General features: G+C 38.2%; 4 protein-coding genes across 5 annotated transcripts; 2 read left to right on the plus strand and 2 right to left on the minus strand.

The window, feature by feature from the left end:
* The first annotated feature begins 557 nt into the window (after positions 1-557).
* LOC140240080 (hairy/enhancer-of-split related with YRPW motif protein 1-like) lies at positions 558-13,086 on the plus strand. Its single transcript, XM_072319888.1, has 5 exons — positions 558-643; positions 1,777-1,825; positions 6,114-6,197; positions 11,256-11,328; positions 12,404-13,086. Exons 1-5 carry the CDS (start codon positions 558-560, stop codon positions 13,081-13,083), a joined length of 972 nt encoding a protein of 323 aa, XP_072175989.1. The 3' UTR covers positions 13,084-13,086.
* Positions 13,087-29,368: 16,282 nt separating this feature from the next.
* Positions 29,369-31,314, minus strand: LOC140239398 (small ribosomal subunit protein bS1m-like). Its single transcript, XM_072319237.1, has 2 exons — positions 30,859-31,314; positions 29,369-30,088 (listed from the first exon to the last, which is right to left on the minus strand). Exons 1-2 carry the CDS (start codon positions 31,311-31,313, stop codon positions 29,953-29,955), a joined length of 591 nt encoding a protein of 196 aa, XP_072175338.1. The 5' UTR covers position 31,314; the 3' UTR covers positions 29,369-29,952.
* LOC140239399 (5'-deoxynucleotidase HDDC2-like) lies at positions 31,313-38,926 on the plus strand. 2 transcript variants are annotated; one of them, XM_072319238.1, is made up of 6 exons: positions 31,313-31,579; positions 32,864-32,988; positions 34,330-34,432; positions 35,300-35,368; positions 36,662-36,800; positions 37,524-38,926. In XM_072319238.1, the coding sequence occupies exons 1-6, from the start codon at positions 31,523-31,525 to the stop codon at positions 37,619-37,621; spliced, it is 591 nt and encodes a 196-aa protein (XP_072175339.1). In that variant the 5' UTR covers positions 31,313-31,522; the 3' UTR covers positions 37,622-38,926. The 2 variants fall into 2 exon arrangements, with proteins under 2 accessions (XP_072175339.1, XP_072175340.1); XM_072319239.1 differs by having other exon boundaries at positions 35,303-35,368.
* A 4,052-nt stretch (positions 38,927-42,978) lies between these two features.
* On the minus strand, positions 42,979-77,430 carry LOC140239444 (dolichyl-diphosphooligosaccharide--protein glycosyltransferase subunit 2-like). The gene is given in 17 exon segments (XM_072319281.1): positions 42,979-44,160; positions 44,984-45,124; positions 47,053-47,070; positions 47,073-47,127; positions 48,288-48,470; positions 49,466-49,663; positions 52,048-52,159; positions 53,275-53,484; positions 64,787-64,980; positions 65,735-65,842; positions 66,414-66,500; positions 67,242-67,362; positions 69,188-69,251; positions 70,529-70,637; positions 72,356-72,451; positions 73,729-73,922; positions 77,336-77,430. Coding segments are annotated over 16 exon segments (1,896 nt in total). The 5' UTR covers positions 77,346-77,430; the 3' UTR covers positions 42,979-44,160; positions 44,984-44,987.
* Between the last annotated feature and the right edge of the window lie 66,749 nt (positions 77,431-144,179).

Consider the following 144,179-nt stretch of genomic DNA (forward strand, 5'->3'; position numbering starts at 1 on the left):
ACAGTCAGCCAATCGCAGCACGCGACTCACGGCTGGCACGGGCGGTGGTCCAAGCGCGTGCAAAACACACCGTACGGCACGCTTAGAGGAAACCAATATTAGCCATTTTCAACCAATCACAAGCGAATTAAACCCTGGGGGTTCATGCGCTGCACGCTTTTCATCTCTTCTCCCATCGAGACCTATTTGACTAGGAGCGTAGAAAACTTGTCAAGCAGTTGACAGCTCACGCCGCGGAGTGCACAACCCAAATTACTGACACTACAGTTTTGACAAAACTTCATCAAATAGCCGCTTTGCCTTTCATGTCAAGCACAGGAAAGCAACAGCTAGTTTCAGTAAGCAACAAGTTTCGAATCCTTTGCGCCTCAATAGCACAAAGACCTTCTCTGGAGGAGAATTTTCTTCAAGCTGTTTGAGGATAAAACGTGTGATCCAGCTCATGTTCTAACTCGGTGACACTCCGGACTTTGCTACCAGGTTTTTCTTCATACCGAAACAATTCTAGAGATCGAGGCAATTTCTCACTTGAAAATTTTCGTCTAAACGACTGTCGTATGAAGCTATCGGTTGGTGCCTGGAATATGAAGAGGACGATGAGTGAGTCAGAAAGTGAAGAATTATTTGAAGACACCATGAAGGGGTAAGTAAGAAAAAAAAAGTGGTTTCCAGACCACTTATTATTATGTTATATCCACAACCTCAAATTACTTTGCACAATTATTTACTATCTGTAGTAGCTGATACATGTCGGCACTCGTTAGGTCTTCTACGATTTGACGCTGAACTTTTCTCTGAAAATTATGAATACGTAATAAAGAAAGGTAATACATTTTTCTTTCTCTTCCTTTCATATGCAAAATGATAAAAAAGATAACATGAAATTAAATTTAAAGAAAACCGAGAAAACTAGACGTCAAAGACTGGGATCTTAACACAAAATGATAGACTTTAATGCATCGGAAGCCATTTATCACTCTGAGTGAAAAAAAAAAACAAAACAAAAACAACAAAAACCGTGCTATGCGCGAGATATTGATTCCAATTGTCTGATTAAGAACAAAATGCCCACAAGGATTCTAAGTACATATTATTGTAAACATGAAACGTCCCCCACACTGTACATAGGCCCATTTATTTATACACACAAATGAACTTCGGCTGCTTTTGTTTTCCCTACTGTGGCTATCACTTAATACTTGGTGATATTTTTTTTTTTTTTTTTTTTTTGAAGAACAACTTACAGTTTTAGGTGGAGCCAACTAAAACACGAATCTGCGAAAATACTCAAGTAGAGACAACCCGAGTTCTGTGAATTTAGTCTTTGCACACTGTTCAACACCCATATTTGGACGGATTGTAAAGATGCCATTGTTTTAAGACATTGTAAGAAGGAAGCTGACGTCACTAAAATAAAGAGTTAGAATACCGCAATGTCAAACATAACTCGATCGTTAAATGCGTATCTATGATTGTTTCTGCACAATGCACCTACTGTATTTCTTCTGGGTATTACATGTACCTCAACGTAAATTCACAGGAATCGACATCAGCAGCCTTCTCTTCCACTACCTCACAACTGCTTGTATGATTTGTTAGCAGCAATGATATTTCATCTCTTTCTTTTCTTTTCCTTCTTTCTTTCCTTCGTTCTTTCACTGCTCATTGTTCCATGTTTAATGTGTATCCCACCAACATACTTTCAGTATTAGAGTACTTATCATTGTTTGAGTTTAGTAATGATTAATTAATTATCTTTTTTTTTTATATTTGAAGATCACCCAGCCAGTCCTGTCCTGTTAGCGCACGAAAGAAGAGACGAGGGGTGAGTTTAATTACATTTCATTTTTTTTTTTAAATCTTAATCTCTCTTTTCGTTCCATGTCATTGACTTTCCTTCATAATGATGTTTGCTATTGTGTCGGAGGTTTGTCACATCTGAAACTATTTCATTATGCATTTATTTCTGTTCCCAGTATTCCATTCTAAGTTGTCCGCTTTTTGTCTTATTTCATAGGCAGGATTATGATGAACTGTTGCGATTTCATATGGGACTTGATTCTGTAAAAATATTCTGACAAAGTGAAATAGAATACAATTTTCTAATATATGCCTGAATCCAGAGAGAGATTCGACAACCCTTTTGGAGAACAATCCCACTTAAAGGGATCGAATAGTTTTGGTTGAGACCTAATTTCAGGTTTCTAGCATTTTTTGGTGAGATAATGAGAAACCTCTTATGAAACATGAAAGAGCATGTAATTCTATGAGAAATTCAACGTTTATTTGATGAAAATTGGTTTTGAAATGGCCGAGATATCAAAAAAAGAGCGATTCTAATAAAGTGTGGGACCCACACTTTATTACGATCGCTTTGTTTTACTTTGTTTTTGGATGTTTCAGTCATTCCAAACCCGATTTTCATCAAATAAACTTTAAATTCCTCTTAAAATGGTATGCTCTGTACTATATCATAAATGCTTTCTTGGTATCTCGCAAAAAGTTAAAAGCCCAATTCTCATCTCCACCAATACTGTCCCATCCCTTTAAGCTATGAAAACATACAAATTGACAGTGTCAAGAATGGCAACAAGTAAGCGCATACTGTGTAATAAATCTGTCCACATCATATTTCTATTTTGATATGAGGGCGTTGATGTTTTAAGCTGATTTACGTTATGACAGTAACTCAAATGCATTTTACGGCATCATTTACTGTGAGCATTATACACTCGAATGAAAGCAGCATTCATTTCCAGCTGGCTACCAAGCTGCGACCCGGAGAATCTTCGGATTTCTTATCCCTGAATATATCAACCCTTATATGCTACAAGAGTTCGGTATCATAAAGACTTGCTATTAAGTGATTCTGAGCTAAGATTAGTTCCCAAAAAGCACCAGAGCTAGGAATTAGATCAGCCTTGAAGAGCAGTGAAGATGCCGATATAAAATCTGAAAGCGCCATGATGCGCAACTCGGGTGTGATGATACTATAAGGAGATATAAGAATGATCTTACATTATTTTGATAATGGCGTGTATATACATATATTCCCCGTTTTGGTACTAGAACTATTCTCCCATATATAGAACCTCGCATATTGTAACAACATTTTCAAAAAGAAATATATCTGCGTAAATCATCTCATCGAAAGACAGTATGTGCTCCAGAGAGAATTCGGCAGCCATGATCACACTACGTGTCATGGCTCCCGTGTGTTCTGCAACACGAGGCCTAATTAGCTTCTTCTCCTTTTCCTCATTCCAAGTTCACTTTCACACTGCCGCTACTGCCTCTCATACTCCGCCATAGAAACATTTAAATTCAAAGTTAAATTCAAACGTTATTTTCATTTTTTTTTCTTTTAGTACCCCGATTGGACAACTGAAGTTGAAAATGGATTGTTATGTTTCCTTTTGTTTCGGGCCCCCAAAATTGGAATTTCAAGATTTGAGTTGCCCGAAAGGGGCACCAGATAAAACAATTAGTGACGAGCCGTTTATACATTTACTTTTTTGGGGGGTCCTTTTTCTGCATTTTGTCATGTTGGATGTTAGACGATGAATCTTAGTTTATAACTCATCCCTCATACCCTCACATCAATGTGGCATGAATCACTGCCCTGGACGTTTGTTCTTCTCTGTAAATCTCGTCATCCAAATACCGGCTTGACTCATGAAAAGTCAAATCATTTCGCAGTACCAGATAAAGCTTCGGTTACTTCTCGGTTTTCATGATGTTCGTCATGACGATCGAATCTCTGCAGAAGAGGCGGCGGGCATTTGCTCGAATTAGCAGATCCGAAATACCGTCAACTGGCTGCCCTAAATCAATGACAGTAATTAGATCCCCTGACAATGTTGTCATCGTACACGCTTAGCGCGTCCATTTTGGGAGGCTTTTTAAAGAGGTGTTAGGGGTTCCCTTATACGCCATGATTATTCCTCCAGTAAATTAGCTTAGAAGGGCGGAGAAGAAGCCGCTAGCGAGGCGGAACGGTTGTTCCCAACGCGCCGTCTCTGGCCCGTTAAATGCGGCCACGTGCCCAACCAACGCTCAGCGCGCTAAATTTACTCAAACATCTTTTGTTCCTCCTCGTACGAGGGGGCCGAGAAGAGATAACGCAGACAACGATCAGACGAGTATCGCATTCAGCTCTTCCCGCCTCATTTGTGTCCGACCCCCCCCCCCCCTCCCACCACTCCGTGAGTGATAGCAATACGTATACCGTACAGAAGACTTGTTAGAGCGCCCAAAAGTTTATAGCTGACCCAAAATGAATGGTGGCGTCATCACTGTACAAATGTGTTTATCTCGGCATGAATAGTGTGCAAATATGCACAAGATAGCAATAATCAATTATAAACAGCGAATGGGCAGGTGTATAGGGACGTAATAAAGACTTTTTTGTTGTGTTTTTGTAATTGGCGTCGGGCATTATGTTTTGTTTACTAAAATCGATAAATTTTGTCTCTCTGTCTGTCTGTTTGTCTCTTTCCTTTGTCATTTTGGTTTTCTCTCCCAGACTGTATGGAAATATAAGATGATATATTTGTTTAAAAAAAAAGTCCTTGTTCTACACAGTTAAGGGGACTTAGGCCTCGTAACAAGACTTAAGAGGCATAGACTAAAATATAATGATAATTATGACAACATTAATATAAAGATGACAATACATTCCCTTTCAAAGTACACTCTTACTGAGTTTTGTTGCTAAATCTAGCTCTCTTTTCACTCGACGGAGTTCACAGATCTTCTTCCCTTAGCTTTCATGCATTCTTTTGTCTTTCTCTGAAATTACTCTGCTACACACATTGCCAGTCAAAGAAAGATTAGTTTATAAACTTACAATATTGCATACAAATGTCGCCATCAGTCATTATGCGCACAGCTCCTCCACGAATATTTATCTTCCAGACTACTTCGATCTAGCACCAAACAATTATCGCACCGTACAATGTAATAACTAAATGATGTTATGATCACCAATCTTTTAATATCCAATACCTCATCTCTGGAATCAGCTCCTTTATGATATCAGAGAATGTTCATCACTATATCAGTTCAAGTCTTTGTTGAAGTCTCATTTGTTTGTAAAGTCATTCTCATTGTTATTTTAACTATTTGATTATGTGTTTTTAGGTCGATATATATTTTTTTTCTTTCTTGTTTTCGTGTGTTCATATACATGTGTTTGTCCTTTCTCGTTTCTAAAAAGCGCTAAGAGACTTAAATATAATTTGCCCTCTACGAAGAAACAGCTTGTTATTATTATTATTATTATATTTATTAGTGTTATTATTATTATCATTACTATTATTATTGAATTCTTTTATCTCTGCTCAAGGGATGATTTTCAACGAAAACATACATGAAGGTACGAATTGGTAATTAAAAAATATGCCCAAGCTAAATAAAGAATGTGAACTGGGCGAGAATCCCAACTCTCTGCAGCTGCGCAAAGAATAATATTGGGAGGGGTAAAAATGTCTGCGTTTGTTTTCAACCTAAAATAGTAAATTTCCTAGTATTCGTCATTCAATTGTGGTTTGCCTCCACCACGATATAGTGTGGTTCCCTCTCTTATGGGTAGCCTGTCTTGCTGTTTGCCCAGGGGTTGGCATCTATAGAATGCCACTTGAAGCTGGCGAATAGATTGATCATGAATTATATTCCCTATCGCAAATCAATCTTCAAAGCTGATATTTCCAAAGCGTGGACGCTGACATGTTTGCCTAGGGCTGGGCACATAGCCACTTCGTTCTTCCCGTCGTTAAACACGCAATTTACACTGTCCTTTTAAAAAGGAGAGAAAAAAATGTTTAATTATCTTGTCAATAATACAGATTAAAAAATTGCAATTTCTTGTGTCTCTGTAGTACTCGAGTTATCATTGGATAATGTTGAAAATGTTCAATTATCATAATCATGTACAATTATGCTTTATATTCTATTCTACTAAATATTGAAACAAGCTTTTTTTTTAAATTTCAAAACACACAAGACGTGACAGTGACAAGCCTTCTTTTATTACGTAACTCTGTATTTCCAAAAGCTCCTGTTTTCACATTCTTTAATAATCACCATGATATCTGTCAACATATTATGTCTAGATTATCGAAAAGAGGAGACGGGACCGAATCAACAATTCCCTGACTGAACTCCGACGACTCGTTCCCGCAGCTTTCGAAAAGCAGGTGAGTTGGGAAAAACTTCGTTTAAAAAAACCATTGTATTGTGGTGGATCACGTGGGATTTATGAAAGCAATGACTGGTGAAAAGATGCGCCTGAAGAGGCCCAAACGCCAAAACATTTTCCAGTTGCCTTTTTTTTTTGTTACAATATACGACAATGTCTATTATGATGGTGAAGTTCTACATTATACGTTACGCGAATCATAAATAAAACTATATAGTTCCTGTAACTTTTAAGATCCTGATTGTTAATCTGACCATTAATTTACCCAAAGGAGCAAATGTCTCTTTTTGCGCTTTCTGGACGCATTCATGTCAATGTGTTTGGTCAGCAAATAATGTCATACATCAACTCCATGACAGACTATTTTCTTTGTATCATTTTGCTTTCTTTCTTTCTTTGGTTCAACATTCGATCTCGAAGTACATTGTGATGAGTGAGCTACACGTGTTTGTGTATGCCGAGATAAATGTAGTATGTAAACAGTGTTTCAATAAATAGGCCACTGCACTGGGTCATATCTTCAGTTATGACATCAGAGAGGTTTTATAGACTGCGGCGGGCTCACGAATTTCAAGAGCACCGTTATCTCAAGAGAAACTCTACCATCACTGGGAAGTGCGGGATTAAGTGGAAAAACCATACTACGTGACTTGATAAATTTATTATCTGGAAACATGTTTGAGTCTTCTGTATAGGAATGAGTGGTTCACAACTAGATGAGTAGTGTGGGGAAAAAAAAAAAGGAAATAAGATACGTTCGCTGGTGTTCGCAAGACCGGGTACCCAATTGGGCGTTGGTGGCATCAGCGAATGGCAGGTGGCGATATGCCAGGTTGTTGTTTGTCCGCGTCCTCAGATACGGCGTGACCTCCATCTAACTAAAGCCTGGCTAGCGAGCTGTGACAATGACAGTCAAACACGGTCATTCAGCTCCGGAAAAAAAAAAGAAAAAAAGAAAAAAGAAAATGAGCATTCGGGCAGGAACGAAATCCGAGTCGAAAGCAGTGCGATTCATTCGAGACAAAATGGCGGTGTACCTCGCAATCAAAATCTAGGCCAGAGATCGAGCTGGCTCGAGAACACAAACCATGAAGTGTAATGTAGGAAGATGATGCTGTTCCGTACGTCAAAATGGAAATAATTACACTCGTATAGATATAAAGTGAATTCCTAAACAAGCATTTATAAGGTAAATTGAATCAGTAAATCATTATTAAATGTACCTGAACGTTATGATTATTAAATTATCATAACGTAATGACGTTCAAAAGTTGTCAAATAATTATGTTTGAAAGCGTTGTGCTCAGTTTGGTGTCTTGATGCTGAATAATGCCAATAATGGCTACCTGTTTGTAAGTCCTAGAAGCTTTTTGATGGAGAAAATTAAGAATCACCGTATAGGCGTCTTGGTAATAATGTATAGTCTAATAATGTTTGCGATAAAGCTTGTTGATCCCAAACACAGTACATGTCCTATACTAAAAGCCGCACAAACTTCAATATGATAATCAGTGTGGCAGACAGGCCAGTGAGTACTGCAGCGATGGTATAGACGCTTTGTCCATGAACGTTTCGTAGCCAGCGTTTAACCATAAAATTATTTGCAAATCGAAGTTTATACTCCGCCAATCAGTCATCTCAAAAAAAAAAACCTGAAATTAACGGAGGGGCGAAATCAGAGTTTGTAGATCTTGATTTTGACCGACGGCGTCGATGCCTTTCGCATCGGGCGCGTGCCCGCCAACAATGCCTGTTTGTCATCGCCAAATGATTCCAGTTGAATCCGCGACTTCTTTACCCCTTTCAAACGACCATAATTCTAGTTCCATTGGCCAAAGTAATTCCCCTCCCCCGATGCTCACCTCTCAGACAAACTCTGCCCGGAAGCAAATCACCATCATATCATGCGAGTAAAATCAAAACAACAAAGACCGTTATTTTTTTTCTCTCTCCGCCTTTCCATCTCTTTTCTTTCAAAAATCGCAAACTTATTCAAACCTAGCGGTTTTACTACTAGCATTCATCTTATGCGCACAGTGACAAAAACGCATTCTGTATGCAGTCCGATATGTATGATGTGTGGAATACACATCATAGGCAATAATAGTAGGCAAATTTGTGGTTTCAAACTCTGGTTGAACCTTCCCTCCTCCAAAGCCCGTAAGGTCCAAGTTTGGTCGTACAAAGGAGGTGCAAGCAAGCTAACGAAAACAGAACGGGTCGAAGGGAAACACTCTCTACAATCCGATACACAAAGGGGCACGCGAAAGGCACGAGCTAAAGAAAAGAGGAGGCATGAAAAGGAACTTTTTTTTTCTCCTGTCACAAACCGCTTTTCAGATTTCAGTCTTCGGTTCTTTCGTTCTATTCTTCTGTTTTCTTTGGCGGAGTGTGCAGGTGTTGGGGATTTCAAAGGCAGAGAAAGAGAAAAGAACCAAACAGAGGAGGGAAAAAAGTGGGAAGAAATAATTCCCCCCTTGTCTGGTCCTCACAAAAGGGACGAAGGGTTAATTCCATTGCGGCATCAAAATTATATGGCAGACATTTTCACCATCTAAGCGAGGAGCATTTACGTAGTACCTCACCCTCTTAGCCTTATAGCCATCGTGTTCTTTGTTAAACGGGCTTCTTCGTCAGATTTCTCTGTTTCCAGTATCTTGCTCGAAAATCAGGTATTTCCCACTTTATTGCATACCTGTCACACTATACTCGTTACAACATCGAACCCTCTCCCACAACAAACATTCACTGAAGTTAGTAGAAGTAATAAAGTATCAACCAATGATCGCATGGAAGCATGTAATGTCAAAAGACCATACTAGAGTGGTAATGCAATAGTAAATTCCAGAAGGGGTGTACTCTCACAAAGAATGGGGATGGTGTGGAGGAGGGGAGAGGCATTGGGTACATTGAGTCTTGACCCTGTTCCATCTATCAGCTCTAATAAACCTTGGCAATGTACTCCTTCTCCCTCCCCCCCCCTTCCTTCCCCCATGATACCGTGGAGTAGGACTCTACATGTGGACTTCCGTACTGTAGGTAAAATCCCAACCAGCATGGACTTCGATAAAGCTCTCCTACATGAAAATAAAATCAAAACATTAGCTTCTTAATGATCACATATCCCTAAATAACCACTAAGAAGTGTATTCTGTGTATGAAAATGCTTATACTTTGGTCCGTTGAGGTCAGGAAGTCGTATGGTAGAAAATGCTGTCAAATGCCTTCACGCCGGTATAGTGTCAATTCGGTGAAAGTTTGAAATGTGTGACGAAAACTTCGCAATATTTCAAATAAATTTTACGCAATTTTGAAACTTCAACGCCCTCCTCCTCATTCTCAAGCTGCCAAAATATTGCTGGAGTTTAAAATCACTGACAGCACAGACTCTCGTGTACAATTTTCAGCACAATTTTCAGCACAATGTATTTCTTTCTTCTTCTTTTTTTGTTGGCAAACAACATGGTACATTTAGATAATAATTCATGTAAAAAGTCATTAAACTATTAAATTATTAATTTACATGCAGTCACATAGACGATATTCCAATTGCAGTCTAACTCTCTAACTCTTTCCGAAGCATGAAAGAGATTCGTGTGGCAGTTCAGGCTATTAATTTCTTTTTTCCCGTGAAGAAAGGTAACGTGTTCCTCAGTGGTGAACAGGGCGGAAAACGGAATCAAAAACAGCGAAAACTTATGCATACTTTTGTAATAATCGTGAAATTATGAGCAATAATTTGAGTCACCTAAGTATTGGTTATATTCAATGACAATATCTGCGCAGTGCCGTTTCACCTGACTCCCGGTGATACAAAAATGAAGGGAGTGAAAAGCTGGAGGTATGTCCCTTCACCCCTCTCGCTTCCTCATGCTTTTAATTGAGGGCACGCGCTGGTTCTGTGTACCCAATCTTTGCAACCTCGATATTTGGCGCGTGTACGGCGAACGTGGTCTTTGTCTCGAACTATACACCGTGTCAAATAAAAGAAGAGGCGGGATGGAGGGGGGGGGGGGGGGGTAAATGAAAGGGTCGTTGCGTTGATAGGGACCGTTATCTCGCCAACCTGTTGATAATGTTCTGAAACCTTTTTATATGAATAAGGCGTAGTGCATTGCAATGCATGCTTTATGCACAGTTGCTGAAGCGCGCGACCAGTGGGGGAATGTGTAGATCATTGGGAACATGAATAATAGACAAGGAACCGCCAGAGTTCTCAATCGTGTATCAGCAAACTGATATTAATTTTCCCTTTCCATTTCCATTTATTTGATTCCCAACAAAAATGCAATTGCATATAAATATCTGAAGAAAAGTTACAAGTAGGCCTACACAAAGACCTGTGAGCGCGATGACGAGAGTATTTGACAAGATTTAGTCAACGCGTTTTACCCTCCCTTTGCTGTGGTTGTTTTTTTTTTTCCTCGGCACAAATGTTTGATTTCATTTTATTATGCATGAAACAGCGATTAACAAGATCAGATTTTGAGAACATGATTTAAGCTAATCCCTATTTATCTGAATTAGCTGAAGAGTGATTACATATCTTAAAGCCCGTTGAGGACGAGTTCCGAATATACAGTACTCGAGCAGGTGTCATTTTATTATGGGAAATGCGTGTTGTAGCAAAATCAGCTCCTCCTCAACGGGCTAAACTGAGATCAACTTAGACGGCATACACGTGTCTGTGTTAATATTATTTTGTCTCGTTACAGAGAGAGAGAGAAAGAGGAAAGTATTAATTGCTCAGAATCAACAGCAAATACTTGAAGTTTTTACGTGAGATAAATGCAATTTCATAAACAAGCATAGAAAATATAGAAAAAGATGCACAGGGACACACGACGCTGTTATCTTCATTGTTGAATATGATTGGATGTTAAAAGGTCACATGATATGACTACATCTGCGTACATCGTGTCACAAACTTTTGATTTTGTACATTGTGGCTGCCCATAGGTTACTATTCCCCACTTTGTTTTTTTTTTTTTTTTTACGGAGGAATCGTTAACTATTTCTTCTAATCGTTTCTCACATTTTCTTCGTTCTGTGGCAGGGCTCAGCAAAGCTCGAGAAGGCTGAGATATTACAGATGACCGTCGATCACCTCAAATATCTCCATGCGAAAGGTGAGCAATGTTTCTATGTTTCAAGATTAATTAATTTTCATCTTTTGCCTGCGTAATTGCATTCTCCCCAAATATTCACATTATATTAACGTAATGCCTTCAAAACAAATGTTACACGGTAAGTTGGAGTTGTGCAGGAATAAATCACATTCGGACATTTCAAGGGAGAGTGTTGGACTACAAAATACAATCTTGTGCAATCATTTCCGTTACTCCAATGGCCGACTTTTCAAACACACTGTCTCACTTACCGAAGGTACGACATGTACCTGCCGTTTCTTTTACAATTTTTAAGCCTTAAACAAGCAACTACGATTTATCATTACTCTAATTTACATTATGTTGATATTTTTCATGATTTATTGTGATTATATCAGGACAACGCCTGATCAGAATTGTGATTAAATGGTAGACCACGAAACTGATGCAGCTTTATAATACCGTTCTTCACTCCCTCATTGTTTGCAAGTAGAAATGAAAATAAGAAAGCAGAGAGAAAAACAACAACAATGAGCCATCTCTTAAGTCTTGTGCCATCCCCTGAGGACAGTGACCCCTAATTCCTTCTTCTCAAAACGCTCAAAACGATTTACCATTTTGTTAAGGCAGATTACAAACCCTAGAATCCGGATTAAAAAAAAATGAATACGGTAAAACTGTAAGTATCCCGGTGAGTAATCCGGCAAGATCCTAGCGAAAAGACCCCGACAGCTCATTTGTCTCGACATTTGTTGACAAGCGAACTGATGGCTCACTCAATGCTATACTTAATAGCCGTTAAGAGCCATAATTAGGGATACTCAAGATTAGTGGCTACTGGTCAAGAATTCTTTGTCGATTTTTGTGAGTAGAAGAGTATTTTCTCGTAGCATGCGTAAATGTGAAAGTAATATGGGTGCCATCTTTAATCTTCATACGTATTCTAACGAAAGCTAATGATCCCCTTGCATAATGCGGACTTATTGATTCTGAACAGGAAGGGGCTGCATAAAGATGTGCAGCTACAGTAACCAATCTCTTAATTGAAATCTATGAATTAACTAAAACTCCTGACCTATTCCACCCATTCTTACAGGTATCGACGGCTCATTCCACCCCTACGGAGAGGCACACGCATATGCCATGGATTACCGAGTCCTCGGGTTCCGGGAATGCGCCTCCGAGGTTGCACGCTACCTGGTCACCGTGGAAGGTATGGACATCCAGGATCCACTGAGATTGCGACTTATGTCTCATCTTCAGTGCTACGTAGCTCAGCGTGAGTTCCAAACAAGGCAGCACTATACTGTGTCTGGACACCACTCTCAATTTCCTGCCCATACACACTCACAGACGCCAGCCCTCCCGCCTCCTCCGCACAGTGGCCAGCACAACTCTGGGCCCACCTCCGATCACCATCCACCTAGCCTCCCACCGGCCGTCACGTCGGTGAGCGAGAACTCGCGCCAGATGCTGCCAATGATCACCAGCACGAGTCAGGCGGAGACGCAGCTACAAACTTCCTGTCACGGCAGACTACCAGGCCCCGCCCCTCCGACGGGCGTGGCCACATCAGCCCCCATTGGGAACACCCCTGGACAGCTTACGACGCCCTCTCTGCCAGCCATTCACTCACAGTATCCAGTCCCTTACAACACGTTGCCTGTCCTTTCTCCCAACGGATACACCGGAAGTCCAACCAGCACATCCCACAATGCTCACACTGCCATTGTGACGAAACCATACCGTCCTTGGGGAACCGAGATGGCTTACTAAAAACCGTTCCAAATAGGGCATTGCTGCAACCACTCCAGCTAGCCGAAGATTCCAAGTATTCATACGTGCTTCCCCCACTTCGCTTGGAAAGGAACATCCATAGTGTCTCCAGCCCAGAAGAATCTCCACCAATAATGGAAGTTCTGTTAGTCTTACCCCATCAGACAAATGAGAAGCCCTCTTCAGAATATGACTCGTCAATTTTGCGGTTCAACTTTAATGACGCCCACAATACATGTGTAGCCATGATTAGGAAACTGGCATGATAGGACACTATTTCCCCTCGACACTCACTGCGTACTGGACCAATTCGTTTTCTTCATCGTCTTTAATAGTTAAGATGATTGTACGTCTAGTTGGCGTTGTTAGAATATCAAAATTCATTTTGTTCATTAGTGTTACTCGATGAAAATTTTGTTTGCCGTTATCATGTTCAACATGCATTGTCCTTCTGACTCAAAGGGTGTTTGGAATTTAGGAGGAATTATGTTTGATGATACTGATCTGAAATTTTATGCATCATTGTTGAAGCACGTCCATGTTTCAGAGATGTTGAGCACTGCCGTCTACGCAACTGACTTTGCTGAGGAATTTGATATGACTGAAACGTCTATACGACCTCTGCAAAGTCAGGACATGTTGTTTTTTGCTTTGTACATTCCATTGAAGATTAACTACATTTTCCATTGTAACGTTATGTGTGCCAAAAATCCAACATTCCTTGTCTTAGTTTCAATGACATTGTATTTCATGTTGTAATTCTTTGCAAAGCTGCCAAGCCCTCAAGGGTTCAGTATAGGTTGGAGTTATAGAGATGCAATATGTGTCTTACTTTTCACATTAAAAAATCAGTCACTCAGTCAAAAAACAACAAGACAAAAATATTTGCATTTCAAACCGAAGTAAGTGTACTAATTTATTAAGCATTCCAGATCAGATTGTCGTGTTTCCTGATTTGTTTGGATTATGCATTTCTGCAACGAGATTTTTGGAATTTACAGCGCATTTGTTGTTGTTTTTTATTAGTTTACATCATGATTTTCGATGTTCTTGAAAGCCACATTAGAATGACGTATAATGGAAAATAAATAGGATTGTAATTCCATTTTTTCTGCGAATGTAATGAGTATTTATTTTATGAAAAGAGCTGCATTGAATTAGCATGAATAGCATTTACAAAAAAAAAAAATTAAGTTTATCCCTAAATCCGGGTCAATACAACATTCCAATCCTGTTCAGCTCAACTTGCAATAGTATTTTAATATGATTGGGTTAATTCAACTTGTAATATCATTGGACAACCGTCCCTATGCATATACCCTATCCACATTGGAACAAAACCTTGAAAGGCCAATGCAATTATCAATCTAACTGTAATGACGAATACAAGTGTATTTAATATTTATACGCTATTATACGCTATTACCTCACTATTTATTTTCGATTTAACTTATTTGTATATATGTACCTTTTGCGTCTGCGTTCTAAAAATTTATGTTGAGAAGCAAAATATTTCTCACACTGAAGAATGGCGAATGGTTTTGAATTTAATGAATAAGCAATAACTGGAGAGACAGACACTTCCACATTGTTTATTTTTGTACAAAAAATGAAGCCAGCTTTGTTTTCTTTTTTTTTTCGTTTAAATTGTGTTCAAGCCATTGCATCGCTCTTATGCGCATGTATTATTTATTAATGTTGAATGAATGATTTGATTATGAAATAAAATGAGTGTAAATTATCAAAGAACTCAGACTGTCTTTTTATCACTAAAATAATTAGATTTTTAACAATGAATGAGAGCAATGAAAAAGATGAGAAAGGTGAAAGAATTTACATTTCAACAAATATCTTGTTATTATAACAGTGATAGAGGTACTTGTCATCAAAAAAAAAAAAAAAAAAAAATGTGGTAAAGTGCACTCCCGTTACAACGAACACGGTTTTATCGAAATTCCGATTACAACGAAGTAAAAAATTCAGGCCGCAACATTATCTGCTTATGTATTTCTGTTGTTTGTTTGTTCGGTTAAAACGAAATTTCGATACAACGAAAGAAAACTGCCGGTCCCGAGGACTTCGTTATAACGAGAGTCCACTGTACCACGAAGACCGGGGAATGATGTTGATAAAGCTTGAGGTGATGTTGGTTATAATAATGATGAGTACTTGTGTTGATGAGAGTTGATAAAAGTGATGCATTGAAATTCAGAAAATCTTGAGAAGGTGGATTTAATGTGATGAGTGCTATCATGAGAATAATATACAGATGAAGATGATGCTGATTAATGATGCTGATTGATAATAATAATAGTAATGATGATAATAATAATAATAATGATAATGATAATCATCATCATCGTCATCATCATCATAACAATAATATGAAGAAGAAGGAGGAGGAGAAGGAGAAGAAGGTCTTATCTATCCAGGCTAGCCTCTTCCGTGTTACTGCAATTGTTGTGATGAAATGACGATCAATGTAGCAACAAACGATTATAATAGTGTCGTAATAATGACAGTAATACGACAACCGGCTGGTGATGCTAACAAAAGAGGAAAATAATTGAAGTGATTAGAATTTACAAAGAAAATATGACTGTACGTGTTATAAGAACATGAAGAAGGCGTGGATGAGGACAGAAGTGGTAGAATTGCATATTGACGCTGCTGCTGCTGATTTATTTATTTTTTTTTTCTGAATGAAAGGAAAAAAAAAAAGAAGGGGGAGGAAGGACGAGGAGAGGAGGAGAAAACCAAGAGAGAACTAAAGAGAGAAACCGAAGTGTATGAACTGGAAAATCTCTCGTGCGCCGGTTTAGAGGATGTTCTTTTTAGATTGGTACAAATATCCTTAGTCAGTGACGTTTCACTAATCTAAGAATCCTCGATCCCCACTCCCGTCCAATAATGCTATTGACTACAAAGCGAATTCATTTGTGTAAATGTGTGTGTGTGTGTGTGTGTGTATGTGTGAGTGAATTGGGGCTTGTTGGATAAACAGAATAGAAGCTATAGACCCAAACTTTGAATTCAGAGTAACTCACTGTTAGTTCGGTGGTTTTGTGCTTAATATTGATTATTCGAAAAAGGAACACATTTTGCAATGCCTGTGAGAAAACAAAGATTCATTCTTTACTCCCCCTGATCAAAAGAGAATATTAATGCTGCAGCATGATTGTTCGAGTGGGAACGTCATTCTACATTATGATCTGGCACACTAATATACATGTATATACATGTATACATATATATATATATATATATATATATATATATATATATATATACAATATAAATATATATATATATAATAGAGAGAGAAAGAGAGAGAGAGAGAGAAAGAAAGAAAGACAGGCAGAAAAAAAAGAGGGGAAGAAAGTGTATACAGCAGAAGATTGAAGAAGTGCTGCTTCATTAGTTCATATCCACAAAAAACAAACAAACAAACAAACAACAAAGAAGCCTGAGCATGAAATTCAAATGAAGAATATCATTTAAAAAATAGGTTAAAACAAAGGTTATTTGATTGAAATTGGTTTTGAAATGGCTGAGATATCTGAAAACGACGGTGCTAATAAAAGCTGGCACCAACCTTTTATTATGACCACTTCCCCCCTCCCTCTGTTTTTGGATATCCAAGCTATTTTAAAACCGATTTCAATCAATCAATTTTCAATCAATTTTCAATCAATCAAAGGGGTTTCCAATTATCTCGCAAAAAAAATATAAATTTGAACACCGCATCTCAATCAAAATTACAAATCCCTTTAAACGCACCTGTTACATAAATGCTGACACATAACTTATATGTTTTGTATAGGATAAGGATCACATAAATCTATAATCCATTAACTCCTGGAAACAATAGTCAGACATTGACAATTTTGATTTAAATTTTCTAATCATGTATAGGAGGATATTGTGCTTTATTGTATAGTAATCAACCCTGCTCCGAATTTAAGAAGAGAAAGAGGGAGAAAAAGAAATGTTGATCAAAATGTAAATGAGCTGAAGGTCTAAGAGAAAGCAAAAGATACCTGATGAAATCTGACAGGTGATTGCCTTCTACTGGGCACATGCCAATATCAGCCTGGTAAAATTAGAATTAATATTGTGACACTGAACAATGTGTCTGGAAAGCACGTAGTGGGCTGAAATGTGAACAAGAACTTAAAAAAACAACAACGAAAAACAAAAACAAAAACCAGAACTATACTTTCAAGACACAGATACTCAACAGAAACAGAGAATTCTCCATGATTAATACTGATGAAAGAAAGAGTGAGTGTGTGTGTAAATATGAGAGGAAAGATTGAGGGAGAGATATAGAGAGAGATTTACTGTTTCAGAGATCTGGTCATTTATCAAAAAGAAAAAAAAAAGATTTAAACTGTATTAGCATATAGAACTTAAAACAGAAAACAGCATACTTTCGTGCAAAATTGCTAAAAATTAGCTGAAATCATAAGCAAGAAGCATAATTATGCCACACATACAGCGTCAAAAAGTAGACTTCTGATGAAGAAGAGGACCACTACACAACGGCGGCGACGGTGGCGAAGGCTGTATGCAGGTGCATTGACCTTGCACCATTAGCCACTGCAGTCTGCTAACCAGGCGTATTCGCTTTGTCGCCTCTCTCCCCGCCACTCCTGAATGCACTGCATTGTATACAGAGAGGGCATAATATACACGTTATTCTCTCGAAAAGCCACTCATTATGAGGAAGAAAATCGTACACATGAATTTGAGAGAAAAAAAAAAATCGATATTTGCATGATTTCACACAAGCTGATTCCAGTGATCCTCGAATAATAGATGCCAGAATTTGAAAGTCATTCCCACGCATCATCTTGACTCTCCTCTATTCTCACTCCTGGATTTCCTTTTTATTTATTTCCCTCTTATTACTTTATTTTCACATAGATGTTTCAGGTTGTGCCCTTCCTCTATCTGTTTTAAAGAGAAAAATGCCGTGTTTATTCAAATTATTTTGAATCATTTTGATAACATCACTATTATTACCATTGTTATGATCATTATTATTTTCATTACTACTTTCATATTTTATTATTATTAATATCATTATCATTATCATTATTATGATTATCATTATTTTGATCATTATCACTATTATTTTCCAGATCAGATTTTTTTTTTTTTTTTTTTGCGTAGCAATTCTTGAAGGACAGCTAGCCAAGACTGACATCAGCTGTATTGCTAACACAGCACAGTTTCATTATTAATATCATTGCAACTCCGTCGTCTTTTACACTGGCAAAATAAATTCTTTTTGAATCAAGTCAAACTTCAGGTTCTTTTTTTTATCTCATATTCTTTTCTTATTGCTGGAAGGTGACTTTTTCACTATTTAAGACATTGTCATGGGAAAATTCAAATAATGTTCACTCTTTTGCCATTTCCCATGCCTGATTTGATAATAAGCTTTATTTCAGAGAAATTTGACAGATGGCGAAAGAGCATGCCAGATGAGGCTAATGTATGTGGCTCAGATCATGCTAGTCATTACAATGAATTCGGGAAGTCGAATCTGCTCCCATTATTTCTCTCTTTATATCCACAGAACCATCAGTATTTCAATCAGTATCATCTAGCATCTTCACCTGTCGTGCTCCCATTCCCTGACATCTATGCAAATGACCACCAGCCGTCTGTTTTTCTTCCGTCTAATTCGTTCCCATTCTCACGACCAATGCATCAACATCATGTGTGCCGTCTCATTGTCATCCATCATTACCCATATATTATCACCTTTAACCCTCATCAACCATTTCAAATCTTTATGAAATTGAGACACTAAAGAGAACTAACAAACTGTATTCTCTCTCCTCCACCTCACCTCTCCCTGTCTCTCTCTTATTCTCAGCTCACAACACCACACACCGAACCGCATCTCACATCTGGTTCCCACGATACCAATCAGATTTTTTTTTTTTTTCAAAAAGGGATTGGACAAAACGGAGTCTAGCCTCACCATCCCGTCTCTTCCCCATTTCTCCATCTCTCTTCCTCCCTCCCTCTCTCTCAACCACCATCCAATCGCCTTTTTGACTCGTCGGTTTGCTCGAGACGGGACCGATGTTGAAGGCATGTCAGCCGCGCCTTGCCCGAGTGGGATGAGACAAAAGGCGCGCTACGTTCCCACGCTCCATCCACGCGTCCGATGCATCTATTCATCGCTCTTCGCAGCGGCTTGCAACCCCGTGAGAAACATCCTCCAAACCCATTGTTCATCTCCTCGGGATGACTCGGGCAAAAAAAAAATCGAAGCTGCTATGTACCTAAACCCCCAAAAGTGATGGAGAATAAGAAAATAATTCCAGCTCCTCTCTCTCCCGTCCTACACTTAATGCTCTGCGTAATTGTTTTACGCCGCTCGTTCCCACCAATAGATCGCAGGCAAGCAGTCAACCGCAATGTAGCACAATGCAAATATGCATGAATTAAGAACCAGTGATGGGAAAATTCAATCAATGGCAGAAAAGAAAGAAGGTTTCCGATTGTTGAAATTTGTTTTAATGAAAGGGTAATATGCCTGTTTGCCCCCATCGTTTCTGATAAGTCCTTGATTGCATATCAGAACAGACCCGCATGTTTATAGACATTTCATCTCAAGAATAATAATACTATTTACCCGTTCGCCACTCCATCCCTTCCCCTCCTACCCCCCCCCCCCCCCTTTCTCTCTCCTCTCCTCTCCCTTGCACCTTGTAGGACAAAGTCATACAACGATGATTCCCCGTTCAAGGTCTGTCGTTTTGTTTTACCGTTTTGAAGACAGATGTTTCACGTCTGTGAAGAAAGAACAAACAACACTTTTCATTGGCAATTTCAAATGATAACATTTTTTCAAGTTTGATTTAAGACCGTTCGTGGAAGGAACAAAGGATTATATATCATGTTTCGTCTCATCCAGCCGATTGTTTCCTCGAAAAAAAAATAAATAAATATATTCATAATTTTCCATTTTCTGTTCTCAAATCTGCACCTTTCCAATAATTTATTTGCTTGTCTTCCGACTTGTGACGAATATGACGAATACATTCTTTGAATCAATAACGCAGTCGAGAATATATAATTAATCCCCTCCTCCCGAAATACAGTGTATGTATATATATATATATATATATATATATATATATATATATATATATATATATATATATATAATGTATATACAGAACATAAATACATATCAAAGTCATTAAACAAAAAGTATAGTTGTACACTGATGCGTTATGGCGTAGATGATGTAGCCCTCTGTGTCAATCAAGATTAGAATGTGAACAGGAAAAACTAAGATAATTAAATGAATATTATGACTTCTACATCTCCAATCTAAATTGTAAATACAAATGTTGAAAAATTGGTATTTCGGTTTTTGTGGGCAAGTTATGTAATTCTTTAAAAAGGGGTCCTGAAATCCAAATGCATGTTGATTTGTGTTGATTTATGATACACTCAACATCACTTTTGCGGTGAAACGAATATCTAGAAACATTCCATATATTTTTAACGATAACTTGCATGTTTCTGTGATATCAATGCGACTAACAAAAGACATGGCAAGGGAACATGCAAGTTATGCTGAGTCGAGGGGAAGGTGCATTCCAATGTCTAGTGTTAAACATGTTGGTACAATAGCAATGATTGACAGATGAGGTCATCTCAAGAGTATTGGTTTGGAAGGATTTTTTGTGGGTGTTCCCAAGTAATCTGAAGAAAAATAGAAGAAAAAATCGTTAAAAATATGTGGAATATTTCTAAATACAATGTATTCGTTTCACCGCAAAAGTGATGTTGAGGGTATCATATATCAACACAAATCAACATGCATTTGGATTTCAGGGCCCCTTTAAGCGACAAGTTTTCTGTTGGGAGTCTCGAAAAGACCTTCCTTAGTTAGACAAAAACAAAAGGAAACATAAAATAGAATAGAAAATTCCCAGGTTATGCGTGGAAGCAATGTATTAATTTTCACGAAAACGATTATCACTTTCAACTTATCTTTCCTTTTAGATTTCAGTTTAGATATCAGTCTAGCTGAATGTTATAATCTTTTTCAAAGAAAACTAAAAAACAAAAACAACTTATTTATACGAGTGACTCTACAGCGGTTCCTACTTGCGAGTTCAAAAATACAGGATGGACTTCTGTTTTTTGTCACACAGTGCTCAATCCATCCATGTGCAACAAACTAGTTGTATTGGCCTGCTTTTCACAACTTGAAATAATTAAACATCAATTGAAATATTCATGAATATTACAGTATAATATACATGTGTCCATGCATGCATTACGATACCTATATAAGTCAAGACAGGGAAGAACATACCTCAGTATAATAATGGCCTATATAATTAGTATATTATAATCATATACATCAGGATCGGACACTGTTTTTTTCTTGAATCTTACCAAAGCTTTCACAAAATGCCCAGTTTTTATCACCATTTTTGTTATTTTGTGGGTGATTGAAATTAGCAACTGGCAACACAAGACTTGTATTATAACGATGTAGTTGACACTACTATGACTGATAAGATTAGCAAGAATGGCACAATATTAATGGAGTTGTCATTTTGTAAACATATAATTATAGGCAAAATGAATTCAACATGTCACAAAATGCAGATGACGCTTCCATACTTTTAGAATTACAAATTGTAATAGAAATTATGTTCTCGTATGTAATACATTAATGAAGAACTGGACCAGTTTGGTAAAATTGCGGGCCCAGTGATAAACAAAAGAGAAGCGAGTTTCAAACAGGTAGAGCCGCCGAAACAGCAATGGAATGTTTTATGATTATATATACAGGTGTTTTGAAGTTAGAGATTAATTGTATTGAATATTTAGAATGTTACTTTGCTAGAATTTAGATGAGGAAGTAAGTCAGTGGGGAAACAAAGTTAAAAGCTTCGGAGCTTGATAGATAACTGACTGAGATGGGGAAATTCAATTAACCCTTATGAATTTATCGATTACCAAATTGCTACTAATTTCGTAAACATTGGTAAAGAGGCAGGAAGGTTGATAGAAATGAATAGGAACAAACAAACAAACAAACATCTTATCTGATTTTATTTGATTCCATTGGAATAACGATACGATACCAAACGTGTGGTCAATCAAAAGAAAGGAATTTGATAGGCTGTTGATTTCAACTATTACTGTTGGGCAAAAGCACAAACTAATCAATGATTTGCCAAGCAAGTGATTTTACTGCGTTCTTCTTGAAAGAGAAACTTAAAGCACAAAGTAAGTTGTATTGGAAAATGTTTTAAATTTAAATGTCAATTGGGAGGAAACATTTTCAAGAACCTTCATGAAGGCAAGAGATAGATCAAAACAATTTAATTTTAAGATGTGGAACAATCTCCTACCGGATTAAAAAAAAAAATGTAAGATGAGTGGATTTTTTTCTTTCCTTTTTATTCGACAAGTTAGTAAAATTTAGTTGATATAGAGATAGATAACTCATTACCATCCCATCAAATTTGGGCAAAATGAGAGTACGGGTAAAAATGCAATACCATTTTGGAGAGTCTAAAAATGGCTAATTTTGACGAATGGAACAGGCGAGGTCGGAGAAAAGGCACTATGTCTTTTTGCGCGAAATTAAGAACAGATAAGAACAGATAATTCTATTAAAGAGTAATTCAAAGTTTATTTGATGAAAGTTGATTCTGAAAATTGCTGAGATATCCAAAACAAAGCGATCCTAATAAAAAGAAAAAATGGGACCAACCATTTAGGATCGCTTTGTATTACTTTGTTTTTGGATATATCAGCCACTTCGAAACCGATTTTCATCTTAATAAACTTTGAATTCCTCTTAGAATTGTGTGCCATTTCATTACATAAAGTGGTTTCTAAGTATATCTCACAAACATTTATAAATTAAAGCTGAATCCGCATCTCAACCAATACTATACAGTGCACTCCCGTTTAACGAACACGGTTATAACGAAATTCAGGCGGTAACAATGAGGTGAAAATTAAGACAGCAACATTATCCACTCTTTGTTTTGTATTGTTTGTTTGTTCGGTTATAACGAAATTTCGATGTAACGAAAGAAAACTGCCTGTCCAGAGGACACTGTATCATCCCTTTAATGCCTTGCGCATAATCCACCTATAGACAACACCGTTCGCGTGCATTTTAGTTTCGCGAAACTGGGCTCTCGAGAAATTTCACGAATGTTTCATGGACGCAATGTGAATGTTTGGTTTTACAATAGTCCGGAGGACACTTTCAGCCCTCGGACCACGCAGCGGTCGCTAGCTTACATTAACTATAATCATTGTTTCCTAAGCGACCACGTGAAACTAATCACCATTACAATTCAATTCAGTTTACTTCAATTCACTTCAATTCGCTTCAGTTCAATTCAGTTCAATTCAATTCAATTTAAATGAATTCAATAAAGGCTCAGCATGAAAAAGAATTAGCTTAGACCCTATTAATATTGACAGGTTCAACGGTACTTAAGTTCCGACTACTTTTTTTAGTTAGCAGTATTTCTTACAAACATCCATGATGATTAAATTTCATTGAAAGGAAGGCAAGCAATTACGGTTCCTGCAAAATAGCTGTCGGTCCAGAAATCAAAATTATTGTCAATATTGCTGAAAAAAAAAAAAAAAAAAAGGTGGGGGGGGGGGGAGGGTCACTCACTCATGAAGACGGGGATCTTACCAGCCAATGTTAGCCGTATCACTTGATTTTCAAGAGCGGTGAATGTGAAAAGTAAGGAGTCCCCAAGTGAATTATTGTATTGATATAAGGGGTCGGTCTACGGTGATGTCCGCCTTGCATCTTTTGTGCCTCCGTTTTGTGTCCCTGGACTATTTATGTTTCGCCGTTGTGGCGCTTCCAGAAATCTTTGTTCGCCAAGTGCTTCGGCAGAATACACACACGTGCTGCAAGCGCGTTGCTTGTCCACCTGTGTACATTGTTAATTCTGACCCATTGAGTGGAGGGGGGGGGGGGGTCAGTGCTGTTTCCTTATAGAAAGGGCGAAGGGATGGGGAAATGGAGATCGGTCTGGTCGTTTGAATACACCCATATATCAAGCGCATCGTGATTACGCCGAAGGATTTATGCGTAATGTGTGCATTTCAGTCCCCTCTGTCGGAGACGGCGGGGGTTTTGAGACTACTGATTAACGGTATCTCGTGTTTACCAACGATGGCGCAGTTAAATCGAACCCTGGTATAAAATATGAAAATATGTGATAATGGCAAATATATTAGTTAAGTCGTTAAATATTGACATCGTAGACGCCAATTCGAGCAGCGACTTCTGTGAAGGGTTTAAATGGCATATCTGAAGAAGCGCACGTGTTCAACTGGACGAGCGTCGTGGTGTGCAAACGTGATTGTTTTGAGGCTATAAAGTAATGGTGGCGGAGAAAATCAATTTTGAAAGTTATAGAAATAGAACAAAAATAAATAAAAAAAACGAAAGAAACACTGAAAGAAAAAAGAAAAAGAAAAAAGAGGTGCAGCAAATTGATAAATGAAATCATCGCCTCCTGATTTGCACATGCATGTATTACGCATTATACCTCTGTCCTTAGCTCCCTCTCTCTCTCTCTCTATATATATATAATGCGAATTATGACACCATTCTTGTGTACACACATACACGCACAATGACATTGCATACATATGTTATATGTTTAGGGGGTGTATTATAAAAATAGGCATACAAAATGTATATATATTAGTGTGTATACTCGGTGTTTATATTATACAAATATGTTTGAATCTTTCTGACAATGCAGGTCTTATCTTATCTCATTTGTGACATAATTATTGCGATTGACAAATGAGCAGGCGTCGTTTTGGTCTCTACAACCAGGCCCAAATGAAGTAGTGTCTGAGCAACATGCACCGGTCGGGCAAGAAGGCTTCGAGTCTCAGTAATTAAGTTTGCCTTTTCCTCCCCTGACAACTAGCAGTATGCACCTGGAATCACCACATTCTTCGAGGTTTTTTGTTGTTTTTTTGATGTTGAAATGCCAAATAAATAGATAAATGATAATAATAATAATAATAATAATGATATTATTATTATCATTATTATTTTATTATCATTATTATTTATAGTGCGCTTTTCCCACAAGGCCCAAAGCGCTTACAATCAATTCAAAGCATGTATGACAGTATGTGTAATTGGATAAATGTTACAGCTACGAATTAGCTGCTTCTAAAAAGATGTGTTTTATGTATAATAGTATGTATGTATGTGTATGTATGTATGTCTAATAATATGTATAATAAAAGATGTATAATAATATATCATTTTACTTTTATGCGTGTATTTTAAAAAAAATAATTATGCAGTGTATAGAAATTATTCAGCAAATATGATAGATGTATCATCAAAATAATAACAAGCAAAGTTACAAGATTTTACGTATCACAATCGGTCGTGTTTCCACGAGACACTATAAACGCTCACATTAATTATGAGCGTTTGATGAGGATTATAAATGATCATGGTCTCATCACATTCAACCTCTGATATCAAATACCACTTTTCGTCACTGAGTAATATACAATCCTTCTCCTCAGTAGCATTACGTTAAGTTTAGAAGACTATGATTTGAGGTTAGACTTTTATTGTTGTCATTAAATGCCAAAAATGAAACCTGTGAAGATTTATATGGAGGTCAATAGCAATGTGTAATACTGCCATGACGTCATTGTTGAATCTAATTTGCATACCTTTGATAAGATCTTTGCCCCGTGAAAGCATTAGGATTGCCATAATTATTGGGTTTTTGTTTGTTTGCCTGAATTTTGATGAAACGCTTTCATGCCAGTTTGTTTATTAAATTTTACGTTTTGAATTATTCAAGCCAACTTGAATAGGCTAGTTCGGGGTTCCACTTTGCACACGAGCAGAAAAATGTTATTTGTAGAAAAAGAACATTCCCTTCCCCCCCCCCCCTAATTCATCAGGATAAACATCATTGATGAAATTATTATTCAAGTAATCCTAAGATGTAGCATAACTGTATTGCTGAACGTAGATGGCGCAATTCGTACTGAACGACTAGTGTGAACGACACTGTCCTACTACGTGCATTACAGTGTAGTTCTCTTACTACACGATCCAGATACACCCTCAATAACTTAAACTGTATACTCCGTCCTCTACCCTTTCTCCTTCAGCATTCTCTCATTTGTTTTTTTTTTCTTTTTTGTTAACTTTGTCGTTTTGCTCTCATATTTACTGTATTCATTTATTTATTCATTTATCTACTTCTTTATTTATTCATTCATTCATTTATTCATTCATCCATTTTTTATTCATCAAAACTTTTGTTCATTCACGTATTATTTTGTGGGGAGGGGGCATCATCTTTCTTTTTTTGTACTTCAATCCATTTTTTTTTTTTTTTTTAGTCTTCTTCTTCATCAGCATTATTTCAACTTACTGTAATTAGTATGCATCTTCCAAGAATTTGAATGCAATAAATAAATAGATAGATAGATAGATAGATAGATAAATAAACAAATAAATAACATCATTTTTAAAACTTGGTAGAGAAAGGTCATTATCAAATCATCAAAAATCATAAAAACGAATTACTGCACCTATCATACAATTACAAAAAAAAAAGATTTTTTAAAGGAATGTTTTTGAAGATACATGTATCATTAAAATTATACATGCATGTACATGTATCTTGATTATTTTCTTTTCTCAGGTTGATAAAACTGGATACAGTTTGTTGGGTTTTGCAATTTTAACTGTCAATTATTATACATTATACATGTACATCCAAAATACATGAAGAGTTTGTTTGCAAAAACCGATAAGTCCATATTTGCCAAATGGAGATATTTGCGATTAAAGGTCAAGAAAAATAAAGAGAATAATAAGAACATTTTTGCTTCTTTTGACCATAACTTCAAAAATATACCTTTATATGTAGTGACCAATATATCATTCAAAAGGTATTACTGTATTTTGTACTTTATGACAGAGGCCGTACTTTAAAATCTTCAAAAATGGACTTATCGGTTTTTGCAAACAAACTCTTCACATGTTATCATCTTCCTACATTAAAGGTCTGACTCCCTTTCCTAAATAAGACTTATTTGTGATCATTTCTCAAACCATAGATACGCTGTTATATTTCCAGTTAACTTGAAAATATCTAACAGCTGGCAAATACACAAATCACACACTATGCATATGCACTAATAAATATTAAAGGACAAGTTCACCTTCATAAACATAAAGGATTGAAAGAATGTAGCAATGTTAGTAGAACACATCATTGAAAGTTTGAGGAAAATCAGACAATCCATTCAAAAGTTATGAATATTTGAAATTTTTGTGCAGTCACTGCTGGATGAGAAGACTACTACAGTGTATGATGTCACATGCGTACAACGACATAAGGAAAATAAAAAGAGAATTTCATAAAACTTTACTTTTTTAATAAAGTGCACATTTCTTTGACTTGTTACTGACATATCGCAAGGGTAATTTTATTCCCCCTGCCTTCTTAAAGAGAGAAGTTGAGTGTTCTTTTATAACGCGAGAAAAGTGAAAATATGTTGAATTTTCTTTATTCTTTCTTTATATCGTTGTACTCAAGTGACATCACAAGCTACAGTAGTCTCCTCATCCAGCCGTGACTGAGCAGAGACTTCAAAAATCAATAACTTTTGAACGGATTGTCCAATTTTCCTCAAACTCTCGTTGATGTGTCCTATTAACATTGCTGCATTTACTCAACCCACAATCATGTCTATGAAGGTGAACTTTAAATACACACCCACATTCACCTGCACACCCAATCCTAAACTAACACATGCCATTATTGCACACCAAGGAAGTAGTTTCTCATTTGCTTTGAATATACGTGTATCTCCTTATCTATCCTTTATTTTTCTTTGTGTGACCACTAAATACAGTGCATTTTGTGTAGAGATACAATCAATGAATTAACAGAACAAAATTAGTGTTTGATAGAAAGCTGTGATTGATGACTGAGAATAGGTCGTGTATAGTTTTGTGATTTTTTTTTTTTTGGTCAATTTGTACATGTATTAGGGTTTGAAAATCAAACTTAGGGCCTAGAAGAAAATCCCTTCATTTTGACAAGAGTAAGTTATACAGTTTCAGGTTTTGTTTATGGTTATTTTTTCATTTGTTTGTGTGTTAATTCTTTTTTTTTTTTGACAGTTGAAGACTATTCCAGAGTATACTCGGGCAGATGTCTAATGCGTGTTGAAGTGTATGTTGCAGCAAAATCAGCCTGCCCTCAACTGGTTATTTAATATCAAAAGCTTTATTAAAGTGAAAACAAAGTTCTGGTAATGGCTTGAGAACCCGTCTGGCACCATTTCATATTTGCTTGCAATACAATCGAAAGAGTCTACAAAGAAATTTACCTGGCTGACGTGGTTTGCTGGAATGATGAGTCGTTTTGGAGTATTTTGAGAAAAATAATAAAAGTTGGAAAACTTTTATTCCAGAAGGCTCCAGACTAACTCGGTCTCAGGGAAAACTCGACCCTATTTCAGACAATTTACATGCAGTTCGTGATCGCCATATTCTACTGTATAATACCAAACGAGGCCTAACTGAACAGACAGGAAAGTGCGTGCTAAGCTAATCCTGCACAAAACAAATGGACAGCGCGCGGTCCTCAAGCCTATGCGCACATCACCTCAGTTGCTGAGACGCGCGGTCTTTGAAGTTTTGTTGTTGTTTATCAAGCGTATTTGATTGTTTTTAGAGGTGCTTGATAGGCGCACACTAATTTTGCATGCGCGCCAAAGAGGTTTTTGATGCGCGTGTTGTAACAAGTCGGACCATTCCTGCGAGTAGCCAGAACGCGAAGCTCTACAATGTAGTTTATACAGGCCGCTCCTATAGTACAACACTGTACAATCCAGAGGGACAACCAATACAACTCAGCCCGCCGTCATAGCGAGGCCGAGTTATCCCCGAGTCCGAGTTTAGCCTGACCCCGTTCGGGTAAGTTCTGAGACTGAACCTTTTTGGTTAATATTTCGCATTTTCGTCGTTACCCATCGAATATCTTGTTATTACAGCGTTATTCCGCACATTTCCTAGGCATACTGTACGTTCACATTTGGGAGCGAAATTTGACAACTTTTGCAGGCGTACCAGAACTATGTTTTGGCTTTAAACAGCAACAGACAGCCATCCGACACTTTGTACTCACATCTCAGCCAGTGCAGTTGCATACCAGTACACCATCTACCATGTGTCATTCCATTTCAAATAATGAACAGTAGGTACACTGCATTCATTCTCCTGCAGTATCTCAATTGTTATAATTATCAAAGTGCTCTCTAATACATATACAAGGGTGTTGCTTTTGATGAATATCGAGATAATACAATAAGTTGTAATTATGAATGTTAACAAAGTTGTGACGGGTGGTAGCTGTACCAACACAAAGACAGTCTTTCAATGGATTATTCCAATGATTTACTACGAGTCTTTAAGAATTGTGCTAAGGCTCAGTTAAGTGTTTGCGAATAAAGACTTGCAAACACATGGAAACACTGAGTGGTTGTTATGTTCATGTTTGTTGTGTTGTTTTACTTGGAAAGAAATGGCACCTGCACTTCCAGCCTGGAGCTCTCCCTGGTCTAGGTCTTTGCATCACTTCATTGCATGATAGCTCAGTCTCAGTCTTGTCCAGTATCATGCAACCATAGTACAAGATTCTCTCATTCCCCTTCGTTCATTTCTGCTTGGCTAGCCCCAGGAACCAAGCGTCTGCCTCTAGAAGGGTCAAGTCCCATGTTGCACCAACGAAGTGGTAATTTCTCAGATCATTTCTGCTTAGCTAGCCCCAAGAGCTCTGCGTCTGCCTCCAGAAGGGTCAGGTCCCGCGTTGCACCCACAAAGTGATCGGTCAGTTCTAGGTCCTTTAACCGCAGACGAACCTTGGCCCCACGGTGGTACTTCCTGTAAATACATCACAAAAGATCTTCATTGTGACTCGCACCTTTCCATAGGGAAACCTCTGTGTGAGTGGATTGTTTTGGCTGAGACCTAATTTCAGGTTTCTAATATTTTTGGGTGTGATAATGAGAAACTTCTCATGAAATATGATTCAAAGATTTTGCAATTCCAAGAGGGATTCAGCATTTATTTGATGAAAATTGGTTTTAAAATGGCAGAGATATCCAAAACAGAGCATTCCTATAAATAATAAAAGGTGGGACCCATCTTTTTAATATTAGGATCACTTTTTTTTTTTCTCATTTAGGATGTCTCAGTAATTCCAAAACCAATTTTCATCAAATAAACTTTCAATTCCTCTTGAAATAGCATGCTCTGTGGTATACGTACATTGTATTTCATAATTGGTATCTTGGTATCTCGCAAAAAAAAAAAAAAAATAAAAAAAAAAATAAAAGCCCAATTCTCATCTCCACCAATACTAGAACCTACATGTACGGTATATCAAGTACATACAATCCCTTTAATTTTACTGGTTTGTGCCACTAATGATGCCCACAACACTACACCTTTCACAGAACCTGTCCACATTATACCAAAGTGTACATTTGTATGATGATATAGAACAATTATCTGTGACGCATTATATATTGCCTAAAATCAACAAAGTCAATGCATTTAAACTGTAGGAGTAGTGATGTAGTGCCTATTAACATAACAGGTAGATAAATATAGGATTTACACAAAAGTAGGCTATTTCATAATCCACTTACTCAGCATTTTCCTGGGGTCTTGTGCACACACAGTGGAATTTTCCTCCAAAGTCTATATACAAATCATCCTCGACAATGTGAAAAATTTTCCCCAAGACGATCTGATTCTGTATAGCACCGATGTGTACGTGGGAAGAGTTGCGGAACAACTCCGCGAACGGAACCTCGTCTTCCAGCGGATCGGTGTCCGGCGTGTCTGCCGAATCTTTCCCGGTGTCAACTTGCGCGTGCCGGGCGAACGCTTTGGCGAATCCACCCAGCCGCGGTCCTGTCACCGACGAAGATTCCGGAGTTTCACCTGAAGATGAACTTACAACTGCCTCATTATCATTGTCTTGCGCTTTCGTATCATCACTCAGCTGACACTTTGGTGAAAAGATAGCCAAAGAAGAGCGACAAAACAACAATCTCCTACAGACTTGACGAGACGCCATAGGCACGTTGGAGGCGGCCATCTTTCTTCACCGTTTACGTACAGCTAACGCTACAGTACGTGGGGGATCGGATACACGCCGTTAATTGCACACCAACCCGTACCCACCACGTGCGACGTGTGTTGTGTTGTGTGGGTACGAATTGAATTACACCATGTACACTGTACGTTGATGTAAACAGCATGAGACCACTGGATTGAAAATCCACGATCGTATTTCACGTCATCAATATGGCTCACAGGGTAGCAGAAACGCTGAAGTTTCTTCAGAATGTCGATGAATTAAAGGTTAGAGTCGATCAGTTATGTTAAAATGTCATGAAATCCGGACTGTGCAGGTGCTGGTGCTCGTTGTTATTTAAAGTCAACGGTCCCACACCTTTATTTTCATGTGAGGTTCACTGAAATATATCGTATCAAGCTGCTAGCTGCTGCTAGCCTAACTGCGACCAGCCCCAACGCGCGCTCTCCGGGGCTACTGCTAGCCTAATACAGTGTACGTAAATTTGCACGCTAATATTGCCCACGCCTTGGCCTATTCATGCTATCGATTGTACTGCCACTAAGTACTAGCTTGAGAAAGTTATACTCGCTCTGTGTTAGATACCGATTTAGGGGCCTACAATATGGTTTAGAACCTATAGGCCAACTCTGGTGCTTTAAAGGGATGGTAAATTACAGTCAACTTACAGTTACAGTACCGTCAGTAGGGCCTATTTGTGGAGATGATGAGAATCGGGCTTCAAAATTTTTGCAGGATACCAAGAAAACACTTATCATGCTTATGGTATAGTACAGAGCATACCATTTTAAGAGAAATTCAAAGTTTTATTTGGTGAAAATCAGGTTTAGAATGACTGAAACATCCAAAAACAGTAAAAAGTGATTGTAATATTTCTTAATAAAATGGGAGTCCCACACTTGATTAGAATCGCCCTTTTTTGGATATCTCGGCCATTTCAAAACCAATATTCATCAAATAAACATTGAATTCCTCATAGAATTTCATGAGAGGTTTCTCATATTATCTCACAAAAAAATGTTAGAAACCTGAAATTAGGTCTCAACCAAAACTATGATCCCTTTAATATGCTTGGGTTAGGGCAGTTGTGATAATAGGCCAACACTTAAAGAGTTCGTTTATAATGTCAATAGACTTTAACATGGCTCGCGGAACCGGAGGGGCCAGCCCCAGGGGGGCTCGCCTCTCTCTTCAATCCTTGAGCTGACTGGCAGACAGGCAAGGGTAATTTCTAACAGGGACAATGTGAAGATCAAGGACTGCAGAACCAATGTTAACTGAAATGTGATGGAATTTGTTTCTGTTTTCATCCTCCCCCCCCCCCCCCCCCCCCCCCCCCCATCCTGCACCATCAACACGTAGGCCGATCTGTTGACATGTTTACATCGTAATTTGTACTGGGGTATTTGTTACAGAAGTAAAGAAATTGTGAAGCAGTTGTTTGATACAAGTGTATTCATGATTGATTACTGCATTGATTGTTTGGTTTAATATGAGCATATTCACAGAATCACAGTGTAGAATTTGTTTTGTTTGTTTCCTTAATTCAGAATCAGCCTCGTCGAGGGTGGCTACTCAGAGGACTGTCCAATGTGGAGAGCGTCTCAGATCACATGTACCAGATGGCTGTCATGGCGATGCTCGTCTCTGACAAGATGAATCTTGACAGAAACAGGTGAAACAACAATAACAGCAGCAGCAAGAAATGTGTGCAAATTTACCCCTCACTGTGTAATAAGACATTGAATTGTCAAGTCTCAGAAAACTGTATTTCCGTGGTTTAGCGAGCTGTAAATCATAGCCTTACTTAACTTTTCCATTTTAGAAATGCATGATCTGTATTTATAATGCACACAGGGCCTACAATGTACAATAAAGATTCTCTCCCATTATCATGTTACTCCTCTTTTGTTTCAACTAAGCATTTGGAATTGTTTATTTCCATATATTGCTGGATTTGTTTGTTTGTTTGTTTTTTAAAGCCTAGTAAATACTAACTTCATACCTGATCATTGAATTGACAACACAAGCTCCTCTCACAAATAGGCAAATCCTTGAAAGTTTCTAAATGTGACCCTGCATCACAAAACCAACAAAAAGTCACCAGACATGAATTTTTAATAAAGGGCAGATTCTGAAAGAGCAGACTGTAAGCTTTAAAATGATGTATAACTCAAATCAAATGGACTCTCCTAACCTATCTTAATATTGGAAAGAACGCAGACACTCAGGAAAAGTGTGAACTGAGAAAAGAGGCTCTGAAGCACAGGGTCTATTCAAGCGTTTAATCTTCACCAAGCTGTGCTACCTATGCAATGAATGAGAAAAAAAAAAAAAAAAAAAAAAAAAAAAAAAAAAAACCAGAATGAAAACGACCAGTTTAACCACAATGAAGGGATTATCAGAATATATCATTTTAAATTAAGCTGAAATGAGCATGTTCTATTAACACATTCTGGCCATGATAAATGCCAACTTTCAAAGCAGTAGCATCATCCTTTCTGAAGTTTATTAGAGTTACAGGGTTATTAGAATTACAGTTTTTGTTTTTTTTTTTGTTTTTTTTTTTTTAGAAATGAAGGGGGAAATCTAAAAACACACCTAATCACACTATTCTTTATTAAAAAAGTGTTCGAGATGAACTGCTAAAAAAACACACTTTCCTGTTCATTTTATGATACCAAATTTTAGCGTAATGTAGAAGAAGACTTGCTCTTTCATAAAATATAAAATAGTCAAGATTGACCAAACTGACCCTTTTCACCTATTTCCAGTCCTCACACAAAATCAGTGTGTTCGTTTTGTGATGCACGGTCACAAATGTTTATGTGCAGGATTTAACAAATTTAATCAGTTCCATGTAAATTGTGCCAGAATACAGTGTATTATGAGGTGCACTTGATATTAAGAGTTGCCAATCTGAGAACATGATACAATTGTATTATAATTTGCAGCAAAACTTCCCCTAAAAGTGATGATTTACTAAAGTAAATGTAAATGTTTATTCATTGGTCAGGTGCATCCAAATTGCCTTGGTCCATGACATGGCAGAGTGCATTGTGGGAGATATCACACCAGCAGATGGAATCAACAAGGAAGATAAACACAGAATGGAACAGGTGAGGACTTTTTTCATGCTTACTCTGTATGTAGGGCTTGGCTTAGAGATATTGGTTGTGTTCTTCAAGTACAGTCAACCACACCCAAGTCAAATCCAATGGGATGACTACCCGACATTAGTGGGCAAGAATATTCTGCCACTTACTTAAACACATGTTTTATATCTATTCTTCTGAGGTCAGCCTAGCCAAGGTTGACTGTACTGTTTTACGACACTGGCAAAGGTCTAAAGCTGGAATGATAAAGAAAACTTTAATAGATTTGTGTCTGAAGATGTCACTAACACTCCAGCCTTGTTTCTTTCTTAAGAGTTTTTGTGACATTTGTAACCATGAATTGAAGTCACTTTTACCTGTCTCTACACCCTCCACCCTCACCGAAATCATGGAATTTGTAGCCTGTTCAGTGTTGGAAATAGATGAAATGTAAGAGGCTCAGATGTTGGTCTGTAGTTCTTGTTTGTTTCAGTGTCGTTTTGTTTTGTTTGTTTGTTTGTTTGTTTGTTTGCTTGTTCTTTTTTTCACTCCAGCGAGCGTCATATTGCCTATACCCCTTATAAATCCAAAGTCCAAAATTACCTAATGTTTATAGGCTTTGGGCAGTACAGAAATCTTCTTGTTGTGGTTACCCAGTTTAGTTGTATGTAACCTCCTTACGTATAATATTGATATCAAAGTTATAAACTTTCACTTTCTATTTCTGTGCTGAAATAAGCAGAAGCATGTATACTGTACTGTTTTTCTTATTTCCTTATTATTTCAATTTTGTAATTGTGCTGTTCTTGACATAGAGATGTTCATATGACAGGTCTGATAAAGCAAAACATTGCTCTTCTCTTTATGATGATCGTGTATTTTTCTTCTAAGGAGGTAATGGAGAAACTTGCCAGGCTAGCCGGCCCAGATGTGGGACAAGATTTCTACGAGCTGTGGAAGGTAATGAATGACATCTAAAGCTGTTAGGCGTCTTTGACTTTTTTCTTTAGCTTAAAGTGTGAATGGCTTTGTTCAAACGCAATTATGCCACAGTCTCAAATCCTAGTATTAGCTGACTAATGATTATTTTGAAGTTATTCAGCCAGGAGTAACATTAGGTTTACACTTTCAGAGCAGGAGAATTTAATTTTTTTTTTAGCCAGTCAGTGGAAATTGTGAGGGTGATGACATCAGCTCACTCATTTACTTATTCATGTGTTAAGTGTTCAAAATGATTTGATAACTTCCATACTTGTAATCTGGCTGTTATCAAATTTCCACTGTTGTACAAATGTACTTGTTATATTTTACTCTTTCTTTTTTGACGAACTAGTAACTGTAAACTGGTCCTGAATTCTAACTATTATTGGGAGTGTGTGTGTCAGTGCCTTTTTGTGGTAACATTATGCAAACTTGGTATCCAATTTGGTGAATGTGCAATGGGTTAGAATTCTTGGGAGCTTCATTGTTTGTTGGGCTTGTTTCTTTTTCATTCATCCGTTCTTTGTTTTTGTTTTTGTCTTTATTTGGTCTGTGTTTATCGCTGCCACTATACAATCCCTTTTATGATGCATCACAACCAACTAAGCATTATCCAGTGTCACTGAAGTGCACTTGTTCCTTTTTATGTGACTTCAGTTTTTGGTTGTAACACACATATTTTGTGGACCCTAGCAAAAAGAAAGTATATGTGGCTTGTTTCAGATTGGACAAACCCACTCTGGGAGTAAACCATCATGTCAGATGCTCACACTTTTTGTTTTGAGAACAGAGAGATTTTTTTTTTTTTTCCAATTTCTAGAGATATCTTTTATTTGGGTCAGCAAGCGAAAAATGTGTTTCTGATTATGGGATATAATATTTCAAAATTATTTTCATTATCTATTCATCCGTCGAGTCCAGAAACTGTATTTTTGTATTTTGGTGCTTGTTCTGTTATCCTAAACCATTACTGTTCATTTTCTGTGCTTTAGAAATGTAGAGCAAGAACATTCTGTGCCATTTTTAGTTCTTTGTTGTGTGAATGTTGTAATAAGTTTGTTTCCATTTGCAGGATTTTCAAAAGGCTGGCATGGATGGTTCATTGCCTAAGCTTTTCATCTTGTACATAAATGTGGCTGTAATCACTTGTACACAAATGTGGCTGTAATCACGCATAGAGTTCAAGATCTCTGGAATTGTATCTTTGTTGAGTTGCACCCTTCTGCTTCTCAGATTGCAATTTATGTTCTGTGTAAAACCCTCTGTTCAAAGGAATATGAGGAGCAGTCTTCCCCCGAGGCTCGGTTCGTCAAGGATTTGGATCGCTTTGAGATGATCCTTCAAGCATTCCAATATGAGAAGAGGGAGAGGAAACCAGGGCTTCTACAGGAATTCTTTGATTCAACACAAGGTAAAATACCCTCAATTAGTCTACCTTGCTTAACACTTAAAGGGGATGGCTAGTAACTGATCAGTGGGAATCAGTGGGAATGCTGGAGGATGATTGTTCCAATCCTTGTGGGATTAATTTAAGAGTACATTATATATCTATTGTTGTGTGAAAATTATTTGCTTCAGAATGGTCTCATATTCAAGTAATGTGCAGTTGAATGTTTCCAGGTTAGCGTGCCTGGTCAGTGACGGGGCATTAATCTGCTCGTTACTTGAATATGAGACCGTTCTGAAGCAAATAAGTTTCACACAACAATAGATATATAAGGTACTCTTTAAATTAATCCCACAAGGATTGGAACAATCATCCCTCAGCATTCGCACTGATTCCCACTGATCGGTTACTAGCCATCCCCTTTAATTGTAATTGATGGGGGGGGGGGGGGAAGAACATTATTGATAGCACGACGCTTGATTACAGAAATAGTCTTTGAGACTTGATGGGCTTGTTGAAAATGTTTCCAGATAGTGAAAACAAAATTAAGTCCATGAATACACATCTGTTGTCTACAGTAATGCAATATTTGTAGGGTGAAGGTGGTTGTAAATTGCCTGAGATTTCAAGTAACATAATTATGGGTATATATAAGAAACTCTCTTTAAACTTTACCAAAATAGTCGATTTAATGTGCATTTATTTTTTTGCTTTGTTTTATTTGTGGTCATTGTTTTTTGTTTACAGGCAAGTTCCAACATCCCACCATAATTGAATGGGTGAATGAACTGTACAAAGAGAGGGATACAGCCAAGAATTTATCCAGTGAACAGAACTCCAGTTGACAGATAGCCTACAAATATCTGTCACAAATGAACACTTGTACGCTATTGATATTTCAAGACCAAAACGTGGATTTGTGTATAGCACAAACCTGGTGCTTTTATTTATTTATTTAGACTCCCTTCCTGTATCTTCACTGGTCATTTTGATCTTTTGAGTCCACCTTTGGGCATTGCTTACCGCACCGTTTCATGAAATCCCATCATTGTACATGAAACTTTTTATGTGTGAAAAATGAGTACATCCATGTTTTAGAACAGAGTGGTACATGCTTTGTTTTTAGTGCAATGTCAATTTACAGTTGTAGTGTGATTTTACATATAGCCACATGTTAAATGCAGTTGCATATCACATTCGAACAGGGTGTATTAACCTGTTGAGGATGAGTCCTGAGTATACTCAGGCAGGTGTCTATGGGAAATGTGTGTTGTAGCAAAATCAGCCCATCCTCAACGGGTTATATGAAAAGAGTAAAATCAGCTTTAGAACATTATAGAGGTTTCATGAAAATTGGATGGCCTAAATTAAGTTGATGGGAGTCTGAAAGATTCTCATGTTTCCATAAATCAGTGGAATTAGGCAGTATACTCAAATTGGCAATGGTAATGTCATCACGTTGCAGGTTTCCTATTGAAATGTATGTACAATCTGTGATGAATGTGCTTATTTGATGCAAAATCAATAAGAAGAAAATGTATGTTATTGCTTCAGAATCCTTGTCATGAATGTGATAACCTAGTGACAGTGATTTTGTAGGTGCGATGAAGTTGTAGGGACTTTGCAATATCATCAACCACAAACATGACGTTAGTTGTATTATTTGTGTGTACAAACAAATGATAGAGTTGCTTGCTTCACCTCTTCCCACTTGTGTCTTGACATTAACATGGGAAAATTTTAAATCCCATAGCTTTCAAATTACTGTTTGAATTTGATATGATGTCTATAATTTTGTTTATGACTTCATGGCATGCACTAAAGCCGTGAATGAGGAATAGACTTAAGTTTACCTGTTAACACTCTAAAATAATTGAGTGATCTCGACTGTAAAACAAGGAATGTTTGTGTGCATCTAAAATTCATGAATTTTATGAGAGCCAAGATTCGTGAAATCAAAATACACTGTACATGCGCACGCAAACGTTCTGGTCTACACTATACATGTCCGTACCAATAGTATTGGTGAAAATTTCCTGGTGCTAGTAATGCCATCATTGTATAACTTGGTACATTATGTTTGTGTGTGATTGTGCAGGTTTGAATTCCTTATACAGGACTTTTGTTGTATAGACACAATAAATTCCTGTAACAAAGTAATTTTCTATGCCCATAATTCAACTCTTACTCTATTCAATTTTTTTTTTTTTTTTTTTAGCTCACCTGAGCCAAAGGCTCAAGTGAGCTATTGCGATCGCCCTTCGTCCGGCGTCCGTCGTGCGTCGTCCATTGTGCGTCGTCCGTCGTGCGTAAACTTTTTACATTTTCATCTTCTTCTTGAGAACCCCATGACCGATTTTCACCAAACTTGGCAGGTAGCATCCCTAGGGGGATAGAATCTCAATTTGTTCTAATGGGCACCATGGCCTACCTGGGGGGCCCCAGGGGGGCCCAACCCCCTAAAATTAAGGAATCTTTAAAAATCTTCTCCTCTACAACCAGAAGTGAAAGGGCTTAGTTAATACTATGATTTAGTACATTGATGACTGTAGTTTCAAGTTTGTTCATGGGGGAATCAGGAGTGCCCCCCTTGGGACCCAGGGGAGGGGGGTTGGGAGGGGTCCTAATGGGGGCTAAATTGCACATTATCGTCTTCACTTTGAGATCCCCATGTCTGATTTTCACCAAACTTGGTAGTTAGCATCCCTAGGGGTATAGGATCTCAATTTGTTCAAATGGGCACCGTGGCCCACCTGAAGGCCCAAACCCCCTAAAATTAAGGAATCTTTAAAAATCTTCTCTAGAACCAGAAGTGACAGGGCTTAGATAATACTATGAGTTAGTACATTGATGACTGTAGTTTCAAGTTTGTTCATGGGATTGGCAGAATCAGGGAAACCACTTAATACTGGAATTGCAACTGATTGACAAATTGCCCAACATCGACGTAAATAAGCACTGAATTAATCAGTGTTTTAGTAGTAGCCAAGATGAAAATCATGGGCGTACGTACTTGAGCAGGATTCAAACCTACAACCTCCTGATCACCGGATTGGTGTCATCTCCAATAGACCACCGAGTTTCCGCCCGACAACAAGTGTTGGTTCTAATCCTTCTCGAGTACGTACGCCCATGATTTTTATCATGGGTACTACCAAAACACTGATCAATTCAGTGCTTATTTACATCGATGAAGGGCAATTTGTCAATCAGTTGCAATAAATACACCTCAACTGAAGAATGTCATGAATTTGAACACTCACTGGTATATGAAATATTTATCAATTTTTATTAGGACCTCTTTGTTCTGTGTTTCTGGATATCAGCCATTTCAAAACTGATTTTCATCAAATAAATTTTTAATTCTTCTTAGAATTGTATGCTCTTTAATATTTCATAGAAGTGGTTTCTAATTATTTCGCAAAAGCTCAACATCTAAATCCCATCTCAACCAAAACTATACCATCCCTTTCAATCGTTTGTCAGACAACATTAACTGTCACCTCTTTATGTTAAGATATACAATGTACAATAATGCTTTTGGAGCCAACATTCTTCAATCTATGTAAATACCACCACTGGAAACATACATGATCCTGCATCAAAAACCCACAAAATTGAATAGCAAGATATACACTCTGGAAATAAAAATGATTTTCAGCTTGAAAATGATGGGTACATATGAAGGGTTTGTTTGCAAAAACCGATAAGTCCATTTTTGAAGATTTTGAAGTACGATTTTTGTCATAATGTACAAAATAATACCTTTTAAATGATATATTGGTCACTACATATAAAGGTTTATTTTTGAAGTTATGGTCGAAAGAAGCAACATTTTTCTTATTATTCTCTTTATTTTTCTTGACCTTTAATCGCAAATATCTCCATTTGGCAAATATGGACTTATCGGTTTTGCAAACAAACTCTTCATATATTAATTATGACCCTGCATCACAACAGCAACAGAAGACATGGGTTTTAGTTGCTACAGCAGATTCTGATAGAGCAGGCTTTAAGCTGATGCTTACTAAATTCATATGGACTCTCCTAACCTATCTCAACATTGAAAAGAAAACCCACACTCTGGAAAAGTGTGTACAGGTATGTGAACTTAGACAAGAGACCCGCGGGTCTAGCGCTCACCTGAGTATCGCAAGTTCACCTTTCACGCAGTCACTAATCTAAATTATTCACAGCTTTACTAAAATTTGACCAGGCATTCTCAAGTAGAACATGAAAATGTACAATAAGGGCCAAATTTTTTAAAGATTCCTTAATTTGGGGGCATTGGGGCCCCCTGGAGCCCACTGGGTGGGGCATGGTGCCCACTTTGATAAATTGAGATCCTGACCCCCTAGGGATGCTACCTGCCAAGTTTGACGAATATCCATCATGAGGTTTTCAGGAAGACGATGAAAATGTACAATTCAGGCCCCCATTTGGACCTTCCCAACCCCCCCCCCCCCCTGCCCCCAAGAGGGGCACCCCTGGATCTGCCATGAACAAACTTGAAACTACAGTCATTAATGTACTCACTCATAGTATTATCTTAGCTTATCTTAGAGAAGATTTTTAAAGATTCCTTCATTTTTTTTTTTTTTTGGGGGGGGGGGGGTTGGGGCCCCCTGGGTGGGGCATGGTGCCCATTTTAACAAAATGAGATCCTAACCCCCTAGGAATGCTACCTGCCAAGTTTGGTGAAAATGGGTCATGGGGTTCTCAAGAAGATGATGAAAATGTACAATTTAGGCCCCATTAGGACCCCTCCCCACCCCCCTCCCCTGGGTCCCAAGGGGGGCACCCCTGATTCTGCCATGAACAAACTTGAAACTATAGTCATCAATGTACTAACTCATAGTATTAACTTAGCTCTATCACTTCTGGTTCTAGAGAAGAAGATTTTTACAGATTCCTTAATTTTGGGGGGTTTGGGCCCCCTTGGGGGCCCCCTGGGTGGGGCATGGTGCCCATTTTAACAAATTGAGTTCCTAACCCCCTAGGGATGCTACCTGCCAAGTTTGATGAAAATCGGTCTTGGGGTTTTCAAGAAGAAGATGAAAATGTAAAAAAGTTTACGCACGATGGACGACGGACGACGGACGACGCACGACGGACGACGGACGAAGGGCGATCGCAATAGCTCACTTGAGCCTTTGGCTCAGGTGAGCTAAAAAGAGGCTCTGAAATTTAGGGTCTGTTCAAATGCTTAATCCCATTAAGCCATCCTAGCTGTGCAATGAATGGGACTAAAAACAGGATGTACAATACTGAGAGTGCTACAATAAAGGGATTATCAGATTAAGCTCTACCATTGCATTCTACACATGACTACTACAATACCATCTTTCAAAGCTGTACATTGTAGCATCATTCTAAAGCAGTAGCATCATTCTTTCAATAGTTATTAGAATGGAGAGTAAGGAGTGAATTAAGGATTTTTATCAAAGAAATGAAAACAGACCCAAAATACATTTTGTCAGACCTACAAGAAATTCAAGCAATGTGATCCTGTGCAGGATTTGTGGTACATTGTACAAGATCATACACTGTATTCACTGAAGTACATGCACTGTATATATAGCTGAAGAACCTGCATTAACTCTTCATGGGATGTGCCACGTTCGCACGCCAAACGCAGTCAACGGCCTGCCAATGTCGCATGTTCCGGTCAAACTTACAAACCCGCCCAAACCAATCAATAAATAGCCAAATTCTGCAGTACAAAGCGTTTCTCGTGCTTCTGTTCCTCTCACATGTAGCTTGCATTTTATGTGGAGATTGACTATCAAGCAGTGTTAGTTGCATGTGAATTCTAAGCTTCTGTCACTGTTTTGTGTGCAAAAGTCACGCCTTTACAGTAATATCTCTACAAGTACATACTACTCATTTGAAACCAAAACAATTATGCATTTGTCTTACAATTTACATCAAAGCAAAGCTTGGAATTTTCTCTACAACTTTGCTCACTACATGTATATGTCCAGCTTAACGGATTGAAATCTATTGAAGTTACATATACAATGTATATGAAAAACAGAATGTTTTCTCAAAGCATGACTTCGTTGGTGTCTCAGAATAATGTGGCACTCAGTGGGTTTCCACCATGGCACATAAAGAGTTAACACATACACATGCACACACTTGCAAACCCACTCACATTGAAAGCTTCAGTCAGTGATTAAAATGCAACAAACGGGGGAGGTCATTGTGTAAAATTTTGATTTTATTGCTGGCAAACAGCAGACAATCATCAAAAACATACATCAGACAAAGGGGAAAGGAGAAATCTCTGAGGCAAGTGTTTGATGTAGACAACCAAAACATTTACTGCCCATTTTCAAGCCATCCCTCAAAATTTAGGTAGTTCCAGTATCATTTTTCCCCTGTATTTTGCTTCAATCTACTTGAAGAGGACTGTGCATTTTATGTGCAACATGTCTCATTTGTACAATTAAAGCAGAGTTGACATCTCATATTCAAAATCACATTTGGACAAAATGCGGGCCCACAGAGGAATTCAGTTCTTGAGGCTTGTACAGCACAAAAATCACTGTAGCCTATTCAAAATGATTTGGATGCATTCATTTATATTAAAGTTCACTTAAATACTCTTATCACAGTTTTAATACAGATTTTTGAAGATGGGTTGGCATGACACAATAGTTTGTGAGTATTCATGTTGTTACTACGAATAACACCCAGTATGCAAAAAGGGTAATCGTTCACATGATGTTTTCCATTTAAAAATCCTATCCTTACACGAAACCTCTGGACACAATTTTTGACAGCACTTCCATAACGTAACACAAACAGTCCCAGCCATTGAAATACAATGTATAGAGAATTTGCATATTGCTGGAATAAAAAGATATAATCCAGCATTCATATCACAGGAGCTGAAATCTACCTCCAAGCTGGATTGAAGAAATACAGACAAGACGAAAGAAAAAATAAAATCACAGGTATTTTCATAAGCTGAGAAAAAGAAAAAGAATATGTGCACCAGTGCATTCTTATCTATCTACGTTGTTTTATCACACAATGACACTAAAGAAAGAACTTGTAAAAAAAAAGTATTTTACTAGCCTAAGGAAATTTGACATTCATCAAACTGAAGTCAATGTAATTTCTTTTATGCAAAGCAGTCATATGTTACATTCTTTCCCCGCTCTCCCACTCAAAACTAATATATCTTGCAGTTTTACATTCATAACTGTCCATCCTCGAAATGTACATACCATGTATTTTGAAAGCTATTTCCTGAAGAACATCACAAATTGATATTAAATTTTATTTGTCCTATCTCAAGTTGGAAATAAATGCTAACACCTAATTCCTGTTGTTACCCTAACTATTACTGCCAATGAGCATCTAACGCCAGCACCTGGAGGAAAAGACAAAGAAAATGAAGAGAAAAAAGAAACAAATATTGATATTTTACATTAAAAGTATGGCAATAATAGTACATTTGTGAGGAAAAGACCCCAATAGAATAAAAAACAAGTAACAACTTCCTCTATCAACAACTAAATTGTAAGGAACAAGAATTTAGAAAGTAACAAAGTGTGTGAATTGCATTGAAAAAGAATCTCCACTGAATTTGAATGACTTCATTACTTTGGCAGCCACCAAAGTCACGAATCAAAGAATTTAAACATTCAACATTAACTAACACTTTATTTCATCAACAGAATATTCTATGAAAAATTCTAAATTGCAGCATTTTTGAAATGTATTCATTATATCAAAATTTTGTTCCAGCCAAACAACTGATGTATAAACAAGACTTTTGGGACCTGAATTTCTACTCTGTTGTATTTAAAGAGAGTTTCACTATAACCGTGTTCATTATAATGGGAATACACTTTATTTGACCTCATAACAACAAGGTTCCATTGTATCTGACATTTTGTGTAATACAGAGGACTCCCGTTATAACGAAGTCCTTGGGACCGGTAGATTTTTTTTGTTTTTGTTTTCGCTATATCGAAATTTCAATATAACCGATCAAATAAACAATACAAAAACATAAAGCCGATAATTTTGCAACCTGGATTTTTATTTTGTTGTAACCGGAATTTCTTTGTACACTGTAAGCATGTTCGTTATAACGGGAGTGCACTGTACTGTAACAGACATTTGGTTACATAAGATTCATGAATAGCCCACTAACTAAGGTGGTAGTTATGTTACAATCTAATACTCACAAGGCTACTTCTTCTGCGTGGCGATGCCGCTTAGCAACCTGTTTCCAAAGAAGAAAGTGATGGCTCCTAGGAGGGCCAGGTATTGCAGAGTGCTGAACATGTTCAGGGTGGTCCAGTAGCAGTAGTAGAGTGCAAAGATACCTGCAAAGAAACCAAAGATAACAGCTCGCTTATTCCCTCGAGGTTGGAACATTGCAAGATTAGTACCATGGAGTCAAAAGGGGCCTGAGCTTTTGATCCTAGCAGAATCTTCGTCAGACAAAATGACAAACAGGCAGGGAAAGTAATCACATACGTGACCGGTGCATCACAAAACGAACAAAAAGTCGCACCCCTTGATTTTACATGAGGACACAAAAAGGTGAACAGGTCAACCGAGTCAATATTAAGTTTTTCATATTTTCTGAGAGAGCTAACCGTTTTCTACATTATTCTTAAGTTTGGGATCAAAAAATGAATGTGAAAGTGCATTTTCAGGAATTTTTCTACAACCCTTTTTCGTAGAGTAGGGATATCAGGTATGTCTTAGAGGCCCCTTTATATTTCTTGATAACCACTTGCACTCTCTTCACTTTCAAGTCTTATATCTTTTGAATGAATAAAGCTACTGCTTTGAAAGGTGGGATCATTCATGGACAGAATGTGATAATAGTGCATGTTTAATTTCAACTTAGCCGATAATTTCTTCATTATTGTTGCTCTAGTGGTTTACATTTTTTTTTTTTTTTTTTGTCCCATTCATCGCACAGCTAACACAGCTTGGTAAGATTAAACGCTTGAATAGACAGTTAGACCCTGTACTTCAGAGCCTCTTTTCTCGGTTAACACTTTTTCAGAGTGTGTGCTTTCTTTCTAAAAATTTAGATAGTTTAGTAGAGTCCATCTCACTTGAGCTATCGTACATCATTTTAAAGCTTAGAGTCTGCTCTTTCAGAATCTGCCCTGAACTAAAAATCCATGTCTGGTGACTTTTTGTTTGTTTTGTGATGCAGGGTCACACATAAGGACTTCACACAATAAGAACAGTCAGGGATGGGCTAGGTACACAGAACAAAGAAAACAAAAGGGGAGGGTAGGAGGTCATGGGCAAGGAGCCCAACAGTAAAAGGTGGGGATTAGAGCAGGAGGGTGGACAGACAAAAGGTAGAGGAGGGTCAGTAATGATCCCGAGGATCAAGGGGGCAACCTGTGAAGGATGAGGATGAAAGAGGAGGCAACATTAAACAAGATGAGGAACAACAGAGGGATAAAGAAAGGAAAGAGTGAAATAGTAACAGCATGGGGGGGGGGGGGCTGAACAAGCTGCAAGCCCTAAAAAGGTGTACCAAGAGGAGGCAACAAAATGAAAGTGAGAGTCAACCAACAAATGCAAGTTATTAAACATATCAAAGTATATTTACAATAATTATATAATAGTGGAAAAATGAGCAAAGAAAATGGGATTCCATCGGGAATAACAATAATAATAATGATAATAATAATAATGATAATGATACCAACAACAATAATGATATTGATAACAGAAATGAAAATAACAATTGAAATAAATATGATAATAAGAGAGAAGAAGATTTTTTAAGATTCCTTAATTTGGGGGGTTTGGGGTTGGGCCCCTCTGGGGGCCCTCCAAGGTGGGGTATGGTGCCCACTTAAATAAATTGAGATCCTATCCCCCTAGGGATGCTACCTGCCAAGTTTGGTGAAAATCGGTCAAGGGGCTCTGAAGAAGAAGATGAAAATGTAAAAAGTTTACACACGACGCACGACGGACGCCGGACGAAGAGCGATCGCAATAGCTCACTTGAGCCTTCGGCTCAGGTGAGCTAAAAAAAGACAAGCAGGTGCTTACAAAAGAAAACTTATCAATGATAGGGTAAAAACTTTCTCATCTTGTTTCAAAAGCTTTTCCTTTAATGTGCAAAAGAGACATCACAACGTTCTTCTCTAGTGATAATGTCCCAAAACTCTGCTCAACTACCACCACAACACAGTATATGGGTTGGACAAATTAGTCACAAAAATATCATGAAATGGCCATCCTAATGGCACCCTTTCTAGAGACGTCATACCTCCTAGACCGAGGTGAAGCCCAAGGCACTTGGTGAGAGAGAGAAGTTCTTCATGTTGGCTCCAAGCTTGGCCCACTGAGGAAGAAAACAGGCAAAATATTAAAGAGAGAAATGTTTCTTACAGTCTGATGGTGATATGGATATTAATGCTAATGACATTGTGATGTCGAAGAGCATTCAAAAACCACTGGTCCTTGCTACAGCGACATTAAATGACCTGGACTGAAGAAGCTGTGATAAGTCTGACCAGATAGAGTTACATCAACAATTAGCATCATGGAAAGAACAAACCAAAACTAAACTAAACACATGAATTCAAATTGTAAAAGGAAAAAGTAAATACAGCTGACTGGCACTTGACATTTTATCAGAGATCAACAAAATAAGGTCAGGGTTATGGGGAAAAGATACCTCACTTTTATATCCAAGGAGAGCTGGCACAAAACGGGTAACCCTATTGCTCCTTACTCCTGCCCCGCTGGCCCTGGCTAAACTAGAGACCCACTGAACTGCTGTTAGTGCCAAATGAACAGTTATAACTGCTGCATCAAACGTGCAGTATTCATCCATTCTACAGATACCAATAAGGCTGATATTACATGTATTGCAATTATACCCCTTCACAGAATTTGAAAATGTTGAAATCCCTATCCTGAATGTCTTCACATCATATTTTAATATTTTGACTCACATAAAATACAGTGTAGGTGGAAAGTGACCCGTGTGTACAGTCTTTTCATCACACACAGCGATCTCTATAACAGTCCCACATACACAGATTTGTGTAAGTTCTCCACAAAAGAAGCCTATGGCAAAACTGTACACAATACACTGCAGTCTGAATGCAAATAAACATTGGTGGGGCCACCACAACTTATTGGACTTTGAAAAGGCTTTCCTGACTGATTGAAGGTGGGAAGCTTTCTTTAACACTAGATTTTAATAGTTTCCTTACTTACACTGTCAGCCAATCACAAATGAGTTTATAGAGTGGTAGCATCACAGCTTTTGGAGTAATTGTCAATCAAAATAGGGCCAACTGAATCCATCCGCAGTAATGGTGTTGCAGGCTTTGGGCTGATTAAATTGTGACAGAGATAGGGTAAAAAAAATCTGCATACAATGCTGGATCAACATTAGATTTACAGAGTAGATCAAAGATTGTTGGATGGAGCTTCCTCTGTCAGCTTCCCAAGAATTTTAGATAGTGATAAAAAGCCAGGTGAAGAACTCACCAGAATGACGAGGAGTAGGAGGGGTGCGAGGACCAGGGCTGTGAAGGTGTTGGAGACCAGGGACGGGGGGCGTTTCTCGGCTTGGCGGAACATGTGGTTGATCTCTGGCTTCTTGGTGTACTGGCTGCCGGCGGGTGCGGCTTGCTTGGCCTCCGACTCTGGGAACTTCAGGGCAACTTCAGCCTAGCAAGAAACAGAGATATGCTATGGTTAAAGTTTTCTGACACCATGGAATATGGACGATAAATATACAGTACGCTCCTGTAAAAGTGAACACGGTTAAAATAAAAATTGTTATACAACGAAGTAAGAATTGAGGTCCTAAAATCATTTAGAGGATATCCATATCCCTCCATACACTATGCACTCCTGTTAAAACAAAGTACTTGGGAGGAACAATTTTTTTTTTCTCTCTAAATCAAAAGTCTGCTATACCTGAACTGTAGAGTATATAAAAACATATTGATTAAAATTTTATCAGCTGAATTTTTACTTTATGTTAGCAAGAATTTCACTGAAATTGTGTTTTTTTTTCATGGGAATTAAAATATTTTATAATGAAAGAAAACTGCCGGTCCCAAGAACTTTGTTATAATGATAGCCGTCATTAATCACGATTTGGTGGCAGAGGTAATAAGGCTGATACAGGGGAACCTGTAGAAAGAACTTATATGTCATGTACCTAAATAATTTACTATTTCACTCTTTTCCTTTCTTTATCTCTGTGTTGTTCCTTATCTTGTTTGATGTTGCCTCCCTATTCATCCTTTTTCTTCAATGGTTGCCCCCATGGTCCTTCAGGATCATTAGTGACCCTCCTCTGCCTTTTGTCTATCAAACCTCCTGCTCTAATTCCCTCCCTTTATCTGTTGGGCTCCTTGCCCATGACCTCCTACCCCCTCCTTTTTGTTTTCTTTGTTCTGTGTACCCAGCCCGTCCCTGACTGCTCTTGTTGTGTGAAGTTCTTATATAAAGTGATTGCTTTCCCTACCTGCTTGTCACTTTGCCTCTGACAAAGATTCTGCCAGGATCGAAAGCTCAGGCCCCTTTTGACTCCATAAATAACTTTACCTCACAATCTTTAGACATCTGTGTAGCACTACTATCATATCATATACATAGCTAAATAGACATTAAAAAAAAAGGTACACATACAGGGTGACTTCACGCAAACTGACCACATTCCAGAAGTAGGGGTTCTGAATGACCGCATCACCGATGACCAGGTCAATGGAGTAGCGTCCAGATTGGTCCTTGAAGTATTCCTTGCCACTCTCGGCCACGTCCAGCAGGAACTTGTAGCTCTTGTCCAAGTCCACTTCGGCCGTGAACAGCACCTCCTGCTTTGTCTTCATGTTCATCACTCGGACGAAAGCCTGCAAGAGTTGTTGAAATAATGAATGTAGGCTTGGTTACTAAAATGGCACAATACTTTACTATAGCAGGTATAACAAAGGTCAAAGCAACACACTGATAGGTGCTACAACCAGTGCTAAATGCATTAAAACTGAAGTAACAAGAGCTTCATGTAATATGAGTCATGTTACATATTGTTGCTGGGGTGACAAGACCTTGTATCTGCAATTTTGGTGAAAATGACTTTTTTGGATTAATAGTCAAATAATGGGTTAAGTGATGTCCTGTCCAAATCCCAACTGTCTTTATACTCCAAAAATGAAGCCACCACGGCAAGTCAAAGGAAAGGCTATCCCATTCGCTGTAGTGCTTTGGCCGCCATGTTTTTTGGCTCTCCTGAACATTTGCCATTTTGTAGATACGAGGTCTTGTCGCCCCAGCGACGATATGTAACTGCTCTTTCCCTTTTTGTATACTACAGCTTTCATGACATAGTTGCCATAAGTTTGCAAAAGGCAATCAGCTTCATGTTACAATGTCTTGCTGAACCAAACCAAGTCCTCCAATATTGAACTGACATATTGCCCTTCATCAATGCAAACAAACACCGATTAGTCAGTGTTACAATAGCAGCCATGATAAAAAATCACAGGCATACATACACGGATGGGATATGAACCCATGACCTCCTGACTGCTAGACAGGCATCATACTATCTACACTACCATGCTTCTGTCGATAGCCAGTGATGGTGATGGTGATAGAATAATAGCCATGGTGGGGGGGGGGGGGAAATAATGGGCATAGTCTATGGTACTCATCTTCTTTTTTTTTTCAATCACGGCCATTACTCTTATCCTGAATGATATGTGTTTATTAATCCAACAGGTCAATGAAGAGCAATATGTCATTCAATTCTAATAAAAACCATACCATGCAAGAATCATCAATTTGAATTGTACATCATTGAAAAGTCTTGATTTTGGCACAGAAGATGTACTACTGGACCAAGGGCAGTCTGAGAGAATGGAGCCCTCAATTCTTTCTAGGTTAACTGTTCCTTGAGAGCCTTGGACACACTCAACAGGAGAGGAGGGAGTCCAGAATTGGCTCAACAAGGTTTGATCTCCAACGCCATGGAAGAGACACACCCACGCATTGCATCAGAGTGGCCTCATGGTTACGTTGATTGAAGATGAAGACTAAAATACAATCTCAACACTCTTTGAACTAGACTTTCCTATCATTGGCTTTGAACTTTCCATTCCATAGATTCTATGACCGTGCATCGCAAGCCTAACATGAAGTTGCAAGCCCTGATTTCATGTCAGGACTCTGAATATAAATTGTAGGTGAAATGGATCAAGGTCTATCTTGAGTTTTTCAAACTTCCTGAATGAGCAATTCTTCTACATTTTTCTGAATTTTGGGATAATAAAACAGACGGGAATTGTGTTTTTATCAGTTTTTCTAGGACACTTTTTAAACAGAATAGGCTGATTATGTACTGTATGTAAGTCTTAGAGGCATCTTTTGGTCTTTTAGAAACCCTTTACATACATTGCACTCTTCACTTTTCACTCTAATAACTTTTGAAAGGGTGATGCTACTGCTTTGAAAGTTGGTATCAGTCATAGATAGAATGTGTTAACAGAACATGCTCACTTTCAGTTTAATCAGATAATCCCTTGATTGTTGTTGCTGTGGAGTTTTACAACCTGTTTTTTGTCCCATTCATTGCTTAGACCACAGCTTGGTAAGATTATGCACTTGAATAGACCCTATTATTCAGAGCCTCTTTTCTCAGTACACACTTTTCAAGAGTGAGTACTTTCTTTCCATTAGTAAGGTAAATAGGAAAATCAATTTTTTAAGGACTTATACATCATTTTAAAGCCTAAAGTGTGCTCTCTAAGAATTTGCCCTTAACTAAACACCCATGTCTGGTGATTTATTTTTTTTTTTTTGGTTTTGTAGTGCTGGGCAACATATAATTAGCTTCCATTTTACATAGAGTAAACAGACTTTATACCTTGGAAGATTTATACATTTAAGGAAGGAACTGATAGTTGCAATCCTCCACACTGACAGATCTCGGTTAAGTGATTGTTTTCTATACCAATCAGAGAAAAATAAATCATGGAAGACAGCAGTGAAAACATCAAAAGACTACAATCAATGACACAGCTCCTTGCTGCACAGTATATCCCAATTTAAGTCCAATACCAAAATCCCTGGGATGATGCCTACTCTAAAGCCATGTGGTTGATCAGCTTACAATTTTAACCTGCTCCCTTCAATGCACTCAGCTCTCACTGTAGCACTAAAATGTATAATGTCACATTTTAGCTTTCTGATGGACCTCCTCTGTCAGAGGTCAATGGTCACATTTTAATTCCCTCACCTGGTGAGCCTCAATGGCCTGGCCAGACTTGTCCTTCAGGCCAAACTTTAGGACCAGGTTCTGGTGGTGGTCAGCCTCCAGACCCTTGTCCACTTTTTTGGGGTACTGAACCCTGAACAAGGAGAAAATGGCATTTAGATGCTAGCACAGATGTATCAAATTCCATGAAAAGTTACAGGGAACCACCACAATACAAACTCTGTGCACCTTGCATTTCTTTGGCTATTGTGTGGATAACGAAGCAAATGAAAAAAATTGAAACGAATGACATGTGTTCCATGTGTAAGCGAGCACGTAATCATCAGGACATGCAGCAGAATCTTTTGATCCTACATGTAGATTGTCCGAGGAAATAAAAAAAAAGGGGGGGGGGGCGTCAGACCTTTTGTTGAAGTTGAAGTTTACTGACTCAACGACCCTCATAGGGTATGGGAGTACAATACCAATCAGGGTGCTACATAAGCACTTGCCCGATTGCCCGGTGCAAGTGAAAATCAAATTCGGGCAAGTGTTTTCGAACAGTGAGAACAAATGCTCGCCCGTATCAGGCGAGCAGAAAGTTTTGAAGCCACCTTTTTTCCCTTATTTCCCCCCCCCCCCATAAACCTAGAAAGTCAACCATACAGAAGCCCCCCAAAAATGGCTGTTTAGTGATGCAACGCACTTTATATTTCATTTCAGCAACTTTCCAACACATACAGTACATGAAGAAGCCCCAATACACAATGCAGCGGCAACACTTGATAGGATAGAGTTTGTTACTCCAATGTGTTGAGGCGCGCGAATCAATGTGTGGTGTTTATTCAAATGATTGTGATGTTTTTCGCCCTTGACTTACACATGATTTTCTATATTATTTCCTTTCATTTTGGACTCTCTTTTCGGGCAAGTAAAACTGATATTTGGGCAAGTGTTTTGCAGCAAATATGAAAATCTGCTTGCCCGACTGGGCAAGTGGTGAAATAAAGTCATGTAAGATCCTGCCAATTGCAAATTATTATGTACAAAATCAGAATAATTTGACATAAAATGTCCCATACGTGTATATACTTATATAACACAAACACATACGAGATATCAACACATCAAATACAATTTGCATAAAAGTATGTTATGAATAAATATGAATGTAAATCTATCTCTAACAATTTGTGAATGATGCCTGATGCAAATAATCATTCAAAGGATACATAGAATATACTGCGAAGCAATTTCCATGTGACTCACTTCTGTGTCTTGGCCGTGATGGACTGGTCCTTGTCCACCACGCTGATCTCCACGCTCTCCACGGTGACCTGGGTCGTGACCTTCACCGTGACCTCACCGTCTGCCAGGCCAATCAGGCGTGCGTCCGCCTGGGTGGGCGTGGCATCGAGGGTGACCTGGTAGAAGTCGGGGGAGAGCTTCGACTCCAGGAGGTTCACTTGGAACACAGACCTGAGAAACAAGGTCATATGAAAAGTATTTTGAATTAGAGATACAGTCTATATGTCGGTAAAGTCATAACACGAGGTGCAATGCTGCATGCACTGGTGTACCAACAAATAATGATCATTAAAGTATGGTGGTGCACAGCCTTGCACAATTAACACATTGAGGACAGGTTGATTTTGCTGCAACACACACTTCCCATAGAAACCTGCCTGAGTATACTCGGGACCGTCCTCAACAGGTTTAATAGGGCTTGATTGAATACAGCCTCTTTGAATAAAGTATCTTTCAGTACAATTGTAAATGTAAAATCCTACTTGTGTGCACAAATAAAGACTATTCATTAATTGTTTTATAATACACATCGATCACTAATAGGAGTGGTCCAAGCTACACAAGGGACAATTGTGACAAAAGTACAAAAGTGCATCTGAGGAAGAGCCAATGCAAGAAGGTGGTGACCACTCTTACTGTTCTCTATCCAAATTTTTTTGACTAGTTCCATGCTTAATAGTGCAAGTGTGCAATAGTGCTTTTTGGCAATTTCCAAGTGATAAGCAGTCAACCAATCAAGTATCTATAATTTTTGGAAGTGTTGTATACAATGTAACATAAAGTTGACTTTCCGACTGATGTCATCGCACTGTCAAGCACGATTACTGTTTTTGAAACTAGACCATAAAGTTCGTATGTTGTCTGAGGGGCCATGCTTCCTGATGGTACTGCAGTGTATTATGTCACATCAGTGTTGGTAGCACATTATCGTGGGAAACCTGTTTCAAACCTGTTCAAGTGTGACAACTACGTATATTAGCACAATGCCTGAAAATGTATTTGGGAGGTATACAGGTGTAGGCGTATCTATAATTGTCCACCATTCTTGCTCATTAAAGTAGAAATTCAAAGAGCACGAAACACAAATTTGATAAGAAAATATTGAATTTGAACATCTGTCCTACGTGTACACAAAATATCGAGAGAAAAGAACAATCCCAACTATTTTTTATTAATTATTGAAATCGGACGAAAAAGTGAACCCGAAATGCCCCGATGAACGGTCTGCCGATACCCCTTCCAGATGACGTCACGCACTGGATTGGTACTCTGAAAGTACACGTTCGCTCCATAGACTACTACCGTGAATTGTTTTCAGTGTTGTGTTTAGGAGCCTAGCAAGTCCAATTATTTAGTTTATTAGCAGTTTTCTTGCATGTCTCCTTGTAGTTCACAGTTTTTCCTTACATTTCATCCTCATAAAGTATGAAATTTGTGAATGCTAGCGGCGCATAAAAGAGATTTCTTTCAGACGTTTTTGTCCGCATTTCGGTTCCGTGCCTTCAAAAAGTAGATCCGGTCACAGCAAGCTGGATGGTACGTCTCGCTCTCAGCTGGTCTGCATCGGCTGTTCATGCACTGTGCTGGTGTGTGGTTCGCACTGCGCTGTGTGTGTTTGCGTGTGTGTGAATATATTAGTGTTCGTGCTCTGATTTCTTCCTCGGTCTAGTGAGAGCTGTGCGTAAACACGTGTGTGTATGGGAACATGTACTATTGTACATACTTCGAACATGTGCGCCAGCTCCATGCCCCCTCGACGTTCGACGCAAGACTCCCTGCAGCTGATCACTCGCTCTCTATGCATGTTTTTGTTTGTAATAATAATGGATGAACGTACATAAACTCAATACTGTACGAGTAATGTTCGCCACATGTAATCTGTGTATTTCGTATACTGTTCTACGAAGCGAATTGCTACTTACAGAGGTGGAAGAATGAGTCGTGAGGAAGTACTTCTTTTTCCACATTTTTTCTTTTTTTTTTTGTCTAAACCGCCGCCGTCATTCATCGTACATACTGATCGTCGAGACTCTAAATCGTACTGAGCCGTATGTTATACTGTTTTTCATTTTTTTTTTTTTTTACGCCAAGGCAGACATCAGACTTTTTGCTTTACCATCAAACGCAGCTGAATGTTACTGTTATTCATTTCGAAATGTTATAGCAAATATCCGACATTTATTTCAGCATCATATGGAGCAGAATGTTGCTGCTATTCACTTCCAAACGTAAAAGCAATCATCTGACATTTATTTTGGCATCTTCCGGAGCCGAATGTTATTGCTATTTACTTTCGAAAGTAAAAACAAACATCCGACATTTATCTTATCATCGTACGGAGTTGAATATCATTGTTATTCATTTCCGAACGTTACAAGGGATCATTCGACATTTACTTTTAGCATCTTCCTGAGCCGAATGTTATCCTTATTCATTTCCGAACGCAAAATCAAATATCTGACATTAATTTTTGCATCGTAAGGAGCTGATTCTTACCGATATTCACTCCAATTATTTTAGCATCTTACGGAGCCGATTGTTACCGCTGTTCATTTCCAACAGTAAAAGCAAACATCCGACTTTTTTGTTGGCCCGATCGGGCCACCAAAATCTTCATTTCTGAAATATTGTCGGCCCGACGTGCGTTTTTTTGGTGGCCCCGGGCCACCGGGCCACAGTTAGTGTCGAGCCCTGTCTAATGAATGTAGATGATCGCAAGTGTAACAATGAAATATGATTCGTCCCCCCCCCCCAAAAAAAAAAAAAAAAATGCAAGAATGTTTGTGATTCCATAGCTGCGTTTATCCGGACATGAATCTAAAAAAGGAGTTACAAAACCTCTTTATCATTATCATTATTATTATTAACGAACCACCAGAAAATCAAAGCTAATCTTACGTTCAGATTAACATTTTTTTTTTCTTTTTTCATTGTCGAATTAGCAAACCTTCAGAATATCGACTCTCGAGCTAGCTTGTTTCATTCGGATAATAGATAACAAACCATACTTAAATTTGTCGGATTAACAAACATGCGCACATGCAATATGCGTGTTTCGAAATAACTACCATCGGGATAGTGAATCTTATTCTTTTTCGGAATAACGAGCACCACGCAAAGAGACGCGATGCTAAACTAAAATTCAAACCTATGTTTTCTCCTTTTTTTACCACCCGTCTATACACGTTTTCTGAACATTCCCTTATGCCCGACTAAAAAAAAATGATATTTGCACGTTACTGTGAAAGTTCGTTTATCCGAAATTATATAATATAAGAGGGTTTGATAATCCAAACATTTGTAGCATTATTCTGAAGTTTGGGTAATGTGAAAATCGGGAAAAGGCTTGTTAATCTGAAAACGAATTGAATTTGTTCCCAGATTAAATTTCTTATTTCTTAAGTTTTAGATTAGCGAACCTTCGGAATAAACAACTTTTAGAGTAACAATCAGCAACATGTTTTCTCTTTTTTTCATAACTCAGAATAGAAATAATGTACAAAATGGAGAAGTATTTTAAAGCAGGAAAATAAGGCATTTCAAGTTTAACAATGTTTATTTATTTCATTTTTCTTTATCGGTAAGTACAAACAATTCTTACAAGAAATAGAAAAGGAAATAGAGAGAAAGAGAAAGAGAGAGAGAGAGAGATAGCCCTATTTTAGGCAAATTAAATGAGAGAAATAAAGAATCATTACGTTTGTAATCCTGGCTGGGTCTTCGACTTGTCAAACATTTTCCCTGTTCATTCCTCCAGGCCCCAGACTGTTCATGACCGCCAAGAATATGCCAGTACGCGCGGTTTCTGTTTTTGTCAAATGGTCTCTCTCCTCTACCCCCCCCCCCCCCCCCATCCCCAAGTCGGGCACCTTGCCGTCGTGGAATTTGTATTGTTTCTTGGTAAACTTGGTGTTCACTTTTGACCGCGCGTTATTGATTTGTGTTATTTTTATCTTGAATCGCACACTGTGCTCGGTATCCACATGGAGCACGCACAACCAGTGACTACCCGACTCATGTAGGCAGCTAACGGCGAGCAGAAAATGGCAGTTTTTTTCTGCTGTCGCTATTTTCTACTGCCAAAATAGGCTAATACATCGTATTGGAATAAAAACTTTGTTCGATATCGATGAGCGTTGATGTGGCATCGTAATGCAATACCCGGGCTTCTTCAAGTACATGTAAGTCAGTGTTCGACAGTTGTTGAAATCGTGACATCGCTAAACAGTAATTAGTTTTGGGCTTGCGTGTGCATGATTTCATGGGTTTGTTGAAGGGAAAATGTGGAGAAAGAAGGTGGCTTCTGTGGTAAATGGAAATAATATGCGGTCTGTTATTGTTGCGTCAATGCGTTGATGCGCGTTGTGTCCATGCCAATGGTGCAGTGTGCGTGTGGTTGGCATGGGCACAACGCAACTTTTATTTTTCATGGGATAAGATGACGCAGATTTAATTGATTCTTGACTTTGACTTTGGCTTGTGAGACAAATGGACGTGGACATAGTCTCTGCGAGCTCTTTGATGTCGAATAGTCAAAAGTTCGACTATATTTGTTATTCTGTATAGAGTCTAGTTATCCTGGCGCATTGGATGTACGCATGAGGATAATACGGAGTAACGGAGTTTATACATGTGTCGTCAGACTGAGACTGTTTGATTTGTTCAATAAAATCTATGCAACGTCAACTGGAGACTGTCAGCGTCATCATTAACCCGGCTTACAACAAATGGTGTCAGGAGTGGGATGATGACAGCCTGGCGGAGTGATCCACTTCATCCAGTTGAAGAACCCTGGTCGACGAATAACAGCCTCGAGTATGACGGAATAATGGTCCACGTTTCGCTCCGAGGAGACCTGCTGTTTTGACTACACTTTGGTAGCGGACAGGAGTATGGAGGAGTGCTGGGTAATCTTGATCTTGATCTTGATGGTGTAGAACGATCTACGTTGATCAGCCCTGGTAGAGCAGCACTACTCTGTGAGGCAGCTTCATGATGATCAGGCTCGTCGATGGTGGGCTGGAGACTGGAGCTGATGGTCCGTCGGGAGTTTTGCTGTGGACGTCGGAGTGCGCTGGCGTGCGTCGGGGGCGGCTGAACATCAATCGGGATGCGAAATCGACGGTTACAGAGCTGCGATTATATGGCATCTCACGCACTGAGCAAGTATTTGGTAACTGAAATAATGGATGATGCTGAACTTTCGTTTAACCGATTGGACTTCATACAGATTTTGGACCTATGATGCCATTTGGGAATTACGTTTCATGTTTGAAAATGACGTGTCTTAATTGGTCAGTTTAACTGCGTAATTAGTCATGTGTGAACAGTTTGTTTCAAATAAGTATGTGCGAATTGATGATTTCTCTTCGACATCATTTGGACAGGCAATGAAAGGGTTGTGTGTAAATCTCGCTCTAGGCCATGCACTAATTGAACAGTTTAGTGGGTATTGTGAAGATGGCACTGAAACACCTTTTTCTAATTGGATGGAAATGTTTAATCTCACAGTTGAGCCTTTCAGTTTAAGTGATGAGGAAAAGGCTAGAGTTTTAGTGAACAACCTCGTAGGGCCAGCAAGAGAAGAGATTCGCTATTGTCTGTCGGACGAGAAGCGGAGGAGTTTTACAAAGGTTGTAAAAGCTCTCTGTCTGTGTTTTAGTCGAGAGAATTCTCACTATTTGCGGTGTTTGTTCTATAAACGTGTTCAACGTGATGATGAAGACTTGGCAGACTTCAGTAGGGCTCTCATGCGTCTTTATGCAAAATTGGTAGATGCTGCAGACGATGAGAAGGAAGCTGCGGCTCTGAGGCAGCTTAGAGACGAAGCTCTGTCCAGTCAGTTTGTCAGTGGAACACGGGATGAGAGGGAACGAATTTTGTTGAGGCGTTTGCACATGAAAAATCGGGGATGCCGATTTGAAGTGCTTAGGAGAGAAGCACTATTAGTTCTTCGTGATGACTGTATGCTAGAGGGAGATGGGTTGAAAACTGGGAATGCTGATGCTGGAACGCAAGTAGTGTTCACTGACACGGTTGCTCAGCAGCTAGATCTTTCCTCAGATACAGCTGAAAAAAAGGAGGATGCCATACCTACTCTTTTGGATGGGGGATCGCAGATTCTGGGTTGCGTTGATGTAGATGAGGGTGGTGCAGAAATTGATGCTGGGGGACATGAGTCATGTGATGAACAGGTTGATGCAAAGGATTTAGATGCTGGAGTGCGTCTAATTGCAAAACCTGTGGGAGAGGGTACCAAGAGGGGTCCCGAATTATCACAATTATCACATGAAGGTCAGGATGTTCAAAAGCATGCAAAAGTGCAGCCACTGAGCACTCACGTAGCGCCAAAGGAGCGGTCAATTCCAAAAGGCGGGAATATTACTCATGGTGACGTTGTCAATGATGTAACAAGGGAGGCATGCATACCTATCTGTAACATGCGGAAACATGGATGTCATGTTCAGGGAACGGTATGGGGGCCTTGGGAGTCAAATTGGAGACCGGATTTGGGGTTGGTCGCTGCAGGTTAGAAATCCGCTATCCGTCCATGGAAACTTGTTGTGAGTTGATTCGCTTACAGTGTATACGTTCATGACTGCAGCTGAAACTTGTGTACCATCTCAAGTAGCAATGGAATTAGGAACTATGCGCATTTAGAGATGCAATATCAATGCGAGAAATAATTATCAATATAATATGGTTGTTTTAATTGATATGTGATTGATAAGAAGTTTTTAATGAGATATTGGAATAGTGATATGAAAGTATTTGAAATCACTATTACGTGGAAAAACGAAGGAACTATATGGCTATTGTTTTAATTGTTTTGTTGGCAGCTGAACAACATGGCATTCTGACAATATTAGTGGTTGTTCAGCGAGTCAGAAACTTTTGATAATGAGAATAGTTGGTCGAGAATTCATATGCTTTGAATGATCCCTTGATTTGTGTGAAGTTTTGTCAATGAGCAAATTGTTGACTGTGACGATATGACACATAAAGCGGGAAGTTACCTTTATTACTGCTTGCTAAAGCGGGGAAGCTCATTTTGTTAATAGTGAATTCTAACATTCTGTGATATTTCATGATATGTGTTATATTGAGTAATTGAGAAATATATTACTTTTAGAAAATAGATTATTATCATACGGGTCGTATGATATAATCGCGGGGAAGTTGTGTTGTTGTATGTACAATTTGCATATGTATTAAGAGACTTGTCTATGTATTGCGTCTCGATATAAATTTGAACTACTACAGACATTAATGTATGGTTTTATATACGACGCAGAACATGTTCTGTTACGGCACGTTTGACGTTATTCTGGGCTTATATGGACCATTTTCTCAGAGAATATGTACATAACTGACAATGTGGAACAACTGAGCTTTATACATTGAAGCGGAACTGAAGAAAATTGTAACATATTGATGTGTTATTTTCTTGGCCCGGAACGTTTATGCCATGTATCAAATATGAGTTTGTATGATTTACTGTAAATTTGGAAGGTTCAAGAGTTTCAGCTCTTGGCAGATTTCATAAAAGTTCAATTTTGTAGTATTTCGACGTTTTTATATTTGACTGGAAAAGCGGGGAACGCACGCTTTCCTGAAATATATTTTTGTAATTATCTGCTGTTTAATCCGCTCTTATCTGCCCCCCCACGGAAGAAAGCAGTAACTGCATAGCTGCTGAGCTGAGATAAATGCGATTTTGTGTTTTTTGCAGATTCTTTAAAAACACAGAAACATTCAAAAATAATTTTGTGGTATGATTATGCACCATACCTAGTTGTCTAACAATACCTAGGAGAAAATTATGTTTCTGTTATTTTTTAAATGTTATTTAGGAAAATGCAGTTACTGCGGTGGCTCACCCTTGATTCTGGGTAGTTTCCCCACGGAAAAAAGCAGTAACTGCAGACGGCCAGGAGTCTGCTGTTTTCCCCATGGAAAAAAGCAGTAACTGCACATATCACATGACCATAGGAGGAGAATTGTTACCACCACCAGGTTATAAAGTTCTTCTACTTTCTGGTTAGTCCAGATCTATAAGATCTAGGACCTATCGCTAGACCTAGACTAGGTCTTCTCGATTGAATGACATTCTGTGTAAAAATAAGGTAGACAGCTATTGACCTATGTACCCTAATTGAACTTTGGAATGCCCGGCCTGGCCCCTGACACATGACCCTGGACTAGACAATAAAGTCAAGTCTCTTCGTCTTAGATCCCAGTCGAACTCTGACGTTACACTTAAGCTAGACTACAGATCTATGCCCAATGTTAGTGCTAGACCTAGATCTATTACGTTAGATTAGGCCTACTGACATTTTGTCTAACACTAAACAGTTAACAATAGATTAGAATCTAGATCTGCTCTGTAACGTTAGATCTGGTAGACCTATGCCTATTTTAAACTTTAGGGCCTACATCTAACATTAGACTAACGTTAGTGCAGTAATACTAGTGCTCATCTCCCTTCAATATATTTTCAGCTCACCTAGATTTTCTGGATCTGGCCAAAGCCATGGCTACCATGACTTTTCCTCTGCAATTCATGATAGATTTACAGGCATGCCTGGACCGCAGAAACTGTGTGACAGCATGGTTAGCACTGGCATGATCACTCAGACTGTACAAGACCTGCAATACGGTGCATGCAAGTGATGAGTGTGATGTGATGCAATGTTTAGCTAGTTACTGTATGCTGCAGAATTTATGCGCATACAGCTGCTGCACGCGTATTCTGCACTCTGAGCGCGCTGAGTCTGCCAGGTTTGCTAGTCTCCAGAAAGAATCTTTTTCTACAACTTGTCATATGATTCCCTGCGGGCAGAGTCAAGTTACTGGTGAAACAATCTTTTCATATCTACTCTCCTAAATTATGGGAGAAACTGCTGTTTACATTGTTTTAAAAAAAATTAGTAGAAAAAATAAATGGTATTAGGGAAAAAAATATACAGGAAGGACTATACAGAGTCTGAATAACAAAGACTAAATTGTTAGTTACTGCTTTCTTCCGTGGGCTTTGTTAGTTACTGCTTTTTTCCGTGGGGAAACTTGCAAAGTTGAATCAACTGGATGCAGTTACTGCTTTTTGCAAAAGTGAAAAATTGCATTTTTGGTCACTTTCATTTTTTTTTTTTGCAAAACTGACCTATTAACATTGGAGAGCATTGGGTAAACTATTCATTTTTGCAAAAAAGTAAACATTCATAAAAATGTCAGTTACTGCTTTTTTCCGTGGGGGGGCAGTTATATGGAATTGCTGTAAAGTGTATAATGATTTGACATGAAGAGCGGGGAATTTTTTGTTATGTATTATTATGTACAATGTTATGAAAATGATATGATGTAATTGGGATTATATAACCCATGGTTGTGTTATATAATCGCGGGGAAGTTTGTGGTAAATGGAAATAATATGCGGTCTGTTATTGTTGCGTCAATGCGTTGATGCGCGTTGTGTCCATGCCAATGGTGCAGTGTGCGTGTGGTTGGCATGGGCACAACGCAACTTTTATTTTTCATGGGATAAGATGACGCAGATTTAATTGATTCTTGACTTTGACTTTGGCTTGTGAGACAAATGGACGTGGACATAGTCTCTGCGAGCTCTTTGATGTCGAATAGTCAAAAGTTCGACTATATTTGTTATTCTGTATAGAGTCTAGTTATCCTGGCGCATTGGATGTACGCATGAGGATAATACGGAGTAACGGAGTTTATACATGTGTCGTCAGACTGAGACTGTTTGATTTGTTCAATAAAATCTATGCAACGTCAACTGGAGACTGTCAGCGTCATCATTAACCCGGCTTACAACACTTCAAAATTATTTGCCTGCCCGATTCGGGCAAGCATTTTTATCCTTGTTCAGAACACTTGTACGACTTTGATTTTCACTTGCCCGAGCAATCGGGAAGTGCTTATGTCCGCCCTGCTATTAGACCTTGCTCGCCTAGTATTGTACCTCCTTGGTCTGACCGGTTTGAAGTCAGCAACTAGTCAGGCGCAATGGCGTGATAGCTATCATAGCAGATGTCATTTACGGAAGTTTTACGAGCGTGTGCACACTGGTGAAGCAGTGATGTAATTACTCGCGAAAACACCGAACCTTGTCGATGTCGAAGATTCCACTCCTTCTCTTCCCACCTCCCTGGTCAGAATCTCGTATAGTCGTACAGTATTACAGTATCGGGCGAGAACGTAAACAAACACACGTGGTTACGCAAAGCATGGCAATTACGAGTAGTTCACGTCTATGTTCCTACGCCAATGAAAGTACTTCCATGACTTGGCTAATCACGTAACAGGCCAGGTACGCAGGCAGTGAGGATGGTGGTGCGGCGAGCGGCTACCAATGCGGATCGCAGCAGTAGAGCCACTTCACCGCGGATTAATACAAGCACATACTGCATGCGAGCAATCGCGAGCTACGAGACTGGGCTGCACAAGTTGGTATCTCGATCCTCGTTTTAAAATCTCTCCTATTTTGATATTTCGCCATTTTTCGTAAGTCTGCTTGTTATTGTCAACATCAACATGTCTTAGATTATCAATCCTGTCACGGACATCCTAATGATTTCCAATTAAACGCTTCATATGACCAGCGAAACTTGAACGTGCTAACATTACAAACGTAAGAAAAATAAGATTACCTAAGTAGCTTGAATTCCTGAATATTGACGAAAATATCTGTAAGAATTACAAAAAATCGAGAGAGAAATGTTTCTTCATTACTATTAAACCATAAAAAGTTATATTTCGTTCAATTCGACTTTTACATAAGGAAATAAAATGCAAAAGAATCAGGTTGTACCTCCGTTAACATTGTACACACATTCACCGGGCAGAGTCCGCAAATCCAGTGCGTGACGTCAGGCGAAGCGGGCATCTTTCCTGACGAATTGGCCCTTATCAGGCTCCAGAAAACCGCAGTTTTTCGTGAGCGTTTACTTCTTTCTAGCAACGCGAAAGCGAGGTAACAAAATTCCATTGCCTTCTATGTCTTCTAAGCTTTCTACTGATGCCTAAATTGCAGAATTTAATGATCTCTTTGAGTGTCTACTTTAAGTCTTTATGTGCCAGATTTGGAGTGTTGGAGCGCTGCTGTGAAGAATGCATATCTCATAAGTTATTTTCAGAGAAAATTTCACATTTTGTAGCAGCAAGGTCATTCACCTGGCGTACTTAAACTATCTGCAAATGTCCCGAACAAAGAGAATGAACTCTTGCATTGTGACATACAGTATGCCATGTTACGCACAGTCTTCACATGCTAATTTCTGACACACTTTTGGTACCCTTTTGGAGCACATCTGGAGGTGGTCCATTTCTGGCTCAGTTCAGTATGGTACAGTATACTTTAGGAGTGTTCGAGAGCTCCTCTGGCATGGGTCACAACAGTACGATTCTGTTCATTCTAGGAGAGTGCTCGAATGCACCCTGGATTTGACAAACTTACGGGTCACTGGTGGCTGAAAGCGGCAGGTTGCTGGCGGCAACATCGCCCTCGCTCTTTGATTCCACTGCCGTGGCGACCACCGTCAGCTTGCCCAAGGAGGAGGAGAAGAGGTTGGAGACGCGGACGCGGACGTTGGGCTCCGAGGAAGTGACGGCCATCGGCCCGGCCAGAGAGAACACCACTGGGATTTGATACTGGTTTGATACAAGGGGATGCCAAAGAAGATAAACATGAGGATTAACATGCGCGATAAGAAGCATGTGTCATGGTAGCAGCCTTCCTAGCCTATTAAACTAAATAAAACCTCAGTCAAAATTTTAATTCTATCCAGCTTTTTCCGTCAGATGCGGGAAATTGATAAGCAGTCAGTTCTTTCTTTACAAAGATTTGGTTAAGTCATTAGGAAACTATTGCTGCCGTATATTTGATTTACTCATTCCATCATCATCAATCTGTGTGTAATATTCACACCCAGTTACCTCTGATGGTATGTAAACCAACCTAAAATATCCAATATTGTAATAAGCATACAATTACTATTTTTAGTATCAATGCAAATAAACAAAACAACACAAAGAGGAAGCGAGTAGGAATATCATAAAGAAATGAGTTTGAGTAGCATTATTTAAAGTCAAAATAATAGACAGCTAGCATTAAATGCACTCCCGTTTTAAGGAACATGGTTATAATATAATTTTGTAAATGCACTCCCGTTTTAAGGAACATGGTTATAATAAAATTCTGTTTAAAAGGAAGTAAAAAATTTCAGACCGCAACATTATCAGCTCTGTTGTCTATTTATTCGGTTTCAATGGAAATTTGAAGAAAAAAAAAATACTGGTCCCGAGAACTTTTTATTACGGGAGTTCACTGTACAATGATAAGATAACATAACATAAATTGAGGATAAAATGAAAGAAACAAAGAAATAACCAAACATAGCATTACCTTATTATCTGACATGGCTTTTGTGCCAGATAAGACGTAGTATGCATTACGTACACTCTGCGTCGACTGTCTGCTGACAATATAGTTTCCTAACATGATGGCTTGCTCCTGTAAAAGATGAAGGCAAAAAGAAAAAGAAACAATGGATTTAACCAGTCGCAGTCACAATACATATGACACAGCAAAAAGGTACATGTCATACACATGAAGCCTGAGATGGGACCTTTACGCAAAATGAAGGCCTACATGTATCTACTACTTTGAAAGGCCCTTTCACCTAGGAGTTATTGAATTTGCAATTCTGGTGACACGACAAAAAAGCTATCTGAATATACTTTTGACCAACTGGAAACACAACCTGTTACCACGACCTACAAAAGAAGCCCCTGGGTATACATGTTCCATTTAACTATGAAAATAAAACGCAAAGAATTGAGACATTTGTCATTTTTTCTTTACCCTCTCAAAAATACTGCATCGAAATGCCATGGAAATCTAAATGAATTTCTTTGCCAGTTGGAAGTATGCAAATGAATTTCCTTTTGCTCATTTTTTTCTTCTCATGCCCCAGAAGAGGTACATAGAAAATAAAAAAACCAAACCAGGTTCACACGAAACAAAAATTTTCCCTGTATTCTTCCTCATCGTCTACTAGGTTAACACTTCATTTAATACTCACCTTGGTAATAACAGGAGGTTTATTAACCACTCCAGAAAGTTTATAAGCTCCTTCCACAAAAAGAGATGTTTGTTGTAAGGAATCAAACTGTAAGAGATGCAATGAAATGCACAAAGATTAAAAAGTGGTATTCAAAAGGTTGTTTTATACTCAAGAAATAAATCCAACACCAAGTTATTGAGTCACAATGCACCACTTCCCAACTTCTCGCTGAAATAAACAGCGACGCACAATTTCAAGTGTATACTGAGAAAAGAGGCATTGAAGTTGAAGGTCTAGGAAAGTGCTTAATCCTCATCAAGCCATGCTCTGTGCTATGAATAGGACAAAAAAACAAACAAACCAACCAACCAGGATGTGACACTCCCTAGTAATCACAAAGGGATCATCAGATAAAGCTGAAAATTGTCACACTGTATTAAGTACGTCTTCTAGATATTCATGACTACTTCTAATTTTCAAAGCAACAGTAGCATGCTTTTAAGTGTTCAGAGCTGAAAGTGAATGGTATGTTGAGGGTTTTTAATAAATGTAAAAGAAGCAAGTAAAAATTGCATGACACACTACTTTACAATAAAGTGAAGAAAACTGTAAGTTTTACAATTTCTCTGTCTTATGATTCCAAACTTTACAATTATGTAGAAAAAAAGAAGTCCTTCTCATAAAATATCTAAAAATGTGCAACGTTGACAAATTTCAAACATTTTGAGTCCTGTAAAATCAGGCTTGTGCGACTTTTTGTTTGGTTTGTGACGCATGGTCACATATCAAAACACAGTGGAGCCTTTTCTGAACAAAAAGGGTACAACAGCATACAACTTATGGTACCTGCAAATATTTCTCTCCCACTTCGTCGGCCTGAGCGACGATATCTTCGATGAGATCATGGAACTTGTCGAGGTTGGTTTCATTGGAGAGCATGGAGGCAACGTGCAGAGCCAGACTGGAGCTAGGGAACATGGAAGAAAGAAATGGGGTTATCCAACAAGACCAACACCCATGAGTCACACAGCCCACGAGTTCAACACCAGTCAAATAAAGCCCAAGAGACCAACACTATGTAAAATCAGCCCACAAGCTCGACAGATACAACAGCGCGTTTCTGTGTCGGTCTCGTGGGCCTTGTTTGCTAGGTGTCGAACTCATGGGCAGTATGACTCATGGGCTGTAAAACTCGTGGGCTGTATAACTCGTAGGCTGTACGTGTATGACTCGTGGGTGTTGGTCTCGTGACATATACCCGAAAAGGTCGCGGAGGCAGTTTCTGTTCCTCTAACTCCCCCCCCCCCCCCCCCAAACTCTCACGCGATCAACCATGCACAAATGCTTGTTTCAGATTCTTTGAGATACCCCATTCATGGATAGAAATGGGATAGGATTGTGACCCCGTTTTCTCCTGCTCCTTTTCCTTCATTCATGTAATGCTGGTGGACGGCACATTTCCTCATTCGCAGTGTGGACGATAAAACATCCAATTCTCAATTCAATTTATCTAATCTATTCATGTGATTCAATACAACATCATGTTCCAAGTTGAGGAAATCGTTATTAAGGGTAGCCTCTTCAGTGCTGCCACTGCTCTATCAGACCCTGCCATTATTATTCTTACCCTAGCATTGCCAGGTACCTATTTATACACATGGGTCCCATTTAATAGAGCTTGTTATCAGTAATAACTGCCACATTCTATGAAAAATGTGATCTCAGCCAATCACATGCAAAGATTTCAGTAGCTTATAACAACTATCATAACTTGTATTAAAGGACCTGTTTACCTTAGGGAGCAGTGATTTCAAAAATGTTCAAGATATCACATTTGATGCATATGTGTAGGTCTGTTGTGTCACAAAACATCCTACCATATAAAGTTTTCGCAATAAAGCCTAAAGTATAAGGAGATATCAGTGTTTTTCTCAATAAACCGTAACTGTAGACGGTTTACTCTGGAAACATTCTTATCATAACTATTGTTCACATTTTGTGTATTTAGCAACACTTAACATCAATTATACGGATTCAAATTTTTACAGTGGCTGTTTCTATCCCTGACTCACATTTTAGAACTATTTTAAAGCACTAATCCGAGGTTTTTGTTTCATCTGCAAATGGTAAATTATGCCTTTAATAACAAGTTAAACTGAAATGGGGTCCAGACATTGAGGGTAAGAAATTCTTGTCCAAGAATGTAAGCAATGGGTGGAATTGAAGTCGGGTCTCTGATCGGGAGTCTTATCCACTATTAAAATACCACGGTGCTCCTGCACTAGTTATGGCAAATGGCCATATTATGGTGGCTTATCCACTCCTTTTTAATATCACCAATGTACACCGAACTTAGCAATCATCAATAAGTATAGAATTGCTATCTGGCACCTTGCTGTTATTGTTAACTAAAACGAAAACTGGAGAATGTACAAATTTAAAGAACAAATTATACACCTTGATATTGCCCAAGTCAAATGGATTGAGGACAGGCTGATTTCGCTAAAACATGCATTTCCCATACCCACCTACGGGCAGCCTTGTCCTCAAAGGGTTTAAAGATGCAGTAGCAGCTGGATACTGCACAAAGTTTGCATTCTTTCAACCAACGTTTCCATTATGTTTCAGGCAACAAACTATTTTCCCCCACTTAATGGATGATATTGAGCTAACAAATCAATTTTGATTATACCTCACATTGTATCATTTTCTCTTAATTCCTCCATTTTGATATGGACTATCCTATTTCAATACATCGGTTCCTAATTGATGTTATAAATAGTATGTGTTACCTCAAAACACTATCATCTTTTTTCAGTCCAGCATCCAAGGCCTTCACAACATCGGCTGAATTGACTATGGGGTAGAGAGAAATGGGAAGAAATGAGAAATATTTCACAAAAGGGGAATTGTAAGACAATTCATGAATGGTTAATATCGAAGTCACAAGCCACCACGATGAATGTGATATATTAACCCTAAAAGGGCCGGGCTTTTTTTGGCTATGCTGGGGGGGGCAGATTCCACCCCACCGGCCATCGGTGGTGCGATCGCGATACCCACATCATAATCTACAAGATTGTGTCATAAGATTTTTTGAAATTAATTATGCAAATTAAGCTCAAGATCATATTTTAGCCTAATTAAAAGCATTGAGAGTCTAATTTTTGATCAGTAAATCTGTTTTAGCATATTCAACAATTGTATATCACAAAAACTTTCAAAACTCATTTCAATTCTTATGTATTTTACTGTTTTCAGAATTTCTTATATCTTTCTGTTTTTCAACTTTTTTTTTCTTTATTTTTTTAATGGAAATTGTTACTGACCACTTTTCTACCATAACCAGCATAAAATTGATTAATGAAAGTGATTAATTGTAAAAATAATCAGGTTTATACGACGTTCATGACAGAACACTGTTTTCCATACAAAATGGATACAAAATCACAAATTTGTGCCCATTTTGGGGCGACATTCCGTTACAAAAATGGGCGTGGCTTCACAAAAGTATGCGCGGACATTGCAAATTTGGTCTCAAAAGTTGTGCGAGACTTGAACATACAAAGTCAAGAAGCCTCGCGACGAGGCCTTCTGGCGTTACAGAATTATAGCATGAAACGTCGGGGGGGGGGGGGGGGAGGGGCGGATCCCACCCCCGCCCTTTTAGGGTTAAGGGATTTTAAAGAAGTAACACGTAAAACTAGTGATTAACCCCGATGGCGATGGTATACCAGGCACTTATGTTTAATACGGCAAGTAATACTTTGGCATGTCATTCATTTTGCAACTGTCGGCCCACTTTCTGATATAAAATCTCCGAGAATAAAATTACCATAATGCACACAATGTATACAGTCAATGATCACTCTTTCAAAAGAGCAACAAAAGGTTGTTCAACTGCTATAACACCAAGTCAATGTTTCATGATAACACTGTTCCTTGTGTCAAAGCACTTTGTTAAAACAATTGTCAGCAGAAGAAATTGGACTGCACCAATACCGCACCACTAACCTGAAGCAATGGGAACAAAGAAGTTTAACTGGTCTCTTACAAATGCATTGTTGGTGGGGAAAAGAGCATGAGGGAGGGGAGGGAAGGGAAAGGGTAGTGTGGAGAAACTATGAACTTACTCGTGAGACCAAGGGCCGCCAGAGCAGAGACGGCATAGAAGACCGTCGCTACATCTGAGCTGTCTGTGATGGCACTGTTGAGGACCTGCTGGGCATTTGTCAATGATACCTTAAGAGGACACATAAAGGACACATATGAGATGTGTATTACAATGTACGAGCAATTAATATTTTTTACTAAATTTTTTTTTGTTACACAAAAAAATGCATCATCAATACAGATGCTGCCGCAACGTCTCCAAGACATCTTTTTAGTCGTGGAGACAACAAGGAATGAGTCTCTGTGGACTCGCAGATATATCTACTGAGACCATGCGGACAAAATTAGTCTCCCAAATTTGGTAGCGACTACGTAGACATAAAGGAGATATACTGTATCTCCTCGACCAGCTGGAGACTGGAAAAAGTCTCCAAAAAGAAAGCATGGTCCACGATGTATTCTCTCGCAATTCCCCTAGACTGGTCTGGTCTCCAGGAGACATCGAGGAGATGTCTCCACAAAACACCTCACGACAAGCAAAACTTGATTTATGGTTGCCATTGCAGGAAGCTGCTGTTGTGCTTACAATTTTTGCTATTACAGAAACTCTTGTTGCAACTAATGTGACAAAAACCAACAGGACAGACATTTGAGAGCACTGTGATTGAAGAAGTTGTGTGGTGCTGTTATTTGCACCATAAGCGCGGTTGCTCAGATAACTAGTATGGGTGCCAAAGTGTGATTTTTGGCCTATGAACCTTACCATCTGCTCGATATTTTTTGGTAGTCGAGGGTGCTGAATTTGAATGTGGATGACGCAACTCTGGCATCCTGGAGGGTTTTTAGATGTAAAAAATCGTCCCAAAAATGGCCTCCAAAAACTGCTACTCTTATATGTCTATAAATGGCAAAGAATTGGACACAAAGACAAGTTATACTGTCTTTGGGGGGTGCTGAATCTGAATCCATATGATGAAACTTTTGCATTCTTGAGAATTCTGAGATATTCAAGATGGTCATCAAAAATCTTAATTCCTTAAATTTCTTTTTTGATGATGAAAAGTTGAAAAGATTTGATGGTTTTAAGCTATTTTGAGGGTGTTGAATCTGAATATGGATTTGGCAACTTTTGTATCCCTTAGGGTTTTGAGACATTCAAAATGGCTGCCAATTATAGATGTAAGAATAATTGATGGGTTTACTTTATTTTGAGGGTACTGTATCGGTATCCGAATCTGACTGATGCAAGTTTTGTATCAATAACCATTATGTCATGTATTATCCAAGATGGCTACCAAAAACTGAAATTTAAAATTAAAGTATTTCATTATAAATGGTGAATAAATCAATATAAAAACGATGGTGTTACCTTCTTTGAGGGTACTGATTCCGAATATGGTTGATGCAACCTCTTGAATCCTCTAGGGTTTTGAGATATTCAAGTTTTTTAATGTCCATTTTGACTGCCCTCTTATCAAAAACCTCAATGTCAGAGTAGCATCAACCAGATTTGGATTCAGCACCATAAAAATAGGTAAAACCATTCAAAAACTTAAAACAGACAGTAAAACAAGGTTCAGCCTCTAGCACCCTGACTACAAGCCAAGTAAAATGTAGAAGTACAAAATATTTCCATGGCATGCATCCTACATGCCATCATGCACAAAATGCACATGTACTGTATGTACTTTTTTGTGTAGCTACAAAAGCACAGTCTGGATAATTCACACAAAATGCAGTCCCAGTTATTAAAGCTTTCCATGTTTTTATTGGTTTTTATGTTTTATTTTTTTCTTCTGTTTCCCTGGCTGCAATGCAAAGAATTGATAATTTGGCTGAAAACTCACCTTGCAATTGCCAAGTGCCTTGGCTGCTGTGGTGGCATGGAAGACTGACTGAATGCTGCCAGCATCTAGCTCTCCCTTCAGATAGTTACATGCCTCCTAACAACAAAATATCACAAGACATTGAATCACTGATAGCAAAAACAAGATGTGTCACAAATCCAAGACCCACATATCCCATTTCTACATAGTGGTTTGCTGGCAATCTTTTTTATCAAACTCATTTGAAAATTTACCTTGTGTTTCGTAAAGTAGAATTAGAGAAAATTATCTCTTTTGAACTCTTATGGTTAATCTACATGTATATAATACAGTATATTTTTGTTGAGGTTTCCAAATTTCCTTAGTCTCTTGATTTCCGTCTGTATCTGACTCTACAAAGGCAACACATACAAACTGTACATCAAGAAGTTTTACGTGTAGTTCCCCTTTTTCTCTCATATTGGCAATGTTTCGGCACATCTGTCAGTTTTTTTCCTGATTTTGTGAATTTTACCACATCAATCTATTAATAATTTCTAATTCATTCAATGAAATTCAGAGGTGTCAATGACAATTATTTCTGCACCCAAATTCTCACACACTTGATGGGGGTAACTCTGCAGGAAATTATACTGGCTGTATCAGGTGCACGCCTACAAGTGTATGATACAAAGTGCCCTCAACAGGTTCAGAAGGGGAGATCTTCCAGTTTGAACTGTTGACCATTTTTTGTTTTGCCAGGCATTAGAAAAGAATTGTATGTATGCCACCTGCTCAATACAGCATGGGAAGGGGGCAATGTGATCCTCAAGGTAAGTTTGTGATATCTAAAATGGATACTCTCTGATTATCAAAATACACATAGCTGTCATCCCCTGTATACTGGTATTAAAGTTTCATGTAAGAAATCCTCATCAAAGTCACGTTAAAGGGGAAATCCAGTCCAATAGTCTGATAAAAAGGAGTAATTTAATTGACAGAAATCGGATGAAAAATAAGGAAGTTATGACTTTTGAAGTTTTGCTAATTTCTACAAAAACAGTTCTTATAGAGTGGATATGAATATGTAAATGAGTGAGCTAACCATGCGGAAACCTCACAATTTTCCTTTGATCAGATATCAGGAATATGAAATAGCATTTTACAGCAGGCAAAAATACAATGTACTTCCAAAGTTGGGGAGATTTATTCTCTTAAATCCTCTACGGGCTATATTTATTTTCTGCCCATAAGTTTGTGTACAACATTTGTGCACAATTTACTCATTGGCACAAAAAGGTAAAATCCAGATATGAAAACAAACATGACATTTCTACAAAGCCTCCGTGCAGAAACATCTTGACACTTGGCAGCTTTGAAGAATCTTAACCATAGAGGGCAGCAAAGCAACAAACCTGAGCCTGGGGCACGGGAGCACCAAGCAGCTTGAGGCCAAGGATGGCGTAGTGGGCGCTGCTCAGGTCGGCGTAGGGCCGGGCCTGCTCAAAGATGGTCCTGAACCGCGCCTGACTCTCCGGGGAGAGGGTGGACAGGGGGGTCAGGGCCTGACCCACCACAGTGAAAACCAGCACCAGCAGCAGCACTAAGCCTGCAACAAACAGGTTTAAACAAGAAAACAGTTTACAGTTTAATAGCGATGGTTCATTCAAATGACCCCCAAACTTAAAACCTTCAACAACAACAACAAAATGTAAGGCTAGATAATCACCCACTTTAAATGCATAATTTACAATTTGAAAATGAAACGCAAACCCAGCATTAGTGCTTTTAAAAAATAGTTCTAAAATGTGACTTATGGATAGAAACCACTGCAAAAATTTGAATTTATACAAACAGATGTAGATGTATAATCAATGTTATTTGTATTGTTAAAATAAATCACAAAATGTGGATAATAAATAATAAAGATGTTTTTAGACTATACCATCTACAATTACGGTTTATTGAGCAAAATATTGATATCTCCTTATATCTTAGCTTTTAATGCAAAATATTTATATGGTAGGATATTTTGTGATACAACAGACCTACACATATGCATCAAATGCGATATCTTGAACATTTTTCAAATCACTGCTCCCAAAGGCAAACAGGACCTTTAAAAATGTAACCATACAGTGTACTTGCTTTGCCACCCACCCCAAACTGTTTAGAAAATGTTCTTTTGCTGTAAGGTACAGATACAGTAGTTACCATTTACGCACAATCTACGACAACGCTCATTACAGCTCATTGTTCCATTGCGTTTCTCTACAATTAATGATCCTTAGCTGTTGCTCATGTGCAGGATATAAATCCAAACCGGGTTTATAGGGGTGATGACTATGTCAATATAACTGATAGCGTTTTACAAAATGGTAGCAAGAGAATACTGTCCAAGGGGTGTTGGACAGTACCAAAGAAGAAAAAAACGAAGAATAAGCAGCAGTTGGAGCAGAAGTATTTGTAGCAGAAGTACATTTTGTAACATACAAGAATATCACAAACGTAGTAATAACAATGGCAGTGATTTTATAATAAAGACAATGATTATATCATACATAGTAAACTGATGTGTTATTAACCATAAAAATACAGGGTTATTTTGATGCAAGACTGGATGGGGTGGGGTTCATTCAGCTCCCCCAAGATCTTGGCCGTTGATGGCGTGATCGCGAGGAAAACTGGCATTTTTTTCCATAATAAATTATGCTAATTTATGCATTGATAAATTAAAGATTGGCTGTAAATCTGTAAAGGTCCTAAACTGCTGTCTAGGTACTCTTTGTAGGATTCTTATTGAAGGTACAGAAAAAAAGGCAGTATCAATTTTTTTAAATGTATTTCATTGACATTTTAAAAACTTCTTATGTATTTTATTTTTTATACTTTTTTTCTTTTTTTTTTGGTGATGGAAATCATAGGCAACACTATTCCGATTATAAACATGAAATTAATTGATTTCAATCAGTACAAGTAAAAATAATGATGCATTCATGAATTTTGGCTAGAAACAGAATTTGCTTTGGATTTGTACATGAAATCATGTTTCATAGAGCAATTTCGGGTCTGACATGCACTTACAAAATATTGCAGAACTACAATGTACGTAGCCAGGTGTCGCGAATTAGGTCTCTAAAATTGTGCACGACTTAAAAGAGTCATGAAATGTCGCGGTGCAATATCTTTTTGTTACAGATTGAGATTTATCATGAAAAATGTCGAGGGGTAAAGCCTATAATGCCAATGCTGAGCTGCTGTTGCTCAGTGGATAAGAAAACGGATTCTCAATCTCAAGATGCTCACTTTAACCCAAAGTACAAGATTGCGGCAGCAGCAGCAATGCCCTAATCATCACTGCCTGCTGCTTATCCCCCAAAACTAAAAGCAAATTAACACCAAGACTTGAAAGGTTTCTTAAACAGTTTAAACGGATGCTGTTGCTACGAATAAATTTAATTGCTGTCTTGCTTTGTTTGTTTGCCGTTTTTTTCTACACCTCAAAATGCTTTTGCTGGTTAAAAAGCGATATCAAACGTGTTTGAAAACGTACATATTTATATGGCACAACACACTCAACAAAGCTGCAAAGCAAATTTATTTCAGAAACAAATCAACACGATTCCATCAGTAAAAGTTGACTTTATACTTCTATATGCCTTATTCCAATTCTTCCAACAATGCAATAGTACTGGAAGAATGCACTCCATCTCGACTACTCAGTCAACCATGGAATATCCTTCTTCTTCGTCTTCTTCCAGTAAAGTACAGACCGCCGTTGGCGTATTATCGTACTTGTGCTTGTCAAGTGCCCAGATGAAAAGTGCGAGTAAAAGGATCACTACAGATTCTATATGTGCAGTTAAAAAAGACAGAAGAGGCTTAACGAAGCCTTATCTGTTGCACCCCTTGTTTGAAGAACTGTAAAGAGGTGCTTCTACTTATACTTGGTGGTAAAGAGTTCCATACTTTAATTGCATCAGGAAAGAATGTCTTCTGATATGTTTGGGTTCTGGCATACGGGATTTGAAATTTGTTTGGATTCCCTCGTGTAGATGGTCCAGTGGCTGGTATGAAGTGTTCATGCGGGATGTCGATCAGCCTGTGGATTATGGAGTATACCATGCACACTCTCTGCTGAGCCCTTCTCTCCTGTAGAGTGGCCCACTGAAGATGTGAGTTGCTTCAACATGTCAGTTACGCTGCTTGTACGGCTAAAATCTCCTACAGCAAAGGCTAGCGAGCGTAGCGGCGTTGCACCATTTCCAATTTCATGATATTCTTCTGGGTAAATGGGTCCCACACCACCATATGACCACAGTAGCATATTCTATCAGCATATCCTGATACAAAATTTCCAAAACATCTGATTTTTCAACCAGTTGATGCAAGTGCAACAATGGAATGCAATGGGGAATTGGATTTAAAATGATAAAAGTAAAACACACAAAACACATGTAACACAAAATAACTTTTAAATCAAACAATTCATTAGTTGTAGAGCACTTGTACTAGACCTACTTGTACATGAATGCTGTTTTCAGATCATTTCCCCTTTTATTCTTCACTCCTTCCTTCGTTTCCCCTGTTTACTAGTAACGAAGTTTGTAATTGAGAAATCCCAACATCAATACACGTATATGGGACTTACATCGTACGACTATACAATAACTGGCCAGCAAAGGGTGGGAATGAACACAACCGGGGCCGCCTACGTGTACAATCTTGCGCGCAGCCGTGAATTCAACACGTGGCAACACTTCCGTGGCTAGCGTCCCCTCGCACAGGACTGGCCTAGGTAGCGGACAGCCCAGTGCAGCCACTGTGCAGACCTCATACGTTTCATAGTTGATGCGAATGACACATCGAAAAGCGGCAGTTTTTTTAACCTTTCTGCAGGGTATGACGCTCCATACAACGGGACAACATTATCACAAGTATTAGGCATTATTATCATTCACACTCATATGCTCATACACACACCCATCTTTGACAAAATGATGACAAATTTCTTCACTTTACCTCTCGCCATTTCGCCGTTCAGACAAGTACCAAGTTGAAGAGGTGCATTATGGGTTTCTCACCGCTAGCTGCTGCTGCTCCACAACCTGAAAACCTGTGCAAACGTCAAAGTGATAACAATTACATGTACGGTGTTCTAAATTGGCTCCGCTGATAGCTCAGCAGGCTGCTGTTGTTGAGGCATAATCACGATTAAAAAATTGTAGACCTTATTCTTTAATTGTCTAATCATCCATTACATTTGTTTGTTCTTTCCATTTTTCTTTATGAATATCACTTTCACATGAAAACTATGTCAGAAGTCACTATTATAAGGGATAATTATTGTCACAGGTCAAATAAAAATGATACGGAAAGCAATAATGATGATACAGGTTGATCTTAAGATTTCGAGTAAATGATTGTAGATTCATTTTGAAAATTAAACACTGTATTACAAAGCACTACTATGTCACTTTTCATTATTCCTCTCTTTTCTCCTTTTGATCTTGCTTACTCAGTTCATGTTTGGTGGGAAGGCTGGTCATAATGCAATCACTGTGAGCGCTGATCGTGGCCAAGGATCAAAAGAAGGCCTATTTAACCCTATAAAGACCAAGGGGGGGGGGGGGGGGGGCGCACAGACTGTGCCCCAACCATAATCTTCGTTTGCCACCCACGACTCTTACACCCTTTACCCGATTTCAACCAATTGGTGACTTTTCCTAAAATATTATTGCAAACATTACAGAATTCCAAGAATTTTTCTTGAATGTATTGCATGCTTTAAAATTAGATAGACATAATTGTTTGATCATGGGTGATTTTAACATCGATCTTATTGATATTGGAAAAGATTCAGAAAACGTTCTAACTGTCATGCATTGTATTGGATTGTCTCAAGTGATCCTTTTTCCAACTAGATTAACCCGAAATTCTGCTTCCTTCATTGATCATTTGTATACAAATATGGACATGTTTGATATACATGCATGTGTTATCGAGGCTGATGTTTCAGACCATCTTCCAATCTTTACTGTCTTTGAAAGTATGCTTTATTTTAAAGGTATCGTCCCAACTTTTGGGAAAGTTGTACGATCGTAAAAACATTATGATGTCGATTTATATTGTTTAGAGTTAGCAAATGCAAGGTGGGATTATGTGTATAAGTGTAAAGATGTGAATGATGCACATTCTGTATTTGAAGAGTTTGTTTGCAAAAACCGATAAGTCCATTTTTGAAGATTTTGAAGTACGGTCTCTGTGATAAAGTACAAAATAATACCTTTTAAATGATATATTGGTCACTAGATATAAAGGTACATTTTTGAAGTTATGGTCAAAAGAAGCAAAAATTTTCTTATTATTCTCTTTATTTTTCTTGACCTTTAATCGCAAATATCTCCATTTGCAAAATATGGACTTATCGGTTTTTGCGAACAAACTCTTCATTTTATGGTATATTTCGGGATATATGTGATAAACATGCTCCATTAAGAAAGAACAATAGTACTAGTCATTCAAAATGTTACCCTAAAAATCCATGGGTAACAAAGGCGATTTTAAAATCAATTAAAAAGAAAAAAATACAAATTGTATAAAAAGTATAGGTCATCAAATTTTGATCTAAAATATGAAAGGGAGTACAAGGTATATCGAAATATTTCAACTACTGTTTTGAAAAAATGCCAAACGGGCTTATTATAGTAGTATGTTTAATGATAATAAGCTAGATTTGGGTAAAACACGGAAAATAGTCAATGAGTTGTTAAATCCTGGTAAAGAACATACTGCAAGTTTAGAAATTGAAGAGTTGGTGGTTAATAAAGATGATGAAGTTAAATCTGTTTTTTCTGCAAAAGAAATAGCAGAAGAGCTTAATGACTATTTTGTTACTGTAGGAGCAAAGTTGGCCACTAAGATTCCTGAGACACAAATTAATCTAAAAGAATTCTTGGGGGAAAAGAATAATAAATCGTTATTTTGGAGGCCAGTTACAGAGAAAGAAGTGTTCAATATCTTATTTGCATTAGATTCTAATAAGAAATCACATGGATATGATAATTTACCAGTAAGATCATTAAAGGATGCAGCAAGTTTTGTTTGTAAGTCATTGCTTTACATTTTTAATTTGTCCTTAGAAACTGGAATTTATCCTCAAGTAACACCAATATATAAAAAAGGACCAAAATCGGACCCTGGAAATTACCGACCTATCTCCGTTCTGCCAATAATTGGAAAGGTTTTAGAGAATTATTGTAAATGATAGACTGGTTGATTTTTTTTTTTTTAGTCCAATGATATTTTTTATAAACACCAGTATGGCTTTCGTAAAAGATACAGTATGGAATTGTCTTTAATTGATCTTGTAAATACACTAATGACATCACTTGATGAAGAAAAAGTAACACTTGGTATCTTTATAGATTTTAAAAAGGCTTTTGATACGATAAATCATGATATTCTTCTATTATGTAAACTGGCTCATTATGGTATTCGTGGAATTCCACTTCAATGGTTTGCTGATTATCTGTCCAACAGATCTCAGCTGCTATCTTATAGAATGGTCTCGACACCGAAGACTATAACTTGTGGTGTCCCGCAAGGGTCAGTTTTGGGGCCTACACTCTTTTTGATATTTATAAATGGTTTGCCACGCTCTTGCTCTTTCTTTAAATTCAGATTGTTTGCCGACGATTCAAATATTTTTCATACTTATGCTGCTCGCCAAAAAGAAATAGATGTGAATGAAGTAAATGAAAACCTGCACAAAGTTCAAACATGGTGTAATGCCAATAAAATTACAATCAATTTAAAGAAAACAAATTATATGGTACTCTCTAAAAAATCGAGTGAAAATTTTCACTCTAAAAGGAGTGAATACAAAAAAAGAGTGAATTTAGAGTGAAATTGGAGTGAATTTTGAGTGAAAATGTTCATTTTCACTCGTTTTAGAGTGACGTCAGGGATCACTCCAAAATTTTCGAGTGATCCCTGAGGTCACTCCAAAATGAGTGAAAATGAACATTTTCACTCGAAATTCACTCGAAATTCACTCTAAATTCACTCTTTTTTTTGTATTCACTCCTTTCAGTGTGAAAATTTTCACTCGATTTTTTTAGAGAGTAATCAGAAGAAAACGCCAGTTAGTTGCGATGAGGGGTGCAATAAAACTATCTGACACAGACATTGATGAAGTGAGTGTTGCATCCTTTATCGGAACTCAGATTGATTGTCATCTAACCTGGAAACCTCACATTCAATTGGTAAAATAATAAATGTGTTCGAAGGAAAGTAGGTGTACTGTATAAATTAAGACAGTACGTTCCGCAGCGCATTCTTGTGCTTTTGTATAAATCTTTTATACAACCACACATATTATATGGACAAGAACAAATGAAAAAAGAATGTTGTACTTACCAAAATTTAGAACCACACAGGGACAATTTTCGATTTCTTACTTATGACCAAAACTTCGGAACACATTGCCACGAGAAATGCGTGAACAAAGCAAAAGATCTACATTTCGTAAATGCCTTGCAGATTTCCTTCTCTAATAGATATTATATACTGTATCAAGTATAATTAGTTTTCTATGTTAGAAAATATATGATGTACATTGTATCTAAAATATTAACAGCCATTTCAACCAACCATGTAATAATTTTTCGTTTGTGTTTAGCTTTTGAAGATCAAAGTGACCAATCTCGACCAGCACGTGTGCTAACTTTTGGTTTCCTTGTTAACAACAATAACTTTGTAGAATACGCTACATGTATCTCATTCAAATCTCAAATGTCTTCATTAATAATCATGTTATTGTGAAGGAGTAATAGAATAAGTATTTTTTTTTCATATATGTATGTAGATACAACTGTATAATGATTGAAAATGTACATGTTCAAATGTTGTTGCTAATAAAACTTCAAACTTCAAACTTCAAACTTCAAACATCTTGATGTATAATTTAGCTGCTGTGTCCGATATTGCTGGTTGCCATGGCAACTGTAAACTGACAACCACGATTGTCAGATTTTGCATGATTATCTGTTCCAATTTCAGTTAACAATAATGAATGAAATGAAGGTTTTCTTTGCTGTAATTTGCTGAAGACAAAAAGGTGAAGTATGGTTGTGAATTACCCTGAAATGGTGTTCTTATTATTTCCTTTATTTTTTTATGACACAGGCATCAAAAAATAAATATAATAGAAATAATCGAAAATACAGCATTTTGTGTAAAAATCACGAACAACCTCCACCCCCTTCGCAACCAACTGGATCACTCCCCCAAGCCAAAACCAGACTCAGAAGGAAATACTATAGTCTTTCCTACAGAAAACCATCCTTTCAGAGGACATAATTTATACCCATGAAGAAATTTGCACTGGGGAAAATTTCTTGGTAAAAGCATCAGATGAGGACGCAATAAAAGTTATGTTCCTTGATTTTGAATCTTACCCAGGACAAATCTGAAGAGGACATTCGCTTTTTAATCAAGGCAGTCGTAGCCAGTGTATTCAAAAATGGCGAGTAAAAACACACTTGATTACATAATGTCTGTCTTCCTCGTCCTTCAATTAAATGCGCCGGGGATGAGTGGACATGGACATGAATTGATTCAATATTATATATATAAGTAAATGTGATCATATTTTTCATTTGATATGTGTTCAAGAAATGATTATACTTTTGTAAATATACCAAACTAGTTTTTGTATTAGTAAGAACAGAGACTCCCAAAATAGAGGAGGGTGTGCTATCTATATACATGATTTTATATTATTATTATGATTATAAAATTTTATTTGTCAAGCTAAGGATATAGAGTTGCAAACTGTTTGTATTTCAATATGGGAAATATCTCATTAAAATGTAGTCAATTCTTTTAACCCATGTAAAGGGTTGAGCCAGGAAATACTGGATTTACTCGTGGCCAACATAAAAGACCCTTCCAAGCTTTTGATAGTGGGAGATTTTAATGCATATACAACCGAATCTGGGGTAGTTGTAAAATAGACAAAAAACGGAAAGTTAATCGAAGATTTTGTCTTACAACATGATTTGGTCATTTTAAATGACGGGTCAGGTACAAGACTAGACCCTCATTCAGGAAAAACTTCATGTTTAGATTTATCCATTATTTCCTCGTCGTTAGGAGGCTACGACAACTGGAAGGTTCTTCCAGACAGATTTGGTAGCGATCATTTCCCTGTACTCATTGAGTTACAGAATTATGGCAGATAATTATTATATACATAGAGAAGTTGATCAAAATATCACATGGAATATGAAAAATATGAATTGGAATATGTTTAAGATGGAGTGTGAAAACCATAATAATATCTGCGAAGATGATATGAGCGTTATATATTTTCATGAATCTTTTCTTTAGGAAGAATCTTAGAATTGTACTACTCTTGTAATAGGACAGTAGGAGTGAAACAAAATAGAAAGTTTTGGCGAAAGACAGTCCCTTGGTGGACAAAGGAGTGCCCTCGCATAATAAAAGAGAGAAACAGATTGAAGAATAAACTTTTGAAATTTTGGTCTCAGGTTTATTATGAAAAGAACAAAACCAGAAGCACAACGAGTGAACCGACAGGCAAAGAATGATTATTGGCAACATTTTTATTCAAAGATGAATCATTTAACGTTTATATCTTTTATGTGGAAATTTATTTAAAATGTCAACGGAATCCCAAATAATACCCAAAATACCCCAAGTGGAAGGAAAGGAAATTATTACCGATAATGATAAAGCTAATGAATTCAGAAGATTTTTCTCATCAATCGCTAAAATGAAAGAGGATTGTCAGGAAAATCAAGAGATAGAAGAAGAGTTTATGAAATCCTACTTTGGGGGTGAGAAAATAATATGTTATTATGTCCTTTGGTAATAGATAATCCTTTTCATATGAAAGAACTTGAAAAAGTTTTACATGTCATAAAAGAATCATCTCCTGGTGAAGACGGCATACGCTATGATGTCTATAAAAACTTATCTCCATCTTTGAAAGAATCATTACTCAAATTATTAAACTTGATATGGGAACAGGTCTGGTGTTATCCCAAATCCTTGCTAACATTCGATTTTGGTTCCCCTTCTGAAATATGGTAAAGACCCGGGCCACATGAAGTGTCTTCTTACCGTCCAATCGCTCTCATATACTGTTTTATGAAGATATTGGAATCGTTAGTAAAAAATAGACTACAGGAGTTCATGGAAAAACATAAACTCTTGGCAAATTCTCAACATGGTGTCAGAAAAAGTAGAGGGAATCTTGACAATATAGTTCATTTGGAAAGTGACATTAAAAAAAATCTTGAAACAGGTGTAAAATCCATCGTAGTATTTATTGACCTAGAAAGAGCTTATGATACCCTATGGACTATTGGTCTCATTGTGAAATTAGGATTATAAGGCTCGGTTTACGAGGAAACATTTTACACTTCATCAGAAACTCTTTAGACCATCGATCATTTCAAGTGAAATTAGGACATGTCAAATCCGATCCTTCACTGCAAAAAGTCCGGTGTTAAATATGAAACACCGAGCTGGTGTTAAATTTCCGGTGCTCATTTATAGTGTTAGATTAACACCTCCGGGTGTCATTTCAAAATATAGAATTATTATTATTTTTTTTTTAATACCAGTAGTTTCTTAGGGACTGAATTTCTTGTTAATTCTGAACAATTAAGACGATGAAGAATTTTCCGATAAAGTACTTGATTTTTGAAAAAAAAAATGTAAACACATTTACACCACAGTAACACCAGTTGGTATGGTCTCCTATTGATGCTGGACGGGTGTTATACCATTGAAATTAACACCACCAATATCAAATCAACACCATGCGGTGTCATTAATGAATTAACTCTAGCGCAGTGTCAAAAATATCACCAGCCACAATGTCAAATTAACACCACGAAGTGCCAGGTGAACCCTTTTTAACACCGTCACAATACATTTTCTACACCTGTGGGTGTGGTACTTTATTGAAGCTTGATCGGTGTTAGATTTTAAAACTATGGTGCTAAAGGTAACACCGATGTTTTACAGTGTTATTATTCTAAAAGTGGACTTCCTCAAGGAAGTATATTAAGTCCGATGTTATTCAATTTAATGTTATGTAATATACCCCTATCGATTTCAAATAATATTCAGAATCTCTTATATGCCGCTGACTGTGTCATTTGGACGTCAGGAAATGGGATGCCCCCAGGAAAGGACCTCAGAGAAATGAACCTCGAAATCCAGTCTTATTTGAATGTTCTGAATACGTGGTTTTCTTCATGGGGGGTCAAAATCTCTCACCCAGAAAACAACACCTGTTTTATTCTCCATTGGCGTGAAAGATGATGATTTCAGTAAATGTATTAATACAAGGCACCAAACTCAAACCTGCTGATCAGTATCGATATTTGGGGTCATTTTCGACCAGAGATTGGCGTGGAGGCCCCGCCTACAGGATGTAGCCTTGAAGATGTAAAAAGAGGTTTAATATTCTAAAAATGTTAGCATATTCAAAAGTTTTGTAAAACTATACATGATTTGTTACTAGTTTGCAGAACATTGATACGACCAATGGATTATGCATGTGAAGCGTATGACTCGGCCTCCATTAGTGTTCAGAATAAAATTATCTTAAACCCAGTGCAATATCAGGCACTTGAAATTTCTACCCGTTCGAAACCAGGTACCTCCCTCGTAACTTTGCAGGTTGAATATTGTGAAATGCCTCTTGACATTCTAAGAGACATGCTCTCTTTGAGGTTACGTATTGATGACACTCCAAACCACCCCTAAAGAAAGGGCTTAGTACAAGGATGGCAGTTTGATTTCTGTAAGAATACAAATTCTAGGGAACGTTTTGGATTAAGGACAGAAAAGCCTTCCAAAGGATTTAAATGTCGAAACATATTTTTCACCGTTATTCAAATCATACTACTACACTATTGTCAACACTGTTAAATCAACTGTTCTTACATCTGCAGAATGTGGTTGTCTGTATATCACTATTAATGTATTGAGAAGATTCTGTTAGTGCACCAGGTATTTTTGCCTTTCATTTTTGTTTCTCTTTATTTTGGTCCTACGTTGCATCCGTGCTCCTCATCTTTACACTCTGTTCAGAATTTGGGACCTACGCTTAACAAGCTCGCTTTTAAGTAGGTTCCGTCATATTTCTTTAGCGTTATACATAGAACCAAACGTACGATGATTGACCACTATATGTTTTATATTCTTACATTAATTTACTGTACATCCAAGCCGGATATTATGATTCACTATGTTTTTATTATATTTGCTGTACATTCCTTCATTGAGAAGTATGAAAATAAATTGAAATTGAATTGAAAATGGTACCTAATATTGGACGTGGCAATCATCTTATGTATCTATAGAATTAATTAAAATCATAACAAAGAAAGAGAATCAAGAGTTTCTGAGACAAAGTAGCTTAGAATTGATTTATACCAAATGGAATAATTACCTACATAATTATTTTATACAGATGGATCTAAAACGCCAGATAATGGTAAAGTAGCTGCTTCCTTTTATGTTCCAGATTACAGATACACGGAATAAAAAAAAAAATGCAAGACTTTACTGCAAATAGAGCGGAACGGGCAGCCATAATTTTAGCCTTGTATTGGTTGGGTAACCTACCACCTTTGAATACTGGAGCTGTCATTTGTAGTAATTCTATGGAATTTATATCGATCTATTGAATCACAGAAACACGAACATAGAGATAATGATTTTATGTACAATTTTATGTTTTATAGGAATCCAAGTTAGTCAGGAATGGATCCCAGGTCACTGTGATATAATGGGGAATGAGATAGCTGATAAAGTGGCTAAAAACACTGTAAAAAAAGGAGTTTATAGAAATAAAGAACAAGCTGAACAAGAAAGAATATAAAAATTATGTTAAAGATAATTTTTATGGAAAACTGCAAATGGGATGGGATAAGTCAAACTCCTCTCTCAAGAGAATCCAGAAAAGTGTGAAAATACTTATCGATGTGTGCTAAGCAAGCCAAAAGCTTGATATCATGTACTTATATCCAGCTTGATATCATGTACTTCATTCAATTTTGTTATATTTGATGTATTTTTTCATCGAGAAATATGAAAATAAATCGAAATCGAAATCGAAATCGAAAAGGGGTGCACGTCACGAGACCGACACCCACAAGTCATACAGCCCACAAGTCATACAACCCACGAGTTATACGCCTCACAAGTCATACAGCCCACTAGTTATACAGCCCACGAGTTCGACACTGAGTAAATAAAGCCCACGAGTTTGACGTCAAGTAAGATAAGCTCACGAGTTATACAGCTCATGAGTTCGACACTACACACAAAAGGCTCACGAGACCGACACTATGCAAACAAAGCCCACGAGACCGACACTAGGCAAAATAGGCTCACGAAACCGACATTAGGCAAAGAAGGCTCACGAGACCAACAGGATGAACAGCGCCATCTACATGCCAGACATCGCCGCTTTGCGCCTTGTGGACGTTGGGTCAAACATAGGGACCGCGGAGCGGGGCGTCGGGAATAGGGCTGCAGCCCCCCCCCCCCCCATCATTTGGGCAAAAAAGGGAAAAACTAGAGCAATCCATGTAAATATAATTATGTTTAAAATCCGCAAGGTGGCAACTCTAAAAATGAAAAATCTCCCTACTGTGGGAGGGACGATACCCCCTTCCCACACCCTCGCCTCCCACCCCCCCCCCCTCATTTATAGCTGGTCTCCTTACTGGGCCAAAAGGCAACGAAGTTCTAGCGAATGTATAGATCAGTGGGAAAGAAAATGCCTTTTGGATTCAAGATTCAAGATTCAACGTTTTGTTTCACTTCCATCAAATAAACAAAGAAATTATACATTGCATATGTACAGGATATTTGTAATACTTGCAGAATGTAATTTGACAAGAAAATGAGAAGTAGATGAAAAATAATGCAATTACATCTTTGTTAATATATACATAAAGCGTATAATAAAAGTCAACTAAGGATGAAGATGGAAGTGGAGGATCCCACTAAGAAGCAGAGCTTGCACGATATGGGACCCTCAGAAAATACACAAGACAGCAATATAAAACGAAATAAAACGAACCGATATCAACTGACATCAAGATGATTGGGAAGGGAAAAAGAAAGAAAAGGAAAAAAAGAAGAGAGAAGAAAAGAGAAAAAAAGGGGGGAAAGGGGAAAAACTACAGCACGTGCCATCGTGGACGTAAGCAATTTATACTCCATAATGTAAAATAAGTGATTAAATACAAACTGGATTGAATATAATGCAAAACATTTTTTTTTATACGTAATTATGTTGGTAAGAATGCAGGAGAAAAAGAGAATAGACACATTGTTATATTCAAAACACAGACAGGAACATACATGCATAGGAGGACTTATGTAAAAAAGAATGATGACTTGACTGAGATGACAAAGGGAAACTAACTCGGTTGGATGTTGTAAGATTTCAATAAAAATGATTTTAATTCATTCTTAAAGGAGTTCAGAGATTGAGCTGTTGTAATATTGTTGTGAAGTGAATTCCAATACTTTGGCCCATCGTACATATCAATGTAGATGAATGTGTTTTGAGCCAACAAAGTTCTCAGAAATGGCAAATGGAAGTCATTTGATCGCCTTGTTGGATATTGTGAACGGATTGATTTCTTTGAAACATTGTTTCGAATATATTTGGAAGATTATTTTTGTTGTAATTATACATAAATTGTCCTAAATCAAACAAAATACAAATCATTAATTTTCAATATTTTATGCTCATTGAATAGTGGGTTAGTATGGGACAGAAATGCAGTATGACATTTGATACGGAGTGATTTCTTTTTCAATAAAAGTAATTTATCTAAAAATGTTTTATATGTATTTACCGTAATTTAAATATGGCAATATTAAGATTAATATAGTACAAGCAGGGACGACAAAGGAAAACAAAACTTAAGCTTATTAATTATACCAATATTACGTGAAATAATTTTACATATGAAGAGTTTGTTTGTGAAAACCGATAAGTCCATATTTGACAAATGGAGATATTTGCGATTAAAGGTCAAGAAAAATAAAGAGAATAATAAGAATTTGTTTTTGCTTCTTTTGACCATAACTTCAAAAATATACCTTCATATGTAGAGACCAATATATCATTTAGAAGGTATTATTTTGTACTTTATGGCCGTACTTCAAAATCTTCAAAAATGGACTTATCGGTTTTTGCAAACAAACTCTTCATATACTGTCATTATGAAATTTCCATGAAAGCTTATTGTCAACTGTTATTCCAAGAAATTTTACATGGGAAACATTTTCTAGTGGAGTACCATCTAAAACAATGTCAACAGGTAATGCCTCAGTAGAATTACTAAAGAGCATATATTTTGTTTTTTGAAGATTAAGAGATAACTTATTTGCTTTTATCCACTGGGCAACATTTTCCAATTCTGAATTTATTGTATTAACAAGGGTAAGAAGATTATTGTGTGAAAAAATAGATTTGAGTCATCTGCAAAGAGAATGAAAGAAAGAACATCTGATGATCTACAAAAATCATTTATGTAAACATTAAACAACAGTGGACCTGATAAACTTCCCTGTGGCACCCCACATTTAATATCTAACATTTGTGAATTACAACCATAGAGAGACATATTGTTTCCTGTTCATAAGGTAACTCCTGAACCACTCCAAGGTTTTCCCAAGATCTTCGCCAGGCATAAACAGTATGGAGGAATTGGCAACCTTAACACAGAAATTGCACACTATTTGGAGGGCTGAAAAGGAATAATTATATGAAGAGTTTGTTCGCAAAAACCGATAAGTCCATTTTTGAAGATTTTGAAGTACGGTCTCTGTCATAAAGTAAAAAATGATACCTTTTAAATGATATATTGGTCACTACATGTAAAGCTCCATATTTGAAGTTATGGCCAAAAGAAGCACAAATTTTCTTATTATTCCCTTTATTTTTCTTGACCTTTAATCGCAAATATCTCCATTTGGCAAATATGGACTTATCGGTTTTTGCGAACAAACTCTTCATATTTTTGGGGAAAACAGTTTACCTTTTCAGGGCTGCCAATATTGGAAACGAGTTGAGAGTGAGACTCCCATAGGCCAATGCTATAATTTAGGAGTCAAAATGAGTGAGATCAATAGAAATGCATGCAAATGAAATAAACTTTTAGAGTGAGAAAGGACCAAAATGAGTCTCACTCTCAATGAGTGAGAGTTGGCAGCCCTGCCTTTTCCTGCGATATATGTACTATGTAGGCAATGTGTATTGTAATATGGGAAAAATTGGAAAAAATAGAGCATGTAAGTTTGCTTAAAATCGCAAGCTGGCAACCCTAAAAATGAAAAATCTCCCTACTGCGGAAGGGGATATTCCCCCTTCTACACCTCCCCCCCCCCTTCCACGGAAATGAAAAGCTAGATCCCCCCTGGTATGGTATAGGATGTTTTGCTACCTGACCAACATAATATGCACCAAAATTAATGATAACTCAAACGTTTTCGAGCTCACCACTCCAAATAATCTAGCTTATTATTTATGGAAAATAATATCTCTAAAGACAAAAATATATGAGGACTTTGTTCGCAAAAACCGATAAGTCCACATTTGCCAAATGGATATATTTGCGATTAAAGGTTAAGAAAAAAAAAGAGAGAATAATAAGAGAATTTTTGCGTCTTTTGACAATAACTTCAAAAATTTACCTTAATATGTAGTGACCAATATGTCATTTAAAAGGTATTATTTTGTACTTTATGAGAGAGACCGTAGTTTAAAATCTTAAAAACTGGACTTATCGGTTTTTGCAAACAAACTCTTCATATATATATATATATATATATATATATATATATATATATATATATATATATATATATATATATATACATACTTGATACGGTTCTCGACATTTAACATTTCCTTGAATAACTTTTACTGTGTTAAAAAAAAAAAACAGAAATGACTTTAGTAAAAGTTTTCAACTAACCATGATGGTTACCTGCCTAATCGTTTCGCCATCTGTAAGGGGATGTCATGTGCTCATGGGGTAACACAATCTGTCATGTTTGTTTGTTTGTTTGTTTTTTAATTGGGTAAATTTTCAATCTACCTATCTTCAACTTTTTTTTTTTTCAGTTTGCGATGCACAATATATACGGGTAAAGTGATTGGGTGCTTTGGTGACTGCACTCTGAGTATACATTACTCTGAGGCATAATATTTCAATACTATTCTGAAAGCTAGCCACACTCAACAAGGAGGGCTTATGACCTTTCGATTTCCAACCAGCAATATAATAATTGCAGGCAGCGTACACTATTGGGAAGCAGGCAAATCATCGCTTGGCGTTCGCATTATTTTATTTTTGTTAGAACCGTTTCGGTATTTTATACTTTCAGTTTCAAGTAGGGCATACATGCCTATATCTGTTTAGTCATATGACCCAAAGTCTGTTGAACTTTTTTTTTTCTTTTGTGCCGTGCATGTGATCAACTGAACTTTGTAATTGATGTTTTGCGGCCAGGCTGGGTACCATGACTGGATAATTATTGTATTTATGATTTTATCTATACTATAATGTCATGGCTGGCATGGCAGAGTGATACAAAACCAAAAATTGAGAGAATAAGGTTGAATATAGGTAGATTTCGTAGATTTCAATTTTCTTTTTATAATGCCACGCCTCATTTAATTCCTTGCAGTTAAAAACACCAAACATTGTAGTTTAAATAGCATAGACGTACAAACGAAAATTGCGCATCCCCATTTTTGTGACATTTGGGGGAAAAATGAGCGACTGGTTGTCTACATTATTCATTGGGAGTGTTGGACGAATCTTTTCTTCTTCTTTTTTTTTCTACAAGTATTGGGGCGTGGGTGTGTGTTTATTTCTATGTGAATGATTGTTTTATTTTTATGATGATACCAGTATAAAAAAGACTATACGTGAACACAGAAACTGCGTGTGTGTGGGTGTGTGTGTGTGTGTGTGTGTGGGGGGGGGGTGTCATGATAATCTATAATTATGTGCGTAGCAACGTAATCTTTACTTTCTTTTAACGGGTGTGCATCATGAGTGCTATATTCTCATTGCAAAAAGAACACGTTTTATTGTGTTGCAATAAGGATTGATATCTAAATCTCGAAATTTCTACAGTTATATGTATATAACTATTATTATGCAAAATAAATGAGACGTGTATCTTTTTTTTTGCGTAATTTGGGTAGCGACCGAAATCGCACAAACCAGATGGATTCCCCCTTTTCCTTTTTCTTTGTCTTTTACAATCGACGCAAAAACTTGGACTTAAATTTTATCAATTGCAAAGGGAAAGTTACTCGAAGTATACAGGTCAGACAGGACAACACTTCAGGACAGGAAAACAAGTGAACTTTGAAAACCCTAAACACATAAACAAAAACACAACAACACCGTCTCCCATTTACCTTTGAGAGCAGAGATTCCAAAAAAATCTTCAAGGAATCACATTTGATGCATATAACTATTGCGAAGGTCAGTTGTATCACAAAACATCCTACCATAAAATGTGCAACAGAACTTTGGATATAAGTAGATATCACTATTTTCTCAATAAACCGTAACTGTAGACGGTTAAAAAGTTTGGAAACATTTTTATTATAACCATTCTACACATTTTGTGTATTTAACAATACATTGATTATACTAACAAAAACATTTTACATTGGTTGTTTCTATTCCTACATGTAGCTCCCATTTTAGGCGAGAAGATCAACCTTATATTCGCAATAGGTATCCTTCATATTATCGTTAAGTCAAATTTACTTTACATATTAAGGATGAAAAATGATTAGTTTTGAAAAATTGTCATTAGCAAAATTGTTCTTAGTTAACTAAATGAACAAAAATCTATACATTCATCTCATGCTCTAAAAGTAAAAAAAAAAAAAAAAACAAAAAAAAACAAAACGGACCTCTTAAAATCATGAAATTTATCCTTTTTTTTGCAAGTGCAATTTCGATAAGTATTACAAAATACTCACTCTTAAAAGAGTGAATACAAAAAAGAGTGAATTAAGAGTGAATTTTGAGTGAATATGTTCAATTTCACTTAGTTTGGAGTGACCTCAGGGATCACTCGAAGATTTTGGACTGATCCCTGAAACTCGATTTTGACCCAAATTATTGGAATTCCTTGAATCATTGCACAAAAACGGCCCATCCATAATATACTTTTAGGAGGCCGAGACTAGCTGATATGAAGTCCTTTTTTATTGCAATCGTATGATTCTGCAGTACTGAACTTGAGCTTGATGTCTTACTTATGACACGCTTACTTACCTTGTCTCTCCTTCGATGAATTTATTGTAATATATCTATATTATGTTTGGATTCACCGAAGGGGATATGATTGCCTCAATAGCGTCTTCTACGATTAGGGCTATAGGGCTCGAATTTCTTTCTGCTATTCCTGCACATGTCCCTGCATTTCCTTGTCTTTTCTTAAGGCGTTTCATCATTATCTTCCCTTTTTTTTCCTCCTCAACTTCTAGATGTTTCTCTTGACATGCTTCTGCCGAAGAAGTCTCTGTTGTACGTTGTTTGTTATTTTGTCTTTCTGTTGTTGGTCTTGTTCATTCTGTTATGTCCCTTACTGTCTATGGAATGACAGTGGAATGATATGGAACGATATAAAAGAATTCCACAACATTCCATTTAATTTGGATTATTTCCCCATTTTTTATTTTAAAGTAATGTTAAGGATAGAAACTTTCACCTCGTCTTATGAAGCAGGGAAGTCAAGTGTCTCGTTGCTATAAATATAATGCTAAAATATTGCAAAATCGTAGAATCCTCTTTAAATATTCAACATAATGTTCCATTGTGTAGCACCAAAACTTAAAATCCTCATTAAATTCTAAACGGATTGTCCGATTTTCTCAAACCTCAACGATAATAATGTTCTACCAATATTGTGAGATTAATAAGTATTTTGTTTGGGTAAAGTTTTCCTCTAACTCATATTCATAAATTGCTACGGAGATCTGCGTCTATCGATTCTCTGGTGAGCTCTTTCCTACTAACATTTTAAACAAGATGTTACTATAGACACCAGACGGTGATTGAAATTTAAAAGCAACACTTGCTGGGAATAGGTTCCTGTGGGGTATAATATGTTTTGTGTTTGGTCCTTACACTAATGAAGGGTTTGTTTGCAAAAACCGATAAGTCCATTTTTGAGGATTTTGAGGTACGATTTCTGTCATAATGTACAAAATAATACCTTTTAAATGATATACTGGTCACTACATATAAAGGTATATTTTTGAAGTTATGGTCAAAAGAAGCAAACATTTTCTTATTTTTCTCTTTATTTTTTCTTGACCTTTAATCGCAAATATCTCCATTTGGCAAATATGGACTTACCGGTTTTTGCAAACAAACTCTTGACTTTCAGAATTTCTGTGGGAAATAGATGGAGACAAACGGAGGGAAAGAAAGAGAAAGTGAGAAAAAAATCAAGCACCCTGCTTTTACCTTACATGCTGTTCGACAAACTCATCAGCTACATCGCGTGAGTATATTTCATTTGTTGATGTTTACATACCCTTTGTGTGGACGTTTGATAGCGAAAGGAATCACATTACTTCCTTTCTGTGTTATCACAATTGATGTAGGTATACTGTTGATCGACTGTATAAAAAAAAAAAAAAAACCCACTCATTATTTCCCAAGCATTGTTTCCTGTTGAACCTTGTTATTTTAGCAGGATGTGGCTTGCATTGTATAATCTATACTCAAACAATACCAGAGGCCTTGTTGTACAAGCCAGACAGTTATTTTTTGTTTACACCCAAAGAGTGATGATTATGATGACCTGTGCACCAGGCAAACCAGGCGCTAACACTGTGAGATTTCTATGGAACCATCTAGGCCGTACAAGGTGAGTGCTGGAGTACGTAGCTTATACGATATTTTGCCTGAATCATGTTAATAATTTGGCTTTAAATTTTAATTGTGATCGTGGATCACAAAGCAAGCATACGTTCTGAAAGAGGTGTTCTTCTTCTACATTATTCTTTAGTTTGGGTTCATAACATGAATGGGGAAAGTGTGTTCTCAGCAGTTTTTTTTTCCACTAGTTTTTTTTTTCGTATCAAAAGGTGCAGTGTGATCATAGGTGTGTCTTTATAGATCGCGTGGCCGGCCCCTATTCATTTCTTGAAGAATCATTGCACACTCTTCACTTTCAACTCTAATAATTTTTAAGAAAGATAGCGCTACTGCTTTGAAATTTGGCATTAATCATGAACAAAACGTGGTGATAGAGGATGCTAAATTCTATTTTCATTCGATAATGCCTTCATCGTTGTTGTATCAATTGTCTCAATTATCGTGCAGCTAGCACGGTTGGTTTAAAGATTAAGCGCTTGAAATAGACCCTGTACAATAACTCAAGAGCCTCTTTTCGCAGTTCACACTTTTCCAGAGTGTGTGCATTCTTTCCAGTATTTAGAATCGTTAGGAGAGTACATTTGATTTAAGTTATACATCATTTTAAAGAGAGATGGAGATTTTTTGTTCGTTTAGTGATGCAGGGTCACAATTATTCACACAACACCTGTTTGTCGCAAATCAGAGTGTTCAGGAATACACGGAAGTGTATCGACCCCAAAAAGTATTATCAACGCTAAATGTAATATGGACCATAAATGTAAAACACCTTAACCGTGTATGTAATAACAACCCCAAATGTAACACATTAATTTTTATCGCTAAAATAATGTTATAATCGAGTCAACCCTGGATGTAATACATATTTTAACCCTGAATGTAATAACCGAAGACAACCTTAACTGTAATACATTTCAATCCTAAATGCAATATCGACTCTAAATGTAATAATTTTTAACCCTAGATGTAACATCGACTCTAAATGTAATGATTTTTAACTCTTAATGTAATATCTAACCGAAATGTAATGCAGCTTAACCCTAAATGTAATACATTTAAACACTAAATGTAATAACACTAAATGGTAATGAGGCAACAGTTTTAGAAGAAAAGATAACTGTTGCACTAAATAAGGTAATGGGGTGGATTAAGAAAAATCGGCTCGTCCTTAACACTGACAAAACTTCTGTCATGATTATCGGCTCCCACGCTAATCTCGGGAAAACTGAAAATTTCAGTATTTCATTAGATGGTAGTCGGATTAAAAGAGTTCAGTTCACTAAATGTTTAGGTGTTTTAATAGATGAAGAACTGAAATGGTCTAAACAAATCGAAAATGTATGTAAACGTACCCAAAAAAGTGTCTGCATGATAAAGAGAGCGAAGGCCTTTTTGCCCCCACAATCCCTAAAATTACTTTATAATTGTCTAGTTTTACCACAATTTGATTACTCTTCTGTTGTTTGGTCAAACAGATTTCAATCCCATACAACTAAGCTAGAAAAAAATTCAGAAGATGGCAGGAAGAATAATTATGGACAAAACATATGACACACCGTCGGCTGATTTATTCAAAAGTCTTAAATGGATGACACGAGACAAACGTTTTGATTTCAGCCGCGTTATGATGATATATAAATGCGTCCATAACTTAGCACTTTCGTACCTTTAGGTGCACTTAGTTAAGCATAGTGATGTACATGAACATCATACAAGGCTAATAGACAGTGGAAATCTACGTGTGCCAAGATTTCGCTCTGATTGTCACAAGTGCAGCCCAATCGTATCCCCTGGAACAGGCTAGATCATTCAAGATCAGCTTCTTCCATATATTCATTTAAGAGATTGTTTATTAAGCAAAGTTGCTATTCGTAAGTGACACACGAAATTCATTCTGGGTTTTATCATTCCTGTATAATAGCGTTTTAATTGTTATTTCGGCATTCTGTTGAACTCTTGCTGTGGCATGTACTTTTTATGTTACTTTGCAATGTATAGTATGCTGGTATGTATCTACACTGTATATGTCATCTTCTGTATATACGTTTTGCTATTTCAGGGCTCCATGGAAGAGCACTATTTATTGGTGAATCGACTACCCTGACAAAGGATTAGAAATAAATAAATAAATAAATAAATACATAAATAAATAAATAAATAACGACCCTTAACGTAATACACCTTAACCCTAAATGTAATAACAACCCTAAATGTCATATGTTCAATAATGCTAAATGTAATAACAGGAGACAACCTTAATGTGTTACTGAGGAGTCAAAAAGATGAACATTTAGGGTTAGCATATGAATTACATTTATAGGGTTGTCTCCGGTCATTACAGTTCATTCGATTAGGCCTATTCACTTAGCATTGCAATGTATATATTTAGGCTTTTTTGTACTACATTTTGGGTCGTAATTACATTTCGCGTTAAAATGTATTACAATTAGGGTTAAGGTGTATTACATTCAGGGTCGTTATTACAATTACCGTTAAAATGTATTGCATTTAGAGTCGGTATTACATTTAGGGTGAATATTACATTTAGGATTAAAAACTATTACATTTAGGGTCGATATTACATTCAGGGTTGACATGTATACATTTTATTGTTGTCTGCGGTTATTACACTTAGGATAAAAATGTATTATATTTAGGCTTGACTCAATTATGACATTTAGCGTGAAAATGTATTACATTCAGGGTTAAGGTATATTACATTTAGCGTTGATATTACATTTAGGGGTGATACAGCAAGTAACAGGTAAGTAACACGCGTCTAGCCAATACAGAACTCCTAGCCAGTAGAAAAAATATCCTGTGTGCTGGAAAATTTCTCCTCGCAACAAATCCATGTAGTTTACCCGAAAAGGGTGTCACAGGGCCTTTAGTTTACAAGGTTTTTCCGGCGGCCACGGCAGTCACGTTTGAGGTCACCGTGGACAGACCGGGATGGATGTGAGACATCGCGGGGGTGGGGGGGGGGGGGAGGGGGGGGGAGGGGGTGAGGCAGATGGGCAAACGTAAACTCATCAATCATGATACAGATGAGAAAGGTACTTAGTTTGCCTAAACCGTAGTGAAACTATGAGAACGCAACAAAACGTGGCAGCAAATAGTAGCCCGTATGACAAAACTTCAAGGCTGTCCGTGTAGTTGGACGCTCGGCGGGAACTTTGCATAGACTAACGAAGAACGACGTCTGAGAGCTTCTTGTTTACTGAAGCACACATTGCAAGGGACAACCTGCCTTTATTCTCTCTTTTCCCGCTTATATTAATTATAGTAATTATATACTAATTTGAAATGATTTATGTTTGCATACAATTTGTTGAAATCAATAAAACATAAAAAGTCAAAAACAAAGACTAGCATATTCGTTACAAAAGTCTCGCATTGCATCGCATAGGGTCTCCTCTTTGCCATTTTCTTTTGTATGATAATGTTCATTTTACTGTGCAACACTAGTACGCGTTCATGCTAGAATGGAATTTTACCTGAATTTCTATGTGACTTTTATTTAACTGCCTTCTCATTAACCCCTTCACTTTATAATTTTGTTTGGTATGCTTGACCGCTGATATTTGAATAGAGAAAGAAAGATTGGTAGTTGCACATATTCAATTCAATTCATTTTATTTCCATACTTCTCATTTATGGACATTATAACAGAAATCAAACAAGTTCTTTCACCTTGTAAACAATGTGCAAAACACAACAATATACATGGTAATAACACAGTAATTATATGTAATAAATGGTCAAATATTAATTCGAAATCGAGATGGGGTTGATCAAAGAAAAGTATGGCGGGACCTACATGAAAGCAAGCTTGTTTGGCTGTAAGCCCCGAGTAATCAGTGCTTGTGAAAAAGAAACGGAGAACGGATAGCAGATAAGACCAGATGATGTAAGGGTGCCAAATAAGAAAAAAAAAACATAGAATGTGAACTATTACTGTGACCGAGCTATCATTGGTTTCAGGAGTACAACATGATTTGCATAATCATAAAGCCTACTTTGGTATATACACTATAAACTGTTGTTGCATTAAAGCTATCGCCAGGATATGGTCAGTAAGACACAAGAAGTAACATGTACAGCTATCAAGCCATTTGGTGTCCGCCGTCAAGCTCTGCATAGAAAGAGAGAGAAAGAGGGGAAGAGGAAGAGAGGGAAGCGAAGTAGAATGTGGAATTGATAATGGTGAATTCGGAGAGCCTGACAGCAAGACCCAAAATGGAATCTGCAGCGTGTTGACAAGAATGTTTGATCGGACAATAACATATCACATTACATAAGACATTACAATTATTCAGTTTCTGCAAGATATGCACTCAATAAAGAGTCTTTTAATTTGCGTTTAAAGGAATATAAAGACAAGCAGCTTGTTATTTCGGGGGAGAGGTCATTCCAGTATCTAGGGCCCATATACATTATCGGTTTTTTTTAGCGAAAATTGTTCGAGTACGTGGAAGGTGAAATGCGTCACTTTGGCGGGTAGGATAATTGTGAATCAAATAGTTTTTCCTGAACATGCGAGTGAAAACATCCGGTAACTCCTTGGCCGAAAATTTATACATAAATATGCCGACGTTGTAACTAAATAAATCTGATGTTTTCAGTATCTTATTTTTGAAAAATAAATCATTCGTGTGGGACAAATATCCAACATGGTTGATATTTTTGATGGCGCGTTTTTGAACACGGAACAGTATGTCAAGAAGATTTCTAGGTGCATTCCCCCAAACAAGAATACCATAATTAAGGTACGGAGTAATCAAAGTAGAATAAAGATTAAGCAGGATTTGACTTGGAAAAACATTCTTCAATTTATTAAGAACACCCGTATTTTTGGAAAGAATATTAATTAAATAACTGACGTGGGATTTCCAAGACAAATTACTGTCAATAAAAAGCCCTAGAAATCTTATACTACTAAATTGATTTAATTCAATTTCATTAAACTTAATGTTACAAGGAAGGGTTTTAAGACTGTTGCTAAAAAGCATACAATCAGTTTTATCGATATTAAGTGACAATTTATTGACGTATATCCAAGATTGTACAGATTTAAGTTCTTTATTTATTGTGTTAACAAGAGTATAAGGATCTCTGTGTGTAAAAAAACAGATTGGAGTCGTCAGCAAAACATATACATTGTATAAAGGAAAGAATTGGCGAGGAACTAGGAAGATCGTTAATGTACAAAATGAACAATAGTGGGCCTAGTAAGGAGCCCTGTGGAACACCACATGAAATTAACTTTAACTGAGAATCACGACCATTTATACTCACAAATTGTTTTCTGTTTGATAAATAATCTCGAAACCAGTCCAAAGCCTTCCCACGTATACCATAATGTCGTAGCTTGTAAATCAAAATATCATGGTCAATTGTGTCGAAGGCCTTTAAAAAATTAAGAAAAACTTCAATAGTGTGGGAGACATCATCTATAGCATGAGCAACTTTATGGATAAAAGAAAGTAAGGCATGGGTCGTACTGTGGTTTTCCTAAAACCAAACTGGGAGTTACAAAAAAATCCACACTTTTCGAGAAATTTGTGTGTGCGCGTATATACCAACCTTTCAAGAAGTTTTGAAAATGAAGTTAACTAAGAAATAGGGCGATAATTTATCACAGATTCTTTTTGTCCTTTTTTAAAAATTGGTACAACTTTAGCTATTTTCATTTTTTGTGGAACTATGCCAGTAGATAACGATAAATTGAAAATGTGTGCTAATGGTGTAACTACTTCATTAATGATGTTTTTAAGGAGGACATTGGTGATTCCGTCACATCCAGAGCTTTTCTTATTGTTCAAATTTTGGACGACATCTTTGATTTCTTCTTCAATGACTGGTTCGAAAAAAAAAAAAGACTGCTGATTCTGGTCTTTTAAAAAGTAATAAAAATCAGTGTTTGAGTGTGAATTACTGCTGGCAAGATTAGGTCCTATGCTTAGAAAGTATTCATTGAATACTTCTGCCACATCAGCTTGATCTTCAATGTACTTATCATTATAGATAATATGCCTTGGGCATGTTGGGGGTTCAATGTTCTTTTTAATGTTCAGGGCTTCATTTATCACCTTCCACGTACTCTTGGTGTCATTTTTATACTTGATAAATTGCTTTGAAAAATGCATTCTTATGGCTAAACGTATGGATGATGTAAGAACGTTGCGATAATGCACATACCGAGACCGAGTTCGACTGTCATGATCACTTCTGTATTTATAGAAAAGGGTATTTTTACGGTTAATTGACCTAAGGAGAGGTTTTGTAATCCAAGGTTTTTTGGGAACTTATATATATATATATATATATATATATATATATATATATATATGTTTAATCAGTGACTCTGAATGAAATTTGCGGGTTTTTTTTATATTGTAAAATGTGATATTAATGTGGGTTGGTGAGAATGGCCTGAGCCCTGAGGACCCAAGTTCTTAAGTTGGCTCCTTTCAGACCTGGGCTGCCCATAAATCTGCATTGTATAGTTTGATTTTGAAAAAAAAAGTATAATATTGATATTTGTGACTGAACGCCGAAAAAAAATATGATGATGATGATGATAATAATGAAAATACTACTACTACTACTACTACTACTACTACTACTACTATAATTATAATACTATTTTTTTTGTGTGTGTGTCTTGTTTTGTGTTTCTTTGCTTTGTTTTGTTTTGTTTTGTCCTTGAAATGCCATGGGGGTGCTGTCAAGGGGATCCCAGGGCAGCACCGGCCAGCCAGGGGGAGGTGTACAGCATTTATGGCCGAAACACTGATGATCCCTGGTGTGCTGCTGACGACCCATGGCATTTGCGGAGTTAACATCTTTCCGTTTATCTTCCTAATGATGATAATATAATTATGACATAATACTATGTAACATTTTGTGTATGCATATATTTTAGTTAATGGGAACCAATGAAATGAAATAAATGAAAATACCCTCTCAACTTTCATATCTGCTCTATTTTCATAGGTACCAAACCATCGTCCTCTGATTGTTACTACTTCTATGTCACCATGAATTGCAGACGCGTCATTTTACGTCTTATCTTCATGCTGGTTGTGCTATCTGTGTTTCCGGCAACATTTATAGTCATATTGACATCCAGTGTATGCCAGGGATATAAGTCTGAAGAACGTTGTATAAAAAAACCTCAAAACGCTTCACCGTGTGCGTTCCGACCGGACAACATCCTGGATATCGGAAAGATGGTTAAAGCTATTGACATAGAAGTGACAAGAAAAATTGTATTTGAAGTCAATCTTGCTGACAGTTTCGCACATGTTCCAAATCACATAGAATCTAGTCAGACAAACCCATTTAATGCGAGCATCAGATGGGCTTGGGCGATCGGTGACAGGGGAAAAGCATATCTCACATTCCCATATGATGAAAATATGCTCTCGTTTTCCACTTTGTCGTATGGTAAACAGAAGAAGAAAATCTCTTTGAACACTGCAGATGTCGAAATGAGCAGGAGTGATATCACGGACTGTTGTCTATCACAAGTGCTGCATGGTATAATTGACAAAGTAAGGGAGGGGATTAGAAATAAGACGGGATTGAACTCATTCCCGCCAGCCGAGGAGGACATTATCTGTGCAGAGAAGTCGAGGCTTCAAGATGAGTTTCACAAAGGAAAATGGTTTCCCAAGCTGGTAAAAATTCCTGGCTTTAGTTTTTTCGCAATTCAGGCGGGTTCCTATTATGAATGCTTACCCAACGGCAGATACTACAGCTATTGTTGGACATTAATTAGTTTGGTCTTAGCTGTTGAAATTGCTTTGCTGCTTGTAGTTGGTGTAGCATACAGATATTGCAAACTACGCCTCCCAGGATCCCTTTGCAAAAGGGGGGACAATGTTGGAGGACAGCAGACTTCGCTTCCTCATGGTGATGGGAGACAACCTTCAGACGAGGAGTATGTTGACATCCTCGACATTCCCCTTGTTCCCTTAATTCTTTGGATAGATGGCAAGGAGAAGCGACAAATATACATTGTTCTTTTTCTTCTGGCTGTACCAGAGATTACTTACTGCATTGCCCTTATATGCCATGCCTGCTTGCCCGAGTTCAGAAGTCGGTGGATATCGATGGGTAAAGTCTTCATAATCAAAAACAGCATACTTGATATTATATTCGGAAACATTGCTTACGTTGGCGGACTCGTGGAATTGTATTACGTGCATAAAATTTGGCAATCACCCGACAAGATAGGGATCCGTTGGCAGATTGTTTTGTATATCACTGGTTTTGTGGCTTTTTTGTTCTGCGTGGTCAGAATATTTTCTTTTCTCATGTTGAGCATCGAAGTCATTGCCCTTACATTGACCGGAATAGCCATTTACATTCAGGTCGTGCCTGCATTTTGGATCAACATCGTTGTTGGTATTGCCCACGTAATTGGCGCTGTATATGCCTTCTTTGATCGCTATCAGTTCGTCTTCAAAAAAATCTACAAGATCGGCAGCCGGATCGACAAAGAAGGGCACTGGTGGAAGGTTTTCAAGAATTCATGTCAAATCGACGCGGAGGAGCAAAGTCCTGAACACCGGAAATGTGAGATTTCCTGCAGGCTTCTCAGAAAAATAATTCAAAATGAACTCCCTTTCGCACAACATGCAGACATGAGCATTCGGAGATTAGGGTCGTTTCTGGCGATCATCATTCTCTTGGGAGCCCTAACGTATTTCGTGGAAAAGGAAACAAATATTTTGTTTATCGGGAAATACGTCCTAACTGTGGTCCCGTTGACCCTGCTGGAGTTGAAGAATCTCCCTTAAAACCCTTGTTCCACTGAGAACAAAGAGGACTGCCACTCTCAAGGCATACAGCGCGCCCTCAAGGAAAACTTACGCAAATATGCACAAACAGGTACGTTCATGACACTGCATTGGCATTTTCGACATTTTCATAGATAATGTAATGAAGATTTTAAGTAATTTTACCTAGGTGTTGCAAAATAAAATGTTAACCGTAGAATACTGGTTTTATTTAAAGTTTAACTGTTCATCATAACTGTATGTAGTTATGAATTCCATGGTAAATTTATCACAGCATGATAATAATGTTAAATGTCAGATAAGACACTTCAAAGTTTGCATATAGTAAGATGAAATAGAGGATGGTAAAGTAATGCGCCATAAGAAAAAAAAAGATAAATGTCAAATACACGGATAGTGATCTCAAATGTCCAGAGTCTTCAACAATGCTAATGAGAACCGCATATAAACATTATTGCATTGATAAGCATTCCTTGCATGGACACAGCACCGTATTTAAAACACCAGACTTGGATGGCAAGAAATGGGGAATTTATTGAACGTTTGCATAAATGCACAACGACAAAGATATACAAATAGCATAGATATGATGATAAGAATACTACCACTACTTCCAGTACTACCCTGACGACGTTGCATGATAATCATAACAACGACTATGATGATGATAACACGAATAATACAATGATATCAACACTAACAGTAATTGCAATACCACTAATACAACCGTCACCACTTTATATTACTACTACTTCTACAAATGATGATAATAATAGTAGTAGTAAAAGATATAGATGATAAATATTATCGACTGAGAAAAGGGTAATTGAAAAATAAGGCATGTAAGAAACAATTTGCTGTGCCAGTTTGGAATTCCTACCCAAAAGGGAAGTCGGCACGAAGACGGTTATACTGTTAAAATTTCAAACTGCGAAAACCACGCAATTTGAATACGGCTAAGAATGTTAACAAGCGACGGATTATGTTGTTTTTTAACATTTTCGCAATGGGAGCTTTACTCTTATTTTCTCAATAAAATAATGACACGTTTTGCGGCCTTTCATTTACCATGCCCACGCTATGAGGAATGCGATTAATTGTAACCTACATCGCTCATAGTATAGGTTTTCTCCGCACAATTTCATCTGATTTTCATTCGAATTAACGAGAAGGCATTCAACTTCAAACGATTTTCGTCAATGCTCTGCTCTTACGGTTCATGTAAATTCTTTCATTATTCAAATTAGTTTCATGTCACCCTTTTTAGATTGTATTTCATTCAATTTAAACGAAAATGCATTCAAGTAAATTACGCAAGTGGCATTCAATTTAACACCATGTGGATACGTTCAATTTCGTCGCAAGTACAAATTCCAATTTCATTACCTCTAAATTTTATAGGTACACAACTTTGAAAAATGTAAGCAATCAAATTGGATCAACACATAAAACAGCTCTGGTGTATATGATTTATACAACATTATGTCAAACATTACGTCAAATTCCCATTTTCACTGTTGATACTCTTTCGAAATATTTAAACAGTGAATATCAAGCATATTTTACGTATTTCTCTCTTTGGTAATCTTTCTTCCAGTTTAACTTTATTCATTACATATCAATGTAACACCTACGGGATGGTCATATCTCTCACCTTTTTACACGTCCAGATGCATAATGTGCTTACATGTAGTATAATCTATACTGCCTTACTTTGGCAAAAGAAAGCAAGTGACATTTTTATGGATATTGAGTTTTTTCATTGATTTGGCATATTTGAGGCAACTCTATCTAACTGAAAAAAAATACAATTTTGGCCCATTTATGAGATATTCGGGTGGCAAAAAGTTTAGCATGTGCACAAAATTTCATGAAAAAATATTGGCAAAAAGAGACATGTTACAACCTCATAATATGATTGACACTTGCTTCCCTTTGCCAAATCATTTATATTTGCACACAAGTTAAAACACTTCAGCAAAAGGAAGCAAGTGACATCCTTGTGATATGATTAATTGTCCCTTGCCTCCTTTTGCCATTTTTTTTATGTTTGATGCAAATCTATAATTCTTTGGCAAAAGGAAGCAAGTTACCTAATAATGAGCTTCTCATGGAAATATCGAAATTCACCGAGTTGTCATGATGCATCGTCGTAATTATGACTTGCACGAATACCAACATTATTTGTTTCTCATCACAAATTTCCATGTTGAAGGGCTTCCCCCAAAACATACTTATTTTCTGCATTTTGTAGTATTTGTACTCGATTTGTCACTAAATACTTTTGCCGAAGTAGATCAGTATAGTACTTTGGACCCCAACCCTTGGTCGATCTTTTTATGTATCTGACCCTTAATACGTTGCTCGATCAAGAGCTAGAATTTTTTTTTTCAAGAGTATATTGACAATTAGACATTATAATCTTCCTTGTTGTCAAATATTTCAGCTGCTACAGTGTTGCCTAAATTTATGTAATATTTCCCCGAAAAGCCGCCAAGTCGTGCATATAATTATGATTGTATGTATGTATGTATGCATGCATGTAATTGTTGCTTGTGAAAGTTGCTGTTTCTGAAGACGATTTGTTGAGGACGGAGAGAGTTTGATATAAGTCAAAGGTCCCATTCTAAACTAAATCAAGTTTGCATAATGTGGTCAAACAGATAGTTGCTACAAAGAATATACGTGGAAGCGGAAATCACTGCCCAAATGCTGTAAATGTTTCCCTTTTCGCGAATTTGACATCCTTAACATTCATTCCGACGGTGCTCATGCGAATTTGAATGCATTTTCGTGTAATTTTTATTTGAACAAGCTTTTTGCACGTTCATGTGGGAAAACCATGAAAAGGAATGCTGATGAAATCAAATTGAATGACCTTTAGCTGGCCTTTTGAATGTTGATCTCGATGGTCATTCAAATTTTTAAATGATCGTGTTGTAAATCGAATGCAAATGTGATGAAATTAGGCGGAAAACCTATACTATAGCTTTATGGCAAACACATGCAAGTACACATGTTTTTGTTAATCTTGGTTTAATTGACTGTTTGTCCCAGGGCAAATATACATCCTAGCCAAAAGAAAAAATGAATAGAAAAAAAAAATTCGGGGAGGGGGCACAAAGAATCAAGGCGATTCATGTCCGTGCAAAGATCAATTACTTGTAAGGCGAATAATGTCTTTTACTTTCACCGAAAACTGTTCATTTCTGTCAGTATCTAATTTTTTTTTTTTTTATTTAGAAAGAAAGAAACTTTCTTGGGGCTAACAGAAGGAAATAGCTGTAAAATACAGGGCAACGGAGTCGGTAATTTATCCCTATCTCCTCTCTCTTTCCCTCTCCCTCTGGTACACACACACACACACACACACACACACACACACAGACACATATGCTCCAACCAAAATGTGCCCTTTCTTATGCTAACACATTAACTAAGTATGATGAGAAAGTGTCCGAGTGATGAAAATTCAGCGCCGCACAAGTCTTTATGTATCCCCCTCCGCTGGCGAGTCCTATTCACTGAAAGGACTGGTGCCCCGGTGATCACAACTGAGTTTCTATTATTAGTTTTGTGCCAACACATTTTAAAAACCGTTTCACCGCAGATACCCCTGTACTCCCCTGTTCAAGTGTTTTAGAAGTTTTGAGACAGAGTTAATCTTTATATCGTAGAAGTAAGGTGATGATTGACGAAAGCATGGGTTTCCTTTTCACGTCATATATAGTTGTGGATGTATTTGTATACAGATATACTTTTTGAGGGCACCATGTTTGCACATTGTTTGCAAAAAAAGAAAAATAATGAGGATTTGCATATCAACTGCTCATAACGATATATATACAAGAAAATTCGTCCTTATGAATGGTAATTCTAGTCAAGAAATCGCTTAAGTTTGAAAGAGTCAAGAAATCGCTAAAGTTGATATTCTAAAATTTGTTAAACTTTACAACGTGTGCAATAAAAGAATAATCATGGAGTAAAATGTCGTCGTCGCCTTATAGGGGACACATTCCTATTATAGCGGCAGCGGTAGGCCCTCCTTGATACTACTTAAAGGTGGCTATTCGTGTTGAAGGTAATGGATATTATACTAGGATGGGAAGGTATGTTTTTGCTGGTAAATAAAGGTACTCACTACACTGAGAATTTTGTTGGGGTTGTTGGACTCGGTGATTTGTGATGCGCGGCAACATTTCTGTATGCTTGTGTTAAAGGAGAATACCCCTCGGCGTCGCAGCAAAGTCGTCGGTCAAGTGTCTCCCCGAGTAACCGGCCTCCAGATCATGGCATCAGTGACAATGGAGAGGGGACAGAGGACAGAACTTCTGATGAGAGATCGGAAGGAGAGTCTGCGACCGGGGAGAGTGCGACACCGCAGGAAAGTACGAACGGGGAGAGTGCGGCTGAGGAGAGTAAAGCCGAGAAGAGTGCGACAAGGGAGAATGAGACTGGAAAAAAAGGAGAGAATGCGATTGGGGAGAACGCAGCCGGAGGGAGTGATGACCGGAAGACTCTGGCAGCGGAGAGTGCGGCCGAGGTAGTGTTGGAGAAGGTGGTCGGAGAGAGTGAGGTGGAAGAAACTTTCTTGGGGCTAACAAAAGGAAATAGCTGTGAAATACAGGGCAACGGAGTCGGTAATTTATCCCTATCTCCTCTCTCTTTCCCTCTCCCTCTGGTACACACACACACACACACACACACACACACACACACACACACAGACACACAGACACACACACACACAAAGACACATATGCTCCAACCAAAATGTGCCCTTTCTTATGCTAACACATTAACTAAGTATGATGAGAAAGTGTCCGAGTGATGAAAATTCAGCGCCGCACAAGTCTTTATGTATCCCCCTCCGCTGGCCAGTCCTATTCACTGAAAGGCTTGGTGCCCCGGTGATCACAACTGAGTTTCTATTATTAGTTTTGTGCCAACACATTTTAAAAACCGTTTCACCGCAGATACCCCTGTACTCCCCTGTTCAAGTGTTTTAGAAGTTTTGAGACAGAGTTAATCTTTATATCGTAGAAGTAAGGTGATGATTGACGAAAGCATGGGTTTCCTTTTCACGTCATATATAGTTGTGGATGTATTTGTATACAGATATACTTTTTGAGGGCACCATGTTTGCACATTGTTTGCAAAAAAAGAAAAATAATGAGGATTTGCATATCAACTGCTCATAACGATATATATACAAGAAAATTCGTCCTTATGAATGGTAATTCTAGTCAAGAAATCGCTTAAGTTTGAAAGAGTCAAGAAATCGCTAAAGTTGATATTCTAAAATTTGTTAAACTTTACAACGTGTGCAATAAAAGAATAATCATGGAGTAAAATGTCGTCGTCGCCTTATAGGGGACACATTCCTATTATAGCGGCAGCGGTAGGCCCTCCTTGATACTACTTAAAGGTGGCTATTCGTGTTGAAGGTAATGGATATTATACTAGGATGGGAAGGTATGTTTTTGCTGGTAAATAAAGGTACTCACTACACTGAGAATTTTGTTGGGGTTGTCGGACTCGGTGATTTGTGATGCGCGGCAACATTTCTGTATGCTTGTGTTAAAGGAGAATACCCCTCGGCGTCGCAGCAAAGTCGTCGGTCAAGTGTCTCCCCGAGTAACCGGCCTCCAGATCATGGCATCAGTGACAATGGAGAGGGGACAGAGGACAGAACTTCTGATGAGAGATCGGAAGGAGAGTCTGCGACCGGGGAGAGTGCGACACCGCAGGAAAGTACGAACGGGGAGAGTGCGGCTGAGGAGAGTAAAGCCGAGAAGAGTGCGACAAGGGAGAATGAGACTGGAAAAAAAGGAGAGAATGCGATTGGGGAGAACGCAGCCGGGGGGAGTGATGCCCGGAAGACTCTGGCAGCGGAGAGTGCGGCCGAGGTAGTGTTGGAGAAGGTGGTCGGAGAGAGTGAGGTGGAAGAAACTTTCTTGGGGCTAACAAAAGGAAATAGCTGTGAAATACAGGGCAACGGAGTCGGTAATTTATCCCTATCTCCTCTCTCTTTCCCTCTCCCTCTGGTACACACACACACACACACACACACACACACACACACATACTCACACACACACAGACACACACACACACAAAGACACATATGCTCCAACCAAAATGTGCCCTTTCTTATGCTAACACATTAACTAAGTATGATGAGAAAGTGTCCGAGTGATGAAAATTCAGCGCCGCACTAGTCTTTATGTATCCCCCTCCGCTGGCGAGTCCTATTCACTGAAAGGACTGGTGCCCCGGTGATCACAACTGAGTTTCTATTATTAGTTTTGTGCCAACACATTTTAAAAACCGTTTCACCGCAGATACCCCTGTACTCCCCTGTTCAAGTGTTTTAGAAGTTTTGAGACAGAGTTAATCTTTATATCGTAGAAGTAAGGTGATGATTGACGAAAGCATGGGTTTCCTTTTCACGTCATATATAGTTGTGGATGTATTTGTACAGATATACTTTTTGAGGGCGCCATGTTTGCACATTGTTTGCAAAAAAAGAAAAATAATGAGGATTTGCATATCAACTGCTCATAACGATATATATACAAGAAAATTCGTCCTTATGAATGGTAATTCTAGTCAAGAAATCGCTTAAGTTTGAAAGAGTCAAGAAATCGCTAAAGTTGATATTCTAAAATTTGTTAAACTTTACAACGTGTGCAATAAAAGAACAATCAAAATGTGCCCTTTCTTATGCTAACACATTAACTAAGTATGATGAGAAAGTGTCCGAGTGATGAAAATTCAGCGCCGCACAAGTCTTTATGTATCCCCCTCCGCTGGCGAGTCCTATTCACTGAAAGGACTGGTGCCCCGGTGATCACAACTGAGTTTCTATTATTAGTTTTGTGCCAACACATTTTAAAAACCGTTTCACCGCAGATACCCCTGTACTCCCCTGTTCAAGTGTTTTAGAAGTTTTGAGACAGAGTTAATCTTTATATCGTAGAAGTAAGGTGATGATTGACGAAAGCATGGGTTTCCTTTTCACGTCATATATTAGTTGTGGATGTATTTGTATACAGATATACTTTTTGAGGGCACCATGTTTGCACATTGTTTGCAAAAAAAGAAAAATAATGAGGATTTGCATGTCAACTGCTCATAACGATATATATACAAGAAAATTCGTCCTTATGAATGGTAATTCTAGTCAAGAAATCGCTTAAGTTTGAAAGAGTCAAGAAATCGCTAAAGTTGATATTCTAAAATTTGTTAAACTTTACAACGTGTGCAATAAAAGAATAATCATGGAGTAAAATGTCGTCGTCGCCTTATAGGGGACACATTCCTATTATAGCGGCAGCGGTAGGCCCTCCTTGATACTACTTAAAGGTGGCTATTCGTGTTGAAGGTAATGGATATTATACTAGGATGGGAAGGTATGTTTTTGCTGGTAAATAAAGGTACTCACTACACTGAGAATTTTGTTGGGGTTGTCGGACTCGGTGATTTGTGATGCGCGGCAACATTTCTGTATGCTTGTGTTAAAGGAGAATACCCCTCGGCGTCGCAGCAAAGTCGTCGGTCAAGTGTCTCCCCGAGTAACCGGCCTCCAGATCATGGCATCAGTGACAATGGAGAGGGGACAGAGGACAGAACTTCTGATGAGAGATCGGAAGGAGAGTCTGCGACCGGGGAGAGTGCGACACCGCAGGAAAGTACGAACGGGGAGAGTGCGGCTGAGGAGAGTAAAGCCGAGAAGAGTGCGACAAGGGAGAATGAGACTGGAAAAAAAGGAGAGAATGCGATTGGGGAGAACGCAGCCGGGGGGAGTGATGACCGGAAGACTCTGGCAGTGGAGAGTGCGGCCGAGGTAGTGTTGGAGAAGGTGGTCGGAGAGAGTGAGGTGGAAGAAACTTTCTTGGGGCTAACAAAAGGAAATAGCTGTGAAATACAGGGCAACGGAGTCGGTAATTTATCCCTATCTCCTCTCTCTTTCCCTCTCCCTCTGGTACACACACACACACACACACACACACACACACACACACACAGACACACAGACACACACACACACAAAGACACATATGCTCCAACCAAAATGTGCCCTTTCTTATGCTAACACATTAACTAAGTATGATGAGAAAGTGTCCGAGTGATGAAAATTCAGCGCCGCACAAGTCTTTATGTATCCCCCTCCGCTGGCCAGTCCTATTCACTGAAAGGATTGGTGCCCCGGTGATCACAACTGAGTTTCTATTATTAGTTTTGTGCCAACACATTTTAAAAACCGTTTCACCGCAGATACCCCTGTACTCCCCTGTTCAAGTGTTTTAGAAGTTTTGAGACAGAGTTAATCTTTATATCGTAGAAGTAAGGTGATGATTGACGAAAGCATGGGTTTCCTTTTCACGTCATATATAGTTGTGGATGTATTTGTATACAGATATACTTTTTGAGGGCACCATGTTTGCACATTGTTTGCAAAAAAAGAAAAATAATGAGGATTTGCATATCAACTGCTCATAACGATATATATACAAGAAAATTCGTCCTTATGAATGGTAATTCTAGTCAAGAAATCGCTTAAGTTTGAAAGAGTCAAGAAATCGCTAAAGTTGATATTCTAAAATTTGTTAAACTTTACAACGTGTGCAATAAAAGAATAATCATGGAGTAAAATGTCGTCGTCGCCTTATAGGGGACACATTCCTATTATAGCGGCAGCGGTAGGCCCTCCTTGATACTACTTAAAGGTGGCTATTCGTGTTGAAGGTAATGGATATTATACTAGGATGGGAAGGTATGTTTTTGCTGGTAAATAAAGGTACTCACTACACTGAGAATTTTGTTGGGGTTGTCGGACTCGGTGATTTGTGATGCGCGGCAACATTTCTGTATGCTTGTGTTAAAGGAGAATACCCCTCGGCGTCGCAGCAAAGTCGTCGGTCAAGTGTCTCCCCGAGTAACCGGCCTCCAGATCATGGCATCAGTGACAATGGAGAGGGGACAGAGGACAGAACTTCTGATGAGAGATCGGAAGGAGAGTCTGCGACCGGGGAGAGTGCGACACCGCAGGAAAGTACGAACGGGGAGAGTGCGGCTGAGGAGAGTAAAGCCGAGAAGAGTGCGACAAGGGAGAATGAGACTGGAAAAAAAGGAGAGAATGCGATTGGGGAGAACGCAGCCGGGGGGAGTGATGCCCGGAAGACTCTGGCAGTGGAGAGTGCGGCCGAGGTAGTGTTGGAGAAGGTGGTCGGAGAGAGTGAGGTGGAAGAAACTTTCTTGGGGCTAACAAAAGGAAATAGCTGTGAAATACAGGGCAACGGAGTCGGTAATTTATCCCTATCTCCTCTCTCTTTCCCTCTCCCTCTGGTACACACACACACACACACACACACACACACACACACACACACACACACAGACACACACACACACAAAGACACATATGCTCCAACCAAAATGTGCCCTTTCTTATGCTAACACATTAACTAAGTATGATGAGAAAGTGTCCGAGTGATGAAAATTCAGCGCCGCACAAGTCTTTATGTATCCCCCTCCGCTGGCCAGTCCTATTCACTGAAAGGATTGGTGCCCCGGTGATCACAACTGAGTTTCTATTATTAGTTTTGTGCCAACACATTTTAAAAACCGTTTCACCGCAGATACCCCTGTACTCCCCTGTTCAAGTGTTTTAGAAGTTTTGAGACAGAGTTAATCTTTATATCGTAGAAGTAAGGTGATGATTGACGAAAGCATGGGTTTCCTTTTCACGTCATATATAGTTGTGGATGTATTTGTATACAGATATACTTTTTGAGGGCACCATGTTTGCACATTGTTTGCAAAAAAAGAAAAATAATGAGGATTTGCATATCAACTGCTCATAACGATATATATACAAGAAAATTCGTCCTTATGAATGGTAATTCTAGTCAAGAAATCGCTTAAGTTTGAAAGAGTCAAGAAATCGCTAAAGTTGATATTCTAAAATTTGTTAAACTTTACAACGTGTGCAATAAAAGAATAATCATGGAGTAAAATGTCGTCGTCGCCTTATAGGGGACACATTCCTATTATAGCGGCAGCGGTAGGCCCTCCTTGATACTACTTAAAGGTGGCTATTCGTGTTGAAGGTAATGGATATTATACTAGGATGGGAAGGTATGTTTTTGCTGGTAAATAAAGGTACTCACTACACTGAGAATTTTGTTGGGGTTGTTGGACTCGGTGATTTGTGATGCGCGGCAACATTTCTGTATGCTTGTGTTAAAGGAGAATACCCCTCGGCGTCGCAGCAAAGTCGTCGGTCAAGTGTCTCCCCGAGTAACCGGCCTCCAGATCATGGCATCAGTGACAATGGAGAGGGGACAGAGGACAGAACTTCTGATGAGAGATCGGAAGGAGAGTCTGCGACCGGGGAGAGTGCGACACCGCAGGAAAGTACGAACGGGGAGAGTGCGGCTGAGGAGAGTAAAGCCGAGAAGAGTGCGACAAGGGAGAATGAGACTGGAAAAAAAGGAGAGAATGCGATTGGGGAGAACGCAGCCGGAGGGAGTGATGACCGGAAGACTCTGGCAGCGGAGAGTGCGGCCGAGGTAGTGTTGGAGAAGGTGGTCGGAGAGAGTGAGGTGGAAGAAACTTTCTTGGGGCTAACAAAAGGAAATAGCTGTGAAATACAGGGCAACGGAGTCGGTAATTTATCCCTATCTCCTCTCTCTTTCCCTCTCCCTCTGGTACACACACACACACACACACACACACACACACACACACACACACAGACACACACACACACAAAGACACATATGCTCCAACCAAAATGTGCCCTTTCTTATGCTAACACATTAACTAAGTATGATGAGAAAGTGTCCGAGTGATGAAAATTCAGCGCCGCACAAGTCTTTATGTATCCCCCTCCGCTGGCCAGTCCTATTCACTGAAAGGATTGGTGCCCCGGTGATCACAACTGAGTTTCTATTATTAGTTTTGTGCCAACACATTTTAAAAACCGTTTCACCGCAGATACCCCTGTACTCCCCTGTTCAAGTGTTTTAGAAGTTTCGAGACAGAGTTAATCTTTATATCGTAGAAGTAAGGTGATGATTGACGAAAGCATGGGTTTCCTTTTCACGTCATATATAGTTGTGGATGTATTTGTATACAGATATACTTTTTGAGGGCACCATGTTTGCACATTGTTTGCAAAAAAAGAAAAATAATGAGGATTTGCATATCAACTGCTCATAACGATATATATACAAGAAAATTCGTCCTTATGAATGGTAATTCTAGTCAAGAAATCGCTTAAGTTTGAAAGAGTCAAGAAATCGCTAAAGTTGATATTCTAAAATTTGTTAAACTTTACAACGTGTGCAATAAAAGAATAATCATGGAGTAAAATGTCGTCGTCGCCTTATAGGGGACACATTCCTATTATAGCGGCAGCGGTAGGCCCTCCTTGATACTACTTAAAGGTGGCTATTCGTGTTGAAGGTAATGGATATTATACTAGGATGGGAAGGTATGTGTTTGCTGGTAAATAAAGGTACTCACTACACTGAGAATTTTGTTGGGGTTGTTGGACTCGGTGATTTGTGATGCGCGGCAACATTTCTGTATGCTTGTGTTAAAGGAGAATACCCCTCGGCGTCGCAGCAAAGTCGTCGGTCAAGTGTCTCCCCGAGTAACCGGCCTCCAGATCATGGCATCAGTGACAATGGAGAGGGGACAGAGGACAGAACTTCTGATGAGAGATCGGAAGGAGAGTCTGCGACCGGGGAGAGTGCGACACCGCAGGAAAGTACGAACGGGGAGAGTGCGGCTGAGGAGAGTAAAGCCGAGAAGAGTGCGACAAGGGAGAATGAGACTGGAAAAAAAGGAGAGAATGCGATTGGGGAGAACGCAGCCGGGGGGAGTGATGCCCGGAAGACTCTGGCAGCGGACAGTGCGGCCGAGGTAGTGTTGGAGAAGATGGTCGGAGAGAGTGAGGTGGAAGAAACTTTCTTGGGGCTAACAGAAGGAAATAGCTGTGAAATACAGGGCAACGGAGTCGGTAATTTATCCCTATCTCCTCTCTCTTTCCCTCTCCCTCTGGTACACACACACACACACACACACACACACACACACACACACACACACACAGACACACACACACACACACACACACAAAGACACATATGCTCCAACCAAAATGTGCCCTTTCTTATGCTAACACATTAACTAAGTATGATGAGAAAGTGTCCGAGTGATGAAAATTCAGCGCCGCACAAGTCTTTATGTATCCCCCTCCGCTGGCGAGTCCTATTCACTGAAAGGACTGGTGCCCCGGTGATCACAACTGAGTTTCTATTATTAGTTTTGTGCCAACACATTTTAAAAACCGTTTCACCGCAGATACCCCTGTACTCCCCTGTTCAAGTGTTTTAGCAGTTTTGAGACAGAGTTAGTCTTTATATCGTAGAAGTAAGGTGATGATTGAAGAAAACATGGGTTTCCTTTTCACGTCATATATAGTTGTGGATGTATTTGTACAGATATACTTTTTGAGGGCGCCATGTTTGCACATTGTTTGCAAAAAAAGAAAAATAATGAGGATTTGCATATCAACTGCTCATAACGATATATATACAAGAAAATTTGTCCTTATGAATGGTAATTCTAGTCAAGAAATCGCTTAAGTTTGAAAGGGTCAAGAAATCGCTAAAGTTGATATTCTAAAATTTTATAAACTTTAAAACGTGTGCAATAAAAGAATAATCATGGAGTAAAATGTCGTCGTCGCCTTATAGGGGACACATTCCTATTATAGCGGCAGCGGTAGGCCCTCCTTGATACTACTTAAAGGTGGCTATTCGTGTTGAAGGTAATGGATATTATACTAGGATGGGAAGGAATGGCTTTGCTGGTAAATAAAGGTACTCGCTACACTGAGAATTTTGTTGGGGTTGTTGGACTCGGTGATTTGTGATGCGCGGCAACATTTCTGTATGTTTGTGTTAAAGGAGAATACCCCTCGGCGTCGCAGCAAAGTCGTCGGTCAAGTGTCTCCCCGAGTAACCGGCCTCCAGATCATGGCATCAGTGACAGTGGAGAGGGGACAGAGGACAGAATTTCTGATGAGAGATCGGAAGGAGAGCCTGCGACCAGGGAGAGTGCGACACTGCAGGAAAGTACGAACGGGGAGAGTGCGGCCGGAAAGCGTACAAATGCTACAAGGCAGAATGAAGCAGGAGAGATTACGACCAGAGAGAGTGCAGCAGAGGAGAGTGCGACCGGAGAGAGTGCGGATGGAGAGAGTGAAGCCGAGAAGAGTGCGACAAGGGAGAATGAGACTGGAAAAAAAGGAGAGAATGCGATTGGGGAGAACGCAGCCGGGGGGAGTGATGCCCGGAAGACTCTGGCAGTGGAGAGTGCGGCCGAGGTAGCGGTGGAGAAGGTGGTCGGAGAGAGTGAGGTGGAAGAAACTTTCTTGGGGCTAACCACGCTAACAGAAGGAAATAGCTGTGAAATACAGGGCAACGGAGTCGGTAATTTATCCCTATCTCCTCTCTCTTTCCCTCTCCCTCTGGTACACACACACACACACACACAGACACACACACACACACACACACACACACACACACACACACACACACACACACACACAAAGACACATATGCTCCAACCAAAATGTGCCCTTTCTTATGCTAACACATTAACTAAGTATGATGAGAAAGTGTCCGAGTGATGAAAATTCAGCGCCGCACAAGTCTTTATGTATCCCCCTCCGCTGGCCAGTCCTATTCACTGAAAGGAATATCACAACTGAGTTTCTATTATTAGTTTTGTGCCAACACACTTTAAAGGTAGGGGATACCTTTTACAGACCTCCCAAAATGCAGCAAAACATTAAATATGAACCTCAGGGGACTTGTTTAGGCCACTGCTGAGAAATTTGAAAGTCAACAGTTATCTACAATTTGAATAATGCACAAACCTAAACTACTCAGTAGTTCTGTGTGTCAGCCACACTTAAACCTTTTTGTTGCAGTCTTCTGTATTTTTTTATCTATAAACACAAATCTAAAAGTATAAGAGCTGATGTAATAACATATAGAGTGTGTAGCAAGAATGTATATAGAAATGTTTGTAAGTTTTGATGAACTTTCTTTACAAAATATACATGATGGACACACATGCAGTGCATGGGTCTGCAAAGGTAGCCTAGTAATGTACTGGAATTTACGGTGAGCCCCGAAAAAAATTCAATTCAAAATCTAACGGTCAATAAAAATGTACTAAATGTTACCTTCCACTTTCAATACTTTATGGGAGTTTCTAAAATGATACTCTCTTCAACATACCACTGTATTTATACAACTCTTCATTTAAGGCATGCAAATGGGATTCCCTACCTTTAAAAACCGTTTCACCGCACATACCCCTGTACTCCCCTGTTCAAGTGTTTTAGCAGTTTTGAGACAGAGTTAATCTTTATATCGTAGAAGTAAGGTGATGATTGACGAAAACATGGGTTTCCTTTTCACGTCATATATAGTTGTGGATGTATTTGTACAGATATACTTTTTGAGGGCACCATGTTTGCACGTTGTTTGCAAAAAAGAAAAATAATGAGGATTTGCATATCAACTGCTCATAACGATATATATACAAGAAAATTCGTCCTTATGAATGGTAATTCTAGTCAAGAAATCGCTTAAGTTTGAAAGAGTCAAGAAATCGCTCAAGTTTATATTCTAAAATTTGTTAAACTTTACAACGTGTGCAATAAAAGAATAATCATGGAGTAAAATGTCGTCGTCGCCTTATAGGGGACACATTCCTATTATAGCGGCAGCGGTAGGCCCTCCTTGATACTACTTAAAGGTGGCTATTCGTGTTGAAGGTAATGTATATTATACTAGGATGGGAAGGTATGTCTTTGCTGGTATATAAAGGTACTCACTACACTGAGAATTTTGTTGGGGTTGTTGGACTCGGTGATTTGTGATGCGCGGCAACATTTCTGTATGCTTGTGTTAAAGGAGAATACCCCTCGGCGTCGCAGCAAAGTCGTCGGTCAAGTGTCTCCCCGAGTAACCGGCCTCCAGATCATGGCATCAGTGACAGTGGAGAGGGGACAGAGGACAGAACTTCTGATGAGAGATTGAAAGGAGAGCCTGCGACCGGGGAGAGTGCGACACCGCAGGAAAGTACGAACGGGGAGAGTGCGGATGGAGAGAGTGAAGCCGAGAAGAGTGCGACAAGGGAGAATGAGACTGGAAAAAAAGGAGAGAATGCGATTGGGGAGAACGCAGCCGGGGGGAGTGATGCCCGGAAGACTCTGGCAGCGGACAGTGCGGACGAGGTAGCGGTGGAGAAGGTGGTCGGAGAGAGTGAGGTGGAAGAAACTTTCTTGGGGCTAACCACGCTAACAGAAGGAAATAGCTGTGAAATACAGGGCAACGGAGTCGGTAATTTATCCCTATCTCCTCTCTCTTTCCCTCTCCCTCTGGTACACACACACACACACACACACACACACACACACACAGACCCACACACACACACACACACAAAGACACATATGCTCCAACCAAAATGTGCCCTTTCTTATGATATTTATAATATTCTTTTATTTGAGTTTCATTCAATGTGAAATCCATATTAACAATAAAATTAATACATCCACCAACAAAAGAAGAAAGCAGCTGTATTCTTCTTTCTTGTGCTGCTATATCATTTTTCAAACATACAGTACAATATATTTGATTCTTTTTACCAAATCATACCCTGTTTTTATAAGGGAAATGACATAAAAATCTACATAATTCTCAGAAAAAGCTATTTTGATCAGCCTAATCAAGCCAATCCGAATGTGCCTTATCACTCACACACCGACTAAGAAATGTGTGCTACTCAATCACTTTTTCACTTAACTTCCTTTTTTTTTCTTTTTCTTTTTTGGCAGAGCACGCACTATATACATAAATATATCAGATAAAGTATAACTCTTAAAGGGAAAAAAAATCTTGATCAACTTGATCAGATTGCTCAATATCCACTTCATTATATAAATTCTCTTACACTCTTTTGAGAATACAGCAGTTCCTAAAACATATAAAAAAAGCATTCTTTACTTAACCGAACAAAACTCATCATTTTTTTTCCATCTAACCTATCAACCACCCCTCCCCCCCCCCGTACAAGCACAAAATAACCATATGTGTATATCATCAAAACAAACCATATTCCTGCCTGACCCCTTAACCATTATTCTACCATTGCCTAACTACATCTACCTAACCCTAACCATCCCCACCTATTTCCCCGCTAACCATTACTCTACTCTAACCTAACTACATCTACCTATAACCCTAACCATCCCCACCTATTTCCCCACTAACATACCCCCCCCCCCCCGTAGCCTTCCCTCAACACACACACACACCCATATATGCACTAGACATCAACCAAAACAACAACAACATACCCACCAGTGCGCACTCACAAACACCAACATTTGCACGCCAAATCACACTACATGCTTGTGGTATCTTGGTTACCTGTTTCTTTGACAGTTAAACACACACCAAATTAAAACCGAAGCTAACTAAACATTTTACATGGGGGAAAAAAAAAGTGACCAGCATAATGCTGATACATACCAATTCCTAAACATTAATACGGCTAAAACCTAAACTGACCATACATCTGACTCTATGAAAGTTTCAACTGCTCCCATTTTTGCAAATGAAAACCGAGCTTACCTGCTTTAACCGCAACGTTCTTTTCCTCCTCTATAAAATCCAGAACAAATTTCTTTATCTTTTCCCTCTTGGGTAACTTATTTTGTTCTCTTGACCGAAATATTACAATTTTCATCAAAATTATCAAGGCATTCACGCATTTGATTCTATTTGAACTACCTCGTAAACCTAAAAAAAAAATATCTCTCCATTCTAATTCTTCTAACTCAACTAAATCATAAAACTCAATAAGAAACTGCCATATCGGCTTTACTTTCACACAATCAAAAAATATATGTGAATAAGTTTCCCTTTCCAATTGACAAAAAGAACAAAGATTATCATTCACAAAACCAAACTTAAACAAATGTTCCCTTGTATATATCACCCCGTGTAACAACTTAAACTGAAATTCCCTATGTTTACTAAGTAAAGTCGTGCTTCTAGGTCTAAGAAATAAATTTCTAATTTCCTTATCACTGCAATCATACTTCACTTCACCATATCTTATTTCCAGAGTATACAATTCTTGTAAAGCTGTAACAAAATACTCATACACTATTTTTGATTTAATATTTTGAAATTCTAATATCTTACCAAAAATCTTCACCTGTATATCATAATTTAATACATCAATTTGCTGAAACCTTACACTCCCTGTGGACTCTTTCCACTTTTCTGGAAGAACATTATAAATATCATTTATCTTAAATATACCATTTCCCATAATACCTAAATTTCGAAAATACCCAACGGGTTTAATAAAACCTCCTTGTAAAATATGATGTACATTATAAACACCTTTTTCATATAAATCACAATCAAAAATACTCTTCCCTTTTATACATACTTTTCTATTATTAAATATAACTGGATTCATCACTTCATCTTCAAAATTCCTACATTTATCCATTTCCTGCCATACCTTAACCATTTCTAAATAAAAAGGTGGAACTGGATTTGTCAATGTCAATCTAGACCATTCATAGTCACATAAAAATAAGAACCTTCCTCCTACTGATCGAAAACTAAAATCAAAATACATTTTCCACCCAGATTTCTTCTCACCATACAATAAACGTTTCAGCCACATAATACGTTGCGTTTTGACAAACAACTTAAAATTTATCATTCGCAGTCCCCCATTAACATAATCTTGATACATAATATTCCTTTTTACCCGGTCTTTACCATTCCACAAAAATTCAAAAATCATCTTATCCAATTCAGGAAATATCCATTGAGGAACAACTATGAGTGATGAAACATAATTTAACCTTGATAATGCATAAGTTTTCAACAAATGAATTTTTCCCATGAGTGTTAAATCACGCTGTTTCCACCATCCTAACAACTTTTTAATTCTACTCAATATTTCTTTAAGATTGATCTCATTCATCCCCCTCACATCTCTTACAAAATTCACCCCCAAAATTTTAACTGCATCAACATATTTTCCAGATACAGATAATACAGGTTTCTCTGTATCCTTACCCATCCACAAAAAATTAAATTTTTCTTTATTTACAATTAAACCGCTTATTTTCCCGAATTCATCAAAAATATACTGTAACCTATTTAAAGATTTTATGTCCTTTATAAACAACGAAATATCATCCGCATATAAAATTTGCTTTAGTTCATTTCCCCCAAAACATATTCCTTTTACAGTGTTATCTTTCCTTACTACTTGTGCCAGTGTTTCAATTACTAATAAAAACAAATACGGAGACAGGGGATCACCTTGCCTAACCCCTCTCTTGATTTTGAAATAACCAGTAGAGTGCCCTCCATTCATAACACAACTGCTAATATCCTTATAAAGAGCACCTTAACCCAGGAACAAAACGATTCACCGAAACCAAACCTATGTAAGACCCGAAATAAAAATTCATGTGCAACTGAATCAAACGCTTTTTCGAAATCCACTGTGACCAAAAACCCACATGTATAGTGCAAAGAATGAAATAACATATCATCTACTAATCTTACCGCTTCTCCTATATTCCTATTCTTTATGTACCCAACTTGATCAAAATGAATAATCTCTCCCAAAACTTCTTTAATTCTATTTGATAAGACCTTAGATAATATCTTATAATCTACATTCAAAAGTGTAATTGGTCTATAATTTTTGATGTATAGTACATCCCTATTTTCTTTTTCTAATAAAGTAATAACACCTTGCTTTTCTGATATTGATAAAGCCCCTTCATCATATGCCTCATTCAGAGCATCTACCATCATTTGCCCCAGAACCGACCAGAAAGTGAGATAAAACTCCACTGTGAAACCATCGTTTCCAGGAGCTTTATTACCTTTCATTTCTTTTAAAACCATAAAACATTCATTTATATTAACTTTCCCTTCACAACTTTCTCTACTCTCTTCACTTAATTTCGGAATATCATAAAAAAATACACAATTTATATCATAGATATTTTCATCATTATTAGAATACAACTTTTCATAAAATAACCTAATTACTTTCATTATTCCATTTACATCCTTTATCAACTGTTCTTTATTATCATATATTTCCTTAATAACACTTTTCTTTTTATTAGATTTCAACAATTGTTCAAAATACTGTGTTTTTGTTTCTCCTTCTTCAAACCATTCAGCCCTAGACCGAACTCTCAAACCTTGTCGAGAATACTCATATATTTTTCGTAACTCCGATTTCTTCTCCTCTATATCATCTACTACCGCATTGCTGGATGAAACTAATATCTGGTTCTCTAATTCCTCAATATTTCTTTCTAACTCCTCTATTCTACTTCTTCTCAATTTTGCTTTATCTTTAGAATAACTTATAATATATCCCCTCATTTTCATTTTCATAAAATCCCATAACAATCGTTTACCCTGAATACTCAAACTCAATTCTTCCCTTAATCTAATTATTTCATTACTAAATTTTTCAACAAATTCTCTATCCATACATAAACTGTTATTAAATTTCCAGTATGACTTACCATAACAAAATATATCTACCAACTGTTCAACCTGTAACAAAACACCAGAGTGATCAGGCGTTATTGACGTTATTATTTCACACTTTTTCACAGAGTGTTGTAAACTAGAAGAACAAAACCAGTAATCTAAACGGCTTTGAATAACAGGCCATTTTTGTCTAAACGTAAATTGTTGTTTATTCAGATTTCTCTTTCTCCATATATCTATCAAATTATATTTATTCAAAAAATCTTCAAATTTTTCATTAAAAACAGTTTTCAACACCTTCCTTGGTCCCATATAATCTAAACTTCCATTCATTATCAAATTAAAATCCCCTCCTATAAAAAACAATTGATTAGGATTATACAACCTAAATACACTAATATCTAATTTCTGCAAAAACTCCACTTGCATTCTCTCTTTATCTCTTGTAGGGAAATAACAATTTCCCATTACCAAAGTAACCCCTTGCATATCACCTTTGAAAATAACATATCTTCCATCATCATCTATTACCACTTTTTCAATCTTTAATTTTAAATGTGAAGATATCAACGTTAATACACCCTGACTATGATTTGATCCATGACTGAAAAACATAGGTCCATCCCAATCTAACTTCCATATATCTTCCACACACAGACACACACACACACACACACACACAAAGACACATATGCTCCAACCAAAATGTGCCCTTTCTTATGCTAACACATTAACTAAGTATGATGAGAAAGTGTCCGAGTGATGAAAATTCAGCGCCGCACAAGTCTTTATGTATCCCCCTCCGCTGGCCAGTCCTATTCAGTGAAAGGAATATCACAACTGCGTTTCTATTATTAGTTTTGTGCCAACACACTTTAAAAACCGTTTCACCGCAGATACCCCTGTACTCCCCTGTTCAAGTGTTTTAGAAGTTTTGAGACAGAGTTAATCTTTATATCGTAGAAGTAAGGTGATGATTGAAGAAAACATGGGTTTCCTTTTCACGTCATATATAGTTGTGGATGTATTTGTACAGATATACTTTTTGAGGGCACCATGTTTGCACGTTGTTTGCAAAAAAGAAAAATAATGAGGATTTGCATATCAACTGCTCATAACGATATATATACAAGAAAATTCGTCCTTATGAATGGTAATTCTAGTCAAGAAATCGCTTAAGTTTGAAAGAGTCAAGAAATCGCTCAAGTTTATATTCTAAAATTTGTTAAACTTTACAACGTGTGCAATAAAAGAATAATCATGGAGTAAAATGTCGTCGTCGCCTTATAGGGGACACATTCCTATTATAGCGGCAGCGGTAGGCCCTCCTTGATACTACTTAAAGGTGGCTATTCGTGTTGAAGGTAATGTATATTATACTAGGATGGGAAGGTATGTCTTTGCTGGTATATAAAGGTACTCACTACACTGAGAATTTTGTTGGGGTTGTTGGACTCGGTGATTTGTGATGCGCGGCAACATTTCTGTATGCTTGTGTTAAAGGAGAATACCCCTCGGCGTCGCAGCAAAGTCGTCGGTCAAGTGTCTCCCCGAGTAGCCGGCCTCCAGATCATGGCATCAGTGACAGTGGAGAGGGGACAGAGGACAGAATTTCTGATGAGAGATTGAAAGGAGAGTCTGCGACCAGGGAGAGTGCGACACCGCAGGAAAGTACGAACGGGGAGAGTGCGGATGGAGAGAGTGAAGCCGAGAAGAGTGCGACAAGGGAGAATGAGACTGGAAAAAAAGGAGAGAATGCGATTGGGGAGAACGCAGCCGGGGGGAGTGATGCCAGGAAGACTGTGGCAGCGGACAGTGCGGCCGAGGTAGCGGTGGAGAAGGTGGTCGGAGAGAGTGAGGTGGAAGAAACTTTCTTGGGGCTAACCACGCTAACAGAAGGAAATAGCTGTGAAATACAGGGCAACGGAGTCGGTAATTTATCCCTATCTCCTCTCTCTTTCCCTCTCCCTCTGGTACACACACACACACACACACACAGACACACAGACACACACACACACACACACACAAAGACACATATGCTCCAACCAAAATGTGCCTTTTCTTATGCTAACACATTAACTAAGTATGATGAGAAAGTGTCCGAGTGATGAAAATTCAGCGCCGCACAAGTCTTTATGTATCCCCCTCCGCTGGCCAGTCCTATTCACTGAAAGAAATATCACAACTGAGTTTCTATTATTAGTTTTGTGCCAACACACTTTAAAAACCGTTTCACCGCAGATACCCCTGTACTCCCCTGTTTAAGTGTTTTAGCAGTTTTGAGACAGAGTTAATCTTTATATCGTAGAAGTAAGGTGATGATTGACGAAAACATGGGTTTCCTTTTCACGTCATATATAGTTGTGGATGTATTTGTACAGATATACTTTTTGAGGGCACCATGTTTGCACATTGTTTGCAAAAAAAAGAAAAATAATGAGGATTTGCATATCAACTGCTCATAACGATATATATACAAGAAAATTCGTCCTTATGAATGGTAATTCTAGTCAAGAAATCGCTTAAGTTTGAAAGAGTCAAGAAATCGCTAAAGTTGATATTCTAAAATTTGTTAAACTTTACAACGTGTGCAATAAAAGAATAATCATGGAGTAAAATGTCGTCGTCGCCTTATAGGGGACACATTCCTATTATAGCGGCAGCGGTAGGCCCTCCTTGATACTACTTAAAGGTGGCTATTCGTGTTGAAGGTAATGGATATTATACTAGGATGGGAAGGTATGTCTTTGCTGGTATATAAAGGTACTCACTACACTGAGAATTTTGTTGGGGTTGTTGGACTCGGTGATTTGTGATGCGCGGCAACATTTCTGTATGTTTGTGTTAAAGGAGAATACCCCTCGGCGTCGCAGCAAAGTCGTCGGTCAAGTGTCTCCCCGAGTAGCCGGCCTCCAGATCATGGCATCAGTGACAGTGGAGAGGGGACAGGCGACAGAACTTCTGATGAGAGATCGGAAGGAGAGTCTGCGACCGGGGAGAGTGCGACACCGCAGGAAAGTACGAACGGGGAGGATGCGGATGGAGAGAGTGAAGCCGAGAAGAGTGCGACAAGGGAGAATGAGACTGGAAAAAAAGGAGAGAATGCGATTGGGGAGAACGCAGCCGGGGGGAGTGATGCCAGGAAGACTGTGGCAGCGGACAGTGCGGCCGAGGTAGCGGTGGAGAAGGTGGTCGGAGAGAGTGAGGTGGAAGAAACTTTCTTGGGGCTAACCACGCTAACAGAAGGAAATAGCTGTGAAATACAGGGCAACGGAGTCGGTAATTTATCCCTATCTCCTCTCTCTTTCCCTCTCCCTCTGGTACACACACACACACACACACACACACACACACACACACACAGACACACAGACACACACACACACACACACACACACACACACAAAGACACATATGCTCCAACCAAAATGTGCCCTTTCTTATGCTAACACATTAAGTATGATGAGAAAGTGTCCGAGTGATGAAAATTCAGCGCCGCACAAGTCTTTATGTATCCCCCTCCGCTGGCGAGTCCTATTCACTGAAAGGACTGGTGCCCCGGTGATCACAACTGAGTTTCTATTATTAGTTTTGTGCCAACACATTTTAAAAACCGTTTCACCGCAGATACCCCTGTACTCCCCTGTTCAAGTGTTTTAGCAGTTTTGAGACAGAGTTAATCTTTATATCGTAGAAGTAAGGTGATGATTGACGAAAACATGGGTTTCCTTTTCACGTCATATATAGTTGTGGATGTATTTGTACAGATATACTTTTTGAGGGCGCCATGTTTGCACATTGTTTGCAAAAAAAAAAGAAAAATAATGAGGATTTGCATATCAACTGCTCATAACGATATATATACAAGACAATTTGTCCTTATGAATGGTAATTCTAGTCAAGAAATCGCTTAAGTTTGAAAGGGTCAAGAAATCGCTAAAGTTGATATTCTAAAATTTTATAAACTTTAAAACGTGTGCAATAAATGAATAATCATGGAGTAAAATGTCGTCGTCGCCTTATAGGGGACACATTCCTATTATAGCGGCAGCGGTAGGCCCTCCTTGATACTACTTAAAGGTGGCTATTCGTGTTGAAGGTAATGGATATTATACTAGGATGGGAAGGAATGGCTTTGCTGGTAAATAAAGGTACTCGCTACACTGAGAATTTTGTTGGGGTTGTTGGACTCGGTGATTTGTGATGCGCGGCAACATTTCTGTATGTTTGTGTTAAAGGAGAATACCCCTCGGCGTCGCAGCAAAGTCGTCGGTCAAGTGTCTCCCCGAGTAACCGGCCTCCAGATCATGGCATCAGTGACAGTGGAGAGGGGACAGAGGACAGAATTTCTGATGAGAGATCGGAAGGAGAGCCTGCGACCAGGGAGAGTGCGACACTGCAGGAAAGTACGAACGGGGAGAGTGCGGCCGGAAAGCGTACAAATGCTACAAGGCAGAATGAAGCAGGAGAGATTACGACCAGAGAGAGTGCAGCAGAGGAGAGTGCGACCGGAGAGAGTGCGGATGGAGAGAGTGAAGCCGAGAAGAGTGCGACAAGGGAGAATGAGACTGGAAAAAAAGGAGAGAATGCGATTGGGGAGAACGCAGCCGGGGGGAGTGATGCCCGGAAGACTCTGGCAGCGGAGAGTGCGGCCGAGGTAGCGGCGGAGAAGGTGGTCGGAGAGAGTGAGGTGGAAGACTCATCATCACAGGCAGTAGAAAATTAACGGACCAAAAGTCAGGAAAAGGTTTTTTTTTTTTTTATCAGATTAGTTTCCCACTTAAATTTGCCGATATCAAAGCGCTTTTAAAGAAAAATGTGAGCGGATGCTCTGGAACTGAATGTGTGTTCCCACCTCAAAGCGATGACCGGTGTTTTTTAATCATTATTTGCAGTTCTGTAATTCATATTTCACAAAGATAATTTTGCATGCATTTTATATCAAGAAAGAAAATGCAACGCAACAATCAAGTTTCGAGGTAAATGAACAGTCCATTGTATGAGTAATATGAATAAAGAATGGGAAAATATACCTGTACTAACATAAAAAGAAGTATACAGGCTTACCATGGGCGTCACCAGGGGGGGGGGGTGCGTTGGGTGCGAACGCACCCCCCCCCCCCCCTCTTCAGGCAAAAAAAAAAAAAAAAAAAAAAAAAAATCAGTCTTCGAGCGACCCCAATGCGGGACGCTAAACAATTATTCCTTTTTTTATTATCTTTTTATTATTATTTTATCATTTTATTACTTTGCACTAGGGACAAGAAATTGGAGGGAAAAAATCGCACCCCGGGCTCTGGCAGCACTGATTTTGGAGGAGAAAATCTCTTTGTTTTATACATAGTCATTATCTATTTTACAGTGTTTACTAATCGACCGCACAGTACGTATCGTACGGTACGGAGCACGCACACGTTTGCTTGTGCGTGTACGTGTATACGTGTACTGCAAGGATGCAGGGTCTATGTACAGCACTTTATATCTGACCAATCCAAATTGAAAACGCGAGCCCAAGCTTCATGAAAATTTTAGAGGGGCAAGCATATTAGAATTTTGCCCCCCTTATTAAATTATTCCCAAGATGAGAAGATTTTCTTGCTTTTTAACAGAAAAAAAAAGTTCCCCCATAAAAAGATTGCAAGGTAAGCATATCATTGGTACACCTTCAGACTGATAGATTTACAAATGTTTTATCGCAAGACAGGAGTGTGCACCAGACCTGTCACTTCACTTACAAAAAAAAAAAAGAAAAGAAGAAGCATAAGTTCCGTCGTGGGCGGGGATAATTATATCTTTTCAATTAACCCTTTGCCCGCTTGGTTTCCCTTTATACTGGTACACTAAAAGTCATGGGGGATTGAGAGCTTCCTAAATTCCAAATGTCTTTATGAGCTGTTTTCATTTGAATTCTTAAATTGCAATAGCTTCCTCGTATGCAGGAGCATCAATCCCGGAGGACAAGGGGGCAAACGTCACCCTATAATTCTCGAACTGATGAAAACTGTCTTCATTTTTTTTAGTAGAAAGCTGCATGTCCAAATATTTCATTCATTGTGCAACGGATTGTTGAATTTCAATTCCGAAAACGCAAAATCTCCGTCCGTCGCGTATATAGGATGTTGATACCCCTCCCACACTCTCCCCCGTTAGGTCTCCAACCATACACTTAGCAAGCTTGGGGGATTGACAAATTTCATAATATTTCATCAAAAAGCATGTTTTAATATCTTTCACTTGAATCTTTGATTTCATGTTTCCCCCGCTCGGTTCCTACCCACAAACTCGACACATTTGGGGACTGACAATTTTCGGAGTATTTCATAGAATTGTGCATGAGGGGGCAAAACAAGATTTTGCCCCCCCCCCCCCCCCCGTGACCCCTGCACTTTTCTCTTCTAAAGGCACTTTTCTCGTCTAAAAGTTGTCAATTTTATAACTGAAAATGCGATTTGATTTTTTTATTTTTTTGCCCATAACAGGGCAAAATTCATAATACACTAACAATTTACAGACACTAATATCCCCCTCCCCCACCTTCCCCCCTCTCGGTCGCTTCGCTCCCTCGCGAGGATCTCACATAATGTACCCCCGTATGTTATAATCATAGTCCTGTACAGTGAATCTTCCACTATGTTTGCTTCCCAGAAATTTGCTTTTATATGCTCCACAAACGCGACTTTTGTACTGTGCTTTTATAAATAGTCGCTACCTTGGGAGGGGGCATCCCCCTCCTTATGGGCGTAAATCCCGGGTTGGGGGGGGGGGGGTGGGGAGAATATATCCCCCCTTGAAATGGAGGAGGGGGTGGCCTGTACAATCATCCCCCCCCCCCTGAAATTTGAGAAAAAATGGAGGAAGCAGATATGTGATTGTATCAATTTTGGCGTATTGCATGACGTTCGTACGCCCGCCTTCAGACAGGTAACAGAGCTGAACAGTATTCTACCTTGTAGAATAATATATACACAAGTTTCTCAAGCGCTCGCTCGCTTTGCTCGCTCGCGAAGAAAGTAGTAATGTCGACATAAGGTATGGTCCAGACGTTGACAACGTCAAATAGCATAGGCTTACATGTAAACATGCTATGACGCGAGCAACTCGGGACCATCTGCAAATTATGTACGAAAACAAACAAACAATAACAAAAACTATACCGCCATATATTGAACCCCCCTCCATTTCTACATCTATGGGCATACCCAGGGATGATCAGGGGCGTCGAATCTATCGGGGGGGGGGGGGGGAGGGCAAAGGGGCATTTGCCCCGCCTTTACGGAAATGTTGGGGGCAGACTAATCATTAATTTTGTTCCCCAAGCAATTCCCGAAATGAGGACAACTCTCGAACTTTCTTTATGGAAAATTGTCCAACTACTGCCAGAACTATGCACCGGATCGTTGAATTGCAATCATAAATATGCAAAAGCTCCGCTACTGGGTCCCCTTCGATAGGCTTTGTACACCTTTGAGATTGACGTATTTCCTTATTTTTATCAAAGAGTGTGCAGCAGATCTTTCACTTACAAAAGCTCCCTCATATGCAGAGGCGTCGATGGAGGGGGAGGGGGATAGTTCCCCCGTAAAAGTATTGGGGACAAGCATATCATTTAGCTCCTCCTCGTAACTCCCGAGACTGATGTGGAAATGTTTTTACTTTTTTGATAGAAAACTGTCTGAATATTTTACCCAAAAATGGCTGAATTTCAATTTTGAAAATACAAAATCTCCCTCGCGTGTGAGGGGGATAGGCCTAACCCCTTCTGTACCCTCCCCGTTCAGTCCTTTCTACTTAATACACTTTAGATTGACAGATTTTAAAATGTTTCATCTAAAGTGTGCACCAGGTCTGTTACTTCAGTTTAAACTGTTCCGTAGGTGGGAGGAGATATCTATAAGATACTTTCAATTGACGGAAGGTTCCCCCCTAAAAAAAAAAAGAAAAAAAAATAGTATTCAGTTCTTGGATTGAAATTTTCCCAGATTACATCATAAATGTTTTTACCAGATATTTTCATCTGAATTCTAAAAGTACAAAAGCACCCTCGTATGCAGGGGCGTCGATCCTGGAGGACGGGGAGCGCGGACGGGGGAAGAGGGGAGGGGCAAACATTATGATCCCCAATGATTCCCGAAATGAGGATTTTTTTTTTTGGCGATTTTTGATAGAAAACTGGAAGGGTGGTGTTAGCACTCGCCCACGCCTTCTCCCTGCTCGCCCCCCCCCCCCATGCATACTAGTAGACTGTGGTTACACTTTGAACATAGACAGTTTTCCAAATATTCCACAAAATGTGTGCACCAAAACGTTTAAATGCAATCACAAAATACAGAATCTCCCTCGTGTAGGAAGGGAGAATAGGGAAAAGGGCTTATCCCCTCCCACCTTCTCTGATTGACAAATTTCCAGATATTCCAACAAAAGTGTGCACCAGATTGTTGAATTTCTGGTCTGAAAATGCAAAATCACCTTTGTGTGGGAGGAGAAATGCCCCTTATCTACACCCTCGTGTGCTTGCTTTTTCTGTTTGAATTGCTTAACAGACAGCGTTCATCATAACTATTCATCGTAAAAATTAATACAATGAGTTTATGCAAATAATACCATTGTGTAGGCAAATTGTTCATTGTAATCTACGTCAAAATATTCTGCTACCTTAAACAAGTGGGACTGTTTCAAGTCGATAAAACACCCAATCATGCATAAAATTGCAACATTAACAACATCAAAATGCAAAAAGTCCTCACTCCCTCCCCTTCGCTCGCTCCGCTTACTCGGGCTCGGTCGCGTTCATGACATTCAGTGGAAGAATTAATACACGAAGTTTAATGTTTAACTGATACCATTTTATCGGCGAAATTGTTCAAGGATAATCTACATTAAATGTACTGCTGCCTTAAACATGTGGGACTGTTTCAAGTCGATAAAACACGCAAAAACATGAATCAAATTGCACCATTTACAACATCAATATGCAAAAAGTTCTCACTGTGGGACGGGGAAACCCCTCTCCCACACCCTCCCCCTCGCTCGCTTCGCTCCCTCGCATCTAACCGCTTCCCCTAAGATCAAATCCTGGCTACGCCGGTGATAAGCCCCACTATTTAGTAGGCCTTCACCGTGATGTCGCACAGGCGGAGCAAGAGCTGAAATACCACGATGTAGTCATTCAATAATCAATGAATATTTCTTTTTAGGTGATACGCTATCAGCGTATCACCTATTGTGATTGTCAAAATCTCTCTTTATTTCTTTTTATTCTTCTTTCTTTCTGGACAATTTTGTGTCATCAATATCTCAAGAATGACATTACGGAATAACATGACATTTTCAGGGAACATGTCTCATGACAAAATCTAGCCACAATAAGGTTTTCATGACAGTAACATATCTATGACGTCATCTAGGCGCCATTTTGTGATTTTCGGACCATGTTACATGATCGATCATAACTTCATAACTAAAGGTCATTTCTGTATCATTTTCTGTGGACATTAAGTTTAGGTCACGCTCTATCTTACATGTTAATGCTAATTACCTAGGACATCATTACGCGCGCGTACGCGCGCATCAAACTTTTAAAAGGCTCAAAACAACTTTCCAATGGGAAATCTCGAAGTTTCAGACAATTTTAAGCGTTCCGCGCGTAGGCGTCCGTCCGCGCATTTTCGCGCGCAGTGCGCGTAAGCAACATGAAAATGCAATTGTTTTGACAGATTTGGATTCCTGATACATTAAGTAACAATATCCAATGATTTCCGATCAATTTTGACTTATAACAAAGGAATGCGCTGGCGTCAAAGTTGAAATTTCGTGTGCGCGTCTATGTGGAAATATAGCGAAAAACATGTCTTTGTTTATTTCGCCATAGCTCTTTAAAACGCAGGGTGACCCTATGTTTTTATTGCATATTACAAAAGCATATGAATTGGAAATAACATTTCAAGCATCAATATTTCCCGAAATACATTATGACGTCATCATATCATCATCTGAAATCAAAAAAGTGGAATTAATTTTTTTGAGGTACTGTTTCTGACATTCATTTGCTCGTATCTCTCTTGTTTAAGCTCAATATTATCCCAAATTCAGATATGTTTTACTTTGAACATTTGCCTTTCAAGTCCATGTCATGGTTTTGAAATTTGATGACATCATCATACCTTAAATTGTGATTAAAGGTAAAGACTCAAAATCGGACAAATTTACGTGTATTGTCTATGGGAGGTGATTTTTTTTTAGACCATGCATTGACTTGACAACGTTTAAGCACCTTTATCTCAGCTGATTTTGCTCCATTTCCTCTGAAACTTATGTATGTTGTAGCTCAGACAATAAGCTGCAGTCATCATGCATTTTATATTTTAAAATCTCCTCATGAGGTCGACAATTTTGTAGTTAAAAATTGAAAATGAGAATGCAATCTGTACGGAACGATTGGCGATCGTTGTTTGCAACTGTATATTGGTCGAATCCACGCGGCCACTTGTGGGAAGTTGAATAGCGCCATCTCCGTCAACAGTCACGATTGTATCATTAAAAATTTAAGTTTCGCAAACGATCTTCAGGACAGCCATTTGGCGTAATCGCTTAGCGCGCTGGGTGTTCATAACGCCATACGGGAAGGCGAGAAGTTCGACTCCCGCAGGACTTTTCCCTTTTTTCTTTTTTTTTTTCGGCTGTTCAGCTTTACTCGATGTCATTTATCGTATTATTTTATCAAGTATACGTAAGCCGTGAACACGGCTGCTCTATTTCCCTTAATTGTTTTGTATTGGAGTTTGGAGATTGGGTTTGCTTCATTAATTTTGTCACACTTAATGTTGTAAATTGCCCCTTGTTACAGTGTCCCGCTTGCCACCTTTCGTTTGCTCTTTCCTTTTCTCTTCATTGGTTATTGTTATATTGTAACAGGATAGGTAGGAACATGTACGTTTAGATAACTGGCAGGAATGGGAGCTGAATTGATTAATTCTAGTCCAGGTGTATGGCGCCTCGCTCATATCTTTGAAATTCCAGGTTGTTATTGTTTGACCCAATTACGGAATTGTAGACAGGTTTTATGTTTCTATAGAGGTATCTTATGCCACATGAGTGGAAGGCATCACTGTTTAGTAGTAGTAATGAACTTTTTCATGTTGTAAATGATATTAAGTTATGAATTTCACATCCAATCTTCGGGACAGCCGTGTGGCTTTATAGTCGCTTAGCCCGCTGCATTGTCATTATGCACTACCTTAGGACGAGATGTTCGAGACCCGCAGGACGCTATTATTTTTTCTCTCTCTCTTTCTTTGTTTTTCTTTTGGCAGTTCTGCTTTATTCCGATGTCATTTATCGTATTATCTTATCAAGTATATAACTACCCCACGAGACACAGTCACTCAAGTTCCATTTTTTTTTTTTTTTTGTCGAAGGCTGGAGGTTGTATTTGCTTTATTTATCATACGTAATGTTGTAAATTGCCCTTGGTATACAGTGCCCCGCTTGCCACCTTTCGTTTCTCTTTCCTTTTCTCTACGTTTGTTCCTGTTACACTGCACAAGACAGGTCGGAAAATAATTTACATAACTCAACTGGAGCAGGAATGGCAACTGAATGAATTAACTCTAGGCCAGGTGTATAACGGCGTCTCGCTCATCTCTTTGAAATTCCAGGTTGTTATTGTTTGACCCAATAACGGAATTGTAGACAGGTTTTATGTTGCTATAGAGGTATCTTGTGCCACATGAGTACAAGGCATCACTGCTCAGTAGTAGTAATGAACTTTTTCATGTCCCTCCATGTCAATTATAGTGTGTTTAAAGGGGTTGTGCGTCTATCTGCCAAAGAAAAGGAAAACCTTATTTTCGCCATGGCTGTTTCTCTATACGTAGCCGTATGTGGTGAGTGTTGTTGGTATCTGAGCAGTGAAGAACAGAGCGTCAGGCTAAAATCCCCCTTAGTTATACGCGCTAAGCGTTCAATGTCATATATCTTTATTTATGTAGTCAATCACTGCTAATGGAGTTACAGAATTATGTTATGACACGTTTCACTGAAAGTTTGTAAAGCAAAGTTTATGGACAAGGCAAGCAATTGTACATAAATAATACCATTGATTTCAGAGGGAAATTATGTTATACCTAAATGTAAGAGTATCACTGCTTTGGAATTGGTGAGACAATATGCTTGGCACGAGGGCTTCCACTTCTAATAGCTGATCCCTTTGAAGATTTGTCGGTCACGGGTGATCGTCATGATTCATCTTTCACGTAGAAGCTTACGTTCCACACTCTTAGTTCGAGAAGACTTACCATCACACTTCAAATTGCGATTAAAGGTAAAGACGCAAAATCGGACAAGTTTACGTGTTATGTCAATGGGAGGTGATTTTTTTTTAAACCATGCATTGCCTTGACAACGTTTAAGCACCTTTATCTCAGCTGATTTTGCTTTATTTCCTCTGAATCTATAGTATGTTGTAGCTGAGACAATAAGCTGCAGAAATCACGCATTTTATTTTTGCAAATCTCATCAGGTTGATAATTTTGCAGTTTAAAACTGAAAATGAGAATGGAATGTCGACCAGACGATTACTGAATCATCTTTGACATACATAACTTTACGTTCCTCATGTTTTCTCGTCGAGACGTATGGCCGAGTGGTTAAAGGCGACGTTTCAGAGACGTGAGGTTGCGGGTTCGAACCCCACAAAAGCACGAAAGAAAATACTTACTTTTTTTTTTACTTTTTTCTTCAATGGAGTACTACACCTTCACCTATGCAGAAATCACGTTCGCATGTAACCGCACCTATACGCACACACACACAATATCCCTTTGTTTTGTGTTGGAGACCAAAGCGCTTCGACAGGAAATTTCGACTTGAAAATACACATGTAAATGTGAAGGTGACCCTTAAAAGACCTTATCGCCATGTTTGATTTCTGTTTTTTAACAGTATAAAGACCTATTGGTAAATATTCATTTACATATCCTGTCTGATCGACTTACTTGCCCACGCCGACACACGCATGAAATGTTCACATGGTTGCATGACAGAAACAATTTCATCTGAATTATGTGGGACTGTATAAAGAATAGGACTTCACGAATGTGTCTCATGTCCTCTATTTGTCTGTTTATGCTAAAAAAACAACTGCTATAACATCTAATACATTTTGCTTCACTTGTCACACAAAAGGTTATAAATTGCAGTTGTGCAGTATATTTTTGCCAGCTCTCGTCTTCTCTTCCCTTTTCGCTACGTTTGTTTTGTTATACTGAAGGTGGGGATGTATGCATTTATATAAATACTTCAACTTGAGAGGGAAAAAGAACTGAATTGATTTACTCTAAGCCAGGTGTATACCGTCTCGCTCATCTCTGTGATATTTCGTACTGTATTGTTTGACCCAATAACGGAGTTGTAGACAGGCTTTATGTTGCTTTAGAGGTATCTTGCGCCACATGAGTGGAATGCATATGCTGTTTAGTATTAATGAAGAGTTCTTTCATGTCCCTCCGTGCCAATTACAGTGTGTTTAAAGGGGTTGTGTGTCGATCTGCCAAATAAAAGGCAAAAACTGTTATTTAAGTAATGGCTGTTTCTCTATACGCAGCCGTAGGTGATGAGTGTTGTTGCCATCTGAGCAGTGAAGAGCAGAGTATCAGGTTATAATCAACTGAGTTATATGTGCTAAGCGTTCATTTTGATATATCTTTGTTTATCTAGTAGTCACTGCTAATGGAGTTACATAGTTATGTTATGACACGTTTCACTGAAAGTTTGTAAAGCAAAGTTTATGGACTATGCAAGCAATGGTAGGCCTACATGATTAATACCATTGATTTTAGAGCGAAATTATGGAATGCCTAAATGTCATTGTCTCATTGCTTTGTTGAGACAATATGCTTGACACTCCTTCCACTTCTAACTGTTCCCTTTGAAGATGTGTCGGTCACGGGTGATCGTCATGATTCATCTTACGTTCCACACTCTTGGTTCGAAAAGACTTACCATTTAGTTACGTGGTTAGAAGCTATGTCTCTTTCTTTATTTTAGTTGAGGTAATGCCGCTTTCGTCTAGGTACAAATCATATTGTCATGTAAACAAACACACACTCTCTCTATTTGCCTCTGTTTTGTTTTTGGACGTTTCATTGCTTTTTCTGCCGGAAAATTTCACAGGCTTGTAGCTGCAAGGGCTTTCTTTATTTTTCCTTTTTTTCTTAGGCAGTTCAGCTTCACTCCTATGTCATTTGTTTCACTATTTCCTCAAGTATACACATCCCCACGAACACAAACACGCAATTTCCCTTATTTTATATCGGAGGTTAGAGTGTTTCTGTTGCTAGTGGGAATTTTTGTTTATCGCCAAATTACAATTCATTTAGCTAAACATGGATACTCAACCAGCAGAGCCCTTAAAATAAGTCAGCAAGTAGTTACTAGTACAATATAGCACCATATTTCGTCCGGGTATAAATCCCATTCTGTAAAGACACGCACTCGCTGTATTTTCCTTTGTTTTGGATTGGATGATTCATTGCTTAATTGCTGGAAAATTTTACAGGCTTGTAGCTTTAAGAGCTCTCCAAACTGATCATATTAATGACAAGATTCGATATAGCAGTTTTGGTTATGGAAATAAGGGCTAGAGTTCATATTTTTAAAAGACCACTATTAAAGTCAAGAACACTGTATTGACGTGTTTCAATTTGTTCGTGTTTATATTTGTTCGTCATCGTAGAGATACACTGTACTAAGAAAACCTGTTAATCTACTTGGGCCTACTTGCACACGCAGACACACGTACAGGACTTTCCATGTGGTTTGCATTGTTACTAACAATATGATCTGAATAATGAAGGTCCAAAAAAATCGACTTTGCTAAAATATTATTGCAGAAATATAACTTAAAGTCGCTATATTTAATTGTTTCGTTGTCAATCACTGGTGACCGATATCTGATGACCCAAAGCGTATCACCTAACTCGTCTTTAAAGTGACGAGTTTCATGTCTCGTTCTTACTTGTTTTTTGATAGAAAAAAAAAATTCAATTTCACCAAAAGTGTGCACCAGATCGCTGAATTTCAGGTCTGAGAATGCAAAATCTTCCTCGTGTGGGAGGGGGGGGGGGGGTTATTCCTCCTCCCACACCCTCCCCCCCGCTAGGTCGCTCCGCTCCCACGCACAAATATTCCAACTCAAAGTCCCTCCCCCACCCACCATCATTCAAACGGAACGACGCCCCTGGGATGATTGCTTTATTGACTTAAATCAAGAAAATTGAAGAATGCAATTAATAGCTACAGGAAAATATCTACTACGCTATTACATACAAAGAAATGGATATCCATATTACCATTTTATTAAATTTGTTTGGGCATCATTCAGGGCTGTGCTAGGTTTTTGAAGGGGGGGGGGTGTCAAAATCGCCTGTCAGTCAAAAAGAAAGAACATCAATAGACAAGAGAAACAACAACAAAAAAGTCTTCATACTTTTAATGTCTGATTTTCCGCAGAAAGTCGGCTGATAAGCAAACAAACAAACAAAAACAAGAACAAAAAGTCTTCATATTTTTGCTGCCACTTCCCTCCCACTTTGCATGTAAAAGAGTGGGACATTCGATCCTTGTGAAGTGTGTGTGTGTGTGGGGGGGGGGGGAGGACCAAGCTTCTCTCTCTTTCTCTCTTCCCCCCCCCCCCCCCCCCCCCCTCCCCAAGGGCTGCGCCGGTCCGGTTATGGGCTTAATATAATCGTGGTGATGGTGACTATCGCCGATCATCCTCCCCCCCCCCCCCAATCCTGACTACGGATTTACGCCGTTGCCCCTCCCACACCGTTACTATAATGTACCCCCAGATGTTATATTCAGTCCTTCACGGTGATTTCTTTTTTTAATATCTAAAATGCCCTATAAGGCGTCTTCTATACTCTGTTCTTACAAAAAGTCCCTACCGTGGGAGGGGGTCCCCCTCCCACACCGTCCCCCACTCGGTCGCTTCGCTCCCTCGCAGAAGATCTCACACCGTCACAAATGTATCCCCTATGTTATCAATCATAATGCTTTACAGTGAATTTTCCACTATGTTAAACTTAATGCTCATGAATACTGTCACTGACAATGTATGTATATGCATACATATATTATGTACAGTGTATTAAAATGAAAATGATGATACAGGAAACAATAAGAATTTCGCAGGTTATATTAAGTGTCAAAACGCACCCCCCCCCCCTTGAGAAAAAGCTGGTGACGCCGCTGCTTACTTCATACCGATGAATTTAATACAATTTATAAATGACGAAAAATGGCGACACATACACCCACACACACACACACACACATGTCATATCGATAAAGTGATGATGCTAAGTAATGAACCAAACAATTGCCAAATATAAACTACATGTACAATACAGTTTTAGCCCTCAAGACAATACATCCACCGGCCCTTCTTTCTGGAATGAGTTAGATTCCGGTTCGGTTGCAATCAAGGTCTTTAAGTTCCTTGAAGCAAAATCTCAAAGCCATTTTTCTAAAATCCTATGTTTAATTATTTTGCCGTAATCATTTGAACATTTCTGCATACCCAAATGATGCCTCGCTCGGATGACTTCAGAAGTTTGAAAAACTTGCTACTTTTCTTAGCATTTATACCATAGGTTTAATCAAAAACATCATACTATACTTTGTGCATTCCGTAAACTTTTTTTTTCTCGATATCTTGTATTTTTTTGCATGTTACGTCACTTTTGACATTGATATACTATACTAATAGCCTATGTTATATTTTTGGAACCCACATCCTACAAGCTTTGCTTTTTAGTGGGTTCCTCATATTACACGTCAATTATACGTCCTTATACATTTGTGCAATTTTGGTTCAAACTGACCATTGTGTTAAAAACACATCTTTTTCAAAATTAGATGGAATATAAAACTTGTATGAAATGTGGAATATGGAACATGAATAAAAAAAAACATGTATATAAGAATTAATATTGTAATGTATATTTTGTGTAATATATAGTATACATATCATATACATGTATATGCCTATATATAACTAAAAGAGAAAGACAGAGAGAGAGAGAGAGAGAGAGAGAGAGATAGAGAGAGGAGAGAATGTTTTTTGTGTTCATAATTTAACTATGACGCAAACAAATCTTGTGACAATTTGGTTAAACAAATTTAGTAACCCGAGGGAGAAAGAAAAGGGAAAGCTGTATTCACAAGGTTTTTTTTTTTTTTTTTAGTATATTATTAACTTATCTGTCTTGCAAAATCGCTAGGCAAACATCTAAAAAGAAATCCTACCTTTATTTTTTTTCCTATCCTACTCACTAAAGGGAAATATCTTTTGCTGTAAATATGCACAAATAAAAAAAGAAAAGATGTTTTCCATAATCTACGTTGTGTTTTGCCAATTGCACTTTGTAGGGGACAAAAATGAATGCAGAATCTTGATAAAATATTGGTCCAAAAAGGTAACTATCCTTTTGGCAATGTTTGGTATCTAGTTAAACTTTTCATGGAAATAACAATAAGTGCAGATATTTTTTTTTTTTCTGAATGCGTGAAGGGAAAAATTGCAGATGTGCAAATTGTCTACTTCTGTATGACAGGACTTCTGTATTGTGCTGACTCCTCCCTACGATGTATCTGTCTATGTTGTGTCTAAGTGGCTATTGACAGCATTTATTGAAATAAAGTTCATGTGCATTAAAAAAAAAAAAAACAGATCTGTGTGGAATTTTCAAGTGTTCTTGAAATCGGTTGTGCCGCGCTTTCTTGTTGCATTCTGGCTGTCTCAGGAAATCTCGGCCAATTCTAGTTCACGTAGTTCTACATGTACATTTAGTTTAGTTTTATGCATGATATTGTGTTTTGATAGTCAATGTAGTTTCTACCTGGTGGTGAAGAACTGTCCAGAGCTCAATGACATCCAAATGGGGTCATCCCACGAAACCAACACCCACGAGTCATATCATGATTGACTAGACCGACATTGAACATAGGTCCATGAGTCATACAGCTGCACTGATATCTAACACACGAGTCGTTCAGCTGATGGGTTCGACACTTAGGGTGGGATTTCACGGAGCACGCGAACGATTTGCGAAGGACGCGAATAGCAAAATCCAGCATTCGTATTTTAGTCTGCAAAAGATCGCCAAACGAACGTGAGGGTTGTGAAGCGTCGTCAATTGTTCGCGAATGTCGTTTTTACTTCGGCGAGAATTTCAAAACAGTTTGAAATTTTTTGCGAACCTTTTCCGCACACTTGGTTGTGATTTGCTCGTGAATTGTTCTCGAAAGTGTCTTTAAAGCCTCGTCATATGTGCAAGACCTTCGCAAGACACGCGCGAAACTTTGGAGAATGTCTCGCGTATATTACGCGAAATCTGCGAAGTTTTTCCGATCATTTTACGACGTAATCGCAAACTGTTCGCGTACCTTTTGAGATATTCTTGCGAACGTTTAGCGCACGTTTGGGGGATGTATGACCTATACGTTTTCTACAAATAAAAATCGTAACATACATCTAAACATCAAACAATAATTATTAACAACTATAGTAACAAAAGAAATCAAAGACTAGCAAGGAGAAATAAATGTTTGATATACAAAGAAAAAAATCGTAGAATACACTTAAAATTAATCTAAAGTATGTAAAATTTTTCTTTGAACTATAGAGATTATGTGTTGCAGGAACTGCAATAAAAAAGATCAAAGGCTTTACTAGTGGAGATATGTCCTAGGAAAAAAATGTAGGCAAGCACACGATAGAGAAATGAGAGAAAAAGAAAGGAGAAATAGAGGAAAGAAAAAATTCAACTCAAGACAGCTTCCACCTCTCCTTGGGTACATTTTCTCCCATGATTATTGAAAATTTTTCGTTGTTCGCATTTCCGTCGCGTGTTCTTCGTGTACGTAACATGCTGTACTTTAGCAATGATACACACGACATTCGCACATACGTCGTGGAAACTTCGCACAAATTGCGCAAGAATAGTTTTCGGCTTCATTGTCGGAAAACATTCGGAGAAAAACTTTTCCGAATGTTGGATTTTGTCATTCGCGTCCTTCGCAAATCGTTCGCGTGCTCCGTGAAATCCCACCCTTAGTAAACAGTCCATGAGTTCGACACTTGCCGAAAAACAAGGATAATAAGACTGACACAACCGAGACTGGCAGGATGAACACCGCCATCTTTTATGTCAACTACAAGCGTGTATCTGTTTATTTGTTTGTTTGCTTTATATACGGGTTAAAACATACTTACACTCAGCCGTAAGTCTGTTTTTTAGCAAGTCCATTAAATAAAAAAAAAAAAAATGAAGAGGTACAATCAACGTATAAGATGATACACAACAATCATGACAATCAAATTAAAAGATGAGAAAACAAAAATAGCAAAATTGTCACCCAACACTCTTTGGCAGAATCAAATACAACAACATTAAACCGCAGAGAGAAAAACAAATTTCATAAAGAAAAGAGATCAAGATACTTTTTTTTTTCTTTCATTGTTCTTTTGTTCGTTAGTATTGATTATATGTGTGTATGTGTGTGTGTGTGTGTGTGTGTGTGTGTTTTGGTGTGTATTCTCCTCATTGTATGATTTTGTATGCTTTGTTTTCATTTCCCGGCCTTACTGAAAAACAGCTTATAGCTGATATAGCAGCTTTTTATCGTGGTTAACTAAATAAACCCAACCCAACTCAACCAAATAAAATGTTAAGCACTTCTAATTAATTCGTAGCTGGCGCTGTTCATACCTGCTGGTCATCTAGATCTTAAGTGTCGGTCTCATGGGTTTGTCTTACGATAGTGATTATTTCATAGTATGAAGTTGGCGAAAAAAGAGAACTTACTACCAAGTTATACGGAAAAAGACAATTGCATGAAAATACTATATTGGCTACATTGAAATAATCTGATAAATGATTTGGTCCCAAATATATGAAAATGCTCATTAAAGGAGTTTGTAACAACATTAATTTGGGTACCTGTTACTTCATGGTCTTGACTTTCTCTCACTTGTTCTATTTAGGGTCAAAATATAACGATAAAAAAGTCAAATCCATTTGATAGAATAAGTGAAAGGCATTGGATGACATACATGGTTGAGATGAGGATTGACGTTTTCATTTTTTGAGAAGTGCTTAGAATTCTAAAAGGAGTATAATGTTTATTATTTTGATATACATTGATTTTGACATGGTTGGGATATTATTAAAAAAAAAGAAAGTGAAATAAAGCAATCTTAATGAAAGTAATTAGTTGGTCCTTTTACCTTTTTTTGTTATGATCCTATCGGTTTGGTTACCTCAGGTTTCAAAACATATTTTCATCAAATAAATCGTACAACAAAATCACACACAATTAAAGACAAGGAAAACATAAAATAAACATTCATTTGAGTCAAATTGCTTGACCAAATGCCTGTACGCGTGCTTTCCAAACACGTAATTCAATAGACACACAAAATATACACGCCATACACCCCACAACGCAGAGAAAGTCAATATGAACAGACCCGCATATTATCATGCACTGCAAAAACAGTGGTGTTAGATTTAACACCACTGGTGTTGAATCTAACACCGGCCGAACTTCAATAAAGGACCACACCATCTGGTGTTGAAGTAACACCGTCTCTGGTGTTAAAGTATCCAACACCCATGGGTGTTAAAGGTGTAAAAATATACCAACACCAGCCTCGGTGTTTTTTCAACACTTAAGAGAGTGTTAAGAAGTTGACACCATAATGGTGTTCATTTGACATCCCAACACCAGTTATGGTGTAAGTTCAACACCCGTGGTGTTAGAATATACCAACACCAGCTTTGGTGTTGCTTAGATTATTGATAAGTTGACACCACTTTGGTGTTCTATTGACACCCTTTAACACCAATTACGGTGTAACTTCAACACTATTTGTTGTTAGAATCTATACCCCAACACCTGTCATGGTGTTATTCTAACACTTCAAAGTGTTACAAGTTTGCATTATTTGGTGTTTATTTGACACCACAGAAGTGTTGATTCAACGCTTCAGAGTGAGAAATAAATTCCAAGTGATGCCAACTTATTAACAATTGAAGTGTCGATACCTCGACATCATTTCACACTCGCCACATTCAATCGCACAAAATAACACAGTAATGTAAGTAGGTGAAAGACAGTCACGTGCTACTAGGTTGATCAACGTATTAATAAATTCTGTCTGTCACAACAAAACACAATAATTCTATTACATGTAATGAAAGCCTCATCTCTACAATATAAGTATCAAAATGGAATACCTTTGACCCTGTCAGTTGGTTCTTTGATTATCTATGCAAATGGGATTATGGCTATTGTAGGCTAAAATATCAAATTTAAATACTCACTC

Source organism: Diadema setosum, chromosome 16, assembly GCF_964275005.1.
Source record: "Diadema setosum chromosome 16, eeDiaSeto1, whole genome shotgun sequence".
Lineage (NCBI taxonomy): Eukaryota > Metazoa > Echinodermata > Echinoidea > Diadematoida > Diadematidae > Diadema > Diadema setosum.

What these genes read in the sequence shown, in the direction of transcription:
- LOC140239398 (XM_072319237.1), bottom strand. Translation starts at nt 31,313, where the DNA reads ATGGCCGCCTCCAACGTGCCTATGGCGTCTCGTCAAGTCTGTAGGAGA. An exon ending in AGACCCCAGGAAAATGCTGA is followed by an intron (nt 30,089 to 30,858) that starts GTAAGTGGATTA and finishes ATGTATTTACAG; the next exon opens with GAAGTACCACCGTGGGGCCA.
- LOC140240080 (XM_072319888.1), top strand. Translation starts at nt 558, where the DNA reads ATGAAGCTATCGGTTGGTGCCTGGAATATGAAGAGGACGATGAGTGAG. An exon ending in CACGAAAGAAGAGACGAGGG is followed by an intron (nt 1,826 to 6,113) that starts GTGAGTTTAATT and finishes TATTATGTCTAG; the next exon opens with ATTATCGAAAAGAGGAGACG. An exon ending in CCGCAGCTTTCGAAAAGCAG is followed by an intron (nt 6,198 to 11,255) that starts GTGAGTTGGGAA and finishes GTTCTGTGGCAG; the next exon opens with GGCTCAGCAAAGCTCGAGAA.
- LOC140239399 (XM_072319238.1), top strand. Translation starts at nt 31,523, where the DNA reads ATGGCTCACAGGGTAGCAGAAACGCTGAAGTTTCTTCAGAATGTCGAT. An exon ending in AGAATGTCGATGAATTAAAG is followed by an intron (nt 31,580 to 32,863) that starts GTTAGAGTCGAT and finishes TCCTTAATTCAG; the next exon opens with AATCAGCCTCGTCGAGGGTG. An exon ending in ATTCTTTGATTCAACACAAG is followed by an intron (nt 36,801 to 37,523) that starts GTAAAATACCCT and finishes TTTTGTTTACAG; the next exon opens with GCAAGTTCCAACATCCCACC.